The 144,179-nt window shown below is 43.2% G+C and overlaps 2 protein-coding genes and 1 long non-coding RNA gene across 5 annotated transcripts; 2 read left to right on the forward strand and 1 right to left on the reverse strand.

The window, feature by feature from the left end:
• The first annotated feature begins 24,492 nt into the window (after positions 1 to 24,492).
• Positions 24,493 to 70,897, forward strand: KCNJ16 (potassium inwardly rectifying channel subfamily J member 16). 3 transcript variants are annotated; one of them, XM_081899797.1, is made up of 2 exons: positions 24,493 to 24,575; positions 69,039 to 70,897. In XM_081899797.1, the coding sequence occupies exon 2, from the start codon at positions 69,133 to 69,135 to the stop codon at positions 70,441 to 70,443; it is 1,311 nt and encodes a 436-aa protein (XP_081755923.1). In that variant the 5' UTR covers positions 24,493 to 24,575; positions 69,039 to 69,132; the 3' UTR covers positions 70,444 to 70,897. The 3 variants fall into 3 exon arrangements, with proteins under 3 accessions (XP_081755923.1, XP_081755924.1, XP_081755922.1); XM_081899798.1 differs by lacking the exon at positions 24,493 to 24,575 and adding an exon at positions 42,723 to 42,789; XM_081899796.1 differs by lacking the exon at positions 24,493 to 24,575 and adding an exon at positions 55,205 to 55,331.
• Positions 70,898 to 92,945: 22,048 nt separating this feature from the next.
• LOC309363613 lies at positions 92,946 to 95,944 on the reverse strand. The gene is made up of 3 exons (XR_014165474.1): positions 95,847 to 95,944; positions 93,784 to 93,929; positions 92,946 to 93,014 (listed from the first exon to the last, which is right to left on the reverse strand). It is a non-coding gene; the product is annotated as an uncharacterized lncRNA (long non-coding RNA).
• A 142-nt stretch (positions 95,945 to 96,086) lies between these two features.
• KCNJ2 (potassium inwardly rectifying channel subfamily J member 2) lies at positions 96,087 to 108,068 on the forward strand. The gene is made up of 2 exons (XM_081899806.1): positions 96,087 to 96,241; positions 102,433 to 108,068. The coding sequence occupies exon 2, from the start codon at positions 102,648 to 102,650 to the stop codon at positions 103,923 to 103,925; it is 1,278 nt and encodes a 425-aa protein (XP_081755932.1). The 5' UTR covers positions 96,087 to 96,241; positions 102,433 to 102,647; the 3' UTR covers positions 103,926 to 108,068.
• Positions 108,069 to 144,179: the final 36,111 nt, after the last annotated feature.

Genomic DNA, 144,179 nt, shown 5'->3' on the forward strand with positions numbered 1-144,179 from the left:
AGTCACAAAGGACTCTGCAAGTTTTCTCACTTTAAGCACATCCTATGCTTGGAGATTGGGGTGGAAAGGTGTACCAGTTTCAGTCCTCTTATTTTCTCTTTTTGGCAATCTTAAATCCATTTCTCCACATTTCAGTAGTTATTTCTCTGTGTGTGTGTTTTATTTTTTAAAAATCCTCATAAAATAATTGATTTGGATCCCTGTATTATACAAAGAAAACGGCAATTAAAAAACACCTATAATCCTTTACATTTTGCCTATTCATTTGCATGCATTATACGTAAGAAGCTCTAATTACATATCCTAAAAATGCCCCTCCACCTTTAACAGTTGCATGATAGCAATTATCAAGTGATTTTGATATTTGTTAATGGAGGTTTTGTTTTGTTTTAAAGAGAAGCATATGACCGATCAGCGCTACCTCAACTGTTTGCATGAGTTGGCTTAAAAGCTTGGGTGAATGCCTAAACAGAATACAGAGAAGTTAAACATCCAAGAGGAACCAATAGTCTCTCTCTCTATTAAAAAGTATCAAAGAAAAGCATTTTAATGCTCATATTTCCTCATCCTTCCTCTTCCGCACTACTTTAGTGATTAACATCTTTTTTCCTAAAGTGAAAGCTTGACAGCAAATAAAGGGGGCAATGAATGTTTGGGACGACGTGCAACATTAACAGCCTTGTAAAAATTAAATGACGCATTACTTGCAGATTATTGCTGAACTGGCACTGCACACTTTTGCATAATGCACATGCTTTCCACTTTATTCAAAGTTTTCCAGTCAAGAAACAGCTTCTGATTCTTGCAAAAGTTTCCAGTGAAATTGTGCACTTCTATAACTTTTCTCTAGCACACTATTTTTCCTCTCTTGTGTCTCTCTCTCAATCTTTAAAATGGATACCAACTCTGGCCATAGGAGCAGAGTTTATCTATTTATAACACAATATAGACTACTAGCCAAATAGCAGCAGTAATTTGATAATCATAGCAAGTAAATCTAAAAGATTAGGAGATCAATCTGTCAGAAGGGAAGAAGATCTAAATTAGCTAAAATACAGGTGGGTAAAGATGAACAAGAATAAACATTTTTGACTAGTGGTATGCTTAATGTTCATAGACCTTTTTTTTTCCATCAAGGAGAATTTCCAAGGCCTGCAAAAAAGCAAAGCAAAACATAACTCATGGCCAACATTCATCCTTCTGCTGCAATATATATCACAGATATTCATGGTTGCAACAAAGTGATGTTGCAGCATGGATCTCACACGGCTCCACACTCAGAATTGGCTATGTGACAACATTATGAAACCAGTTCAGAGCAAAGGCAGTTCTTGCTCTGAATGGGCAAAAAATGTTTTCATGCCTGTTCAGAGCCCCCCCTGCAAAATTTTTCCAAAGGGGGTGCTTTTCATAGGAGGCAATAGTGTTCTTAGAAAGTCTTTCCTCCATTTCAACTCTGACATTATTTTACCATTAATCACCTGACAGAATGCAGAAAACGAAATTTAAGACAAGGCGCAAAGGGAAAGGGCACAAGGATTTCATTTTTGAACTTTCAATTAGATGGCTTTATTTTACCATTAATCACCCAACAGAGTGCAGATAACAAAATTTAAAACAAGGGGCAAGGGGCAAGGGCACAGGGATCTCATTTTTTGAACTTTCAATTAGATTCAGGACTGGATGAGAACATACCTTTCTTGGTGTGGCCTAAATATACCCTTGAACCAAATACCTTTGAAGATTTAACTTAAAGACGGGAGGAATGTGATCGTTTTAACTATGACAAGTGTGTCCATGTTAGATATTTGTAAGTGCTGCAGTGCTTTGTGTCATTTTTCTATCCATGTCTTTCCATGTAATGTAAACCACCTGGAGCTGAGTGTGTAGGATGGAACATTAAATGCTATAGAAAGGCTGCTCTGTCCCACAGAGGAAAGAGAAACCGGGTGGTGTAGGGAGAGCAGGGGGGTTGCAGTTTATCAACATGCAGGTTGGAGGGCAAAGAGTCAAGAATTCCAGCTCTGGAATGGTGTTTACTTATCTTCATGAGGGCCTACAACTGTACTCAGAATGCGAAGTCTAGAGGCTACATTTCATTATGCCTTCTTTCTCTTGTGTGGCTTGAAATAATAGAATCTCCCTTCATCGGGAACAGGAATGTAGGAGAGGCTCGGAAAAGAGGCAGAAAGCAGGGGTAGAGACTGAGAAGGCTTCAGAAGCTGACAGGGACATCGGCATAGCTCTACCTAAAGGAGGCTCAAAGTAAGCCATAGGCAAATCTGTCAATTTTCCGCCCGTGTCACCTTGGTACATCCTTACCCATAATTCTGTTCTCCTCCATGCCTGCATATAATCTGTGGATTTTCAACACAAGTTCTTCTCAAAACATTTATTTAAATCGGCATTTAAAATGTATTCAGATGTGGATGTTTTATGGGGTTTTATCACTTCGGGGGGGGGGTGCCAGTATTCCCCATCAAGTTGTTACAATAAATGCCACACTTTTTAACAACTACAACAACAACAAAAAGAGGTGCTGGTACTTCGTAATAATAATAGTAATTTATTATTTGTACCCTGTCCATCTGGATGGGTTTCCCCAGCCACACTGGGCAGCTTCCAACAAAGATTAAAAATACATTAAAATGTCACACATTAAAAACTTCCCTGATGCCTTCTAAATGTCAGGTAGTTGTTTATCTCTTTGACATCTGGTGGGAGGGCGTTCCACAGGGCGGGTGCCACTACTGAGAAGGCCCTCTGCCTGGTTCCCTGTAACTGGGCTTCTCGCAGTGAGGGAACAGCCAGAAGGCCCTCAGAGCTGGACCTCAGTGTCTGGACAGAACGATGGGGGTGGAGATGCTCCTTCAGGTATACTGGGCCGAGGCCGTTTAGGGATTTACCTTGTGTGCCCCCTTGTTCAGTTAGCACTTAATATTTTGAAGGGGAATGGGTGATCAGGGCTTTGCTCTTGAGATGATAGAGGCTTCAAAGATCAGTCAAGTTCATCACTGTGAAAAAGGGCAGTCCGCTTAGATGCATTTTCAAAAAAGAAATTCTTAATCATGAGCATGGTAATTCCACCTTGTGGAAATTAACAGAAGTAACATGCTTCCTATAGAACAGATTAATCAGCTGAGCTGCCTCATTCAAGGCAGCCTGCAATGTCCAGCTGAGGAGGTGTTTCTGCAGCACACGGTGGAGTCGTTACTGACAAAGGCCAAGAGTTGACGAGACAGTAGTCTTAGGCATGAGTTTAACACTCAAGTACTATGCAGTCCTTCCAAGAGTCCCTATTTTCCTGGATTTACAAAAGCCAACCCAGTTTCTGATTTGATCCTGGAATGTCCCACTTTTCCTCAGGATTTCCCTGTTTTCATCAGAGAAAAGTTGGATGATATGGAGTTATGTGACCCCCGAGCCAAGGGTTTAAGACAGTTATAAGACATCTGAAAGGAGCCCTGTATAGGGAAGTTTTTAATGTTTTCTTATGTTTTTATAGAGAGCCTGATGTTGGGAAAGATTGAGGGCACAAGGAGAAGGGGACGACAGATGACGAGATGGTTGGACAGTGTTCTCGAAGCTACCAGCGTGAGTTTGACCAAACTGTGGGAGGCAGTGAAAGACAGGAGTGCCTGGTGCACTCTGGTCCATGGGGTCACGAAGAGTCGGACACGAGTAAACGACTAAACAACAACAATGTTTTTATATATGTTGGAAGCCATCCTGAGTGACTGCAACAACCTAGTAAGATGGGTGGGGTATAAATAATAAAGTTGTTGAATAAGATGTCCCTATTTTCATCAGAGAAATGTCTGGGAATAGGACTTCCTTCTGAGGGGACTTAGTAACGATCGCAGTCGTACCGTAAGTCTCAGTATTGCACAGAATGAAGTAAAAGTGCTTGGGGGGGGGGAGGCTATGGATTTACTGCGTGCTGATACACATGACAGAAGCCACTTGTATAATTAGTGAAGTCTGGTTTAGATAGTGGTGTCCCCCCCCCCCACATTTTGCATTTGGCAGTCAAACAAATTCTGGCATGGGAGAAGCCTTTATTTTAAGTTGCTATTCAAAATCCTTTCTTTTTAGAGGGCTTTTGCTAGAACATGTATCAGCTGGAAATGATGTGGCTATTTTTAGGAGTCATTTATTTCTTCTTGAAATAAGAGGGGGCGGGGGGAAATAGCTGCACATGCTATTTGCATTCATTCTTGATCACAGGGATGATATAAGAAGGCACTTGGTGTATAGCACGTTGCCATCCAAGTGCCTTCTGCACTTAGCTCATTGATTATTCCCTTCCACCAAGAATGGACCGACTTCTCCCCGGAAGGCTTTGAACATTCTATCCTTCTGTGGTGTTCAGGTCTCCTGAATGGAAACGCCACTGTTTTTCAATCAGGTAGGTTCCCCCCCCCCTTTTTTCATTTTATTCACAAATCCTGTCAATCGTTTCTCCTGTTGCTACTGTGTGATTTGCGAATTATTTTGAGGGGCGGCTTGGGAACCTTGACACGGAAATTCCCAATTATGTTTGAGTGCATCTGACTTATTTAAGCAGGGCTTATATGTGAGAGAGTGATGTGAGTGGAATTGAACTCCAATGAAATTGTAGGCTGCAGTGGGATCCCACCATGGAGGTAGACTATAAATTGAAGGCAACAGCAGTGGGTGTTCCTCTCATCACATTACATGTCTCTGTGCTCCAATTCCGCTATTACCCAACATCTGAATGCAAACCTTCTCTAAATCTTCCTTTACGAAAAATGTATATAAATGTACAACTTTGCAAAGATAGTTTCTTGCAATATCAATCACAGCACTTGTGGGTCTCAGGCGACTTCCACCATCACTTTCCAGGAGCCTCACATCTCAATCCTACACAGGAGTAAACGTAAGGCTCATGAGTTCAATAGGACCTACTTCCAGGTAAGGGTACATAGAATTGTAGCATTTGCTTTTTTACAAAAACAAACAAACACCAAAACAAAAGAAGAGGGCATGAGGTCTCATGGTTAGGAAAATAAATCTGGAAAAACAAGATAGCAGTGGGGCATGCTTCCCAAAATGGGAGGAAGTGGTGGGAAGGCTGTTGTCATCTAAAACTGCCCTCAGCACCACAAGTGCTGCTGAAGGAAATGAGTTTTGGGGAGCTGCCTTTTGCATTTGGGGGTTCATTCCTAAAGCACAGCATCATCAGACTACAGTACAGTGGCACCTCGGGTTAAGTACTTAATTTGTTCCGGAGGTCCGTTCTTAACCTGAAACTGTTCTTAACCTGAAGCACCACTTTAGCTAATGGGGCCTCCTGCTGCTGCCGCGTGATTTCTCTTCTCATCCTGAAGCAAAGTTCTTAACCCGAGGTACTATTTCTGCATTAGCGGAGTCTGTAACCTGAAGCGTATGTAACGTGAAGCGTTTGTAACTCAAGATACCACTGTAGTGACAATTTTGGGGACAGGTGTATTTCTTGGGTAATTCCCCTTTAGAAGAAAGAAATTATGAAGGTGATTTCCCCCTTGGGTCACTGCTTAGAGCAGGTGTGGGGGACCTTTGGTCCTCCAGATGTTGCTAAACAACTTCCATCACCCCTGTCCATCAGCCATGCTTGCCAGGCCTGATGGGAGTTGCCATTCGGCAACATCTGGAAAGCCAAAGGTTCTCCACAAAGGAGATTGCTCTGTGTTTGTTTTTTTAATGGAAAGCCTCTTTTGAGCAATGAGATGTGTGGCTTTCAAAAGCACCTTTCCCAGCTCCACATCAATGCGGCCAGGGCAATCCACTATTCCTGCGCACTATTTAATTTGTAAACCCTGCATACAGAATAGTTACCACATGTGCCAGCTAGTATGGCACCTCTATGTGCTTAGAATAAGCTGCCAAGTGCACAGGTGTGCCAGACTAGCTTATGGAGATTTAACCTGAAGCCTAACATCTGAAACTTGGGACTGACATAGCCACCTTAAATATTGGGGTCATAGAAAGCAGTAGGCCATGCTATTGACCTAAATTATGCTCACCAGGTTCTCTCCTTAACCTGTACTACTAACTTTAGTCTTTCATAAACTAATAGACCCACCTTAGGCTCTGTCTCACCCAAAAGGGGTCACATATGTATCTTAATTTGTTCTGGAGGTCTGTTCTTAACCTGAAACTGTTCTTAACCTGAGGTATCACTTTAGCTACTGGGGCCTCCCGCTGCCACCATGCGATTTCTGTTCTCATCCTGAGGTAAAGTTCTTAACCCAAGGTATTACTGCTGGGTTAGCGGAGTCTGTAACCTGAAGTTTGTAACCTGAGGTACCTCTCTCTCTCTCTCTCTCTCTCTCTCTCTCTCTCTCTCTCTCTCTCTCTCTCTCTCTCTCTCTCACACACACACACACACACACACACACTTCCCTGAGGACCAATCCACCTCCTTTGTTTCTTGATCAGGTGGCCTCATCATATTACATGTCTCTGTGCTCCAATTCCGCTATTACCCAACATCTCTCTAAGAGAATACCATTCTCTTGTCAGCGACAAGTCCTTAAAATGCCCAGTCCACACATTGCTTGCTGTTTGCCTGCCTTTTACTTCATATATTTATATTGGGATTGCCAGATTGAATGCCAGGTTGGGTTATGGTGCCTTTAATAGCTGTGCCTCAGGAAGAATCTCTGAAAATTGCCCTTTACACACACACACAGAGAGAATGGAACATTTGTCTTTTTGAAGCATCTGTTAAAGACAGAGACACACACATTTGTAGGGCATGGTAGCCATATGACATACTTTACAAAGGACAGTCCTCTATTTAGGGGTTGTCCAATCTGAGTCCAGTTTAAAGACTGAGAACCATCCAATAGAATGGAGGGCAGAAGTTCCCCATTAATAATGAACACATAGACAGGAGATTCAGCTGTTTCCAGGGTCACCCTCTTCCTCACTATGATGAGTTGCATTCGATTTCCATTTAAATTATCATCATCTGTGCATATGAAGAACATCAATACTGTGTTTTATTATGCACTTGGGAGTATGCCCTTTTCGGATCAATGAAATATGCATTTGATCCAGACTGCAATCCTAATAAAGCTTATTAGACATAGGGTGAAAAAGAGGTTAGGGGTTCCTGTACCTTTAAGACTTGTGCAGAAGAGGGAAGCTACACCGACTGAAATCCCCCCTTCTGTGCAACCATTAAAAGCGCAGGATACTTTTAATAGTTAAAAACTGCCCACCCTTAACTAAAGTCCAACCGACATATCTGAGACACGTAGCTTCATAAACATACTGCCACGGATATTGCAAAGACCATGGTTGTGAAACTGAAATTCAGACACACCTCTCTTTCTGACCAATCCAACAGCCTCCACTCATCGCCACCACCCTGATTCCTTCTGGTACGTCTCTCATGAGGTTTTCACCTGTGAGAAAAACAACCTGAAACATTTTACCTTTGCTCATGGTGTCCTCGTAAGGAGGGGAAAGTCCATTAGCAGCGACTGAGCAGTTTATTCCTGTCAGAGCCAGACTTTTTAACAGGTGTTTGAATGTTAACTGTTGCTTGCTGTCAACAGAAGGCCCTTCGTAAAGACTCATTAGGCACCAAGTGGCTGGCTCTCAGTGTAGCTGCAGGGCAGGAACACAGACCCTGATCTCAGTTTATGCGCTGAGAAGCAAAGGAACAGCACTAGCAGTAAAGAGCCTGGTGCCCCGGAAGGCCCTTCAGGATGGAAGCAAATGTTTTTTTAAAAAAGTTTTTTTATTAACAATTTCAACAAAAGAAAATATCAAAAGATATCATATTCATTATTTCGCCCCCTTTCCCCCCACCTCTCCTTCAAACCCTCCCTCCTTCCCCGCCCCCTGAAACTTCCCTCAGCTCCTTTCTCTGATTTCTCAACACATGTTATTCTCTGCATATTATAAATTGTATAAATCCTTGTATTATCTATCTACCATGTTAAAAGGTAAAGGTAAAGGGACCCCTGACCAATAGGTCCAGTCGTGATCGACCCTGGGGTTGCGGCGCTCATCTCACTTTATTGGCCGAGGGAGCCTGCGTACAGCTTCCGGGTCATGTGGCCAGCATGACTAAGCAGCTTCTGGTGAACCAGAGCAGTGCATGGAAATGCCATTTACCTTCCTGCCAGAGTGGTACCTATTTATCTACTTGCACTTTGACATGCTTTCGAATTGCTAGGTTGGCAGGAGCAGGGACCGAGCAATGGGAGTTCACCCCGTCGCAGGGATTCAAACCGCCGACCTTCTGATCGGCAAGTCCTAGGCTCTGTGGTTAACCCACAGCGCCACCTGCGTCCTTATCTACCATGTTATCAGTCAATAAATTTGTGCATATTTATTCAAAACCTGCCAAGGAGTCTAGCTCGTTTTGTTGTCTTTTTAAATAATTTGTAAAAAGTTCCCATCCTTCTTTAAAGTCACAGATGTCCTTATCTTGCAGTTTGTATGTCGGTTTAGCCAATTCTGCATAATTCATCCTTTTCTCTTGCCACTGTTCCTTTGTTGGGGTTTCCTCATTCTTAGGATGGAAGCAAATGTTTTATTGCAGAATAATTCCTTGAAAACCATTCCTGGATTGCGATAATTGCAGTTTAGCTAGAGAGTGGGCTAGAAAGAGTTTTGATTAAATGCACTGCTGCTTTTCTCCCCACCCCCATTCCCCGTTCTGTTTGAGTGAAAAGGCTGCAGAACTGCAATATAGACAAGGGACCCCCACCCCCCAGTGCCATAGTACAAAGAGAATTTCCTTTTACCTTCACTGAACATAGGAAAGAGGGAATATTAGCAACAGCAGCAACAGTAATAGTCTCTGTGGGATTCACTGAGCTGGACTCCAAACATGTGTTTTAAGGTGCTTTACATATTGTTATAGAATTGGGTGGGGGGCATTTAGAAATTACTACATGGCAGGATTTTGATTAATTGGGATAGGGATGAAAGTACAAACTGCAGAACTGTTCCAGGCAAGGAATGCCTGGGCCGGCTTATGCAAACTAGCCTGGCCGCCCTAACGAAGAGCAAATCTGTTAACATGGCAAAAAGGGGTTGATGGGCCTTCTGAAAGGAATCATTTGCCCTGGGGAGACAGGCATTGTCAAGGTGATGGGGTTTGTGTTTTAAAGTGACAGCAAATGAGAGTTTTGAGCAAGGTGTTCTGGGAAGAAGGAGGAAGAAGGAAGACAGGGATCCATCTTGGGCAGGCTGGCTGCAGGCTGGCTGGGAGAGATGCCTTGGATTCTGTGGCTGCACTGCTGTGGGGGATGAGCCCCTCTTGAAATGACCATGCTGTAAGATCTGGACTCTTGCAGACTGTAAGATCTGGACCCCTTGCAGACTGAAGGTGTAAGTAGGTGAATAAACCATATTTCTTAAAGCTACAACAGTCTCTGCCATGCCTCAGTTCTCCAAAGGAACACAGAACCTGGGTGGGTGGGTGCCTGGAACCTCATAAACTATTACTACTGCTCAGCAGAGAGGAACAGAGGCACCCAACTTTTGTAGCAATAAATTATTGCAAAAGATCTTTCACATTATTATTTCCATGTTGCAGATGAGGGAAGGGAAAAGTGAGACTGGTACCCAAGGTCACTTGTTGAGTTCCTAGGCATGGTGAAATTTGTACAAAGGGCTTCCTAGTGCACTGTTAGCTCCAGTGCCGGATTCACGTATAAGCTAAACAAGCTATAGCTAAGGGTCCCACTCTCTTGGCCACTTCTTCTTACTTGTATTTCACTGCTAATATAAAGGTAAAGGGTAAAGGGACCCCTGACCACTAGGTCCAGTCGTAGCTGACTATGGGGTTGCGGTGCTCATCTCGCTTTATTGGCCGAGGGAGCCGGCGTACAGCTTCCGGGTCATGTGGCCAGCATGACTAAGCCACTTCTGGCGAACCAGAGCAGCGCACGGAAATGCCGTTTACCTTCCTACCGGAGTGGTACCTATTTATCTACTTGCACTTTGACGTGCTTTCGAACTGCTATGTTTGCAGGAGCTGGAACCGAGCAACAGGAGCTCACCCGGTCACAGGGATTCGAACCACCGACCTTCTGATCTGCAAGTCCTAGGCTCTGTGGTTTAACCCACAGCACCACCCCCGTCCCCACTATTAATATACTTCTTAATTGTACACTGCTAGCTCTCTGCAACAATGCTGTTGCCGAATCACAGGATTGAGCAGGGTCTAAAGAGAACTAGACATCAGCAACCCCCATCCACAGAAATACTCCAATAAAACAAAAAGTAACTTCCAAAGCCCAGACTAAGGAACCCTGAATCCAATCAGCTAATTAGGGGCAAAAAGCACGACAGAAATGAAGACAAGCAGGGAAAGGCCCGGCCAATGCAGCAGAACCCCATTCCCATGCTTTCCAGTGGTGGCACCAAGGTCTCTAGCACAGAGCCCACTAAAATCAAATTAAGGACCTCGGAGCCACTGCCCCGTGTAATCCGCTTCCCCTAATGAGTCCGTTATGAACTCCAGGAAAAACATGTCTGTGTGGTCGAAGCAGCAAAGCAGTGAAGGCAACACTCAAAACCACCATGTTTCCAAATTAAGGGCTTCAAAGCTTCTGCACTGTGTTCTCCGCCTCCCTTAATGAGCCCAATGTGAAGCCCAGCACAAAGAAGCGGAACCCCAGGCTCAGTGCCCCTCCGCAGACAAGGCAGACAAGGCTCGGAAGGCCAAATGAAAAACCACTGCTATCCCATGCCTTGCTGTCAGGCTCTTCAGAACACACCATGTACCAGCGACAGACAGCGGGGAAAGCAAAGGCCAATAATTATAATTATAATTTTATTATTTATATGCCGCCCATCTGACTGGGTTGCCCCAACCACTCTTGGCTGCTCCCGACAAAATATTAAAAACACAGTGAAACATCAACCATTAAAACTGGGCTGCCTTCAGATGTTTTCAGATGTTTATCTGTGTGACATCTGATGGGGAAGGCATTCCACAGGGTGGGCGCCACTACTTAGAAGGCTAACCCAATATGGCTGACTGATTTTGCCATGCTGCAGTGATCCCAGAGATGCCAAGGAAGAAGGAAGACTTGGGGGAGGGGCAAATCATTACAGGGATGTGTGTGTCCCCCCCAAGCCTATTGGCAAAAAAAGAAAAGAAGCCACATAGTCGGGAGCAGATGTCCCCTCCCCTCAGAAGATAGCCAGACATGACTTCCTTATTCATAGGTATGGAGCAAACCCACCTTCAGCTAATGATGTGTATAAAAAGCAAAATTGTTAGCACTATCTGGGCTTCAAGATCCTGAGGAAATGCAACCAATTATATACCATGGAAAAAAATGAATTCGGTGATCTGTAATCGTCGTGCAGGTATTAGGGATTCCCATGCTCTTTTGTGCTGCTAAGACTCTGCTCTAGCTTCTTTCTGTTGTAACCCACTTGACCACAGACGATACCCGCGAAATCTGAGCTCACTAGAACTGTTCCATAGATATGGTCAACAGAGAAATACATTTGTGTAACTGGAGGCACAAACAGTTCTGTCATATGCCACCGATACACAGCACCCCACTGAAAAACTGAAATAGCTGCAAGGCATCTGAAATGGCAAGAGACCTTGTGCTCCATCATTGTCTCTAGCAAACTTTAGTTTTTACTTGATTAGAACACACTCAATTCTAATCCAGATCATTGTCTACTTGAGTTTATTAATCACACCTTACATTTAACCACTGCCCGGGGTAGGGTATGGCACTGCAACTGGGCCCACAACAAACAAACAAACGGACTTTGTGGTGAGTTCCCTGACCTTTCCCCCTCCAGAAAAAAGCACTGTGTACAGGAACCTGCTACCCAAGGAATGAGGTGGCGTTCCCTTCCAATGAGTCTATAATGCAGCCCAAACTCCATAATCTACCATTTTATACAACCCCAAACATAGGGATAATATGCACAAGTATTAACAGACACTCAACACACTCATTTTGTTTCCTATCCTTGAGTAAAACAAGTCTGTCTTCACTTTAATCAAAAAGAAAGCACTCGGAAAGGAGCTAATCGCAGCTACCCAGTGGTGGTTTGCACAGAATTATATTAAAGTGCCAGAGCTACAAGACTAATATACTTCTAAACATGTTTCTTTTTATTAGACTTAGCACAAGGGTTTGTACGGTTCCAATGATCTTTAATGGAGATTAGTCTAAATGGAAAATGTGTTTTTTATTTAAGCAACTAAAACACAACAGGCACTGCCGCGCTGGGGATTACTGAGAGCACTGCTTTGGCATTCTGAGGCCAAAGCAAGAGCAATTTATAACCCCTTTGGAATACAAGGCCTGGTGTGTCCATATGGTAGTTATGGAATGGAGACTGTAATTCAGTTCCAATGTGCGTATTATTTACTATGTATCGTCAACCCAGGGCTGGAGAGCCAGTGTGGTATAGCGGTTAGGAGCAGTAGACTCGTAATCTAGTGAACCCGGGTTCGTGTCTCCACTCCTCCACATGCAACTGCTGGGTGACCTTGGGCTAGTCACACTTCTTTGAAGTCTCTCAGCCTCACTCACCTCACAGAGTGTTTGTTGTGGGGGAGGAAGGGAAAGGAGAATGTTAGCCGCTTTGAGACTCCTTCGGGTAGTGATAAGGTGGGATATCAAATCCAAACTCTTCTTCTTCTTCTGACATAATTGACCATGAGAGACAATGCTTCAGTAGGACTGAACTAATGAAACTAATCTGCTCGGTCATTTCATCTGATTTCCTCCTACACTATTAGATAGTGCTCCCACAAGCACTATCTCTGATAGTCGCTTGATAGAAATAAAATGCATCTTCTAATCTAATAATAATAATAATAATAATAAGTTTATACCCAACCCATCTGGCTGGGTTTCCCCAGCCACCCTAGGCAGCTTCCAGCACATATAAAAACATAATAAGACGTCAAACATTAAAAACTTCCTGATACAGGGCTGCCTTCAGATGTCTTCTAAAAGTTGTGTAGCTCTTTATCTCCTTGACATGTGATGGGAGGGCTTAAAAACCTCCAATGAAGGAGAGTCCACAACCTCCAGAGGGAAACTGTTCTAATGTTGAACAGCTCTGACTGTCAGAAGGTTCTTCCTGATGGTTAGTTGGAATCTCCTTGCACGTGTAATTGTGCAATGTATTGGTGCAATTATCTCCTTGGTAGCAGGAGAGCACAAAATGGGCACTGATGAGCTATCTGCAGGTTCACCTGCCTCCAGATCCTTGATTACCCCCCAGTTTGCACATAGCATCCAATGCTGAATGTGATGAGTCATGATTCTAGCTCCTCAGAATGACTCCAGTGTAAACCCTTCTTTGTGAGCACATGGTATCATTTCTGCTAAAACTAGGTTTCTAAAGTGGAAAGGACAACTAACTTAACTTGCTGGGAACATTGATTTTATTGTTAAAGGGCATCATAAATATCTGAGTGAACAATGAGGAACCTTGCCCGGAATTCTTAAAACATTTTCCACTGGTCTTCATTCTTGTTTGCGTATTAGATGTCAGCTTTTATATTTCTCTGTTCAGTACAGAGCTCCTAAATGCCTATCCAAGGATAATACATCATTTTGTGTGAAAAGTCCCAATGCATAGAGACTCGTACTGTCACAGAAGTGTTGATTCAATCAAAGTTGAGCAATCAGATTGACTTGGAAAAAATAACTTATTGAACATGCAAGATTACTTAAATTTGTGGGGTTTGAGCCAATAGTTTATGAAAGTTGCATCCTGTTAGATGCCACACCTCTAAAACAATGAATGCAAGTCCACCCCACCCACCCATTGCTTGTTTTGATATGCTCTTTTTGGGGGCGGGGAGGGAGGTGGCTAAAAGGGATATTTACTTGTTACATAAAAACACAGCGCAGTGCTTATTTTTGTGCAGCAGGGATCCACTAGCTCAGGGGTCAGCAAACTTTTTTAGCAGGGGGCCGGTCCACTCTCCTTCAGACCTTGTGGGGGCCTGGACTATATTTTGAAAAAAAGTAATAATGAACGATTTCCCATGCCCCACAAATAACCCAGAGATGCATTTTAAATAAAAGGACACATTCTAGTCATGTAAAAACACACTGATTCATGGACCGCCCCAGGGCTGGATTGAGAAGGCGATGGGGCTGGATCTGGCCCCCGGGGCTGGATCTGGCCATAGTTTGCCTACCCATGTACTAGCTTCTCAGGAACCACAATGATCTTTTTAAACAAGTTTGAAAGTGTTGCTAGTGAAGAGCTACAGTATAGCCATGTTTTTCACTATTTGGATTTTGAATTTATATTCTTTTCATACTTACCAAGAGTGCAAGAATGAACAATGTACGTGAAAAATGTTCGTGCTTATATTAATTTCATGGAAATCTATTTTAAAATGTGGAGTTCAGCTCAAAATATTTGGGGGACGTAATTTATACTTCATGACTTGGAGTGTATATTTTAAATGGTGGAAGAATCTGTACCTATGCAACTGAGAAGCTAAAACAGAGGCTGCTTCATTGCAAAGATCCTTTAGTGCTGCAGATGTACATTTCCAACCCGCTAGAATTAAACTAGTGGCTCCACCCATGTCTTTGGTGGATGCAATCTAATGGGCAGAATCTGAAGAGGAACTTTGTTGAATGGAACTTCCTTGTGCATACAGAGAAAGGGGTGTGTGTTGGGGGGGGAACCAAATGTTTCAGGACTACAACTCCCATCATCCCTGACCATTGGCTATGCTGACAGGGGCTGATGAGAGTTGGAGCCTAACCATCAGCGTCACAAGCTCCTTTCCCCTGTCCCAAATCCCCCTATAGGGAAGAAGAGTTTGGATTTGATATCCCGCTTTATCACTACCCTAAGGAGTCTCAAAGCGGCTAACATTCTCCTTTCCCTTCCTCCCCCACAACAAACACTCTGTGAGGTGAGTGGGGCTGAGAGACTTCAGAGAAGTGTGACTGGCCCAAGGTCACCCAGCAGCTGCATCTGGAGGAGCGGAGACGCGAACCCGGTTCCCCAGATTACGAGACTACCGCTCTTAACCACTACACCACACTGGCTCTATATAGGGTTTACTTACAAGCAAGTCCGCTACAGATTCTGCTCATTTGATTGCAGCAATAGTGGCAATATCCCTGATGAATAGCTAATTGTTTCTTAATTACACTCCTTTTGTTCACAGCTGTTCAGGCTTTAATTACTGCTATCCTCTTTTTCCCCTGTTATGATCACGAAAGAGAGATACAAAGGGAAAATGATATTTATTAATATTATACAATACTTTACTGTGGTCCAGAGACCCATAAACCATAAAACATAAACCATAAAACAATTCCAAAACTAGATACAGTTAAAATGACCAGGCAGACAGACCAAGGCAGTCATTTTGTTTTATCCAGGGCATAATGATCTTTGTTTCTTGTAACCTCCGAAAGAAACTTTGCCACGGCCAGTGTAATATAATTTGACCTGTCTTCCAAAAGATATTTAATATGGGAGGCTTCAGATTTTCCTGGCAAATTTGCCAGTAAGGGTTTGATCAATTGATCCCTTGCTTGCTCATATTGCCCACAATGCAGTAGGATATGCTTCACACAATCAGTGTCCTGGGAACATAAACAAAGCCTATTCTGACAGGGGATGCCTCTCAGTCTGAAATTAGAACTTCTGAGGGAAATACATTTAGTCTAGCTTTGGTAAATAAACGCCAATAGGTATTATTAGTATCACCTCTGAAAAGCGAATGGCAATTCTGAGAAGGGGGCTAGAGCATAACCACCCACTGGCTACAATCTAAACAGGTTTTCTATGTGAAAATACAGGAAATGGGGAAACTGTTGAAACTTTCTTCAACTTTCTTTCTTCTTTCCTACATTGGCGAGCATGCCTTCTTCACTCTTCCTTCCCTGGTTAGCCAACTGCATCACTGTGCTTAGAGGATTAACAGCCTGGCTGGGTTTCTTTAGTTTGAAAATAAAAATAAAAATGGCCTACATCCCTCGGAGTAAGAGCTGCTTCAAAACAACAAACAAAGCAAGCTCTAGCATTGTGTATCTTTCCCTTACTAGCCTTCCCTAGTTACTTCTAGGGATTGTGAACGATACCTCTGGCCAGATTGCTTTTACAGTGGTACCTCGGGTTACATATGCTTCAGTTTACATAAGCTTCAGGCCATAGACTCTGCTAACCCAGAAATAGTACCTTGGGTTAAGAACTTTGCTTCAGGATGAGAACAGAAATTGTGCTCCAGCGGCGCAGCAGCAGTGGGAGACCCCATTAGCTAAAGTGGTGCTTCAGGTTAAGAACAGTTTCAGGTTAAGAACGGACCTCCAGAATGAATTAAGTACTTAACCTGAGGTACCACTGTATTTGTTTGAAGCGTTAAAGTTTTCAAACTATATGAAGCCTTTCAGCCAGGAAGCACAGAGCAAAATCCTAAACTTCAATTGAAAGTGAAGTTAAATATCAAAGTTCAGTTATTCAAGCTTAGCCTGCAACCCTAAACCCACCTACCTAGGAGTAAGCCCCACTAAGCCTCTGAGGAGACTTTATAAAGGCTTATATAAGCAGTGCTTTTTTTCCTGGGGGGACACGGGGGTATGCATATCCCTAAACATTTTGTGAATCTCAGTTTGACCTCATTGAGGGGCAGTATTTCAATATGAGTAGGAAAATGAGAGTACCCCTAAACATTTTTTTAAAGAAAAAACACTGTGTTCAAAGCTTGCTCAAAGATAAAGGTAATTGAGGCAGATTTAATGAGACTATCTCAGTGACCAGATGGCTCAGGTTTGTTCCTGTTGTTTTTAAAAATATTTTTTGAATGTTCTGAAAATATACCGTATTTTTCGCTCTATAAGATGCACCAGACCACAAGACACACCTCGTTTTTTGAGGAGGAAAACAAGAAAAAAAATATTCTGAATCTCAGAAGCCAGAACAGCAAGAGCGATCCCTGTGCAGTGAAAACAGCAATCCCTCTTGCTGTTCTGGCTTCTGGGATAGCTGCGCAGCCTGCATTCGCTACATAAGACGCACACACATTTCCCCTTACTTTTTAGAAGGGGAAAAGTGAGTCTTATAGAGCAAAAAATACGGTACCCCTTGCTGATTCAAGCCTACTTTTATTCCCACAGGCATGTGACCCGTCAATAACTTTCAATGTAGTCTAAGTATTATAATGCAAGTTATTTATTAAAGAGTGCCTAGAGTATATTCAGATAAATGGACTCCATCGCATCTTCAGAATGTTACTTATGCAGCAGATCCTGGCCTTCTGCCATTTATTTCATGAGCCAGAGCTATGCAGCCTTTACAACATCAACATAAGACTTTTATTGGAGCCGTGAAAAGGTTGTTGTCTACAGCCTGATGGTGTGCTATAATTCTTTATACAGTTAATTCCCTTCCAAAACACAGCTTATCCAATGATTCTGGAGCAGGTACCAACTGGGTATGTTAAATGCACCTGGTAATGGTGTAGGCAGAATGAATTAGGAACTATTAGGACTCCCAACTTGGCACAGGACACCTGGTCCTCAATGTCTTTTCCTCAATATTCAGAAAAAGTCAGATAAAGATGTATCCTCATCCATGGTTTCCCTGTGATAAGCCATGGGTGTGTGTGGTCTACCAGAAGAATGATGCTTGGGCCCTGGCAGTGGCTGAACATATCCACTCCCACTACTATGTTCATATGACCAGCTGGGACCGTTAGTCCAATGAACTCAAGGTGGTACCTATCGTGGCCCCCATCCCCATTTTATCCCCCACAAAAACCTTGTGAGGTAGGGTAGGCTGAGAGATAGTGACTGGCCAAAGCTCATCCATTGAGCTTCATGATATGAATCTGATCTCCCACGTGATAGTTCAACACTAGGACCACTGTGCCACACTGGCGGTCATGTGTGTCCCTGTGTGTAATCTTGTGGGGTCCAATGAATAACTGGACAAGGCCATAATAATAAATGGGCCCTCTGCAAAGCTGACCAAGTGGTGATGTTCTGTGTAGATTAGCCAGGGGCTAATTATGAAGGAATCCAGCAATGAAGCCACCTCAGAAGTTGCTTTTCTTAACCTGTCTCAAAGGACAGATGGAAGGAAGTAAGTTATGACTAAGACGCAAGTGGAGGCTGGTGCCCATTGGTACAGAAAGCAGGAAGGCCAAGAATAGGTGGAGCTGAAGCCAGTGAGAGATGGAGGAAACTAATTCTAGTTTTGTCCCTGTTCCCCTCCCTTTTGAGTTCTACAAGGTCGATGCTGAGATTAAAGAGGAGGAAGCCTGCATGTAATGCAACCAGCACCCACGGACTGGTTGGAAGATAGAAGGCAGGCAGGTGGGGGCTGGTTGAGGGCAGATTGTGGTTGGTGGGGCAGTGCCCCTTTCTCCCTATGGGATGTGACTGTGCTGGACATGAGGAAGAAACAAGTGAGGAGTCACTCTTTCCTTACCATTGTTAGGCATCTTGTTGTTGTTCCCTGTCTTGTTCTGAACTGTTCTTCAACTCAAAGCTCAACCCCAAGTTATGAGGCTACTATAAAGCTTCAGAAAATGGACTATATGGTGGTGCAGTAAATGAGGGTTGTCGTGTGAGCTGGGTTAATGATGAGGCCATTGTACAACTCCTGCCAGTGGCAAAGTCTACTTGGTGCCACACAAGCCACATCCCCCCTCCACTTCAGTGGATTATATGACCTAGTTCTGCCTCACAAATGGAGATGATCAACTCATTCCCTACTACACTACTCTACTTCAGAAGCAGCCCATTTGTGGTAGCCCTGCTCCCAAACAACTGATCTCTTGACCAGCTTCTCTTTGGTTATGTTTCATCTGTGATTATGTGGTACGGTTAAACAACGTCATGCCACTCAATCTGCCTGCTCTTATGTTTTTCCGATGCCCGCTTGGTTTTCTTGGAAGAAAAAAAATCAATTTTTTTCTTTAAACATGTAGGAAGAACTTTCCTAATGGTGCTGCTGAGCACAGCTAACCAACGCCAGCTAGTCACTCTTAGGTATTAATTAAGATGTTGTGTGGGTTCATTAGATGGAACATCGAGAGCTAAATCCATTTCTGAGGACAGTGAAATCAATGGTGGCCTCGAAGCTACGTCAGAGTGTGGGGCCTGGGGCTATGGAACATTCCAAGGGTCAAGAAAAGCTCTTTGCAGTTCCACTTTCTCTTCTAGTTGCCTTCGTTGAATAATTATTTCCCCCTCTTCAAGGACGTTAATTCTGAAGTAGGGATGAAGAGTTCACTCCATTTACAGTTTTCATGCGTCCTTTCATAAGTCTGTTCCATCCTGCTTCCACATTGAAAAATGTTGTTTAAATCTGAATTGAATGTAAGTTGGACTAGACGTTCTAAGGGACCTCTCAACTCTGCGTCTGCACAACCCCAAGCAATTTATCTTGGGAAAGGGGCATTTGAAGAATGGAATAACCATTATGTGCCTGGATGGCTCAGTTGGTTAATGCGTTGTGCTGATAATGCCAAGGTTGCCGGTTCGATCCCTGTATCGGACAGCTGCATATTCCTGGATTGCAGAGTGTTGAGACTAGATCAGTGGTTCCCAACCTTTTTTTGGCCATGCCCCACCTAAGCATCTCTAAACTCCAAATACCCCCGACTTATAATTCTTATTATTCAAAAAGTGAACTCCCATTCATGTGGAGGAAGCCTAAAAGGCCATGAACTGTTAATAACTCATTCTTGAACTGCTCCCCTTAAAAATCGAATTGCCTCCGCTGTGGGGCATGTGCCCCACGTTGGGAACCATGGGACTAGATGTTCCTCAGAACTCCTTCCAACTCTACAGTTCTATGATTTGTAAAGCTGCTAATTAGTGAAACAGAAACTTCAGGAGCACCTAACTGTGAGTCTCCTCCCTCTTGACTGGTTAGGTGGCTCTCTGTATGAGGCAGATATTCCCATATGCTCCATGAGGGGAATGGAAACCAGGTGTAAAGATCTGGAAAGGGGCTGGTTCAGAACTATAATGAGAAAGATAGAGCAGGGAGGGGAGAGACATGAGACAGATAGCCAATAGCGCAAGTAGCTGTTTTAATTTCCAGTCAGTGTGTTATGCACATGCTGTGTAACTCCAGCTTACAAAATGAGAATGCTCATCTGTAATATCCCCCCCCCCCCCAATTTCCCTTTTCCAATACGATTTTCTTTTCTTTTTATATCTTGCGTGCGTCGTCGTTAGCGCTGCCTTTGTAGTGGTACGGGCTCGTCTTTCCTACAGGCGCGACGTTGCCAGGGAGAGGCACCCGGCACTGCGTGGTAATTAAAGCCTTTGTAGATCATGCATATTTTAATTATGACTTGTTTTAATGTTGAAAGTATTGACTCAAGCTGCCCACATGAGACACAGCCACACATTCCATGAGGGCCGGCAGTGACGGCCAACACATTCCTCAAGATCCCCAAATATTAAACAGACATTCGCTCGTTTTTGAGCCTTGTCTGTTTCTAAGCATCTATAAATCAAGCGGTGTAATGGGTGTGCGGAGAGAATAGCCTCCCATATGTTGGAAAGTTGAACCAAAGCACTATGAGTGGCAAAAAGCGGTGGCGACACTAGAAGAGGGGGAGAAAACCCACAGGCTGTTTTGTTCAGAATATGAGTGCACCTTGTCTTTATTAAGGGACAAGCAGAGGCTGGCTTTCCACTAACATCGCCTCCAACTTCCAGCCCGATTCCCCACAGGGATCCAAAAAGTTCTCGAGTTTCGACCTGCACAATGGCAATGTTCTAAGCTCTGTTGAGGTTGGGGAAGGTTTGGTGTTTTTTTGGTCAGTGAAAGGGGTGTCAAATAACACAGAAGTGCCCTAGACAAAACAAGATGTGTAGACAGGATGGAAACATCTCAATCTGACAATTACCTGATAGAGAAGGAATATGTGTCTCCTTAAAAAAAAAAGAATAATACAAAAGTTCCAGGAATGGAAAATTCCCTGCCTATGCTTCCTGCTCTTTTTTTGTTATGCTGACCAAGGTAGGAAGGATTAGATTTCAGCTGCCAAAAGAAATATCGTCTGTATGCTTCTCATTCTCGAGAAGGAGAACGCAGACACACAGACCTTTTCCAGTTCCAGTCTTTTGTATTTTTCTCTCACGTAATGCCAGTCAGCCAACGGTGGGCACCGCAAACTGGGGCTGCCAACTGAATGAAATATTGCGGGCGCCCAGGTAATCAATCGCATGACACGGTGCATGCACAACATTTGAGTGGCAATGCCCATCAACTTTGCGGGGTCCTGGCCCCCTCAAATCTTTTATCATTCATCATTAATCAACAGAAAGTGAAAGCAAATAGGGTGCCTTGCATAATGGCTTTGGCAAAGCCAGCTACTTTTTTCAAACTCTGAGTAAGAATTATTCTTTACATATTTTAGGGAGAATTCAAAATATTTTATTAAAAATTGCAAAAGAAAATTCTGAGAAAGCCTAAATCCCCCATAGAAAAATCTAGCTTTTTTAAAGAAATAAACTAAAATGTGAAGCAGTTTTACTAACTTCTCTTTGTACAACCAGAAGAGATATGGGCTTAGGGTACACTTGGCAAATAGGCTACCAAACTATGCTTCAGCACACAAATCAATTATTTTGCAATTCTTTTTTTTTAAAAAAAAAATTTTAAATCATCTTTTGAATACAAGCAACAACTGCAAAAGACACTACAAAAAACCCATAATAACAATAACACAATTTGACAATTCAGATTTAAATACACTGATATACCCATGACTGCACCCTTTTAACAATATTTCCCCACCTCTCTCTCCTCCCACCACTATCCGAGGTACCACTGTATCTCCCTCAAACAATTCCAGGTGAGTGGCCTGTCAGTTGAATCTTAACTTCAACTCTAGGGATATCAAAGCATTCTCCATTGCACCTGAGTGCAGCTTAGAGGATCCCACAAGCTCAGGGGGTGCATGAAAGGCTGTGTGGCACACAGTGCTCTCAAACCCAATGAAGATGAAATGACAGGAGGCTCAGAGGCTGCGATTTCATCATCATCAATTTATTTGTATGCCGCCTTTCCATAGTTGAAACTGTGCTCAAGGTGGCTTACAGCATGACAAGATTTACATAAACATAACATAACAGCAGTCATAAACAACAAATAAAACACATAAAAAATGCACAACCTAATGGAAACAATTTCCTCATAAATCATAAGATCTAAGATACAACAATAATATCAATAACGGCAACAGCTCTCTCAACGCCCCCCCCCCCGGTCAACAATACTCCAGCCCAAGAATCTGTTCAACAGCCTCAGTTTTTGTAGCTGGAGTCAGTCAGCACTCCACATTCCCAGGCCAGATGGGAAAGGGCCAGTAATGCAGGGTGCAGGTCTTCCAGGGCTCACAGCCAAGATGGTCTCATTTAAAACAACACAGATAAAAATTAAAAACAATTTAAAAGCAGCAGCCACAGTTCTTGTGAAGCCTCTGAAGCCCCGTCCTAAGCCAGGTGGAAAGAGGCAAGGGCGGGGTCCTTTCATGGTGTGTTGAAGTAAACGAAGCTGAACAGAACCATTTGTTTGTTTGATTATTATCATAACGTTTTAAAGTCATCACAAAATTACCAGTCATTAAAACAGATCAGCTAATGACAAATATAATACACATTCTAATAGGGCTATCGTACGCATAATCATAGGCATGTTTTATAATTTATGTTTTGGATTTTGGTGGGAGGGCGGTACCTTGAAGCTACGCTGATTTGTCAGTTCTTTGCTTCAATCAGCTAACAATGAAATCCATTCCACCACCATCCTTCCCTTCACTGTAAGGTCCCAGGGTAGACATGAGAAAGAGCATGAATGAGGGGTTGTGTGTTATGTGCAATTTGGAGCAAAGAAGTAACTAGGAGGTCAAGAGAGGGTTGGGGGAAATGTGATGCACACCAAGAGTTTTGCCATGTCAGGAAACATATACAGTAATAACAAGAACCTACAAAAGCAATGGGGACGCAGGTGGTGCTGTGGTCTAAACCACTGAGCCTAGGGCTTGCTGATCGGAAGGTCAGCGGTTCGAATCCCCGCGACTGGGTGACCTCCCATTGCTCGGTCCCAGCTCCTGCCAACCTAGCAGTTCAAAAGCACACCAAAAGTGCAAGTATATTAATGGGTACCGCTCCAGTGGGAAGGTAAACAGCGTTTCTGTGCACTGCTCTGGTTTCACCAGCTGGCCACATGACCCGGAAAAACTGTCTGCGGACAAACGTCGGCTCCCTCGGCCAGTAAAGCAAGATGAGTGCCACAACCCCAGAGTCAGACTGGACTTAACTGTCAGGGGTCCTTTACATTTACCTTTATTTGCAAAAGTAATGTAAGATGCTATTCTGCTTTTCCATAAATCCATCAGTAGGCATGGCTGGGATCAGCTGTCTGGGAATGTCTGTCTGGATAAAAACATCTCTATAAGCATATGCTTTAAAACCTGTTTGGTGGAAATAAATATTGTAAATACTTTTATGTGTTTCTAATTATGTTTTTTTTTTTTTAATTTACAGTCAAACCTCGGTTCCCAAATGCCTCCATTTTGGACCATTTTGGCTCCCGAACGCTGAAAACCTGGAAGTAAGTGTTCCGGTTTTTGAACATTTTTCGGAAGTTGAACATCTGACGCAGTTCCTGCAGGAAGCTCCTGCAGCCAATTGGAAGCTGCCCCTCGTTTGTCAAACATTTCGGAAGCCAAATGGGCTTCTGGAACAGATTACATTACATTCAACAACCAAGGTTTGATTGTATTTTGAAGATTTATATATCACTTCACACCATAGCTGTGGTTCATCATTAATGAGCCATAAACACAAAACGTGCTTTAAATGCTCTTAGCATGTTGGAAAATGTATTGTTTTTAGCAGGTATGCAATAAATACAATTAATGGACAAAAGTACCAAGGTTCACAAAATGTTTAGGGGTATGCGTACCCCTGTGTCCCCCCCAGAAAAAAAGCACTGGCTGTATGTATGGAGTGTCTGAAGATTATTGTGTTCCCCCTTCTGGAGCCGCCCTGGCACTGATTAACTGTTCCATTTAATGCACCACCCACCTCCTTAATAGTAGCTTAACCTTTTGCCTGCTCTGGAAATTTCCACTCCAACTTAGGGCAAACAGAGGAAAGAAAGAGGATCAAAAAGAGAACTCTTCTGAGATGACTATTCCCTTTAGTAACTTTTCAATAGGTAACACCAAACCAGGTATTTGTATTATGAATGGTGGTTGGATTTTTGTTTTTCTTGACCCAGGAAATCTTTCTCTTTTTCACGGTTGTTGAAATCCTAGCTTGAATGTGTGCCAGTGACTTTTGTGAATATTTCAGCACACTTTTTTTTTAATGGGGTGGGCATGGCGGCAAGGAAACGGGCTGCCTGTCACCTGATTCTCAAGATGCCAGGAGCGACCTAAGCAGATTCCTGGAGCTAGATTACAGCTGCAAATTGGGGTAAATGTTTAACTGGGGACTTTGGAGGCTGTGGCTTTGGAGATGTCTGATCCTTAACACAACCCTTGTTTTCTTTTACAGTTTCGTGATTGCAGGCATGGAGGTAGCAAAGGGACAATGGTAAGTGGCTTCATATTTGATATCCCTGTTCCTGTTACATCTATAAATTTGACGCCGATACCAGTGTTTTCCTGAGTGGCATTCTCTACAAAGAAACAGCAGAACATCAAAACTGTGCCAATATTCTCCCAGGGAAAAGAAGGCAATGTTTTAGAGCAGAGAAAAGGGCAAGCACCTTGACTGACATGAAAAGGTTTTGGAGGGTGTTGTTGATTTGATTTACTTGGCATCTGTGGTGATTTGTCTCTTGGACCAAGTTGGTTGAAAGCTCTGAAGTTGAGCTCTTGCCATTAGGAGGATCTCTCTCACCTGCAAATCGACTTTGCTCTCACAAGGAAGTTGTTGTAATCGTGGACATTTTATGGTGGGAAACAGACGCATACTGAGGAAACATGCCTCTTAAATACATAGGATTGATTCTGAAGGAATGTGTTTCCTCTATGCACAGATACTCTTGGAGTAAATCAGTTGAGAACTGCTTGAATATGAAATCCACATGGGTTTTTGAAAGGTTCATAATCAGGAGCAAGCAGGAAATCTAATCTAATGCAATGAAAGCAATCATAGAGAATGTGATGTGATGTTAAAACAAGGGCTTCATGTGAGTGAGATCCTAATGGCAATGATAACATTTTCCATATGTGTTCCTCTGTAGGTATTTTTCCATGGGGAAAAATGTTCCATTGCAATGGGCGCCTAATGTTTTCTTTCTTTCTTTCTTTCTTTCTTTCTTTCTTTCTTTCTTTCTTTCTTTCTTTCTTTCTTTCTCACTGAGGAGTGGACAGGACAGTTAACAAACCCACACAGGCAAGCCTCAGAGCAGAAACTCTCCTTGAGAAATATTTGTGGAGAGTTAGTGGAGATCCCTATTCCTCAGAGTTACAATTCTTGATTCTCCATCCCTCTTCCCAGAGAAGTCTGAGAATTGTAACTCTGTGAGAGGAATAAGGGCTCCTCATGACACTCAGCACCATTAACAAACCATAATTCCCGGGATACTTAACAGGGAGGAGCAATGACTCTTTAAAGTGGCATGATACTACTTTATAGTGCAGATGAGGCCTAATTCTAGTTTTGCCTGCCTTCTCCTGCCTTCTATGAATGGCTGGCCAGAGATCTTTTGTCACCTGAGCAAGGCCAGTCCTACCATGAGGCAAAGTGATGCAGCTTCCTCAGACAGCAAATTCTGAGGCAATGACTAGAAAGGTGTACCATGTGGCCTGCCCTGCAGCCCCTAGGCCAGCTTGCTGCCATAGCATTGCTGGTGTACCAGTGAAGTGACCTGAGGTGACCCATCTTGGGTGGCCACAGCGAGCAGGAGATCACAATCTGGCCTCAGCGTCGGCGGCTTCCAACTTGGCTTTGGATCAGCCAAAGACACAGCCAAAACCAAAGCTAGGGAGAGCAGTAACAACGCCTCCTGGAACATCCAATTTTCACATATGCTCTCAGTGAAAAAGGGGAGTTCCTACAGAGCAGATGCATTGCTACTGGTCTCCTTCCAACCTGGATCTGTGTTGGGAGCCATTAGTGGGACATATTGCCTCAGGCACAGGGCCAGCTTAATATATTTTGGCACCTGAGGCAAACCACAAAATGGCATCCTCTCTCCACCAGGGAAGAAGGGGTGAGTGAAGATCTACCTCAGGAACAAGGGGGCGGGGAGTAAAGCTCTACACTGGAATCTGATGCCTCTGTGGATCCTGCTGCCTGAGGTGGTCTCCTCATCTTTCCTCATGGGTGGACCATCCCTGCTGCCGGTGGTGTGGTGGTTGGGGCTTCTGGGTTACAGAGGAAAGGGGTTTTGGACAGGCCTGAGCCTCAGCACCTCTCTTCTTAAACATGCATTTCAAACTTGAATAGCTCTGTAGGTCAGAAGGGGGGAGGAAACTGAACAAAAAGCTATCTGCCCATTTAAAGTAATGTCTTCAACAGTTGTTGTTAAGTTTGAAAAGCCCATTAGGTTTCAGGATCTTCACTCCCATTTGTTCCCTCCTGGGTAATTACTGTTGGTGTGGGAAAATAAGAAAAGTTCTTTGTAGGTCATCACTTGGGAGCTAAGGAGGTCAAGCACAACTCCAAGCTAACATGGTAATCAGCATGATTTTGGGCAAAGTGGGGCAAAAACGCCTTTCTCCTCATGCATTCTTTCTGCTGTGAGCGTGAGCAACACAGAAGATGAGTTCTACTGATAAGAACTTGCCTGCTGTGACAATGACGGCTGAAGCTTTATGCCAAGGATGGATTTGGATAAATCTGCTATGAATTCACAAATAAAACCCACAGGGGTAATTTTGAAAGTAATTTTTCCTTCAAAATTAAAGTAACTGTTAACAGCGAGCTTTTCTCCAGCTCTTTAGAACTCTTAAAAGTCAATTAATATAGCTCAACCATCAATCTGTATTCTAGGTGAGTTGTTGGATAAATTAAACGTGACTTAAGTTAAAGATGGTATCATACTCCTATCATTCATTAGTGCCTTAGATGGGTTCCTGTTCTACTCTTTTATGCCTGTTAGCACTCCACTTTCTATGAAAAGATACAGGGCAGCAGTGAAAATCATTTCTCTTCTACCTACTTTTCTGAAAGAAAATATTCCTTTAAAGCCAATTCTGTGCATGCTTAGAGCTACTATACAGTGTGGCTCTGTCCTGGGTGTGGGGAGGACACCATTCTCTGCAGTGCTTCAGGCTGCAAAATGTCTTAGAGCAGCCCTGCTTTGAAGCTAGAGACTTTTAGGTAGGCTTGACCTTCTAAGTCCTTTTTGTTTCTTCATGGACAATCTCTTTCCTGGGCCACCACAGTCTCACTTCATTCACATTTTCCACTGCAGACAGGGCAAGCTTATAGAAATCTCCTCAGAAGCAGATTGCACTGGTTTCAGTGGTGCTTACTTCCAGAAAATGGGTTTGGGCCAACTTAACATTTTCTGCTGTTGACCTTTCCTCTTTTCCCTATCCGTGATCTGGGATTCACATTCGGCAGAATGAGGTGCTAATTGAGTGGCGAAATAAGAGTGCTGAGGTGATAAAATTGGCTGGATCAGTTCAGGTAGTGGTGGTGGTGGGAGGTGGAATCACATTTTAACATTCTTCATTTTTTTTAAAAGGGGAAAAAATAAGAAACTAGTGCAGCAAAAGAACAAACTGGGATAGGACATTTCTCCCTGATTGGTTGGCCTCTTCCTCTCCCATCTTGTAGCAAGCCGAATAGTGGGAAAGCAATAAAAACAACTTTCTCCATCTGTACTCCAGTCCACTCTATCATCTCAGGAGTCTGCATAGACTAGACTGGTTTCACCTCCCAAGTGATCTGAGCAGAGATTGTGTCACATTTGTGATCTCCTCTGGGTTAAGGTTCACACTTTGGATGCGAACAGAAATGTTTAAAAGCAGTTTCAACTGCCCCATCCTTTTCATCAACATGCACCATAGACCACATTTCTGAACCCAGTTAGGTGGAACCCATTGAATTCAGTGGGTCTTACTTTTGAGGATGTGTCTCTAGGGCTGTTGAGATCCATAGCAATGTCACTTCCAAGAGGCATCTAGGCGAAAGTGCTTTGACCAGCTGTTAACCCAAAGTCTATAAAAACCAGTGATTGTCAATAAAAAGTAGCCTCTGGAGCACTTCTTAATAGATGAGCCGTAGGCGGAACAGTCCATGCCAAAAGAGTGGGATTTCACACTTGCTTGTCTGCCTGGGGGTATATTTAGCAATTTGAATGCTCGTGATTTGATGAACAGTTGCTGCCTCATGAAACAGATGGCTTGCGAAATGATCTCTAGGAAGGCTATATAAGGTCAAACACCAAACGTCCTTTCTCACATTTAATAGCACCGACATGAATGCTGAGTTTGGAAAATGGTGCTTGCAAGGCTGAGGTGCCAAAACTTTCTCAGTTTTGGAAACAATGCAATCCCTCTCTGGCCTTTTATTTTCAATAGCTTGTTGCCATGTTTTTATCACGCTGTGGTAAGTAGGCTGGATCTGGCATGTGGGTAAGAGATTACCACTTGACCAGACCTGATCTGGGATGCCATTTGTGTACAGAAGCCTCTTTTAGGGGGTGAATTCTCTTCTCTGGGCTTGGATGTGGGAGTCTGCCACATGTCTTCATTCTCTGGTGAAGAACAATTTTCCACCATGTGTTCTGATGAACATGAGAAAACGAAACCATATTGATATTATTTTTCAAGTTTTAAACTATTACTTGCCATCTTCAAATGAAGCTTTCCTGACAAGATGCTCAACTTAAAATAGTCATCTTAATGTAGTCACAAGCAATCTTTCCCCTAGAGGAAATAATCATTCTTGATCAAAAATGTCATTTTTTGAGGGAGGGGGAAAAGTAGAAGGCTCCATCACATAATTTATGAACAGAATATCTGACACTTGATAGTAACAGAGAATTCTAACTTCTAGTGAAATTACTGGCTGCCAGTAAAAGATAATTCTTATGCAACCATTCCAGCAAAAGAAAAAAGAGAGGGGGTGCAGGGAGAAAAATGAAATGAAATATTTGGCGTGTTATCTATTAGTCTATTGTACTTACTTGCTTTCTTTCAAAGTAATTGTGCAATAATGATAGTTCAGTAGATGTCATGCGTTGATGGTGTTTATTCGCTATGCAAATTAAAATGAAAGTCAACTGAAAAATGGTTCTAAATTGTTGCATTTCTTGTCAATAGACTTGGTCTTTGGGGCTTTGAAATCCTGAATCACGGCTTACGTTCTGGAAATGGGGCTCCCGCAGGACTTGACATGAAATCATAGAATTGTAAAGTTGGAAGGGACCCTGAGGGCCATCTAGTCTAACCCCCTGCCATGTAACTGTCCCATACAGGGATTGAACCAATGACCTTGGCATTATTAACCCCACGCTGCAACCAACTGAGCTATCCATGCACTGAAGTTCCTTAAAATGAATGGAGATTACGCAGCTGCAACATTTGTTGGGGTCATCCCTTTAACTGGTGGGAAAAATATTGTTAAGGTTGGCAGGATTTTATGATTACTTTGCTTTTTTATACTTAATAATTTATAGAGGCAACCGCGATGCATGATCCAAATCAGCCTTGTTAAGGAGTCGAGAGATTGAGATACAACAGCTGGCTGTGCTGTGGACAGTCAAAGGGATTTTTAAGGGATTTACTCATTATCATAGAAATCACATACTGTCTTGCCTTTCTCATTTAGTCTGATAGAGGAGGGATCTATTCCTTGCTGCTGCTCTTTCCCTTGGGCAAAAATGCCATTATCATAGCTGTGCCAGTTTCGCTCCTGTTGCTGTGGCAGAGCTGATCGGAATATTTTGCAGCAAAAGAAGCTTCTGCTGAAAGCGTTCGCTCTCGTTAAAATAAACAAACGCTGACAGTGTACCCACTTACCCATTTAGAGCACAAAGCAGTAGTTTATTTGACATACACAATGCAGAATTCTTTGCAGTCATCCTCAATAAGCTGCTTTTAATCCAGATATATTCTAGATTTTCAGCCCACAAGAGAGGGTGTGGTTACTGAAAATGTGTTTTGATATCCTCCTCTCGATGAGGTTTCCATGCCTTCTCCATGCCCTCCAACACAATAATGAAGTAGTAGTTGTGGTTTTGGTGTACACCACCACCCACAGCAACACTGGGCAGGTATGACTACACCCCCTAAAGCTGGGGCCACCTCCATCTGTTATCAGTGAAGTCAATATGGGCTACTGAGTGGGCACTTCTGGAGAACCACAGCCAATTGCAAATCTCTAACAATTGAGCCTGCATAATGCATGTTGGGGGTGAGGGGGAAAGCTTCTTTGCCATGCTAATACATTGCATTTTTACAGAAACATATAGCAAATTGTATGCATGCCATCTAATGGAAGATGTGGAATGGCTTTTAGATCTGAAATTCTGAAGTCATTCACAAATCTGTTCACAACAAACCTGCTCACAAATCACACAGTAAAGCCAGTGTAAAGGTAAAGCGACCCCTGACCGTTAGGTCCAGTCACGAACGACTCTGGGGTTGCGGCGCTCATCTCGCTTTACTGGCTGAGGGAGCCAGCGTACAGCTTCCGGGTCATGTGGCCAGCATGACTAAGCCGCTTCTGGCAAACTAGAGCAATGCATGGAAACACCATTTACCTTCCCGCCGGAGCGGTACCACTTTGATGTGCTTTCGAACTGCTAGGTTGGCAGGAGCTGGGACCGAGTAATGGGAGCTCAGCCTGTTGCAGGGATTCGAACTGCTGACCTTCTGATCGGCAAGCCCTAGGCCCTGTGGTTTAACCCACAGCGCCACCTGCGCTGTAGTGTTGTGGATAGTATCAAGCTAGGACTGTAGGGGCTGAGGTTCAAATCCCTACACTGTCATGAAGTTCACTGAGTGATCTCGGGCCAGTCATTATCTCTATGTCTAATCAACCTCATAGGGCTGTTGTGAAAATACAAATGCCACACCTGCTTTGGCCCTGAGCCGCAGGGTTGTCGATATTTCATTAAGTTCCCTAAAGTTTGGACAAAATACCCTATCAGCAAAGCCTCTGTTGAAAAGCAGGGCCATCTTCTTAGCAGCCTCTTTCTCACCACAGATCAACTTATGCTTCCACAAATAGAAAGCAGATATACACCACACACATACAATTGCAGAGCAATGCAAATAATTGAACATGGCTAGTTAACTTAGTGGAAAATTTTCTCTTGATACCAGATACTGCAAATAGGGCAACCGATTGTTAAAACAGATCCCCTGCAACATCTGTCAGTGAAGCTTGTCAAACACATTTCACTCAGAGCTTGAAACAAGGCAATGGAAAATGGGAAGATCAAACACAGATTAGACCAACCTGCTTTGTGCAATTTAGTCTCCTTGATTGCAGATGTTTACCTTACCATAACAATCACATCAGTTTAATAAAGCTCATTCATATGAACATAATTTATATTTTGAGCCGGGTGATGCTCATATTAATATTTTTAGTTAGGCCATGCTTTTCATTGGAAAACTCCTTCCTAGCTATTCTCATTTCTTCTTATCTATGGCATTTAATTTCAATAAGTAAGAAATCACTATCCACCCACCTGGTCTATACTGAAGCTGAGTATATACCGATGGAAAAGTGGCTCCCCATTCATGTTAATGAATAACATTTATACAATGTGGATTAGCTCTGAAGGCTAGAATGACCATATTAATATGGAGGTGCTGCTACTGAAAAGAAAGATATCTCAGCTTCAAGATACCTAGTGGCTTTGATAGCTTGAAGTATTTTTTGCCAGTTGCGACAGGTGCGCCAGTTGAAATCCTTCAAAGACATAAATTGCCAGGCCTCTGTTATCTGTGCTCAGGGAGCTTCTTGTTTAGATTATTTCAGGGCGTGTTGTATATAGGACTGTCTCTGAAAACTGGAAATGTTAGAATATGTCAGCACAATAATAAACTGGGCCCAAGTGTTTGGCGCATGTCACTCTAGTTTTGGAACAGCTACCTCATCTGCCAGTCCATTTCTGGACAAAATTAAGAACACTGGACTTTTTTTAACCTAAGCAGGTTGGAAGCAGGATACCTTAACATCTGCTTCTTCCCACGTGAATCTGCTGTTATTGAGATCAACCTCAGAGGCCCTGCTTGGTGTCCCTACTCCCTACCAGCCCCTCCATCTGGAGTAAGGCAGAGAGGGGACCTTTTCAGTTGTGGTTCATAGGAATTTAGGCCTTTGGTCTATCTATCTCAGTATTGTCTACAGTGACTAGCAGGATTCCACACATGGAGTCTCTCCTAGGATCTCTTGTATGCAGGGCAGATTCTCTGCCCATGAGCTATGGTTTCACACAGGCATCTGATTGGACATTCTGATAAATAGGATGCTATATGGGCCTTTGGTTTGATCCAGAATACTTTTATTATATTATGATCACGTATGGCCCTCTCCCTTAAGGAGCGGACACTGAGGTCCAGCTCCAAGGGCCTTATGGCTGCTCCCTCACTACGAGAACTGAGGTTACAAGGAACCAGGCAGAGGGCCTTCTCGGTAGTGGCACCTGCCCTGTGGAATGCCCTCTTATCAGATGTCAAGGAAATAAACAACTATCTGACTTTTAGAAGACATCTGAAGGCAGCCCTGATGTTTGATTGTGTTTTTAATATTCTGTGTTTTTAATATTCTGTTGGAAGCCACCCAGATGGGCGGGGTATAAACAACAAATTATTATTATTATTATTATTATTATTATTATTATTATTATTATTATATGGACACTGTCCACATTTCTTCTTTTCGGGTATCAGGTGAAAACATTTTAATTTGCTCGGGGTTTCTTGAGTTTTTTTCCTTTTTGTCTTTTAGCTATTTAGGCTAAAAGGATTGCTGAGGATGAAACAATGTTTTTAGATTCACTGTTGCTCATCAGCTTCTCAGCATGTGATAAGCTTTCATTCTCCAACTGTGAAGGCCTCTCTTTTCCAGTATCTAAAGAGATCTGCACATAATAATGTATGTGTCAATGTTGTGTTTATCGTGGCTTGCTTGCTATTATGGTGCTGAAAGGATAGCGCCTACTCCTAAAATCTGTCAGGGTATAGATCGGGAGTAGCTAAATATCGTGCTTATTTGTTGATAGAACTAAATGGAGCCTGCGTTATAGCTCCAGAGGAGTGAATGTTACTTTATACATTCTTATTTGTTTTTTGGGGGGGCATCTGAGGACATAGCCTTGCCTAATATGTTGCAATATTTGGTTAGAGAATGCTGTTTCACCTACATGAGAGCAAAAGTTCCCAGAAGTTTCTTGGTAAAGCATGTATGCATTATTTAAAATTCAATGAAACAAAGGTGCAATTGTTTCAGAAACAAAATCTGCTATGATCTTTCCCTGTCGCGGACTTTGATTCGAAAGGCCAATGTATTTGTTAAGAAAAATAATAATGTACAGTGGTACCTCTGGTTAAGAACTTAATTCGTTCTGGAGGTCCATTCTTAACCTGAAACTCTTCTTAACCTGAGGTACCACTTTAGCTAATGGGGCATCCTGCTGCCGCCACGCCGTCGTACGATTTCTGTTCTCATCCTGAAGCAAAGTTCTTAACCCGAGGTACTATTTCTGGGTTAGCGGAGTCTGTAACCTGAAGCATCTGTAACCTGAGGTACCACTGTGATGCAAACTTCTTGGGTCTGCACCACTTTAGAATGAGGAAGAAGGATTTGCTCCTGCAAATCAAAAATACCCTCTTCCTTTTTCGCTAGCTTTTCATGGTCAAGCTTTTGCTCACTGTTTTAACACGCAGCATTTAAACATGCAGTTTCAGTAATATCAGAATTAATTCTGTCACCTGCGTGTCAGCATTCAAATTAGCACTGCCGTTGTATAGTTAGTGTGGGGACCCTGTGGCCCTCCAGATGTTGTGGTATCCCTGACCATTGGCCACGAGGGCTGGGGCTGATTGGTGATGGAGTCCCACAAGTCTCCCACTTCTGAACTGAAGTACTGTTCCTTCCCAAAGTATAGCACTACTAAGATCTGTTGACTTTTTGATGGCTGGATTAGGCCTTAATATTTTACTGGGAAATTAAGCTAAAAAAAGCTCACCGCCAACAGAATGTAAACGACAAAGTGGTCATGCAAATAAGTCTGTAAAGTTTAAAAATAACGCGTGTAAAAATAGGAACACAAGTAATATGAAAGGTTAGGATCTAATTAATTTATACAAAAGACCTCAGTAGTGTCTACATATATTGGTGTTGTTTTTGCTAATCTTTTTCCAAAGCTGTTGAACAGAAATAGCCTATTATGCAACTCAATGGAAAGCTGTTCCATCTCACTGAACATATAAAATGTTCCATCCTTCACCCCTTCTTGGTTTTTTAGCTGTTGACACTGTTCACCTGAGAATATGCTACATCTTTATCCCTTTGTGGCTGCATCTACCAAGCCTTTGACCACAGAACTGAATTGATAATATTTGTGCATTAATACAGTTATCCTTTCCCAGGTGTTAATCTCTGCTAGAGGCTGTAGGCTGATAAATGATTTGGGCAAAATGAATGCCAACGCCTACACTTGGCACAAATAGAAAGCAAATTGACATTAGATTTTAGGTGTTAAATGTCAATAACATTTCACCCTTTCACAATCCACAGTGTGTACACACGAAGTTTCGACTGACTGATAATAAAATTGCGCAGATAGAAAAGGCAATCAAACCCATTGTTTACAAGGCTGCTACAACAGAATGATGAATAGGAGATGTGAGCTGGGAGTTTTATTTAATGAGATCAGTGAGTCCTTGGACATGGAGAAAAAACCAAACGCAGCGGGATGTGTGTGACCACATGATGCTGTTATCCTTGAATGGCGCACTTGAATCCTGAGCTAAAGTAGCAGTGATTTTTCATGCATGTTGTAGCTTAAGGAGAGGTGGACAAAGGCACCAATTCAACAAATGGGACTTACTCATAGTTATCTGCTGAACTTGAATTCTACCTTGCCTGAAAAAAATAGCCGAGGTGGAAAACAACAACAGGAAACCCACAAAATATCATAAAATGACAATATAGTACAGAATAAAAATAGTTAAAAGGAAACTGGCAAAACATCAATCAAAACAACTAACTAAAATCAATTTTGACAGAAGCTTAAGGGCAACAGGCCTGGTGTTTTTTTTTAAAGTATTAGACAGCAAATAATTAGAAATGGACCTTCCTTGGGCACAGAGTTCTAGAGCCTGCAAATAGCTGTTGAGATGGTTGGAGAATGAGCTCAGCTGCATATGGAATCACAGAAAAGGCAGAGGGGTGTCAGTAATAACCACAATCTGTTCATCATTTAAAGGTCACCTAGATAGTAGTAGTAGTAGTAGTAGTAGTAGTAGTAGTAGTTGTTGTTGTTGTTGTTGTTGTTGTTGTTATTATTATTATTATTATTAACCTATGGTATCAAAAGGAGGCCAATTATACCTATGACTCTTTTACCAATCCAGGTTTTCTTGCTTCCTTGAGAAAAAGGAACACAGTTTGAATGAAATATAGGAGACAAATAAGTGCCTTTTCCTTCCCTTCAGAAGGAAAATGACAGGAAGATTGTTATTTGGATCAAGGGAAGAAGCAGTTTGTTTCCCTCTGTCTTGAGACCTTTCTGATGTTGTGCCTGTGGGTTTGTTTGTTTGTTTGTTGTTGTTGTTTTGGTTACCTGTTACACTGAGAGAGAAAAATAAAGCAAAGCCAAGTTAAAATTTTTTATATATAAATTACAGCCATCCCCAGAGTTTCACAGTCCTCTCTTCTCAAGCGAAACCTTGGATGAAAATGGCCATCGTAAGGATTTTTAAAATAGGTATTAAATAAGCCTGCCTGACTCATCATAGGTATGGAGTGGACACACGGGCATGCAAAATTGCTTATTTTGGAAGACATTTTAAGGCTTAGCCAAATTTTTCAGAGCAATGACAAATACAGGGGATTCCCCACCCCCCCATTCATTTAAACGTTGAAACAATAAATTTGAAATGACCGGTGGCAGCAACTTTGTAACGGATGCCACTGATCCAAACCTATAATCAACTGAAAATGTTATCCCCTTTAACATCTGAACAACAGGTTCTGAGTGAACATGAACCTGATACTCCCTGCTTGTCTTAGGAGTGTTTTTATCACCTGATCATTCCTGAAGCCTAGACATTGAGGAATCCATCTCTGACAACCTTATTCACTTGCTGCTGAAGCTGGCAGAGATCACTTCTGCTAATAGTATTCAGTTCTTCTGCTTGTCTAAGCCAAAGGTCTTTCAAACATTAGCCCCATCTTCTGGCGCCAACACTTTCGGAGGCGTACACCCCGTGCAAGGCAGCTTGTGAAAATTAAAACCACAATGAAATGTATCAATAAAGTACAGGCAGGCAGGACAGATCGAAATAGTCATCAGTGCAGACCCTTACCTAAAGCAGTTCAGCAAAAGTCTGCTGGTGTAGGAAAGTCTCCACCAGCTGACAAAAAATGGTGAAAGGGTCGTGGGAACAGCAGAGGACAAGGTGTTCCACAATCTTGGTCTCCCCCCCCCCCCACAAGGCAAATAAATTAGAAACAAGGGGGGGCACCAGGCAAGCCTTCAAGTATTGTGCAATCACAGTAAGTGGACTTACTTACACATTCCTTGTGGGCGGAAGCCTACAAAAAACTAACAAGTACCAACCAGTTGGAACTGTAGAGAACCGGGTTCGAATCCTTGTTCCTATTGTAGGAGGAGAGAAGACGTTATGCCTGAGAATGTATAGACAGTGGTGCTGAAGTTGTTACTTGACATGGGTTTGTTTCTGTTAAGACGGTTATATTATTCACTGTTACATTGTTATGCCTGCTGTTTTACAGACCTTTAACTGTGAATTTTACTACTTAAGTTAACTCAGCGAGGCTGCTCACAGTTTCAATGCATTTTTCATAAACATTTTTTAATATGTTTTGGGGGTTTGGTTGTTTACTTTAAAAATTGAATTAACTTTTATTGTCTGAAGTACTGTTGTGTAATATATTTGCATTGCTCCTGCTTGTTAGGTTTTCATATGCTATACAGTGGTACCTCAGGTTACAAACACCTTGTGTTACAAACACTTCCGGTTACGGACTCCGCTAACCCGGAAGTAGTACCTCGGGTTAAGAACTTTACCTCAGGATGAGAACAGAAATTGTGTGGCGGTGGCAGCGGGAGGCCCCATTAGCTAAAGTGGTACCTCAGGTTAAGAACAGTTTCAGGTTAAGAATTAAGTTCGTAAGAAGAGGTATCAGTGTGTGTGTGTGTGTGTGTATGAATGAAGATATTTTAGTTTCATTGTGGATCTGAAAGCAGAGAGGTGACAAGGGATGAATTTCTATCTTTCTTAAAGAAGTCCTCAGGAAAATGTACACACACATTTGTTGACATTTCCAATATACAGTGGTACCTCTGGTTGCAAACGGGATCCGTTCTGGAGGCCCGTTCGCAACATGAAAAGAGTGCAACCCACAGTGGCACATCTGCACATGCACGGGTTGCGACTCGCCGCTTCTGCGCATGCGCACGACGTCATTTTGTGCATCTGTGCATGTGCGAGCGGCAAAACCCAGAAGTAACCCTTTCCAATACTTCCAGGTCACGGTGGGACGTAACATGAAGCAAACGTAACATGAAGCAAACGTAACATGAGGTATGACTGTATACATTTCATAATTTTGCCCTCCAAGTCATGGAAGGCTGCAAACATAGCACAGGTGAACTGCCAAAGGGGGCAGGACTTTCCCCCCAAGTGAGTAAACAAAATGTGTGGGAAAGTTTATTATATGGATTTACATGACACGTGTCTCTGACATGGCTTTTTAATCTGAGCCTGCAGTGGAGCTGGCAAAGGGAAGAAAGGGAGGAAGCTGCCTGGAGGCTCATCCTACTGTACCAGGATACAACATATGAAAAAAGAAGAGAGGGCAAGCAGCTGTTTTCTGGCCACTGAGGGGGAATACAAACTTCAGAGACCCGTCTCCTCTTCCTTGCCATCTTCTATCCCTCTGCAGAAGCATCTCTCCCCCCCCCCAACTTTCTCCCTGCAGCTTGAGTTTGCGCCAACATTTTCAGAATCTAGTCCAGTCGCTGTCACTCAACGCACCTCTCTTGCATGCCTTAAGAATCCTGCATTACCTGAGATTATAGGGACAAAATGTTCCATTTGGTGGGTTTATGGCGTCCATGAAATGCTTTGCAAACAGTTTACTCTGGTTTCACGAGGAGGGCTGAGGAAGAAGGAAGGATGAAAAGCTGTGAGCGGATCTGAGCCGCGACAGACGAATAGTTCAGATTCGTGGTTGTCTTGCCAGCACACCTGTAGAGAACCATACTGTGGTGAATAGATTCTATTTCTTCAAAATAGAATAGAATAGGAAAGTTGCAAGCAATAGATCAGCCCAATTAACTGAATAAAAAGAGAGCACAGGCAGTGAAGTTTCCTAAGGCAAGAGGGATCAGCTCTCTCCCAACTTCTGGGCACATTTACAAGCTCATCCTGTGGCTCTGCAACAAAGGACTAGGAAAAATTCTTCCTCCTTGCCACACAACCCTTGGGTATGTGAACTTGACTAGAGCCCTGTGGCCCCACCAGGTCAGTGCTCACCCCAGAGGAGCACATGCCAGACCTCCCTCCATTTTGTACCCCTAACCTTTGGTTATAAAAATGTCAAATGGCTGCTGCTTGACATGGCTAGAGGCTCTATGGGGAGGTGATGCATTTCCACTACAACTGGGAGATCCTCCAAGTGCCCCCATTTTCTGGAGACTGTCCCAGATTTACAGAAGCCATCTTGGTTTCTGATTTGATCCTGGACTGTCCCGCTTTTCCTTAAGAAGTCCCTATTTTCATCGGAGAAATGTTGGAGGGTATAGTGTTATGTGATCCCTGAAACAAGGAAATAAATAACTATACAGTGGTACTTCTGGTTGTGAATGGGATCTATTTCGGAGGCCCGTTCGCAACATGAGCAGAACGCAATCTGCATCTGCGCGTGCGCAGGTCGCGATTTGCCACTTCTGCGCATGCGTGTGACATCATTTTGCGCATCTGCGCAAGCGCCAAAACCTGGAAGTAACCCTTTCTGGTACTTCCGGGTCACTGTGGGATGCAACCTGAAAATGCGCAACCTGAAGCAAACGTAACATGAGGTATGACTGTACAACCTTTAGAAGACATCTGAAGGCAGCTCTGTCTAGAGAAGTTTTTAAATGTTTAATTATGTTTTTAGATATGTTGGAAGCCACCCAGAGTGGCTGGGGCAACCTAGTCAGATGGGCGGAGGTATTATTATTATTATTGAATAGAATGTCCCTCTATTCATCAGAGAAAAGTCAGAAGGTTAATATATTATTATTCCATGTGCTATAGACACTGGAATAATAATATATTAACCTTCTGACTTTTCTCTGATGAAGGATGTTCTTCTCATTATAGGGGATTGGAATGCTAAAGTAGGGAGTCAAGAGATAAAAGGAACAACTGGCAAGTTTGGCCTTGGAGATCAAAACGAAGCAGGGCAAAGGCTAATAGAGTTCTGTCAAGAGAACAAGCTGGTCATCACAAACACGCTTTTCCAACAACACAAGAGACGACTCTACACATGGACATCACCAGATGGGCAGCATCGAAATCAGATTGATTATATTCTCTGCAGCCAAAGATGGAGAAGCTCTATACAGTCAGCAAAAACAAGACCTGGAGCTGACTGTGGCTCAGATCATCAGCTTCTTATAGCAAAATTCAAGCTTAAACTGAAGAAAGTAGGAAAAACCACTGGGCCGGTAAGATACAATCTAAGTCAAATCCCTTATGAATACACAGTGGAAGTGAGGAACAGGTTTAAGGATTTAGATTTGCTGGACAGAGTGCCTGAAGAACTATGGATGGAGGCTCATAACATTATACAGGAGGCAGCAACGAAAACCATCCCAATGAAAAGGAAATGCAAGAAAGCAAAGTGGCTGTCCAATGAGGCCTTACAAATAGCGGGGGAGAGAAGGCAAGCAAAATGCGAGGGAGATGGTGAAAGATACAGGAAATTGAATGCAGATTTCCAAAGAATAGCAAGGAGAGACAAGAAGACCTTCTTAAACGAGCAATGCAAAGAAATAGAGGAAAGCAATAGAATGGGAAGAACCAGAGATCTGTTCAAGAAAATTGGAGATATGAAAGGAACATTTCGTACAAAGATTTCCATAATAAAGGACAAAAGTGGAAAGGACCTAACAGAAGCAGAAGACATCAAGAAGAGGTGGCAAGAATACACAGAGGAATTATACCAGAAAGAAATGGATGTCTCGTATACCCCAGGTAGTGTGGTTGCTGACCTTGAGCCAGACATCCTGGAAAGTGAAGTCAAATGGGCCTTAGAAAGCACTGCAAATAACAAGGCCAGTGGAAGTGATGGTATTCCAGCTGAACTATTTAAAATTTTAAAAGATGATGCTGTTAAGGTGCTACACTCAATATGCCAGCAAGTTTGGAAAACTCAGCAGTGGCCAGAGGACTGGAGAAGATCAGTCTACATCCCAATCCCAAAGAAGGGCAGTGCCAAAGAATGCTCCAACTACCGCACAATTGCACTCATTTCACACGCTAGCAAGGTTATGCTTAAAATTCTACAAGGAAGGCTCAAGCAGTATGTGGACCGAGAACTCCCAGAAGTGCAAGCTGGATTTAGAAGAGGCAGAGGAACCAGAGACCAAATTGCAAACATGCGCTGGATTATGGAGAAAGCTAGAGAGTTCCAGAAAGACATCTACTTCTGCTTCATTGACTATGCAAAAGCCTTTGACTGTGTCGACCACGGCAAACTATGGCAAGTTCTTAAAGAAATGGGAGTGCCAGATCACCTCATCTGTCTCCTGAGAAATCTCTATGTGGGACAAGAAGCTACAGTTAGAACTGGATATGGAACAACTGATTGGTTCAAAATTGGGAAAGGAGTACGACAAGGCTGTATTTTGTCTCCCTGCTTATTTAACTTATATGCAGAATTCATCATGCGAAAGGCTGGGCTGGATGAATCCCTAGCCGGAATTAAGATTGCCGGAAGAAATATCAACAACCTCAGATATGCAGATGACACAACCTTGATGGCAGAAAGTGAGGAGGAATTAAAGAACCTTTTAATGAGGGTGAAAGAGGAGAGCGCAAAATATGGTCTGAAGCTCAACATCAAAAAAACGAAGATCATGGCCACTGGTCCCATCACCTCCTGGCAAATAGAAGGGGAAGAAATGGAGGTAGTGAGAGATTTTACTTTCTTGGGCTCAATGATCACTGCAGATGGTGACAGCAGCCACGAAATTAAAAGACGCCTGCTTCTTGGGAGAAGGGCAATGACAGGCCTAGACAGCATCTTGAGAAGTAGAGACATCACCTTGCCAACAAAGGTTCGTATAGTTAAAGCTATGGTTTTCCCAGTAGTGATGTATGGAAGTGAGAGCTGGACCATAAAGAAGGCTGATCGCCGAAGAATTGATGCTTTTGAATTATGGTGCTGGAGGAGACTCTTGAGAGTCCCATGGACTGCAAGAAGATCAAACCTCTCCATACTGAAGGAAATCAACCCTGAGTGCTCACTGGAAGGACAGATTGTGAAGCTGAGGCTCCAGTACTTTGGCCACCTCATGAGAAGAGAAGACTCCCTGGAGAAGACCCTGATGTTGGGAAAGATGGAGGGCACAAGAAGAAGGGGACGACAGAGGACGAGATGGTTGGACAGTGTTCTCGAAGCTACAAACATGAGTCTGACCAAACTGCGGGAGGCAGTGGAAGACAGGAGTGCCTGGCGTTCTCTGGTCCATGGGGTCACGAAGAGTGGGACACGACTAAACGACTAAACAACATAGACACTGGCAGCAGAGCACAGTGGGGGCGGGGGGGGGGGGAGGACTGACTTCTGGGCTCTGGCTTATGCAGAGTGCCTCTAAACAGTAATCTGACCTTTTTCATGATATAGTTTCCTTGTTCTGAAACTTGCGTCACCAGCTTTCCTTCTTGTTGTTATACAGCAGCATTTCACTTAAGCAAGTGGGTGATGTATCTTCTTCCTTTCAGCTACCTGAACTGCAGCAATGAATAAAACTGAGTCTGCGCTCCAATGGAGTTGCACATTTTTAAGGTGACCTAGGTCTCTTTATCGTTTTCCTTGCTCCGGAGGTTGTTATTATTTCCATTGTGCGGAAGGGAAAATTAGGCTAAGAAGAAGAGTTTGGATTTGGATTTGATATCCCGCTTTAACACTACCCGAAGGAGTCTCAAAGCGGCTAACATTCTCCTTTCCCTTCCTCCCCTGCAACAAACACTCTGTGAGGTGAGTGGGGCTGAGAGACTTCAGAGAAGGTCACCCAGCAGCTGCATGTGGAGGAGCAGGGAATCGAACCCGGTTCACCAGATTACGAGTCCACTGCTCTTAACCACTACACCACACTGGCTCTGCTTCAAGGCTATTACTCATCAGGTATCTGAACCCAGCTGTAGGGTTCACCTGCTGACCACACTGGTGCTCTTCAAGTCTACTCCTTGAACAGATCATTTTTACATGAATACTTTCAGAGTGTTTCCAGGCATGTGATGTTTGTTTAACAATATGAAAGAGGGAGGGATTGTACCTACTAGCAAAATACAAGGGGGAGAAATCAGTTTGTTCGTCATGCCAGAGACCAGGGCTATGAATTCCCATATGCGTGCTGCAGCAGGTAACATTCAGTTTCTCTTCTTACAAGTAATTATTTTATTGTTTCTGTAAATACAGTGAATGTGGCATTAAAGCTGTTTGAATTTGTGTCACAGTGTTAAATACTTAACCTTTGCAAATGAAACGTTTCTCGGGAATCTGGAAAGGCTGTACTTTCTCTATATTTCCTGAAGACATTTGCACAGCGTGCCATTAGAAAGAGGAAGCTTAAAAGATGTAAACAGCCTAGGCTGTAATTTTTGCAAAATGAATCCATGTAATTTGCAAATAGATAAATAGGATAGGCATTCATGAATGGCAAATGCAAAAGAGGCAGCCATTTTAGTCTGGGTGTTTTTTTTAAAGAAAGTTAATGTGGCACTTTAAAGATGAACACATTTATTGTGACATTTAGTTATTGCATCAGACCTATGCTACAGAAACATATGCACCTTATATTGTTGAGAAATTGAGTTTTCCTTTTCAGGTTGTAGGGTGAATTGGCTGTTGTGTGAACAAACAGTTTAAATTAGATTAGTAAAAAAATAGCACTGAGCGCTTAGTTTGTATCCAGTGCTGTTTAACTTTTCTCAGCTGTTGAGCAGAAGTACAAAATATACACACCTCTCAGAAAGTATATTTTGAATGCTTACCGGTTTTGGATATAGTTGTGAATTATCAGACACGCAAAACCTGCTTGCTGCTGTATCTACTGGTGTCGTGGGAAAGCATGTTCTCCTTCATAGAGAGCACGTGTTGCGGTGGGGTCTGACAGGCCACCCCTCTGTTGCTGGGCAGGTTAGTATGGAGGACCATCTGCAGTGATTGTGCGGTTTGGTTACTGGGCAAATTTTGGTGTTGCCATTTAGGAGGACAGACCAAAGGTTATAAAATCAAGTCACACAGCACTGACTGGGCTCTTTTGCTGTGTGCATTGTATCACCCGCCCAGCCTCCCTAATCTAGAGCTATTGCGTTGACCTTGCTATGCCTGTCGTGGGGTCGTCTGCTTTTGGGGCAGGGGCCTGGTAGGAATTTTGTCCATTTGGCTGATTGGCTGGTGCCATTTGGTTTTTGCCTACTGCGTAGAAAATCATCACAACTTGTAAGGTTGTGGTTAGGCATTGGTTTAAAAATTGGTTGGTGGAGGGGTAAGGATTGGCGGTACCTGCCACTCCAACGCTGCTGCGGAAAGGGAATTCTGTTAAAGGAATCCAGGGGCTTGTCATTCTTTTGTCCATACCCCTGAATGGGGCTTAGGGCCGCGCAAGCCCCCAGGAACATGTGGGGGGGGGATGAGGGTCTGGTGCCCGGCTCCATGCTCTCCCCAATATTGTTTTCCCTTACTGGCTTTCGCTGGAATTCGGAAATCAGTTCTGTCCCTGGGCATGGGGACAGATAGTGACAACCAATGCCTAAGCAACCACTCACATTTATGTTTTTTTAATAAAGTTGTGGCCAAAATTATGCCAAAAACCTTAAACAAAAATTATGTGTGAATTGTGAATTTTTTTAGGGGTGGCTTGGGGGACCTCGACACGCAAATTGTGGAGAGTATTTCCACCTGTTTTGCACAATGCTGTGCATGGGTTTAAACACTCTTTATTCAACATCTCCCTCCCTTCTTGACTTTTCTCATGTCATGTTCTAAATGTCCTTGCTTGTTTGGTGACCAACACAGTAATTTCTTGTGAATATTCATAAAGTGTATACAAGTCAATAAAAAGAGAGGCATTTATTAGTTGTAAATTCTAGAACAGTAGCTCTTTTAGCCAAATGAAAAAACAACAACAGACAAACAAAAATGGTCCTGTGGCAAATTGATTGTGGCGTTTAAGCAATTGCATCAGGCCTACATGATAGAAATAAACACACATAAAATTTTACAGTGCTCTTATTTTGTCCCACTGTGAATTTTGACATCAGAAAATCAACACTAGGACCTCTACTAGGCTGGCCTGTACTGGTTGTTTGATTATATTTTAATTTCAAAGATCTGATGGTTTCTCTAGTTGCTACAAGGCACCATGCATTAAATCATCTTGACTTTCATGGTGCCTATAATGGAGAAACTATTCAGTTCCTTTCACACCTGGGCAACACTTCAGCTTCATTCTGCTGCTTTTTGCTCTCGATGAAAACCAGACTGATTTTTCTGCAGTTTCATGAATCTCAACTAGTTCTTTTCAAAGCCAAGCTTTCTGATTGGCTATCTAATTATTCCATGATAAGTTGTTTCACAGATCAAAGTATGAAAACAGTATTCTGCCTGTTTGTTTTAGACTTTAGGTTAATGTGAGAGGGTCCTCCATATTTTTTTTGTGTTAGAGGAAAGGGTATGAGGCAGCTGTTCTCTATTCATTCCTCCCCTCCAGACAGTTCATGAATAAATGTTCTTTTCAATGCAATATTTGGACTGTCTCTCATTTTATTTATGTGGGAGCAAAAGGGTGGCGCAGTTTCCATAGCAATAATCCAAAATGGAATTGGAACCTTTTGAACAACTTGTGGAATGCGGTTGTACAGGTGTTGCAACAGCTCTAAGTATTTTAATTACTATGAAAAATAGCAGTGCCAGAGCAGCTGCCGGTGATTTATAGAGTCTCTCCTGATGGGACAATGCTATTTCTGTAAGGGTGGCAATTCTTAATGGGACTCAAAGTGTTTGGTAAAATAATTTATAATGAATGACTGCTTTTGGACTTGGTTTTAAGTCAAGCCAGAATACCTAATAGCTGGAGTTATGGATGAGGACAATGGACTCCAACCGATGTTTATGAAAGCTGAATTGTAGGGTCCAGTACTACAGAGTGGCAAAAACAGCCCCACAGCTTGCCCTAAATGGGGACTTTGGGGACTAAGCCTCTGCATTATAGCCAGTTGCAGGTGGGATATAATCAGATCTCTCTGGCATGCAAGACCACCTCAAACATCAATAGCAGACCAAAGCATATCACTAGAGAACATAATGTGCCATGGCCTGAACTCTTTGTACTGAGAGATGATTAATCTTTACATGGGAGGGGGAGGAACCTGTGGCCCTTCATATTTTGCTCAACTACAACTCCCTCCTACAACTTATGCTGGCCGAGGTTATAAACCAAACCTTAGTTTTGCAGTACAGTACATCCACGTCAGGTCAAAGCAAAGGACAAATAATAAAGTTAAATTAACTAACATCTTATTAGGTTTTGAATAAACCACTGGTCTAATCATCAAAGAAAGATACTTTAAACTTGTAACAAGTCTCATTGAGACAATTAAGCCTTTTTGCCTTCTTTTACAGCTGGCTTATTGGTTTTTCCATGTCTCTAGAGCAAGCATCCCCTGCCCACCCCTTTTGTGGGCAATACAGCTCCATCCTTGCCCAGGAATCTTTGCTCTTTCCTTTGACTCATTCTGCCATTAAGAAAAAGTACCAGTGAGCTAGACAATGGCCATTTTTTTCTTTTTTATTGAATGGGAAGTGTACTTGGAAGTTAGTGAAGAATTCATAAACAGTTCAGGGTGTGTGATTGGAAGAATGCCCTCATAATAGATTTTGATGGGTAAGAACAAAGAGATCCGAGTTCCTGGTTTGAAAAACACCCAAAGTTTCAGCGGCTGTCATTGGGACATAATGGGTCATAATAACGTCAACCTGTTGCTCACTTGTTGACACTTGTGCTGATGCACTTTGCAGGTTGGCTTGCAAAGAAGCATAGAGATATCTGTTCCCTTAAGGAATGTTTGCTAACAATGAGTTGCAAGATAACTTCATCCATTTAGTATTTGTTGGAAGCAAAGATCCCCCCTTTTCTGTTTTCCTCAGGATGCTTTGTGACGTCACTGCCTGCAGCTTGTTTTTCACTTCTTATAACATTGCTGGCCCTTTTCCAAATTGTTTTCTCTTATCTGTGCTTCCTGCACAGAGTGCAAACTCCAATAAACACAACAGTTGTCTTCTGAAGCAGAGAGATTCAAGTGCTACAAGAGCTCCTTGTGTTCTCTACTTAGTCCTTCCATGGCGATAGACCACTTGATACTCTTGACGTACTCTGTTTCTGAAGAACATAGCCTTTTCAAATCTGCCAGTGGTATCTGATCCATGTTGCCAAACAAAACCTACAAGCCATGTTTCAATATGGTTTCTATAAAACTAAATAAAATATTCAGTCATTCTAGATGTGATCCTTCACTTTCAGGACATTGAAAGGGGAGCTATGCCTTCTCACTATTATTATGTAAATTCAGCAGTCAATTTCTCCCACCTAAAGGTAAAGGGCCCCCTGACTTTTAGGTCCAGTCACTGACGACTCTGGGGTTGCGGCGCTCATCTCACTTTATTGGCCGAGGTAGCCAGTGTACAGCTTCTGGGTCATGTGGCCAGCATGACTAAGCTGCTTCTGGCAAAGTAGAGCAGTGCATGGAAGCGTTGTTTACCTTCCCGCCAGAGTGGTACCTATTTATCTACTTGCACTTTGACGGGCTTTCGAACTGCTAGGTTGGCAGGAGCAGGGACCGAGCAACGGGAGCTCACTCCGTCGCGGGTATTCGAACTGCTGACCTTCTGGTTGGCAAGCCCTAGGCTCTGTGGTTTAACCCACAGCGCCACCCACATCCCCTTTTCCTACCTAGTGAGATCTTAATTAATGATATAAGTATATATGTAGGTAAGACTCCCGAACATTTCTGATGAAGTCTTTGCATCAGCACTAGCTAGGACTGCACATTTAAGCGTGAGGCAGAAGTGGCAGAGACTAAGTTCATAATTTCGGGTGGCTCTGATTACCTTCATGAACTGAGCCACAGACAGCTTCCGTTTATTGCCTACATGTGATCAGTTGTAGTAGAAATGAGGCTGGGAACCTCAAGAACTTCTGGTGCCAGGATATAGGGGCCCTTCAAACAAAGTAATCCCAGTGTGCCCTGTTAACTTAAAATAAGAGAGGTTTTTCATCACACTATTGTGACCTATCATAGAATTGTAGAGTTGGAAGGGTCATCTAATCCAACCCTCTGCAATGCAGGAATCTCAACTCAAGCATCCATGACAGATGCCCAGCCAACCTCTGCTTAGAAACCTCCAGGGCAGGAGAGCCCACAACCTCCCGGGAGAGGCCGTTCCACTGTCGAACAGATCTCCCTGTCAGAAAGTTATTCCTGAACCTCCTTGAGTTCTCCATTCCGAGTAAGAGCAGTGGTGGGTCCTTGGGGGAGTAGGCCCTTTGCTGGTTTTGGGGTCCCAGCAAATTCTTAATCTCTGCTAACAGGAGCATCATAGCCCAGAGAAGACAAGTAGTCCAAAGATCATCCATGCACTCAGGGACAGCCAGGAGAAGATCCTATGGAAGCTGGCTGCATGTATGAAAAGCCTCAATTTTTTTTTTTTGTGACCTGGCTGTGGAATACCTGAGTTAGGCTGCTGAACTGGACACCTGAGACATGTGGAAAGATCATTTTATGACTCAGTGTCTAGTCCATTCAAACTGGGTGAATGACATGATAATCTTGGGTGGACATTGGATGTGTTGGATTGTTGTAGGCCCAGTCTTTCTTTAAAAAAAACCCGAAATAAAACAGGAAGACCATTTCAAGACAGGCTAGAGATTCTTCCATTCACATACAGCACATAAGAGTTAAAAATATATATATTCTTAAAGGTGTACTCCTGACATAAATTCATCTCACTTTGGTGGAACTGTGTTCCAGCAAAACACTTTAAAACTGTTAATCTGTAATAAATTGTATAGACTGTAAAACATTAGGCTGTAACACATTAACTTCTCAGAGATGAACTGTATCTATAAGGAAGGCCAAGAAACTTTTTGTTTCCCAAAACATTCTTCAGGAGTTGCTTAATGGCAATAAAACCACTTCAAGGCCAGTTTAGACTGATTTTTCTTGAGCCTGTTATTTCTAATGCTTTATTTAGATATCCCAGTTAAAGTCCTTTGCGTTAAGATCTGCTCACTCATTTCATCATGTTTGCCTTGGGGGAGTAAAGAGAGACTCTGACTGACATAACAACACTATAAAGCAAACCTATTCCAATCCAAAATTAATTAGGGGTGGAGCAGCTGACTTGGTCACCTCCTATTTGCTCACTACAAAGCCAACAATTATATACCGCAGGGCTCAGCAAAGAGATTGTTTTTTTTTTTTAAGAAATAAGTTGGCATTATTAATTATTACATGGGTATCTTGCTTTTCTCTCTCTACAGGCAGCTCAAGGCTGTGTACATATATAATTTTTACATTTCCACATGCCCTCACAATAACCTTTGCTTGAGGTAGGTTAGGCTGAGAGAAATATTGAAAGGATCAAGGTCACTCAGTGCAGGGATTTGAACCCAGGTCTTCCTGGCCAAGAGCCAACTGCCACATCTCACTGGCTGTGGTGCCAGGCAAGAATTCCATAATATTGATGGAGCACAATCCTATCTGTGCCTGTTTGTTCAGAATTAAGTCCCATTAAACAACAACAACAATTTATTATTTATGCCCCACCCACTCTGGGTGGCTTCCAACAAAATATTAAAATGCAATAGTCTGTTAAACATTAAAAGCTTCCCTAAACAGGTCTGGTAGTTGTTTATTTCTTCAACATCTGATGGGAGGGCGTTCCACAGGGCAGGTGCCACTACCGAGAAGGCCCTCTGCCTGGTTCCCTGTAACTTGGCTTCTCGCAGTGAGGGGACCACCAGAAGCCCCTCAGAGCTGGATCTCAGTTTCTGGGCAGAACAATGGGGTGGAGACGCTCGTTCAGGTATACTGGGCCGAGGCCATTTAGGACTTTAAAGGTAAGCACCAACACTTTGAATTGTGCCCAGAAATGTACTGGGAGCCACTGTAGGTCTTTCAAGACCGGTGTTATGTGGTCTCGGTGGCCGCTCCCAGTCACCAGTCTAGCTGATACATTCTGGATTAGTTGTAGTTTCTGGGTCACCTTCAAAGTAGCTCCACATAGAGCGCATTGCAGTAGTCCAAGCGAGAGATATGTAAACATGTATAGGATTGCAGTCAAAGTGTGACCATTCCCATGAAATGAATCATAGTCTCAATCCAATGCTGCCCTCTGTATATATTTGTAAACATATAGAACATGATATTATAAAGGTGATATTGGCAGGCTTTAGAAACTACTATGCCGCTCACATGCCTCTGCAGAAAAAGCAGATAAATGTTTCTAGAATGGAAAGTGAAGGTAGTTATTACAGCAGTACCTTGGTTCTCAAACGTAATCCGTTCCAGAAGTCCATTCCAAAACCAAAGCATTCCCAAACCAAGGCGTGCTTTCCCATAGAAAGTAATGCAAAATGGATTGATCCGTTCCAATTTTTTAAAAAACAACCTGTAAAACAGCAATTAAACATGGGTTTTACTATCTAACGAGATCATTGATCCATAAAATGAAAGCAGTAAACAATGTACTGCAGTCACACAATCAGTCAATCAGTAGCTGAACTGGGTTCCGCACAGTCACAAGAAAAAGAGAGCTGCAAAAACAAAAACGCAAAATAAATAGCAAAAACAGACAGACCTCAGCATAACACTCCAAACAGAAGCGTGGCACTCAAATAGGAAGCGCAACACTCAAAACAGAAGTGTGGCATTCGAAACAGAAGTGTGACACTCAAATCGGAAGAGTAACCTCAAAACAGAGCACATTCGACTTCCGAAAAAGGTTCGCAAACCGGGACATTTGCTTCTGGGTTTTCAGTCTTTGGGATCCAAGTTGTTTGAGTACCAAGGCATTTGAGAACTAAGGTACCACTGTACTGAACACCGTCATGGATTCAAGAAATGTTACCTACAAAACTCCAGCATATCACCTGTAGTTCCACACAGAACTGCTAAGCATAGACATAACAAGGCTGACATCACTCTCTATGGAAAATGTTATGAATACTCAGCACATTAAACAAGAATCAAAGTGAACAGAACCTGATCTGTAACCATGGAACTTCGAGAGCATTTGGCTGGCACATTTGCAAACGAAGAATGAAAACAGTTTAGCATTTTGAACAAACCTTCAGCTGCACAGTGTTTGATGGTAAAAAAAAGAAAGAAAAGTTTTATGACCTTTCAGACTGTGAAATGCATGTGTATACTTAAGGCTCCAGGCTCCGCTATGCGAATTAATGTAAAATGATTTATTTTGCCATTGGGGGTTAAGAGATGAAACTTTGAAGCATATTCTTAGTTTAATATCATGCAGAGCAATTGCTTAAGTAATATAAAAGATCTCAGTTCAGCGACTGTGGACATGGTACAGTATCGTTTGACCAATCCTAGCAGTACCATTGAGAAAAAGATTTGCTGTTCTTTCCTTCTCTTACCTTTGAGGCTGAGTGAAATGCTAAGTAGCTGGATCCCAGCATCTGACAAAGGAATATGTGCACATACCTGTGTATATTTTGCAGGTGAAACCAACATACAGTGGTACTTCGGGTTAAGTACTTAATTCGTTCCGGAGGTCTGTTCTTAACCTGAAACTGTTCTTAACATGAAGCACCACTTTAGCTAATGGGGCCTCTCGCTGTCACTGCACCGCCGCTGCACAATTTCTGTTCTCATCCTGAAGCAAAGTTCTTAACCCGAGGTACTATTTCTGGAGTCTGTAACCTGAAGCGTATGTAGCCCGAGGTACCACTGTACTGTAACAGAATCTAGCTAAAACTTATGAGAACACTTACTCTGAAAATTGTTTTGCCAAGAAATGCAGGAACTTTTTTGGCAGAAATATATTAATCAGACCTCATTGAGAATGTGTTCAGAAATATTAAAATGACAGATGGATGAAGAGTCAGATAAGGACAAGCAGTTTCAGCATCAGTTCAGGACAAGTAATTGAGATTTTTTTCATTGTGAATGCTTCTGCTTAAATTTTGCACTTCTTTCCTGCCTGGGAAAGCTGAGCTCTATGGCTTGGAAGAAAGTGCATTGCGTGTGCCGCCCTGAAAAGAGAGAAGTGGAACACTGCATCCATTGTGACAGCTTTGGGAAAGGACAGCAGCAGCAAGACATTCAGGAAGAGATGTCAGAAGGACAGAATGGATAGGATGGGAAGCCGTAAGTCATTAGAATACAGATGGGGTGGGATGGAAACATTCATGCTGAGATGTTCCAGCAATTTGTCTGAATGGGATGACCCAACTGGAAACTGTACAAGGGGAATAGACAAATACACCCCCCCACCCATGCCATTGTGTTACTCAAATACGGATAAGTAAAATGTAGTTCTAACACCATGAGTAGTATAGTAAAATAATCCTTGTGGGTTTTGTTTTGTTTTTGTTTTTCTGAGCAACTGTAAAACTGCCCAGGAAATTTTTGATTGAACAAATGCTTTGAATAAATAAATATACTGCAAGCATATTATGCAAGCAGTTTACTGTTAGCAGTGTGTTATGCATATTGTTTCTATAGTTTATGCTTTGCCTTAAAACTTTCAATTTCCATTAGCCCTCCTCCCAAACAAAACTGCTGTGTCTGAGATATCCACTGCCTTCCTCTCTTCCTAAGCCATGATTACCTAGCTCAGAAAGAGTCGGCTGGGCACTCCATGTGACACATTCCATTTCTTCAGCCCGCTTTGCCCAGTCCCTGATGGGAAGGACCTGTAAGGCGCCATTTCTCTCTTGCAGTGTTTTCTCTCTTTTCCAGGGTGACCTCTTTCATGAGTTGGGAGGGTGACACGCACCCGCCAGGTGAAAGTGGCACCCTGGGAAATGCTTTTGGTCCAGGCAACCCTGCCTCCTCTGTGATTTTCCTTGGCAGAGGATGCTCGGCAATGGAAGATAAAAGGATTTCTCTCCAGACAGGTAGTTGTGATATTGGAGTGCAGAAACTAGTGCATCATTACAAAATTCCCTCTGGCAGTGGGGTGCCCACGGGCTGCATAAGAAGTAGTAGTATCTTGGGCACTGCTTTGACATTTGCTTGCACCTCTTTTCCCTGGGTCAAGAAGCAATGTGGCTGCTCCAAAAGCTGGTTGCAAGCCTGTCCCATGAAAATGAAACCTGCACCTTCTGCTTGGCTTGCAGGGCAGAGAGCAAAACAGAGAGTAAAGCCATGCACTGCACACGGCACTAGTGAATGTGTGCAGTGCATATCTGTTCTGAATGTTTAAAGGTAAAGATAAAGGGACCCCTGACCATTAGGTCCAGTTGTGGCCGACTCTGGGGTTGCGGCGCTCATCTCGCTTTATTGGCCGAGGGAGCCGGCGTACAGCTTCCAGGTCATGTGGCCAGCATGACTAAGCCGGTTCTGGCGAACCAGAGCAGTGCACGGAAACACCGTTTACCTTCCCACCAGAGTGGTACCTATTTATCTACTTGCACTTTGACATGCTTTCGAACTGCTAGGTTGGCAGGAGCTGGGACTGAGCAACGGGAGCTCACCCTGTTGCGGGGATTCGAGCTGCCAACCTTCTGATCGGAAAGTCCTAGGCTCTGTGGTTTAACCCACAGCGTCACCAGTGTCCCTCTGAATATTTAGGCTAGTTGAAATTCAATAGGTTATGGCAAAGGTTTTCAACCTTTTTGGGTCCACGGTTCCCTTAACCAACTGCATTCTTTCTGCTGACCCCTGTGGGGCTCAGGAACCCAGTTATGTCTCCCCTTGCCTGCAGAGCCAGCAGCCCCTCACCCCTTTTCAAACACTCTCCCTTGTTGAGTGTTCCCTTGGCCTCCTCTCCAATCCCCTCTCCTTGGGGGTCTTCTGGGCAGCTGCAGCTGCTGTCCCTGGTCTCTGAGCTGCCCCCATCTCCTCACTGCCTTGCAGGGGCCTGGGAAGCACCCCCTTGCCAGCCCCAGATGCATCATTCACCTGGGGAGCTTGTAGCCAGGGCTGCTGCAACAAACAGCTGTGCAAGCCTTTGGGAGGCAGAGACCTGAGAGAGCATCAAAGGAAGGAAGGGGATGGAAGAGGGGCAGAGGCCAGTGTTGCCTGTGGCACCCCTGACCAGGGTGCCACAGCACACTGGTTGAAAACCCCTGGGCTATGGGGATGTCATTGGACCAGTACCATGATCTATTTGTAATAAGTCTCATTGGGTAGGACAGCTGTGCCTTGCAAGGGAAGAGGGGAAGTGTTGGTGTAGCAAAAAAATACAACTGGGTTTGCATTGAGACCAGACCGTTGTAGAGTCTGGGGCTGTGCCAAATTTTCACGGCTGTTTTTGGTGGGGGAAGGGGAGTCTGCCTCCCCGTATGTTCTCTGAAAGCCTCCTTTTTCAATCAACAAACTTGGCATTCTCCTGTTCATTGCTGTTCAATGCCACTTTGGCTCACCTCACCCCTGAAATCTTCTTGCTATGTGATCCAACCAATCAGGGGTCAAGGCATCAGAATTATGATGTCACAGCTGCACATGGCTGCTCAGGTTTGACTAAGGCATCACAGGGACAAATCGGAGGGAAAGCACTGCTTCCTGCCTTCGCTCTGAATGGGAATACATTTCTTTTTATCAGTTTCAATCCCCCTACCCCCTTTCAAATGATCACTGAAATGTGACACATATATTTGTGTAAGTTTTTGCACTGGGAAAATTCCAGATAAAGAGAGGGGGAGAGAGAGAGAGAGAGAGAGAGAGAGAGAGAGAGAGAGAGAGAGAGAGAGAGAGGAGAGAAGAGAGATGCATGCTGGATTCAGCTCGGCCCTGGTCCAGTCCTATTTCATCTTTTGTGGTGTAAGAAGAGTCTTGGAGACTAGTTCTAGGGCAGCTTTAATCAGAAGCAGTAGAAACATTGAAACTTTCCTTTGGGATGGTCACATGTTCAAGCAGAGCCTGACACAAAACAAACACAGATTATTTTAATTGTCTGCCTCCTAAAAGGCTGGCATGTTGTATATTTTTAGAGAGCCAAACTTATTTATTTATTTCAAACACTTGTCTGTCTCATCCTCTGTCGTGCTGATGCTTGAAGTGTTGCCCAAAATACATAACTACAAAATCAATTAAAACTCAATCCATGTTTCGTTTTGTTTTGAGGGGGGGGGGTGCATAAAGCATACACATTTCTTTAAAAAATAAACAACAACAACAAACCAAAACAAAACCTGAAGCAAAAAATAAAAAATACCAACAAAAGTTAAAACATACGAAATCAACCAGAACATCAGAACCAAATTTAGGGAGAAGATCCCATTTTCAGGAAAACGGTTAGGAGGATTTTGCAAAGCCACAACAATGATTCAGAGTTGAACTGACCTTTTTACACGCAACTTTCTCTGTCTGTCTCTCTGTCTCTCTGAGTTTTGTTTTGCTTTCTTGGAAGTATCTAACACTTTAATGCGGAAGCACAAGTCTGAATGGCTGCCAGGGTTATTGTGAAGAGCCTGTTTGTCCTAAATGCTCAATGAGCTGTGGGAGCCAAGGTTGCTTAGCACCCCATAGAATCAAGACCTCAAAGATAAAGAGGCTAGCTTGAGCTGTAGCTTTCTGGGGTGTGGTGTGGACATAAATAAGAAAATTAAGGAGAGCGCAGTTTTGTTCCACTTCAGTAATTGCCGTGGCTCTTTAGCTAGCGAGCTCTAGCTGGAACTTGGTGGATGCAGCTGCCCTCTTGGCCAACAAACTGGTGAGTGTATTGGGGACCCCCAGAATTGAGATACAAGAGGCTGCATCGTAACGGCAGGCTTCGTAACTGGGTGGAATTAAGGTTTTAGACCCCTTTGTGGATTTTGCACTGATGAGATTGGGAAAAACTGCCCATATGGATGAATTCTTCCCACAATAACCAAAAGCCAAGGGAGAATAAAATTGGGATTGAGTATGTTTTGTGTGATGCCATTTTGTTCAGGTTTGTAATTCTTGCAGCACCCGGGCTCCATTTCAAAACTGCAGGCAAGAGAGCTACCATGTGTGCAGATGTTTGTTTTGCACGTGATAAGAGAGTGCGGGGACAGATAAAGAGGGGCTTGGAATCACATGCTGCTCCTAAACCATTCAAGGGATTGCTCCTGTGTGGACAGAAAGGTTTCAATGTCAAGTCAGGACTGCTCTCACTAGTCTCCAACTGCAGGTGCTCCAAAGAGGAGAAAATTGCATTGGTAACAACTTGGTCCATAGAAGCACAACATGGCAAGGTTCTTGGGGGATCACAGGCTGGTAGACTGGGAGAAGGAAGAGGAAATGGGGAATGGAAATCTTGGAGAACAGCTGCAGTGGTACCATTGTGGAAGGACGGAGGAGAAGCGTGACATTTCACAGACTTGTGGAATTGTAGAGTTGGAAGGGACCCTGCAATATAGGAATATGCAGCTGCCCCATAAGGGGATTGAACTTGCAACCATGGCATTATCAGTACCACACTCTAAGCAACCGAGCTATTTGTGGACAGGTACCTGGTGACGTGGGTGGTGCTGTGGGTTAAACCACAGAGCCTAGGACCTGCCGATCAGAAGGCTGGTGGTTCAAACCCCCACAACGGGATGAGCTCCCATTGTTTGTCCCCAGCTCCTGCCAACCTAGCAGTTCAAAAGCATGTCAAAGTGCAAGTAGATAAATAGGTGCCGCTTTGGCGGGAAGGTAAATGGCGTTTCCATGCGCTGCTCTGGTTCACCAGAAGCGGCTTAGTCATGCTGGCCACATGACCTGGAAGCTGTATGCCGGCTCCCTCGGCCAATAAAGCGAGATGAGCGCCACAACCCCTGAGTCGGTCATGACTGGACCTAATGGTCAGGGGTCCCTTTACCTTTACCTGGTGACAATAGATGTGTTGTGGTAGCAAGGAGATTCAGATCAAAATCTTGGACCTTCTGAGAGTGGTCCCTTGTACCAGTGCTGTTCTGCTGGGCTTTGTAATCCCCTTGGGCTCAGCTTGCTATTATTTGTTCTTCTTCTCTTTGCTCTGCCCCACCCAGTTATTGTGACAGAGCTCCTCCCTTTCCTGATGTCGCCCTTGATTGCCTTTATCATGCAACACGTCAGAGCAGAGCCTCTGCCTTAATCTTCTTGATCTCTTTCTCCACACTTTGGTCCCCTGAACCTTTCACCGGCTTCCACGGCCTGCCCATTCCTCTCTTCACTGGATTCTGTCCTCAGCCTACCATTTGACCTCTGGATTTCGTTTCACCCCCTCTATCCAGAAAGCTCAACTGTCCTCCCCACACTGCCCCAATCCCCAATTACAAGACACTGCATCTCTTGGTCCGATGAACATGTTAATTCACAGGCTCACAGTGTGCCTCTACTGGCTAATTTTTAGATGCCTGGTCTTTCCAGTATACTGCTTGCACCATTATTTATAGCATGCTGTTAGTGCTTTTGTACTAGGTTAGTCTTCCTATGTCACAAAACAGCTTTTACATCTACAGTGATGCCCCTTAGCATTTCCTGTTATTGTCTGAATAAACTTGTTTTGTTTTGTTCCTTCCACTGTGAAGACTTACAAACTTTCACATGCTTACAGCCTGCTCTTATATCTCTGAATCAGGGCACTGTGTGCATAATCTTGAGAGTGTAGGGCAGACAATTGGAAGGGGGAGAAAAGAGTTCAGATGTAAGTTCTAGGAAGAACTAATTACAGTGGAATTTCCCAAACATGTAACTGGTGCCTACTGACATTTTAGTAACAAGAACATGAAAATAGGATCCACATTAATTCCAGCTCACACTCTTGAGCATCTTAGAGAACATCTATTACATTTCCCTCGTCTCTAACCTGATCCAAACATCACTACAACATGCTCATATGCTTTTTTTATATAAAAAGGGGGAGGGGAGGAAAGAAGAAACTTCAGTGGCTTGTGGCACTTTGAAGGAAAAGTTTTCTAGCATCAATGGAATAATCTGCGTAGAGTGTGTCACATATATCCAGTGCTTTTTTTTTTTAAAAAAAACATGTTTAAGAGTACTCTCATTTTGACTCAAGAAAATCACCACTTTATAGTTCAAATCGGGGAAAATAAATACAGTAAATGGACAAAAGATTCACAAAATGTTTAGGGGTATGTGTCTCCCTGCATTCACCCAGAAAAAAAGCACTGCATATATCTTTTATGTAAAATAACTTACTTCCATACTAATGTAATGGGAATGTTGACATTTCCGAAACACCACCATTGATTTTATATTTTATATGGCTCTGTTCACCAGCAAAGAACTTTCCTTTTGTACTAGCAATTATGAAGCTTTGTTTTGCCTTCTCCTGCAACCTCCTCATTTGCTCTGAATTGTTCTATTAAACGATAACTTTCCAGTAGCTCCTATATGGTACCTTCCTTGCTTCTACTCATGCCTATGAAACACACTTTCATTGGGATAATAGGAGTTCATCTGTAGGAGAGGGGTCATTTTGCATGGCCGCTATGACAATGCTGGCTCATTAAGATCCCACTTTGGGGTAAAGGTTATCTTAGATTATCTACGGGCTTCTACACCATTGTTCTGTGATGATTCTCAATTTGGCAGGTGTTTCATACTTTATAGAATGCATCTCATTGTTTTTAATGCGAGCGGTCTTGGGAACATATATATCCAGAAAAGCTGTATACAGTTTCTGAAATTAATAAAGATGCCGGAATGAATCATTTCTACAGAACAAACAATTCATCTGCTTGGTGCTTTGTGAAAGAACTGCCCCACCTGATTGGGGCTGCCAGTTTTAACATCACTTGCTTGTGGGTTGATGGACAGTATGACCTCTCAAGTTGCATTGTCAGTACAGAGAGTGGCAATTGCTTGTTCAGTGACAGTGTGTGTGTGGTCTTGATTCAGCAGGCAACCCCACAAATTGGATATGAAGGTTTGTTGGGTTTTATATTTAAAAAGTTAACAACAAGAAGACAAAAATCAGATGTCCATTAGACACATCCCTGTTGGTCTCATTCCATTATCTCATGAATCTTTCATAATGGAAATTATAGCCTCCTCTAAGTTATATTTCTTTCCAAAAATCACATCCGGAAATCACATTTATGCCTCTGCTAGCGCTGGAAGTAAATGTTTCACAAAATGGGCAGAATTTTAAAAACTGAATGAAATTTTAAACAATTTAGAATATGTTCTAAAAAAATCTTACATATTGTATTCGTTTTTTTCAACAAAAGTCTAAATCTTGTTTTTGTTGCTGTTATGATGATAATGATGATGGAATAGGCTGTCCCTATTATCGTCGGAGAAATGTTGGAGGGTATGCTGTTCAAGATTGGCCAGGACCCTGAAAAGGAGCAATCCAGCAGCAGGAAATACCCTCTGTCCCAAACAATGGAGTGCCTATTATATACATGTTCTGAATAGCTAATACCCAATGTATGCATTTTCTAACTTATAGAAATGCAAGTCTTGAAATGACCAATTAGCAGTTTCGGTTATACAAACACACTACAAGACAAATGCCTTTCAGCTGCTATGGCCATTCAGTGTTGAATCAGCTAAGCACTGCTGGTTGAAATGTCAACGAAACAGCCTATTAATTATAATTTTTAAAACTACTTGAGAGTTCAGGCCACATTAACAGAAAACGGGCTACATTAACAGAAAGTAGTGAAACCTGACCCTCTGATTGTTGGTGAGATGCCTTTCACCTGTTATTCAATGTGCTGTTATATTAAATCATGTCTTGCTTAGAACCGCAAGAAACTCATTTACTCTTCTCTGCCAGCAAGAGCTGGAAGTGAGGATTGGTGTTTTCTGTGTTCCAAAAGCTGCATGTAACCCATGAGGTTCCTTGGGAAAAGAAATCTGGAGAGAAACAGTCAAGTTCTCTACTTCTGGCAAAGGGGTGAAAATGTACATATATTGATTAGACATACAGTAGTACCTCGGGTTACATACGCTTCAGGTTACAGACGCTTCAGGTTACAGACGCTTCAGGTTACAGACTCCGCTAACCCAGAAATAGTACCTCGGGTTAAGAACTTTGCTTCAGGATGAGAGCAGAAATTGTGCTCCGGTGGTGCTGCAGCAGTGGGAGGCCCCATTAGCTAATGTGGTGCTTTAGGTTAAGAACAGTTTCAGGTTAAGAACGGACCTCCGAAACGAATTAGGTACTTAACCTGAGGTACCACTGTATAGTATTTGGTTGTATGAACTCATGATTTGGTTAAGGGTTGATGAGGCCTACAGTTTGCGTGGCATAAGAGCCACTCACACAGATATGGCAGGACAAATTTTTAGGAAACAGTGTTTCCAACTCTTGGTATTGACAAAATCCTGAAAATATAATGATGTTCAGAATATCTACCTAATAGATATCTAGATGTGGTGGAGAGGAACTTTAGCCATGAAGCTCCTTAGGGGATCATGGGCCAACCACTTCCTCTCAAGGTAGCTTACCTCACAAGGTGATTTATACCCTGCTCTGTTGTTTTGTTCCAGGGGATTAGCCCCATGTCCCTTAAAAGGTTTTAAAAGTAGACCACATAATGGCTCCAGGAATAAATAATAGAGTGCTGAAAACAATATTAAAATACTGAGTTTAGCATCAACAATAAAATATATTGAACTCCTTAGAGAATGGAAGACACAAATAATGCTGATTTTTTTTTTAACAAATGCACACATAAACACACATTTCTGGATTTAGTGTATCTTTTAATACTGGGAGACATCATAAACCTTTTTATGAGTGCAGATCTGAGCAAGTGATCTTAATCAAATCAAATTTGGGCTGGAATCCTAAACCTATCTACAAGGGAGCAAGCACCCTTTAATTCAGTAGGATTTTGCAAGTAAAGATGCTTAGGATCATATGCTGTCAGTCTCCACTTCTGACCTTAGTGCAGAAATTGGTAGCTACATCTTCATGTCCCATCTAATTTAGGAGGTCAAATCAGTTGAAAGCAATGGTCCCTTCTGCCTTTGGAGGCCGTGGATCTGACTGCCAAAGGAACCAGCTGCAGTCAACTTCTGTGCACTCCCCCATCCTTCTGTCAATCATCATTGGCCAAGTACCACCTCCTCCTTTTTTTAAAACAGGATCTGGTTTCAGTTAGATAAATTAAATGGTACTGTAGGCTGTTCTAGTGTGGATGACAGCACCGTTGCATGACATTCAAGTCTGCATAACAGCCTCCTGCTCTGTGCTATTTATGTCTTTCTTTCAAATGTTTAATAAACACTTTTATATTGACATATTAAGGCGTCTCTATTGAGACCAATCCAAGTAGTATTTTGCTCCTACTAAACATAGATTCCAGCTCATTTCAAGCATATTTATATTCCCATGTTCAAACTATTGTACTTTACTTTGATCTATTTTTAAAGCACAGAAGAATAAGGCAAATTTCAAAATGAAGGGGCAACTGAGTTCTCTGTTTCCTTTTCCCAAATCTCCCCACTGGTTCTTGAAGTTGTTGCCACCCTTTATACATGCAATATAAGGACCTCCTTAAATGGAAGGAATTACGCAACTGGTCCATACATGTATGGAGAAGAGAGCAAAAAAACCTCACTATAGAAGGATATAGGGTGCAAACCATTTTTACATTCCACTAACTTTCAAGTATTTTATTGTTTAATATTCTGTTGGGAGCTGCCCAGAGTGGCTGGGGAAACCAGCCACTGGGTGGGGTATAAATATTATTATTATTATTATTATTATTATTATTATTATTATTATTATTATTATTCTCACTTGTCTTGCTTTCTACAAAATCTAGCATTCTTGTGTGGGCTTCTTTCCTAATCTTAATTTTTTAAAAAATATCTATATTCACAATGTAAGAATAGCATGATCACACTCCCAGTTTCCAATGGAAAAAAGTATTAAGGTTTATTTAAAGCTGTGTACACACCATACATATGCCACAGTGTATACAAAGTCCTGCTGCAAAGGAAGGCAGGGAGGAAAAAACGTGTGTTGCAACAATTCATTTCCAATGTTACTATAGCTCTCCATCTAAAGCCACCATATCTTTACATGGTGACAAGGCCACAGCTGTCAGATTGTTTTCAACCAGAATCTGTACAGGGTAAATGGTGGGTGGTGCAAGTGGTGTGTATTTCATTCATGAGCATCTATGGTATCGGTATCTTCCATCATCTATATTTCCATTCATGAGCATCTATATTTTTGTTAGATATGAACCGTTGGTTCCATAGTTATTGGATTTCCAATAACCGGAATGCGTCCAGTGAATCTTGCATAGCAAGGTGGTATCTGGGGCAGCAGTGGCAAGCAATATGCATTTAAAAATGAAAATTAAGATTATGCACAGAGATAAAAGGCTTTGCCAAGAGGAGTGTCTAGGCAGAGCAGCAAGTGAAGATGGAAACACAGGACAGAAGCATTTGCCAAGGATGCTTTACATCAGGGGTGGGGAATCTCTAGGTCTCTCTGACCCTTGGGACTTTCTCCAGGCTATGCCCACTCCCAGACCACACTCTCTCTTTCAAGACCACAGCCTTTGCCTCACACTTTCTTGAGTGTTTGCCTGGCTCAAATGTGTCATTGAATTCTGATAATGCATCTTGCTTGGTTGTTAAAGGATAGACAGGGGCGTCGCCATGTGTGTCGAAACTAGCCTACAGTACAAAAGTAAAATTTATATTCATTGCTCTCCCCACTTTTGCCTCTGGCCTCACCCCCCATTGGTATGTGGTCGCTATAAGGTTTCCCACAAGGGAAAGTGGTCCTTTGATTGGAAAGGTTTCCCTAAACCTATCTTAGATAAATCTATGTAACACATAGGCTACGAAATTGTGTTCTGCATTGAGTAGAGATGCCTATCTCAATGCAGAAGTTCACATTTAGCCGCTTTTCTAGCTCTGTAATTTTTATATCCGTTCATCTTAGGTATGTTGGATGAATTCAGAGATAGATGAGCAGAACTTTGCTCAAGCAACAGGGGACCTCCCAAAAGTCTCTGGAATAGCATGTGATGGGGATAGAGGACTTCAGTGCAAGTCATCTCTGAATTCAAGTCTGCATATTTCCCCTCTCCATAAGTTCAAGGTGTCATTTACTAAAACCAAATGCAATGACCAAAAGGCACAAAGCGATAGATCCAGTCTTGTTGAATCAGATGCTAAGCCCCAGTTCACCATCCCTCATAAAAATCCATGCTACCAAATGCCATTTCAAAGAGATGTATTTCCCAAAGGCCAGGAGGAATTCCACAATTTGAACATTGTCATTCTAGTGTAGACTTTTCTTTACCTTTTACAGCTAATATGAATCCCACTGGAAGTAAACATTGACCAACTGGGTGCAAAGCTTGAGACTTCTAAGTTCATTGGGCACTCTCAGAAGAGGAAGGAGCCCATTTAAGTCAATGGACCCTAAGGGCACTGAGCTCTTAGGTCCACTGATCTCAATGGGATGACAGCAGGCCCCATGAAAGCAAACATTTATCTCCTCACACACAGAATAGAGTGTGTATCTGTGTATACATACCTGAAGTCTTTGGAGCACAGTCACTGGTTCCATAGAGACCTGGGGAAGTGAAAACTAAATTCACATTCACATATAGCCAATCAGAGAAAGAGCTTCATCTGAGATGCTGCCTTCTGAAACAAATTTATTTTTCTTGAAAATGAGTAACCAGTGGATGGTCCGATTTCAAAACAGGTCAAAATGTTCCAGCTCTTCACATTTCTTAGTCTCAGAACAGAAAGTCTCGCAAGGTTACACAACTTCACTGGGAAAGGATGAAACAAAAAGCACTAAAGCTCATTCCAAACCCTCACTGATGAGTAGTGCAAAAGTGTGATGCGACTACTAAACCAAAGCTTGAGTTGAATTCATTGCATGCTTTGGAGATTACAGAGGGAAAGCCCCCCATTTCAAGCAAAGTCCCAGGCTATTTTATTTATTTATTTATTTATTTAATCAGATTCTCAGAACAGAAATACTTTGGAACATAGGTTTCATGCTGCTTTCTTCACTTTTTCCCTATGACCAGATTCTTGAAAAAATCAAATTTCCCACTTTCCGCGGTGACTAGACAATGGCTCTTTACAGGAACTGCAGGTCTGCATCAAGGCCTTTTCCAATGACAATGCTTCCATGACTAAGAAATGTTTCTATTTTCAAGACAGCACAGCAGCTTGGTTTTACACAGACTCCCCCAATTCTAAACTGGTGTTCTGAGGGCAACATGTTAGTGCTGCTGCAGACGCTACAGCAGCACCCAGGTCAAGATCACTGCGGAAGAGAATGGCAAACAAAATTTCCTGTTGAGTTAGATCACGGATGGAGAAACCAATGTCCTTCAACATTGCAGTCATTTCATGTCCATGCCACAAACAACAAATCTTCACAAGCCTTCGCTTCATGTAGTCTTCCTCCTTTCAGAACAAAGGAGTCAATTTCAGTAGACAGTTCTCTTGTTTGAAGGGGCTGTCTGGTCCAAATCCAGTTTAAAGAACCGTAAGAAGGGAGGGCAGGGATCACGGTGTGATCCATCTGTCGTATGCAGGTACACAGGTTGCGTGTTCACAGTCCTCCCTACAGTGGGATGTACTGCATGTCTCTTTTCTCTTTCGTGTTTTATTTTGCAATTTTATGTTGCGAACTGCCCTGTGATCTTTGGGTGAAGGGCAGTATGCAAACAACACCACCACCAAAAATATTTAAATCCTTATGATTGTTTCGAAACTTGCATCTATACCAGTGCCGGATTTACATGTAAGCTAAACAAGCTATAGCTTAGGGCCCCACTCTCTTGGGGGCCCCCAAAAAAATCCAAGGGAAAAAACCCCTGGATGTACATTTCCAAAATACAGTGGTACCTCGGGTTAAGTACTTAATTCGTTCCGGAGGTCCGTTCTTAACCTGAAACTGTTCTTAACCTGAAACACTACTTTAGCTAATGGGGCCTCCTGCTGCTGCCGCGCCGCCGGAGCACAATTTCTGTTCTCATCCTGAAGCAAAGTTCTTAACCGGAAGCACTATTTCTGGATTAGTGGAGCCTGTAACCTGAAGTGTATGTAACCTGAGGTATCACTGTATTAGATAATAAACAAATAAAATGAAACCTACGTACAGCAACAATGGCAAATGGCTTTACATACATATTAGGTCCGTAAATTACCATATAGCATCTATTCAACACAAAAAACAGTGACAATTTTTTTTTTTGTAGACAAAGGACAGCTGGACATATAAAGGGTTCCATTACCTTAAGTAGTTTAGGGCCTCATCAAACCTAAATCTGGCCCTGATCTATACCTATCAATCAGCATATGCATATGCTTTGCAAATGCCATAGAATCCATCATAGAATCTTAGAGTTGGAAGGGACCCCCGAGGGTCATCTAGTCTAACTCCCTGCAATGCAGGAATCTTAGCTAAAGAATCTATGACAGGTGAGCATCCAACCACTGCTTAGAAACCTCCAAGGAAGGAGAGTCCACTTTTTTCCTTTTTTTGGCGATACATTTCCTCTATTTTCATGATGCATAGATGCCTACCCTATATATCCCATAATACCAGAGTTATTGTGAGCAGGTGGTGCAGAGGCTGCTGGTGTGCTGGTGAAGCATCACAGAGTAGCCATTTCAACACTGGCATTGCAGTTACAGTCATACCTCCGGTTAAAGACCCTTCAGGTTGAGCGTTTTCAGGTTGCGTTCCACTGCGACCCGGAAGTAACGTAACGGGTTACTTCCGGGTTTCGTCGCTCACGCAGATGCTCAAAATGATGTCACACGCATGTGCAGAAGCGCCGACCCACACACACACACAGACACGGGTTGCGTTCTGCTCAGGTTGCGAACGGGGCTCTGGAACGGATCCTGTTCACAGCCAGAGGTACCACTGTATTTATCTGGACACTGCAGGGTCAGGGCTATCTGGGTGCATCAGCGGAGCCAATTTTTCATTGCTACTAGTGCAGCTTCACAGTCCAAGAGCAAGCCTTATGCAGAATGGGATGTCAGGCGAGGAGAAGCTTTGATGTCCCCCTTCAGTTGCTGAGTAACCTCAATATTGCATCTCTAGCCCATTTCATGACATTGATGCAAGATTTCCCCATCATATACTTAGGCTAAATCTGCAAGCATGGATCTGATCAGTTTGTTGACTGTGCACCATGTTGGAAGTGAACCCCAACACAACACTGTCCAGTCGTAAGTGCTGTCAGATTTTTAAAAATACTGTAAATATGAACTGGTAATATTATTTATTTCCGATGTTGCATGATTTGGCAGGTACTCCTTGGACCCAAACAACTATTGCAGTTGGCATACCCTGCAAGATTTCTCCGATGAAAATAGACACTCTATTCTATAAGAAGAAGAGTTTGGATTTGATATCCCGCCTTTCACTCCCTTTAAGGAGTCTCAAAGCGGCTAACATTCTCCTTTCCCTTCCTCCCCCACAACAAACACTCTGTGAGGTGAGTGGGGCTGAGAGACTTCAAAGAGGTTTGACTGTCCCAAGGTCACCCAGCAGCTGCAGGTGGAGGAGCTGGGATGCGAACCTGGTTCACCAGATTACGAGTCCACCGCTTGTAACCACTACACCACACTGGCTCTCAACAACAAAAACAACAACAATTTTATTACTCATACCTCACTCATTTGATTGGGGTTGCTCCAGCCACTTTGGACAGCTTCCACCTTATATAAAAACATAATAAAACATTCAGCATTTTAAAAAACCCTCCCCTATCCAGGTATCTTCTAAAGGTTGTAAAGTTACTTATCTCCTTGGTTCAGGGTTCTCATAACACCAAACATACCCTCCAACATTTCTCCAATGAAAATAGGGGAAAGTGGGACATACTGGGATCAAATCAGAAACTGTGACGGCTTCTGTAAATCCAGGACTGTCCCTGGAAAATAGGGACGTTTGGAGGGTCTGAGTTGACACTCCTCCAGGTGTTCTTTTTGTTGCACGTTCATGATGCTCTGTGCTCTTGTTACCATTGGGGTTGTCACACATGCTCCTGCTTTCAATACTGTTCACCCCTGCAAAATTATGGGGTGGTCACACTGTTTCATTTCCAACCGGTTGATACCCTGCTGAAATCAGATAACTTTTTAAACAAAAAAAATTTTTTTTTGGTTTATTTTGGTCCTTCTTTAGCTCTTCTGGCGAACAATGATGTGGTAGCATTGAAGCAACATAGTATAGCAGACTAAGGCAGAATAAATCCACTACTAATGCAATATTTCTGTGCCAAGAACATGTTGCAGAACAAAGCCACACAAAAGCAGCAGTCTGGAGAGGCCCCCGGTCTCTTTCATTCTTGAAAAGCCCATCATAAATACTTATTTTGAGATTTTCTTTCCATATTATTGCCTGCCTTGTCCTGGATTCCCTTCCAAGACAATTACTCCTTTTAGCTGTGGCTCAGGCCAGCATTACATTTGTTCTCACATAAGCTGTTGTCTGACCTAGTCAATATGGGGGGGGGGGACAAAATATAACCCCAAGCATGTTTTAAAATGGGAGATTACTGGCCTTTGGTTGCAGTGCACTTCCTTTTCACACCTCTTAATGTGCAGCTCCTTAAATCACCACGACGCTTTCCAATTGCTGTTTGTTTTTCAAAGACAGCGTATTAAAATGTCGGTTCACGAGAGAGCAATGGATGAAAAAAAAATGAGGGGGGGAAAATGGCGAGGGGTGTTTTAAAGCTGCAGTTACAGCAAGTCATATGAATATTTCCAATAACTGTGTTCCAAGAAGTATTTTTGGAAGCATGAATGTTGTGTTTTTTAATGAAGGCCATATTCTGAGGATACGACACCATATGTCACAATCATTCTTCGACCAAAAAAGTAAAAGGAAAGTATGCTAGGCTTTAAAGTGTTTTGGAAAACTGTCTTTGCCCGGCTGTCATTACTTGCGTGGCTGAGGGATTCTTTGTTTTTTAGCACATCCTAAATGAGATGTACTATATGCCTCATAGGACGGAGCCTATCCACTTGCTGCTTGGGTAGAAAAACATGATAGCTCACTTGTGATTTTCCTGGGTGACCCTTAGGGCAGCTAATCTGTGGTTGATGTACAGTAGTAGAACAGGCCTTGGGTACACAGTGATCTATGCGACGGTCACCTCCAGGCTTGATTATTGTAACTCGCTCTACGCGAGGCTGCCCTTGAAGCTGACCCAGAAACTCGACCAGGTGCAGAAGACCGTGGCGAGGCTCCTTACAGGGTCCTTGCCGCAGGATCACATTCACCCAGTGCTTTACCAACTGCACTGACTCCCAGTGGAGTACTGGGTCAGGTTTAAGGTCTGGTTTTGACCTTTAAAGCCCTATGCGGCCTAGGACCCATGTACCTACAGGACCGCCTCTCCTGGTATGCCCCGCGGAGGACCTTAAGGTCCACAAATGACAACACTTTGGAGGTCCCAAGTCGCAAGGTGGTTAAATTGGTCTCAACCAGGACCAGGGCCTTTTCAGTACTGGCCCTGACTTGGTGGAATGCTCTGTCACAAGAGACTAGGGCCCTGTGGGACTTGACATCTTTCTTCAGGGCCTGCAAGACAGAGCTGTTCCACCTGGCCTTTGGTTTGGACCCAGTCTTTGGTTTTGGACCCTTATGTTTCCCTCCCCTTATGGTATTGATCTATCGGATACTATTAAAATGAGGCTGCATTTTAAATTGGTTTCCCCCCTCCCCCTCCCTGTAATTTTACTGGTATTAGCTGCCCTGAGCCCAGCTCTGGCCGGGAAGGGCAGGTATAAATAAAAATTTATCATTATTATTAATCAACCTATGGCCTTTTAAACTGTATGTGGCGTTATTGTTTTCGTTTGTTACTATTTTGAATATGTACAGTATTTAATAAATCAATCTCTTGTGAACTCCCATCATCAATGGCTTTTGGGCCATGCTCCCAAGGCTGATGGGAGCTACAAGGAGCAGACAGAGCTGCCAGACCAAAATGCAAAGCCTCTTGTGGCTGTTTTCTCCACCCTGGGCCCCCGAAATGTTCACCATATGGGCTGGATATGCTGAATGGAGCTGAATGAAAGATGGTACATGGAGTGTACCGCTTCAAATTACATGTAGGAGTTGCCACTTCTGAACATCTCCATTTGCAACACCCTCCCATCCAACCCCCCATCAGACTTCTGCAAATGGAAATCTAGCACACAATGGAGAAAGGTTCTAGCCCAGGCCTTCGTCTGCTGTGTTGCTTTTCAATTCATAGGTAGAAAAAACACAGGGGAGCACTAAGAAATTCAACGTCTTGCCTGTTACCTGTGGTCACGCTGTACATTTTGCCTTCTCATTCAGCAGTAAGTGTCAAATTTCCCAATCTGCAGCAGTGCACACTCCTCATCCATGCTAACCACGCACACCAACACTGATATATATGCTTTTGTATTTACTTAGAGGCAAAAATATGAAATCTTTTCTCTTTGGTTTCATCTGCAGGTTATAAATGAAGAGAACAAGAGCGAGACCAGCTGGTGATTGGCATCTTTAATTGCATCTTCTGAATTAATCACACAGCACAGATTAAAGAAGCATGGCTGAGCCTGGCGAGAAGCTTTTAAGTGTGGAAACGAATAAACTCAGACATGCACACAGCTACCAAGACACAACTTCGATTGGGATTAAAAGAATGCAAAAGCGATTTCTCCAGAAAGATGGAAGCTGCAATGTGTACTTCAAGCACATCTTTGGGGAGTGGGAGAGCTATGTGGCCGACATTTTCACCACATTAGTGGACATTCAATGGCGCCATATGTTTGTGATCTTCTCATTGTCCTACATCCTTTCCTGGTTGTTCTTTGGCTTGGTCTTTTGGTTGATTGCACTCCATCACGGTGATTTATCACTCGATGAAGGAACGACCCCTTGTGTTGACAGTGTCCATAGTTTCACGGGGGCATTCTTATTCTCTCTTGAAACCCAAACGACCATAGGCTATGGATCCCGTTGTGTCACCGAAGAGTGCTCTGTTGCAATCCTGATAGTTATCATACAGTCAGTGTTAGGCTGCATCATTGACACATTCATCATCGGTGCTGCCTTGGCCAAAATGGCCACTGCCCGGAAGCGAGCTCAGACCATCCGCTTTAGCTATCATGCCACAGTAGGCTTAAGAGATGGCAAACTCTGTTTGATGTGGCGGATAGGTGATTTCCGCCCTAATCATATGGTAGAAGGCACAGTGAGAGCCCAGCTCTTGCGGTATGTGGAAGACAGAGTGGGAAGGATGACAATGGAATACAAGGACTTAAAACTGTTAAATGACCAGATCATTGTTGCGACCCCAGTGACCATTATCCACGAAATTAACCAGGACAGCCCATTGTATGATATGGACAGGAAGGCTCTTGCTAAAGACAACTTTGAGATCCTGGTTACATTTGTTTACACTGGAGATTCAACGGGGACATCCCATCAGTCAAGGAGTTCATATGTGCCTCGAGAAATCCTTTGGGGGCACCGGTTCAATGACGTCCTGCAAATGAAGAAGAAGTACTACAAAGTCAACTGCCTCCAGTTTGAAGAAACCACAGAGGTTTATGCTCCTTATTGTAGTGCCAAGCACCTAGACAGGAAGGAGCAAGAATACACCACCTTGGAAAAAGCAGTGGGTGGAGAACCTGGAACATCGTCTTCTTCTTCTTCCTCTTCATCAGCACCAGCACCAGCACCAGCACCAAGATTAGGACTAAGAGCCCGGTCCTTTAGTGCTGAAGCATTAATCATCCACTCTGAAATTTCTGAAGAGTCAGCCAAAACTTCTAACCAAGTCAATGTTATGGAGGTGCCGTATGAGAGAGCGCTGGTGACTTTAAGTAGAATCTCAATGGAATCCCAGATCTAACAATCTGTTGCAATGGCTGCTCTTGACTTTGCAGCAGTTTTCAAGGCGCACAAGTTGTGGACCTGGTATCCTCAAATCATAAAACGGAAGAACAGACTCTTTGACACTTCATCGAGACTTCGGTCTAGCTGGTTTTCTTGTTTTAGTAGATAATGCTGACATTATTCATCTCCTTAAAAAAATTCCTTTTTTGCAAACAATAGAATTTTGTGCCCTTGTATTTTTTTAATAGAATGCTTAACAATATTCAGCATCAATACTGAAAGTGGAGGATACCTGTAGATAAGAATTTCAAAGTTGCTTTATCACTGAAGCCATGAAGTCAGATTATTTGAGTTAAAACTGCTTCAGGACCTTATGGTCCTATGGTTTAGGTGCATTAATTTTGGATTGTTCAGTGTGACTGTCTTTTGGATTAATGTACATTTCAGTAAATTAAAGAATTGCAAAATAATTGATTTGTGTGCTGCAGCATAGCTTGGTAGTCTATTTGCCAAGTGTACCCTAGGCCCACATCTCATTCAAGTAGCTCTTTTGATTGTACAAAGAGAAGTTAATTAAACTACTTCACATTTTTGTTTATTTGTAAAAACTATATATATATATATATATATATATATATATATATATATATATATATATATATAGTTTTTACAAATAAACAAAAATACACACACACACACACTAGATTTTTCTATGGGGGATTTAGGCTTTCTCAGAATTTTCTAATAAAATATTTTGAATTCTCCTAAAAATATGTAAAGAATAATTCTTACTCAGAGTTTGAATAAAGTAGCTAGCTTTGCCAAAGCCATTATGCAAGGCACCTTATTTGCTTCCACTTTCTGTTGATCAGTGATTTATTTGCTACTAGACATTACAAAGATGTGAGGGCTATCACACTCAATTTTATGGCTTGTTCTTATTTAGTTACTTTCATTTCTTTTCAACTACTTAATCATTTCATGTTGAAAATATGTTTAAAAATTGTTCTGCATATCTGGAAAGAGGATTTGTAACTTAGAGATAACGATGTGATAGCTGGTGTACTTTTTTTTTAAAAAAGAAAATAATATATAAATATATTTCATCCAACTATTTTGGATCCTCTCTCACTTTGTTCTTCATTCCTAAGCACACAGATAGATCAGACCAATTTTCTTTTCTTTTTGTCTGAAAATTGCATCATTGAACTTTTAAGTTGATGGATCTCAGTTTTCCCTCAGTGCATCCTCATCCTAGGTTCAGATAACCCCTGTTGTCATAATTGGACCTTGCTGCCTAAACAGATTTCCGAGTCTCCCTTGGTTCCATGGTCTTTTGTATTCTTCCTTAGGTTGTAGCCTTCCATTCTGCAACTGGCAGCCCATAGACCGTGTCATACTGTCAGGGGCTGGACTGAGGAGGAATGGTGGGGGCCGCCCCTCTTCTCCTGAACCTCCCTGAGAACAAGAGGACAGTATCAATATGGAACAGTGGTTTGCAGAAGGACATAGTTCAGAGACTGCAGAGGGGAAAAGCTGGGAGAAGAACAGGAGGAAGAAGAAACACCGGGGAAGGGACACCTGACAGACTCAGGTTTTTTTGAGAGTATTCCTGAGTCCCCCTCTCCCAGGACTGGGCATGCATTGCGAGTAGTAGAACAGAAAGCTCAGAGGCAGAAAGCCCAGATCAGCTGGCACAGGGATGATGTAGGATGAGAGAGGCAGAGGGGGTGGCACGCCCAGGGGCAGGCCGAGCCACCTATAGGGGTGGGGCACACTGCATGGCCTCTGGAGTCTGCCTGCCTCCTCCCACTCAGCCACCCTACAGCTGGGGGCCAGCAGTGGGTGGACCATTTGGACAGTGCAGAGCCTGTGTGTGCCCAAGCCACCACGTCTCTCCCAGGAGAGATGTGTGGCTTGGGCGCGCTGCAGGCCCGGCGGTGAGTGCCGCCCGGCATTTTGTCAGCTCCCTCAGTGGTGACACTTGGGGTGGCCTTCATCTACCGCACCCCCTTCCTCCGCCCCTGAGAAGGTGTTGTGCTTTACTCAGAGCAACACCATTACAGTGATACCTCGGGTTACATATGCTTCAGGTTACAGACTCCGCTAACCCAGAAATATTACCTCGGGTTAAGAACTTTGCTTCAGGATGAGAAAAGAAATCGTGCTCTGCCGGTCCGGTGGCAGTGGGAGGCCCCATTAGCTAAAGTGGTGCTTCAGGTTAAGAACAGTTTCAGGTTAAGAACGGACCTCCGGAACGAATTAAGTACTTAACCCAAGGTACCACTGTATTGAATAGGGACAACATTCCTCTCTCTCTGTGAATATTGAATAAATTACAGTGGATGCTCGGGTTGCGAACGTGATCCATGCACGTTCACAACCCGGAGCGTTCACAACCTGCGTCTGCACACGCATGGGTTGTGATTCAGCGCTTCTGCGCATGAGTGACCACTGAAACCCGGAAATAACCCGTTCCGGTACTTCCGGCGGTCTGTAACCCGAAAGAACGCAACCTGAAGTGTCTGTAACCCGAGGTATGATTGTACGTGGTAAGGACTCTCCGTGTTTATCTGCTTTTTTGGCTGCCACCGCTGAGGGGATAGGATTCTCTGAACCTTGACTCATACCTGCTTTATAAGAGGAACCACATATAGAGGAAAATATGTAGAGATGCCTTTCACGGAAACAGGCTGTTGGGTCATTGTTTGCTCTGACTGAAGGAAGCTCTCCAGGACTTTGGACAGAAATCTTTTCCATCAACACTACAAGTTCCTTTTAGCAGGACATGCCAGAATTAAACCCGAGACCTCTTTTCATGCAAGCCTTGTGCAAGGTAAGTACAGTATAATAATAAAATATTATTATGGCAGCCAGGAGTCATGGGGACAGATCTAGAGCAGTGGCTTAAGAGTGTGACTAACTTGGGAATATTAACTAACCTTACTGCCTTCTGGTCCCACCAGCCTCTACTTTCTTGCCAAATCTCTACATTGTGGGTACAAAACATAATAATACTCCAAAACAAAAATAAAGTAAATGCAGACAGCAAGGGATGCTAGGAAACTAATTTGAGAAGCACGTTGCTAAAAACATTAAGACCAGCAACAGGAAGCTCTTTAAATACATTGGTGGCAGGAGATTATCTAAAGAAGCAGCTGAACCTTTGGATGGCAAGGGAGTGAATTGTGTGCTAAAGGAGCACAAGGAGATTGCAGAGAAGTTGAATTAATTCTTTGCATCTGTTTTCACAGAAGAATATATAGGGCAGATGGTACCTGAACTAACTTTTGCAGGATTGGAGTCTCAGGAACTGCGGTAGATAGCAGTGATGAGAGATGAAATCCTAGACCTAAAACAAAAACTGAAAAATTGCTGGATCCACACGGCATCTACCCAAGACCAGCCCAGAAATCATTAAACCATTAGATGTCCAGGAAGCTCTGAACACGTTACACCCCTTTTCCCCATGTGAGCTCAAATCATTGAAGAAATTTGCTTCATATCTCGATAGATTCCAATATCATGCACCACTGAAATCAGAAGAATGAATTCAAAGTATTGCCCCTACTCGATAAGTCCTGAAACACTGGTCCGGATTTCTGCTGTTAAGACCAATTCTTCCTCAATTTTGAAGCACCCCTTTAAAAAATTGTGGGGTTGGACTAGATGACCCTTTGATGATGACCCTTTTAGTCACTTCCAAATCTACAATTTTACAATTCACAAGAGGTCAAGAGGCATCGACTCTTAAGCATTGACTCTTATACAGAGTGGAGAGAAAGTCCTGCAGTTTCCCGAAGAATCTTGCCAGACTGCATGAACATACCATGTACAGTTTCTGTACATTTCCAAAATATGTTTTCACTTCAGGGCTCTTCACCATAGCATGGATCCCACATAGGTTCAGAGAGTGCACACTGCAGGGAGAAAACAATGCCTGAGGATTTTCATTCTGAATTCCAGTTCTTGTGCTCTGTTATTTCTCAGGCATATTTGAAGCACTGTTACACTTTTGGCCCCCTACAGTTTTGCAACTATACCTTGCAATCCCGGCTTATAAGTCCCACAGCTGTAAAACAATTTACTTCCACAATACAACCAGGTAGTAGCAGCAAGAAAGGAACTCTGTGGCACAGTCTGCAAAGCAGGCGCAAACACAGTGGGAAGGTTGCTAGATCAAATGTACACAGAGTTGGGTTTAAAAAAATGAAATGGAATGGAACTATAGCTGCCATAAACTATAAGCCTAGGGATACATGGGTGCTGCTTGCTAGAGGTTTATTGAATAAAATACTTGCAAATCTGTGATCATGCTCATCATTCTCCCACCTAAAAGAAATCTCTGTTGAACTGTGGAAAGAAGGATGAAAATGAGTAGTGGTGCACTTTGCAGATGTGTGGGATTATTTTTAATTTAACTGAAGGGTTCCATTGTGCTAGCTGGGGTATGAAAGTGTGTGGGTAAACTCATTTGTGCTTTGCAGGCTATGATACAATATCCTTCTGTTCCATTGAAACTTATGGGGTACGTTAATATGTAAACTTTCAGAGAAAAGATGGATAGTTAACTGCTTACTACATTCACTAGTTACCATATTATGGGTAAAAGGCAAAACAGAAAACTGTCTTCTCAAAAGTAGAAGCCTGAGATGATAGCTCTCCATTTTTATTTGTTTTTAAAATGCATATTCTTTCTACAAAGAAACTAAAAGCATCTTGCAAAAAACAAGATATACAGAAATACAAGGGTAAGGTGGTATGTTTATGAATGACTACAAATTAACATCGTATCTTTAGAATACATAACAAATAGGCAAAAAAAGTTGTTTTAAAGGATGTTGTGCCAGAGTCTGTTCAAGAAATTTCTACAAGTAACTAGTGACAACGATAGGGAGAAAGAGACTGGCCTCCCTATCTGTCTCTTTTGAGGGATGTTTTTAAATGTGAATGGGCAATAATAGAATCTAAATGATGTGGAAAGTAACAAGGACCTTTCTCACCAGCACATTAACTGTTCTAAGGGAATTCTGCCTGCCTCATATTCTTGAGACATGGAGAGAGTTTGTCAGTCCCACCCTAGAGCTCCATGGCATATCTACCAAAAAGGTGGTGAAAGGCCCTGGAGCCCTGATCACTCTGCCAAGGCCAGTGTGATGTCAATGGGTGTGGGGAAACCAAGAGTCCAACGCCAATCCTGCATTGAACCAAGCCTGCATTGAACCAAGGGCAGACAGGAAGCTTCTGTCTAGGACACAATGGAAGGTGCGGTGGACAACAGTGTGTAGCCATTCTCTAAAGCTGAGTGGGTGGACTGGCAGGAACACTGGATTGGCTGTGCCAGTGCTCCTGGGTTGCCATATCTTGAAGAGCAAAAAAGAGGACACCCCAAGCCACTGCCAGCCTGAGCTGGCAAAAGAGATGCACAGGTGAGCGGGGATGCCACCACTGTGCCTGCACGCATCTTTTCCCAGCTCGGGCTGGCAGTGGCTGAGGCATGCAGAGCAGCCCAAGCCTGAGCCTGAATTGCCCGAGCCCAAATACCCCAGACATTTCCTTTAAAATGTAAACATCTGCCCAGATGGACATGTTGCTCCCCCCCCCCCCCGAGGATATGTCCGGGTTTTCCCGGACGTATGGCAACCCTATCCCACATAGCCCCAATCTTCCTTTCTCTGTCCCAGTAAGCTGCAGGCCGCTGCTGCTGGGAAGATAATGTTGTGACTCTGCTCCACACAGCAAGCCACTTTTGACCTCAAGGGTTTTGGGGGCTTTGAACAGAATGCTTGAGGAGCACAAATACTTTTGAGGAGGAAGCAGTGGGCATACATCCCTAACATTCAACACAATAATGTTTAGAGATACGCTTTGAAACCTATGCCCCTTGAGGAGTCAGAATCATCAACTTGTTCCTTGCTTCACATCTAACCATTGCTGACATTCAAGTTTGCTCAAAACTCTTGTGCAATGGAATTGTGGGCTTCTTGAAAGCTCCAAATCCCCAAACCAATCTGACTTGTCATACTTAATTTTTCCCCCTAGTGTTAGTTTCACTTTTCTAGGCAAAGAAGGAGGGAATCTCTGAGTTTTACATAGTTCCATGGAGGTTGTGGTTGGTTTGTTTTGTTGCTCTGTTTCATTTTTCTTAAAGGTAGATACTTTTACATGAATCCCAATTCTTCTTTTTCATACTGGAGTGCCCCACCATGTCAAAAGAGCAGGGACAGAAACAAACACGCAAAAGACCCGTTCTCCTAACCTGGCCTCTCTCGCAACCACTTAATGGTGGGATATTGTGGGTCATCAGTCCGCCACCTTGTGGACATTAAAAAAACACGGGATTCAACATGCACAGAATAGTTCAGTGTGCTTGATTTATGCTTCGGGATGAGGCATTCATTGCTGGGAAGCACTTACTAGTGGAAAAAATGGCTCACTCTGATTCTTGCTTCACACCCCAGGGAAAGTTTTTGCTCCTTAGGGTCCCAATGGCCTCATTATCCGAGTACTGTACATACTGAAGATAGAACAAAGGTGCAGACTGGCCTGCCACCCAAATGCACGTTCAAAGCCTCCTTCTCCTCCAGGGAGTTCTTCAAATATGTCACTACATTGTCCAATGCAGGACTGAAGCATGCAGAAGCTCGCGGAAACCAAGAGGCTTAAGCAGACTTAACCTTTATGGACTGACCTCAAAGGGGCATATAGTGTGCACTCCGAACTACGAGGTGACTCAGGGTGATTCAAGGCAGACTCAGGTCTCGCTACAAACAAGGCGGGTCGAGGCAGATTGGGGACTCTCCTACTTTCCAAGTAACTCTGCAGCATCAGTTCTTCCAACCTCCGTCCAAAAGACCGGACATTTTCTTTTCTGAGAAACTTATCCAAGTTACCTGAGGAAACTCAGAGCTCATGAGAGGAGCCAGTGGAGAGCAGGGAGGTGTGGTGGAGAATGGAGGGTCTTTTGTTTTGATGTATGGGCGTAGTTTTTAATCACAATTACATTGTTTTCCGAGGACACTCCAATCACCGTGATTGGGGGAGGGGAGGGATGGTGAAGTAAAGTTATTCATCATGTGGGTCCTCTGAGTAGTCAGTGTCAGTCAGTTTAATTGCACATAGCCAAAGGCTGCCACAATGTATACAGGATCATTCAACAATTAAAAGAAAATATGCTGGATTAATACAAAAAACTTAAAACATTTATATTATCAAGACATTACCTACTCTAAACAGAGCTACTGTATAAAAGTACCTTAATATACAGGTTAAGACAATAAAATTTATAGGGACCTCTGAGTCTGGCTGTGAGAACAGAAGATAAGTCGCAAAGTTTGACTATTGTGGTGGTCCACTTCTTTCCCTCTCCCTTCCCCTCTCCCCTTCATGGAGGATCCTTTGGGGGGGGGGGACAATGGGGGGGAATGACTTTTCGATTTTTTTGAGCAAAGGAAAAAAAGAACCTAGCACGACAGCCTCTGGACCTATTTGTTTGCACTCTGGCAGGTTTCTTAAGTAGGGACACGTCCGTCATGCCCCCAGTTTTGAAATTGACTTCTGTGGGTGGGGAAACTGGGGGAAGAAAATGTGGTTTCCATCCCCCCCCCAAGTGTGAAATCTGCCCTTGCAATAGAACTGCTGCACTTTTCTTTCTGGAATTTGCCAGGCTTCATCCCCTTGGAAGGAGATGGATTTTCCAGTGGATAAAACAGACGGTGCTGTTGAGGCCCTCGTTTCACTATGGAATGGCAAGACTCATCGGACCATTGACACCATTGCCCTCTCAAGCACATTGGAGCCCGTTAGGTTCCTTGGTATATGAGGAGCTGCAGTCAAGGAAATGGACCAGGAGATAATTTTGGCATCTGATCTATACAAACCCACTGATTCCCACAGTAGTTTAATACAGTGGTACCTTGGGTTACATATGCTTCAGGTTACAGACTCCACTAACCCAGAAATAGTACCTTGGGTTAAGAACTTTGCTTCAGGATGAGAACAGAAATTGTGCAAGGGCGGTGCGGCGGCAGCGGGAGGCCCCATTAGCTAAAGTGCTGCTTCAGGTTAAGAACAGTTTCAGGTTAAGAACAGACCTCCAGAATGAATTAAGTACTTAACCCAAGGTACCACTGTATACTCCCTGTAGCCGGGGCGTAGAGCCTGTGGCACTCCACATGTTATTAGACTACAACTCCCATGATCCCTGAAGACTGATGGGAACTGGAGTCCAACAATATCCAGAGGACTGTGGGTTCACTATTGCTGCTATATATCAAACTACAGTGGTACCTGTAATTCGTTCTGGAGGTCTGTTCTTATCCTGAAATTGTTCTTAACCTGAAGCACCACTTTAGCTAATGGGCCTCCTGCTGCCCCTGTGCCGCCAGAGCATGATTTCTGTTCTCATCCTGAAGCAAAATTCTTAACCCGAAGTACTATTTCTGGGTTAGTGGAGTCTGTAACCTGAAGCGTCTGTAACCTGAAGCGTCTGTAACCCAAGGTACCACTGTACTGGTGCAAATGGCTTCTATTAAAGTCACTATGAATAGTAGTTATATTATTTATAGATTAATTAATATCAATCATGGCTGTATATGGCAAGCGGTCACTGGCTTTGTATATAAACTGCATGTAGGGACCATTTATTGCATAAATTCAGTCCCATGCTATTGAGCCAGTAACCAATTGTGCCGTGTTATTCAACCTGAGAAATAGAACTTGATGAAAAATCTGATAATCAGTTTGGTTCAATTGCTCACTGTCAACACACAGCACATTAAACTTAGCTAAGTAGGTGATGCCATGAATACCAAGTCTTGAATTCCCTGACTGACAGCATAACATTTCCATTCCTATTATACATATATAGAAGCAGAAGGTTGTCAGGGGTTGTTTGTTTGGCCAGGCTCAATGTATAAGCAAGTTAATACCGGTTGCACTCTACAAGGAACATCTCAAAGACAGCAACAATCTATTTGTGGCACAACATAGTGACACCAAGGGAGTATCTATTACAAGAAACTAAATGCTGCCCGTCTACTTATACTTGCACACTGCGATAAAAGAGGAATGATGTTTCAGTACTTTTAATCAAACCTTTTAACAAAGCCAAATGAGGTTGTTTACAATGATTTCCAGCTCAATAGCATGCATGCTGAGCTTCTATTGCGTATTCAACCCACAAGCCATGGAAAAATAATAATGGTTCTGAGCATGCTTGATACACAGCTGTGCACTATAGGGTCATATGCACACATGTTTGTGCATTGGCCACAGCCAAACACAGAGTTAAGCTTCCTCAAGATCACTGAAATCACAATCATGGGAATAGTGGATGTCCATACACTCAACTCCTACTTAAAGGTAAAGGGACCCCTGACCAATAGATCCAGTCACGGATGACTCTGGGGTTGCGGCGCTCATCTCACTTTATTGGCTGAGGGAGCCAGCCAGCTTCTGGGCCATGTGGCCAGCATGACTAAGCCGCTTCTGGTGAACCACCTTCCCGCCAGAGCAGTACCTATTTATCTACTTGCACTTTGATGTGCTTCCGAACTGCTAGCTTGGCAGGAGCTGGGACCGAGTAATGGGAGCTCAGCCTGTTGCGGGGATTCGAACCGCCGACCTTCTGATCGGCAAGCCCTAGGCTCTGTGGTTTAACCCACAGCGCTACCTGCGTCCCTTATCCCCGATAGGGTATTTAACATTTACATAAAGACACAGAGAGAGGTCACCTGGAAAACTGGCCTGAGTTGTCACCAATACGTGAGTGCCTCACTTCTTTTAATTTGAATCTAGGGAACCAGTAAAAATTCTGAATCAGTGTCTGCAATTGGTGGAGGATTAGATCCGGGCTAAAACATTGAACAGCAGAGGTGCTTTGGGTCAACAGGAAAGTTAATCTGGGATTAAGTGTACACAGTCTGTTTTGGACCCGTTTTGAACCATGTCCGTACTCCTAGAACTGGTTTTGTTCCTGGACATTCAAGTGTTGCTGTGAGTAGTAGCATGGCCCTGCATCCTGCACCAGCGTCATCTTTTTCTAGAGAGTATTCCTAGTCCAACATCCAGACTGAAAAGCATACTGAAACTCCAGCATGTGCAGAATGCTGCAGCTCATGTCATGAGATGCCCTTTAATTAATCAATTTGGATCATCAGCACAGAGGAGATTTCTGTGGGGAAGTCAGAAGCAGGGATGACAGAGCATAGCCATATTTGTGTTCTGGAGGAGGAGATGGTGTTCTTCCAGGAATACTGAGATGTAGGGTTGTTCTGTGTCCTATATTGCAGACGATAATCATTTGCCAGGCAGGGGATAGTCTTCTGTCTAAATGTGCCTGCTATTCAAAGGGTTCTGCACTCCACATCCAGTTTAAAGACAAAGAGGATAAAATAAAGAACCCTAAGAAGGGAGATCAGGGAAGGCCTTGAAGTTGCTCAACAACTGGTAAACACCTGGATAACAGACTGAGCAAAAGGTGTTTAAAGGGACCCAAGGCCTTCTGCCATATCCAGAATTTGCTCCCTAGTAACGATGCTTAGGAAGAGAATTGCAAAGAACTCATCAGCTGAAAACCATTTGAATTTTAGATAGCACATTTTACATTTCCATTCATCTGGAAAACAAACTCCTAATGAATCATTATGCCAATCTAAAATGGCCACTTATGGGAAAGGTGAATGGCAATCTGATCAAAAAGTTTTTGCAATTCAGCTGCATTGCCTTCACCTTTCTAGAGGAATATGTTAGCATTTCACGGTCTTTAAAATAGAAATGTTTCAGGTACCAAAGATCAATTGGGCAAGGAAAAACAGACTTTAGAAGGCTATTTTCAGTGAAAAGCAAATGAATAAGAAGTGTTCTTTTAAAAATCAATTGCTTCCTGTTTTTTACTTCTTGTTTCTGAATCTGCTACCTTCATATAGTAGCATCCAAAAATGCCGAAACTTACCACTTCATGCTTATGAGTATAGCTGCAGAACCTGCAGGTTGAGATATGCTTTGTATCTTTCACAGCAAACCATTCTGCTAAGCATGTTCTTGATCCTTAAGAACAGGGAAAATAGTGAATTAAAAAAAAGAATGTTCTTGATCTTTTTTTCCTGTTTGAATACTTGGTAAGAATATGACATTATACTTTGCCCATTCAACCTTTGTAACCCATAAATTGCTAATAGGATTTGGGCATTACCCCAATTAATGTAAGACAATCAAAGCTGACTTTTAAACCATTAAAGGTGATTATAAATATAATGCCTGACTCATGCCTACTGGCTGCAGTAGGAGAAAGGATGATCAGTAACATGGAAAAAGTTACCGTATTTTTTGCTCTATAAGACACACTTTTTCCCTCCTAAAAAGTAAGGGGAAATGTGTGTGTGTCTTATGGAGCGAATGCAGGCAGGAAGCTCTGCTCAGTGCTCCCATTAAAGAGCTGTGTGGAGTGTGTGTGTGGCTCTCGGGGGCTTTTCCCCGAGGAGGGAGAAGGGCAACCCGTCAGTCCCTTCTCCCTCCTCGGGGAAAAGCCCCCAAGAGCCGCACATGTGCTCCACATGGCTCTTTAAAGGGAGCCTGGCTCTTGCGGGCTTCTCCGCAAGGTGGGGGAAGAGACTGAGGGGCTGCCCTCTGTCCCTTCCCCCACCTCCTGCAAAAGCCAGCAAGAGCCATGTGGGGCCTGCAGTACGCCTGAGCCACGCATCTCTCCTGGGAGTGATGCAATGGCTTGGGCATCCACAGGCTCCGCATGGTCCCAGACGATCTGCCCGCCACCTCTCCCTCAGCTGAGTGGGAGGAGGCAGGCAGATTCCTTGGAGGTCCCACAGAGCGTTCTGCCCTAGGCGCCTGATTGGCTTGCTCTACCACTGATTATATGAGAAGCCCTGCGGACTATTTCAGTTAGGAATGTGAAGAGAGGAAACTGCTTTCTTAAATATCAGGCAAGACCTATTGCTTTTAAGCTTGTTTGCTATTTAAGCCAACGTCTAAGACCTTATTATCAAACAGGTAAAGTTCCTTCCTGGCTTCCTGGCAGGAGAACATCAGCTCCTGTTGCAACAGGTTCCTCATACTCCACACAAGCTTATGGTTCGAGTTCCTGGTTCTTTGTGAGAAAGTGGCTTTGTTCAACAAACTTTTGAGAACCTCAACAATCAGCGTGCGGGTTTGCCACAGGCAGAGAACTCTGCTTTGATTCAAATTCAAACAAAGTGCACACAAATAATAATAATAATAAGCTTGCAAACCAGGAAAAGACAATTACGGTTGTGTTCACCTCCACTCTACATCTTCATTTTCATGCAACCTTTTTGAGTAGTAGAACTAGCATCTGGGGGGTTTAAGGAAGAGGATGAAAGCACATTCACACACTGTGCCATGTGTAAATTGCTGGCTCTTAACCCTATTCCTTCCAGGAATTGTCAGCTCACTTATGTCAGCTCAGGAGAGGGGGAAGGGTATGTTCCCACCACTCTAGCAACTTTTATTAACCATTAGCTTGGTTTCCCTTGGTACACACGAAACAAAATCAATCGTTTCCTTTTATAAAAAGTATTATACCCACTGAATTTCAGTAGGTCTGGAACAATAAGTGCTCACACAGTCTCCTCGCTTCCTAGTCTTTGAAGATAATGCATTTAGCACCCATTAGGACACACTGTCCTTCCAAACCATTTCGGCAAAGACTTTTATTGGAAGGTAGATGGCATCTTTCACTTATGGTTGTCATCTTTTTACTGCCCTGGCTACCACTGCTTCCTATGCCAAGGCAGTTTCTCTTTCCCTTTCTCACTGTCTTCTTTTTCTAATCCAATTTCCATTAATGGGAGGGAATTAATTAAGACAGCTGTAGGGTTGACAGAGTTTAGGGCCCATTGTTTGGGCCTGTCTGGCAATTGAAGAGGCTTATTTATGACCTTCCAAATCCTGTTTCACTGCTAACACTCCATTTCTCATTGCCAGCATCTATAAATGGTGCTTATTTATTTGATTATGTATTTATAATCCACACTTTCATACAAAATATATCATGGCAGTGTACAACATATAAGAATGAAGTCAGCCCAAAGGATTCATTAAAACCATCAATAAATACTGATTGGATGAAAAAGAGAAAATCCATAGTGCATATGCCTGTCAAAACAATATGGTGGGGAGTTGCACAGGGCAGGGCCTGCCACACTCAAGGCTTGGCTCCTAGTGAAAGCTTCCGCCAACCTCGCAGTTTGAAAGCATTCCAGTGCAAGTAGATAAATAGGTGCAGGGCCGTCTTTACCCAAGGGTGCAAGGGGTGCGGGGCACCCGGGTGCTAAATTCTAGGGGGTGCCAGGCGCTCGCTGCTGAAGCCGCCTAAGCTCTTAACTATCTACCTGTTCTGAAATATTAAATAATTTTGATCAAGCTAGAAAAACAAAATACATATATACCTAGGTACTACCAAAATGTATACCTATTGTTTCACTAAAGGACTTTCGACTTTGCGCACTCATTTACCAAAGACGTGCCATGCCAGCGGTGGCGCTTGTCATTAACAACGGCAGTGTTTGTCACACTCAGTGATGACGCTTGTCATTCTCAACAGCGCCACGCACGCGAAATTAACTCTTACATCAAAATATTATGTTACGTATTGTATTGAGCTGCTATGCGGCAGCGGGGTGAGCAGCACCTTTGACATGACTGATGTTTCTCCTAAGTAGGTGCCTAAACAATACTTATAGGTTTAAGTGTGGTGGTGTTAATTTGGGGGCTAAACTAAATTTGGGGGCGCTGGGTGGATCTTTGCACCCCGACGGTGCACATGCTAAAGAAAGCGCTGAATAGGTACCGCTGCGGCCTGCAGGTAAATGGCATTTCTGTGTGCTCTGGCTTCTGTCATGGTGTTCCGTTGCACCAGAAGCTGTTTAGTCATGCTGGCCAAGTGACTTGGAAAGCTGTCTGTGGACAAACGCCGGCTCCGTTGGCCTGAAAAGTGAGATGAGTGCCGCACCTCATAGTCACCTTTGACTGGACTTAACTGTCCAGGGGTCCTTTACCTTTTACCTTACCCTAGTGAAAACCAACCAAAGCTCTGGGATGTGCGGAACCACTAGAAATGCCCCATGAGAGGGCTTGGTGATTGAGGTGGAGCATAAGGAATCAGATGGTCCTTAAGGGATGTGCTTCTGACTCAATTCTTTGGGCCGAGTAAATTAGCACAAGTGGCTTGAACGTGCCCTGGCGGTGCTTTCCACTCTATTGCTCTGTTCTGCACTTATTCGGCTTCCAACAGCCCCTGAAATGACGTTAGGGTTGATTCATTACTTTTCTGTGTGCTTCTTTTTCTAATGGCGTCATGGTTACTAATGGCAGATTCCAAATGCCTATCCTTAAGTAGCTGAAACAGCACCAGCCGTACACAAGAGGAAGACTTGGGGAAACCACAAGTTTTTCAGAAGCACCAAAAATAATAACAATCCCCACTTCTGTGCAAATAAGGGGTGTGGGTGGCGCTGTGGGTTAAACCACAGAGCCTAGGGTTTGCCGATCAGAAGGTCGGTGGTTCGAATCCCTGCAACGGGGTGAGCTCCCGTTGTTCGGTCCCTGCTTCTGCCCACCTAGCAGTTTGAAAGCATGTCAAAGTGGAAGTAGATAAATAGGTACCACTCCGGCGGGAAGGTAAACGGCGTTTCCGTGCACTGCTCTGACCCAGAAGCTGTACACCGGTTTGCTAGACCAGTAAAGTGAGATGAGCGCCGCAACCCCAGTCGTCCGCGACTGGACCTAATGGTCAGGGGTCCCTTTACCTTTACCTATGCAAATAATCCTAAAGTATTAAACAAACCAACATGTACTGAATGATGACTCAGCACACCTAAAGGGCACACAGTATTGATTGTCAGGGAGAGAATATGGAAAACTCAGGGTGGTGGTGGTGGAATAGAGCGTACAGCTGAAGCTTTGAACAGCAGCATCCCATGGTCCCAATTATACTAATTCCAATTAGAGTAGCAAACTGAAGGATAAGAAGAAGGGAATTCCTGTCTATATCTGCTATAGCTGTACAGCAGGGGTGGGGGAGAAATTTGATTCTGTTGCAGGAACCCCCCCCCCATCATTCAGTTTGTACAAACTCCACACACACACACACAAAACATATGTGATGCTTCATTTAATGAAACTTCCGTGAGCATACCAACACGTCCACAGTGAGCCCTACCCAGTTGGCATGCCAACCTTGATGGTCCTAGACAGAAGATCAATACACTCACAAAGGACCTGCATATAGAAGTGGATTCAGTACGGACTGAAACAAAGGACAGTGACCAGCCCTTCCCTCTGGGGGCAGGAAACAGTGAACTCCTCTTTGTCCTCAGGAATGTAATCATGAGGAGGGGGAAAGGAGGAACCGGACAGGTGAAGACACTCAGATTACCACCACAACTCCTCCCTGAACCCCTCCTCTTTGTGATGTGTCAATGATGTAGTCATGATGTAGTCTTAGGGGTGTAGCATGGGGGATTAGTAGCTAATAAAAGTTGGGGTCTTCTTTTGTTCAGGGCTTCCATCTTGCTTCATCCTGTAGTGAGTTGGAGTCCTGTCACGACAGTCTCAATAAATACCAAGCCTACTGTCTGCTGTTTTGCTCCAATTGTCCTGGTTGGTGTCTTTGCTTTTTGTCCAAGGGAGCCCTCGGATTTCTCCATTAACAATTCACTTGTATTTATAGGTGTACCTACCTAATTCACACTTTTCACAATAATACACAGCTTAAGCACAGCCATTTTTTGGTATTAAAAAAAATGTGTATTTCTGAATTTTGCAATGTGTACAGAAATGTGCCAACCCCTGAAAACAGCATACAGAAATAAGGGGGAAAGTGGTTGGGGGAAAGTGCATATTAGGCAAAAAATGGCATACGAAGCTGTGCTTATATTAGGATAACTTTGCTCTAAAATGCAGATGAATTTCCATGGGGACTTTTTTTTGGGGGGGGGGGAATTCAAACTGATTTGGAAATGGGAAGAATTTTGGAGTGAAAAAACAAGAAACTAAAATTTACAGATTTGCTCATCCTTACTGTACAGTTAATTGGATAATGAGTTTTAAAACAAAAGCAATAAGAAAACAGAATTTATTTTAAAGAATACAGTGGGTGCAACTCTTCCTATATTCTAGGATGTGAATGGATGGATGACAAGATACACAGCCAATAAGTGGAGGAAAACAAACCTTCACCTTTCAGTAAGAGTTAACTTTTCAACTGTATCTCACCCCTTCTTTCTCAGTCAAGTAAATGCAGCAGGAAGAGGGTTTTTGTTTTGTTTTCATGTAACATCAACTTCCTTGTGTGTTGGTCATTAAGGAAACATTTGTCTTCAAACAGATGGCTTTGCTAAGCATTTGACAACAGTTAGCCTCTGAATCTGCAATCTTCAAACTGCTCTTGGGCCTGTAAATCTTGGGAAGCAAGGGGCACACAACATTCGCTTCCATGCTAGAGGAGGAAGAGAATAAAAATGCTTGGCAAGAGCCTTTATTTATCTGTTGGCATTTGCATCCTCTCCTTCCTTCAAGGAGCCCAGAGTAATATCTGAAGCCTAACGACAAGCCTAAGAGGCAGCTTAGGCTGCCGACGCAAGGAGTTGCCTGAGGTCACTCAGGTCACCAGCACACCATGCATTAAAACTATCTTTAAATTAGTTTTTATTGAAGATTTTCTTGTGTTACAGAATATGGGAAAGTAAATATAGCAGTTCGTTAACCTTCAGTATGAGATACTAATGTCATGGGCATCTTGCAGCTGGGAGAAGGGAAGGGGGAAAGAAAGAGGGGGTATTGTTCTATCATTCCATTGCATAGTGTTAATATGGGGACTGTGTCAGCATCTCATCGGTAGGTCCCTTATTTATATATTTGTTTATCTTTATTGGAATTGCGTGGGGTTGGGGGGTCCAGAGCTTGGTTGGATGCATTCAGTTGGTTGCAGCGTTGCTGGGAGCAGGTGGCGCTGTAGTCTAAACCACTGAGCCTCTTGGGCTTGCCGATCGGAAGGTCGGCGGTTCGAATCCGAGCTCCCATTGCTCTGTCCCAGTTCCTGCCAACCTAGCAATTCGAAAGCACACCAGTGCAAGTAGATAAATAGGTACCGCTGCGGTGGGAAGGTAAACAGCATTTCCGTGCGCTCTGGTTTCCGTCACGGTGTCCCATTGCACCAGTCATGCTGGCCACATGACCCAGAAAACAGTCTGTGGACAAACGCCGTCTCCCTCGCCCTGAAGCGAGATGAGGTCCGCAACCCCATAGTTGCCTTTGACTGGACTTAACTGTCCAGGGGTCCTTTACCTACATTACCTTTTACCTTTCTTGTAGCTTGTTTGTATAAGTGTGGGGTGGGTGGGTTGTTGGGTTATTTGCCACTTCAACAAGTTATGGGGACCATAGTCTGCTAAAGGAGTTGGGAATTGTTACTCTGTGAATGGCCTTCTAACAACTGTCAGCCAACATGGCCAATGGTCAGGGTGGTTCCATGGTGTGTGAAGCTTGTAAGCTTCAGTGTGCTGAACTGCAAGCTCAAGATGTGATTGAGCTTGCTTTTCCCGCCCTCCCTCCCAATTCCCCCCTCCCCCCAATTGTCATGTCTTTCTCTGAACTGATTTATGTGAGCCACTCTCAGAGCCATTTTGGATAAAGGGTGAGGAACGAATGCTGTAAATAAACAAATACCTGATTTGTTTAACTGAGGATGCCATGGAAGGAACCTGGGAAAGATGCTCTGGGTTGAGAGCATGTGCTGTTCCATTGAACGGCATATCCATGTTCCATGAAAGCATGTGGTGTTCCCTTCCCTAAAGGAATAAATATACCCTCCAGTTGTGCACACCTGTGAGGCACAACTAAGGGATTCTCCCAAGTATGTTTTATTGGCCTCAGAAATAAAATAAAACTGGGGCTTTCTCTCTTTCCTCTGCTGCCATGCGGGCCAACAATTTATGTATTGTTTATTCATCAGATTTGTACACTGCCCTTTATGACATGGCGCCCTCTGGACCCTCAAATTTCAGCAGATCCCTGAGCAATGCTAAAATTGGATGCCCCCGCATCTAGCACTCCCTTCTACATCATGGCTGCAGCACCCCCTGTGACACTGGCACCCAGTGTGGCCAAACTGGTCACATTACCCTAAAACCATCTCCGATGATAGCCGCAGAGTAGTTTCCAACATAATATATAAAAGATAATACAGTGGTACCTCAGGTTAAGTACTTAATTCGTTCCGGAGGTCTGTACTTAACCAGAAACTGTTCTTAACCTGAAGCACCACTTTAGCTAATGGGGCCTCCTGCTGCTGCTGCGCCGCCGGAGTACGATTTCTGTTCTCATCCTGAAGCAAAGTTCTTAACCTGAAGCACTATTTCTGGGTTAGCGGAGTCTGTAACCTGAAGCGTATGTAACCTGAAGCATATGTAACCTGAGGTACCACTGTATGGAATAAAACTTAACAATAGAATAGAATACGGTCAAAGAACAATACTGTACATTGAGTTAAGAAAGACCCAAAGTAAGGTCATAGCTCAGTGGCAGAACATCTGGTTTGCATGCAGAAGGTCACAGGTGCAATTCCTAGCATCTCCAGAAATATCCATCCTGCAACTCTGGTGACCCACTGACAGTCAGTGTAGAGAATATTGAGATGAACCAATGGTCTGATTCAGCATAAAGCAGCTTCCTAGTATCAGAAAGTTTTATTGCGGCAAACGCCAGTGACACTAAACACCACAAGATCAAACAAAAAGAAATCAACATCAACTTCCTAGTATCCTGACAGCCCCCTAATAGCAACCAATAACACAAAATATTAGAAATATAAGATGGCCAAGTGCCTAGAGGCTAGAGAATCAACTATCACCACAAAGCATGATCCAGAAAAGAATTACGGCAAGACGCTTGATCTTGGGCATTTGTTTGTTTGCATGAGATTAATTCAACAAAACTGTGCCTTTATTATTTTGAGTCTGACTCAAGTTGTGCCTCCTACTCTCCTGCTGAAATATGGGGCTACAGATTTAAATAATCTGCTACCACTATTGCAAGTGCAAACCACATGCACACAGCTTCGTTCCGATGTAAATTAACTACACAAAAGTTTCTGACTGCTAAAATCAATTTTCCTCCCACCTTCAAACATGAAGATTTACCAAGCATATATTTAATTTATATACTTAACAGAAAACAATGACTCATAAGAAGTCCAGAGTAGATCTCATATATATATTTATAATATTTGTACCTTATCAACCCATTAATAGGTTTTGTAATCCTTGCAGAGTTTTAAAAATTACCTTTTTCGTAACTTGCTTATTTTCCTTGATCAATGTATTTGGAGTCTGCCAACTTATTTTTCGTTTTAATTGTGCAAAAAGAGAAAACCAATTCCCACATGTCTTCTCACATTTTCAAAACATTAACCAGATCTTCTTTTCCCACCTGGTCTCCATATGTGAGAATGGCTAATATTTCAGTCCAGGATGAACGTAGCATCTGACGGAGTTAGGAATTATAATCTGCCAGATCCATGGTATTCAGATTTGTGACCTTTTCCACTTAACAAGCTATCCTTCCTGAGATTTTCCACTGCAAAATAGGAGGCCGAGGACCAAGCATCTCATCTGACTGGTTACTGTTTTCAAAGAGCAACAACTGTGTGTTGTGCTTAAAAGGTGACCATGTGTAATAGTCCCTAACCATCATAGGCATGGCATGAGCATAGCAGCCAACAAGCCATGCCTTTAAACATGCTTTGGTTCCTTTGGAGCATTTGGCAGAACACGGCATCATTGTTTTCTTTATCAGATGTTTTAGACCAGGCGGTAAAAAATAAATAAAAGACAGGATATTGAATCGTTATACCCTTTAAAATCACAATCGCACTTACCTAACTATGGTGTGAACAATCTGTAAAGGAAAGCTGGTCATTACAGTAGTGGGCATGCAGGCCTGGTGACCTTCAGAAAAACCACATTCATCTTGGGCAGTTTTATGCCAGCAAAGTTTAGTGTAAGTTTTGTACAGCAGTAAAGATTTATATGATGCCGGCGGCTTGAGATCGCCATAGATGTCCGGGCTCACAAGACAAGCACGTTGAGGGCAGCATCAAAAAGGCTGCATTGCTACCTTATTTCTGGAAAAGCATGTTTCTTTAAAGCAAAACCAGACATTCACTGTTAACTTCCCCTTTTCTGTCTACACTCCATAGACTTTTCCTCTCTTTGCATCATTTCAGGTTCCTCATAATCTTTTTCTGTTAACCCTTCCTGTGGTCTCTCTATTCCACAGCTTTCTTTCTCTTTCCCTATCCTAAAGTTCATACTCAGTTTTCTCTACCCTTAAATCTCTGTAGCCAAATTACCCCATTTCTTTTTCTTTTCTTTTCTTCTCCACCCACTCTTCTCTCTGCAGCCTCGTCTCCATTTTGCCCTTTTCTGATGTATTCCACAACACTCTTTGCACATTATAGGTCCTTCTGCACCCCTATTTCCTATATTTCGGTTTTTTTGTTTCCTACTTGCAGGCTCCCCTCAAACATTTTATTGTTGGGTCAAAGCCCCCACAACCCCCTAGGAGTTAGCTCCTATATGGTGGGCTGATCAGTTCAGTTAGCATAGGAGAGAAACTTACACCATTTTATTCATTCATTCATTCATTCATTCATTCATTCATTCCCTGCCCATCTGGCTGAGTTTCCCCAGCCACTCTGGGCGGCTTCCAATTGAATGTTAAAAACAATACAGCATTAAATATTAAAAACTTCCCTAAACAAGGCTGCCGTCAGATGTCTTTTAAAGATAAGACAGCTGCTTATTTCCTTGACATCTGAAGGGAGGGCGTTCCACAGGGCGGGCGCCACTACCAAGAAGGCCCTCTGTCTGGTTCCCTGTAACCTCACTTCTCGCAATGAGGGAACCGCCAGAAGGCCCTCGGCGCTGGATCTCAGTGTCCGGGCTGAATGATCCAGGAAAAGGTATCAGGCACTTTGATGTCTGCGCCTCTTATTTTTCTCTGTCCACCCAGGTACACATCTAATTTCCTATCTGCGTTGTGTCATGCCCCACCAGCATTTTCAGCTTTCCCTAACTGGGAACACAACCCCTCATCCGGGATCCCTTATCATGTGGCCAAGTGGAAGCGGGGTCCTGCTGTCAGTGGGATCATATTGTGAACTGTGGATTTCTCAAGGAGCAGAACAGACCCCTTCGCCAGGAAGCAGAGGTAATCTCAGGGTAAAATCAAGACCTATGTTCTAAGCATGATGCAGGCTGCTTCTGCCTTGAAAACAAATACCATGGAATGCACTGAATGTGTGTTCAAAACCAGTTCTACCAAACTTTTAAATGTGCCCTTATCCCCAAGTGAACGAAAGCTTGGCCTCTGAAGCAGAGCGGTTAATCTGCCCCATTCAGAAGCCATGTCAGTCTCATAGTTTATTTGTGCTGCTCAGTGTTGTGTGGCGACACCAGCGACTGTCTGTAACATTGTTTGGCCTTCAACATTATTCACCTGGGCAGGAGGTGTGGAACCACAGATGATCTCATGCTTCTCTCAACATTCAGAGTGTGCTTATACCTTACCTACTTAGCTGAACATTTCATATTTGCGATCAATTCTGGCCCACAAAGTCTTCTGCCATGATAAAATGGTTCCATCTTTTAAGGAGTGTGTGTGAGAGAGAACATCACTGCAGTCCAACTAGATCAGGGGTCAGCAAACTTTTTCAGCAGGGGACCGGTCCACTGTCCCTCAGACCTCATGGGGGGCTGGACTATATTTTGAAGGGGGGGGAATGAACGAATTCCTATGCCTCACAAATAACCCAGAGATGCATTTTAAAGAAAAGGACACATTCTACTCATGTAAAACTATGCTGATTCCCGGACCATCCGCGGGCCAGATTTAGAAGGCGATTGGGCTGGATTCGGCCCCCGGGCCTCAGTTTGCCTACCCATGAACTAGATAATACACACATTGCCACGGGGTATGGAAGATGTAACCTACTACTGCAATACATTAAAAACAAGGCAACTGAGTATCTAAAAGGGAGGTACCTACCTGAAATCTAACTATCCAAGATAAAAGTAACTTGAAGAGTGCTTAGGGCAAGTTTGTATATTACATTATCCACTGGAGTGACACTGGTTTCCTGAGAAATGTATTTCGTGACATATGCCATTTCCTCCCTTGTGATTGCCTCCTTTTAAAAATATGATCGGTAATGCAATAGCCTCGTTTTCAGACTGAATGTCAGGCGTACAGACCTTTTGTGTTAGCATCTGTCAGAACTCTTCCACAACTGCAATCTCTCCTCATGCTCCCTCAAATATAGATTACTTACTGCACCAAACCAGAAACAGCTGTCCATTTAATCAGGCAAACGAATGGGAGTCACCAGGGGGTTCCTTCTAGACCTGATGCCATCGCCTTCTATTGAGAATGTCCACCAAATGTGATCAGCCAATGCGACGAGCCCATGGAAATATGACCCACCCTCACTGTCAGATTCTCCAAACACAAATGTGTGGAATAAAAGATGCACTTACTGATGACCTACAAGACCTGAAAAATGAGGGGGGGGGGGAGGCTAGTGACCTGAATACAGTGGTACCCCAGGTTACAGATGCTTCAGGTTACAGACTCCGCTAACCCAGAAATAGTACCTTGGGTTAAGAACTTTGCTTCAGGATGAGAACAGAAATTGTGCAATGGCGGTGCGGCGGCAGTGGGAGGCCCCATTAGCTAAAGTGGTGCTTCAGGTTAAGAACAGTTTCAGGTTAAGAACAGACCTCCAGAACGAATTAAGTTCTTAACCTGAGGTACCACTGTATATACTTCTGCTTCTGTTCACATCAGAATTTCAAAACCAAAGTACAGTGGAACCTCGTGTTATGTACCGTCCTCCTTGCGAACACTGCAGGTTACAAGCTCCGCTAACCTGTAAGTAGATGCCCCATGTTGCAAACTTTGCCCCAGGATGCGAGCGGAAGTCGTGTGCCGGCAGCGCAGCAACAGCAGGTGACATCAGCGAAAGCACGCTTCATGTTACGAGTGGTTTCAGGTTACAAATGGACCTCCAGAACTGATTAAGTTTGTAACTGGAGGTACCACTGTATACATTCCACCCAAGATGTATTCTTGATCTTCTATTGTGTATACTGACCTTTAGCCTTTCTTTCCTGAAGGCCTATTTCTTAAGTCTAAATCATACAGAACCATAGAGTTGGAAGGGACCCTAAAGACCATCTAGTCCAGGCGTGCCCAAACTTTTTTCAAAGAGGGCCAGAATTGATGAAGTGAACATGCATGAGGGCTGACCAAAGTTGCTGACCTTTTTTAAGGATTGAAGTTGTTGAGCTTTTTTCTTTTTTCTCAATTTTACCCCGAAGTTGTTGAGCTCTGGGATCAAAGCTGCAACCTTGGTGTTATCAGCACTACCCCTCTAACCAACTCAGCTATCCCGGTCCTCACTGGACCCTAAAAGAAACAATAATGCACAGAATTAAAACAGCACCATGTCTGTTTATAGCAACAAAATGCACAGATGAGAAAAATTGGCTATAGACACATTACATGAGAGGCACACATTGGCTTATGCACACAAAATAATTCTGTTATGTTTCCAACTGCAAATTTCTCAGGAGGGGAGGAGAGAGAAATGAGTAGACATTTTCCCCATTTTCAGAAATACATACTGATAGAAACTCCATGTTCAATTAAACATTTAGTGATATGAGGACATGAGTTGGTGTGGAACTCTAAAATATCCTGCATAAGATGATTCCATCTCTAGTTTGAAGATGGACATAGGATGACGGAGGCTATAAGGAACAGAATGTGTGCCTTTCATGCTCAGTGTCACCTGATTGGAATAACTGTGGCCACGGATTTATTTATTTCTGGACAAATTAGCCGGTGACAGGGCCATTTCGGGTGGTGGGTGGGAGAGAAAATAAACGGGTGCTTGAGATGAAGTCACTTTAATAACTTGATTGCACAGCTTGATTGTTTGAACGTGTTTTGTGATATTTTAGGGACAATAGTTACACAACCACGATTTTAACTGTTGCTAATTTGCTGCGTTTTGTTAACAGAGGCTCAGCTTTTCTTTGTCTCCATTCCTCCCAGGGCAAGGTATTCGGCTTTTCACACACGTTCGTCAGCCGTTTTACTCCTCCACAAATACAAGACCCTCCTTGCTTTGTTAATGTCTTATTCACTCACTTTCTGCCTACAACACTTTGCTGCCATTCAGCCTCTCCCCTGAGCTCCCTTCAATTCCCCCCACCAACACTCCCAATTATCTCTCTCTGCAACCCACACAGCATCCCCCACACCATCTTCTCCCAGTTTTTTGCTCCGGTTTCTCCATACCCCCCGCCCCCAGAATCCAACCTCAGGTGCAATTCTCTACCAGCCCCTCAAAACTTCTCTTCGCCTCATAGATTTTGCCCCCAATCCCTGTTTTTAAAAGAGCGTGTGAGAAGTCCTCGATTGTACTCCCACAGGCACCCTTCCTCCCCAACCATCCCTATTTTCCTGCGCTCCCCCCAGTCCACTTCCCAAGGGTTGCCACCTTTTCCTTGGCGCCTGCTCTGCACCCTTTTAACAGGACGAAATCCAGCAGGGTGCCATTCTCCCTATTCCTGCGATTGATGGATTTCTGCTTAAACTTCTTGCCAAGGGGGAGGAAAAGGGGGAAAAGAAGGAGTGGCAACCCTGAAGTTGCCTTCGATCCTTCACACAACCTCCCTCAACCCCTCACTAGACACACAGCTCTCTTCTCCAGACCACCTGCTTTAAGGTCTCTGCCTCATATTTTGGTGTCAACCCACCTGCAAAAACCCCTCACGCCCAAGCTTTTAAAAAGCAAGACCCATCACCATCATCGCCTGTGCGCTGCTCTTTAGGGTGAGCAAGACTCTCACTTCCTGGCTCCTCCAGACGTGTCTCCCCCCCAAGTTACTGAAGGCGCTCTCTCTCTCTCTCTCTCTCTCTCTCTCTCTCTCTCTCTCTCTCTCTCTCTCTCTCTCTCTCTCGGGCACCGCGCCCTCCTCCCGACCCTGTCGCACTTCCTCAGCGCGGAGAACCACAGAATTGTAGTCAGACGGGATCCCCAAAGGTCCTTTAGTCCAACCCCCCTGCGATGCAGCAATCTCCACTGAAGCATCCATGGTAGAAGCCCCCTCTCGGGCTCTCCCACGTCCCGCCACGCGTCCATCCACCGCCACCGGCCGCTCCACGGCTCCTCCCGCAGGGCCAGAAATGCTTCGAGGGCGCAGCGGGGCCACCCCTCTCCCTACCCTTTCCCCACCCGCCCCGTAGTAAGCAAACCGGGGCTGGGACGCGCATGGCCCCCGGGGTCGGTCCTCCTGCAACCCCTTTCCCACCCACCCGCGTTCAATTCCCTCCGAGCCGCAGCAGGACTCCGGAGCTGCTGGACGAGGAGCTCGGGTGGAAGTCCAGGGGAGCAGCTCCGTCGCCTCCGCTCCCCTCTCTCCTACTGCCGGAGCGGAGCCGCGGCCCCGGAGCCCCAGGCGCTCCCGGCCCCGCCCCCCGGCGCTCATTGGTCGGAGGAGGCCCCCGTGGGCGGAGACTGGCGAGCCGGTATTAAAAATCACATGGGCAGCGCTCAAAAGAGAGGCAGTAGCTTATTCCGTTGTATCACTTGCCAGCGGCAGGCTGAGGCTAGTGAGAGCTTGGGGATGGTTTTCCTTTTTTTGCTCACCTCTGGATCTTACACCCTTTTTAACAATATAATTTTTGCCTAGCTTAAAATCCACCGACAGGTAAGGAAGCCTTTCTCTTTCTCTCTCTTTTTTGACCTTCGGGAAGCGGGCTGGCTTGGGACCTCTCAATGGAGAGGAATATTGCGAACTGTTGCTCTTTTGAGTCAGAATGTAACCCTATAGCCCCCACAGATCAATAGGCTTTGAGGGTCTTGAAAGAAAGAATTAAGAAATGGTTTGTTGCTTGCTTGCAGCAGGGAGATTTCCCCGGAGGTCCAAAAATGGAAACATTTTATAAATTTGCTTTCAGGTACCAGATACAGTAGCTGCTGAAATTGTTGCAGGTAGATTTGTCTGCGATTGCTGGCGGTTCTTCTGTGCTCTTAACTTTCACTGCATCTAGTTGCTTTTGCAATGGACTGTTTTGGATGGAGTTTAGCAAAAAATAAATAGAAAAAATGCTGCCAGCTCTGCTGAGCTCTGGATTATTTTTGCTATTTCCTTTTTTGCCTCTGGTTTGCAACTATGCTGTGACTCAGGAATAGGTCACAGCATCAAGACCTCTTAGGTCCTCCTGAAGCTCAGAAACATATTTCAAAAGAGCCTAAAATACCACATGTCGACCTTTTCCCAAGATGCTCCGAAGCAACTTGTGGATTGTTTGTACCCCACCCTTCTTATTTTATTATATTTTTAAATAAAAAATATTGGTATTATTCCATGCCAAAAGCAGGCATCGAAAGAAAAGATCAGCATGTCTTGCGTTTGGGGAGAGATTGCATCACTTTAGCTTGATTCATCAGGGCTCCCCCCCCCCCGCAAAATATAAGAAATAAAGAGCAAATCATTTTGGCTCTGCTGTAGCCTGTTACAGACGTTGCCATCTGAAAATAGTTTGTGTGGTAGCAGGAATGTTTAGAGCTTGAAGCAGCTTCTGCAGCTGAAAAAACTATTGTGAGGAAAACCTCTTCCTTATCACTCTTCTCTCCCCTCCCAGTATTTCCGCTTCCCAGATTCTTTCGTTCTCTCACTGTGCATAATTTCTATATTCTGCCCCTTACCTTTTTTTTCTGCACTTCTTTCTTTTTCCATCTTAAGCAGCTTGCCAAATACACCCCTCCCCCCTCTTCTTGGTGATGACTCTGGTCATTTGTTGTTACTTTGTCATCATCTAGAAATATCTTGCCATCTTCTCCACACAAGCAGGATCTGGGATCAAAAGCCTCTCATCCTTCCCCCTTTCCCCTCACACACTTCCTTCTACAAACTTTCTTCTTGTTGCTGGCATTGTTGTTTAAAACCACCCTCATTGTTCTGGTCCTCCGTTGCAGTGAGGTATTGGAGGGGCAGTCCTGTGCATTGTTGTGCCTTAACAATTAAAAATTAAGCTGAGAATATTAATAGACTGCCAGTAAGGGGAAGGCAGAATAGACTCCTGAACCACTTGAAGAGGAGGGCATTGCTCTGATTATTGATTCGAGCTCTAGCTCACAGCCATTCTGTTTACTCAGGGCACAGGAAGGTAGTAGTTAGGTTCACTTAGCAACATGTGCCTTGAACAGCCTCAGCAGAGGTGTGCAGCGACAACTGGGGAATATAACTGCTGCTTGCTCATTAACTATTTCTCTCCCCCTGTTCGCTCAACCCTGAGCGGCCTGAGAGTGCTGTTTTTTTTTCTTTTTAAGAATGCTTCTCACCTCTTTCATCACTGCAATTTTCAAACAAGCATGAATGTGTTTAAATTCAGAAGGCTGCTTGTGCTCCAAAGCTTCCTCCCAGACGCAGTTCCTAGACACAGTTTGCTCAGATTCAGAGCCCATTATTTGGGGTGGAAGTGGGGGGGAAATCCCCCGACTCTCTCCATCTGTCAACACATACATGCAGAACACATCTACAGAGGCAGTGGGGAGTAAACATAATGCGTTGAACTTATTTATGGGGTATGTTCAGGTTGCATGAGGCTAGCTCAATACAGTGGTGCCTCGGGTTACAGACGCTTCAGGTTACGGAACGCTTCAGGTTACAGACTCCGCTAACCCAGAAATAGTGCCTCGGGTTAAGAACTTTGCTCAGGATGAAAACAGAAATCGTGCAGTGGTGGCAGCGGGAGGCCCCCTTAGCTAAAGTGGTACCTCAGGTTAAGAACGGTTTCAGGTTAAGAACGAATTAAGCTCTTAACCCGAGGTACCACTGTATACAGCAGTGGTTTAATAACCTTAGCAGTGGCATTGGAATTGAAGCTTCATTCTGAAAGATGCTGTTCCCAATTCTGTTTAGGGTTTTGGAGGAGTCAGCTCTGGAGTTTCTCTAGCATGTGGGTTCGCAGTCAGCTTACTCCCCTCCCCCCTCTTTTCTTCAAGTAGAGTGTGGGAAGACTGCTGGTAGGCAGGAGAAGTAGCAACAGCTTGGAAGGGGAGAAAAGCCTGCAGACTTTTACCCACCTCTCAGTACTGTGAACTTGTTGGATAGGAACAGAGCAGGTGTTGGTAACATGGGCTTGGTAAATTGTGGCTGGGAGAAGGAAGTGAGTGCACCATCAGAAATGGTGTTGGGCATTCTCTTCAGATAGTGAGTGGTGTCTTCATTCCCAAAGGAAGGTGTGTGTGTGTGTGTGTGTGTTGGACAGCTGAAAGGGAGGGAGAGTTCAGAATTTTCTGAGACTTTGGCACTACCCTTTTAATGCTGGGGCTATATGCTCATAAAGCATTCCACAGGGCCTGATCCCTGTCCTATCCAAATTCTACATCTGTGCTGTAGGTCTGCTGCTGCTGTATCAGTTCTGTTGTCTCTGTGGCTCCCACAAAATTCATGTGTGCGTTAGATGCTTGCACCATTCTTCTAAACATCCCCAGAACCTGATCCTGCTTGGATAAATAGCAGGAATTTTGCCATTCACTTTGTGGACATTAGATTTCTGCAACCACTAATGTGCCATTGTCAACCTTGTCTGGAGATTCATTGTGAAGGTTAACCTGTCCCTCTGCCTGCTCCCTGTTTGTATCCTAGTTACAGTGGGAGCAGTAGTGGGCAATTTGTGTTGTTAAAAGAGAGGGTGGTTATCCTATAAAGGCTGTAATAAGTGTTGTGTGTGGTATGCCAAAGTTTTGTTGCATGATGAACTTCTAGTCTATAAACACTTGAAAGAGTTATAACCCCAGGCTCTTTGTTTAAGAATTATTTTAGCCAACCTGCACATAAGGGGTTTGCTTCCAGAGGCAGAGTGCCCGTAGTGGTGAAACTCTACTAGCTAATAATACCATGCAAATGTACAACATATGGAACAATTACTATTGCTGGTAGTGGAAATCTGCCAGTAATAGGTACTTGGTGCTATTTCTAGGGTTCTAATTTGAGCAGGCATTTCATAGGAAGCTGGTATTACGTTGGAGTGATGCTTGGAATTTGATCAAATGGCCAAAGGTCAAGGTAGTTTTCCAAAGTCTCATGTAGACCTTCTTTCGGTCTCTCTCTCTCCCCTCCCTTAAACTGGCTTGTTTTCCTCCTTTGAGAAAAAGATCAGCCCAAACAGCATGCCTACAAATGTAATTTGAACACGGACATGCAGCATGATGACAATCATAGGATGTGGTTTCTGACATGGAATAATCTGCAGACCAACAAAGCTATCTTTCACTTAACTGTTTTTGTTTGTGTATAAACAGAAATCTGATTCTTTCTTAAACTGATATTCTAGACTACGTTTATACATCAACAGTAAAATAGTGCAAATTGAACACTGAAAGTAGTTTTGCCTAAGGGGTTAGATATTGGCTGAGCTATTGTTTAACTAAAAAACAAAGCATTAGTTGCTGGAAAAATTGAACTTTTGCCTTGCAAACAAATGATCAGACAGGTATAAATTAACTAGAAAACTAGTGCACATTTGAATAACCCTTGATTGTTGAAAGCTGCCAAAATATGAAGCGTAATAAGTTTGACTAATTTCAAGAAGTTGTCACCCATTACATACTGCATTCAGCACCCAGGGACAGACCTATCCTACATCTAGCCTAGACTTTCCATCTGTAATTATTATGGGAAGATCTGCTTTCTGTTATCTGGGAAAGCACCTAACATATAAGGTTACCTTATGCAGCTGTGACCTGGAGAATTAGACAAAAGTTTATACTGTATAGCATCATCTGGAACCATGCTTTGAGAGTCACTTGACCTATGAAAATTATTCTATATTTGAATTGCTATTCTAGACTTTTAAGTGTTATTTGATGTTTGTTTGAGTTTGAAATTTTGCTGTGGGATGACCTGTGGTTTTGACCCACTGAGGATGCGCGTCAAATTTCGTATGATGCAAAGCAAGTGCTCCTCTTCATTTTAAGAGTAAAATATCAGCAAGACTACTGTTGTGTCACCTGCTGCATCTTAAATTGATCTTACGAGGAGTCACGAAAAGAAATGGAAACATCTCTACAGTTATAGTCCTAACCATTAGGGAGTAAGTCTGCAATCCTAGACCTACTTACCTGATCCCCATTTAATAGGTTTTACTTCTGAGTAAACATGGTTAGGCTTCTGAATCCAGTCACCCATACTTCTGACTGAATATGCTTGAGGTGGTTAAGACTTCGTGGCTGCAGCCTTATGCACACGTGCCTTACAGCAAGCCTCTTTTCAAATAAACAAGCAGCATTCTAGGTTAGATTTTTTTTAAAAAAAACAAACCCCAGCAACAAACAAACACATAGGGACATGAGCCAGTCCTGACTATATGGCAGCTCCTTCACATAGCAAATTCACGAAGTTCCAACCACACTGTTCAGGCAGTTGCGCTGCAGCAATCTGGATGGCAGCAAAATGGATGGATGCAACAAAATATATCTAGACAAGGAAGCAGGCTTTGAAATACATAGGCAGATTAGCATCCGATTGGCTGCGTGGGATAAGAACATGCATCATCATAGACATGACTAGTTGGGAATGAGTTGAGCAGGATCAGGGCCATTATTTCACTACTATAGTAAATGCCCTTGGAAATTGCATACATGTTGAATGTTGGTCTGTATATTTTGGTTCAGCCATATTTTGGTTTAGGCCCCAACCTGTGGTTGCTTAATTTATTAGTTAAAACAAAACAAAACACAAGCAACATACTGATCCCTCTCAATAAAGGTGAACCTGGATCTCACTCACAGTTCCATGAGGTTCGTTTCTGTATATTTGCTCTACTACCAAAACACACATCTTGAAACAATCACTATGTCAATGTCCAGCATCAAGCTGCTTTAGATTCACTAGCAACATATGGCTTTGTGGACTGAATTCTGAAAAAAGGTGAAAACAAAATTCAGCGCTTAGCTTCCAATCAACTTTCATTTAATAAGAGGAGGGATGTCAAATACTGCAAAAGGGTAAACTTGGATCAGATACAAATGCATTATAGAAATATCGAGTTGGAAGGGACCTCAAGGGTCAGATAGGCCCTGCAATGCACACAGTTCCCCATCCAATATTGAAACCATACCGGACCCTGCTTAGTTTTGCAAATGTGCTAGCAGGTTTATTGCTGCACCACTATCTTATGTTAAAACTGGTATAAATCACATCAAGGATTCTCAGATCTAGGAATCTCAAAATGGATGGCTTAAAACTAATCAGCAAGATACCAGGCTATTGGCAATTCATACTGGTGGCAGTGTAATACTAGAGTTTAAAGTAAGTCCCCTTTATACCCTTAAGAAAGGTTTTATGCAGCCAGAGACCAGAATTGGACAAGTGAGCCCCAATAGCAAAATGCTGGGCAGTTTAAGGAGTGTTACCTTGTTTCCTTATTTTTGCAGAATGACTAAATGAGACACTCCGTGACCCTGGCAAAAATGTGTTTCTGGTCATTGCATACTGTGTTAGATTAAATTCATTATACCATCTTTGGCTGAAGTTGTCATCCTGTATCGGCCGAATCTCCTGGGATCGCCCAGTCGGTAGAGCATGAGCCTCATAATCTCACGTTGGGCAAAACATTCCTTCGTTGCAGGGGGTTAGACTAGATGACCCTCATGGTACCTTCCTATGCTATGATTCTGCATATAAAAACTCGAGCTATTAGATGATGCTTTCTTTTAAGATTAGCTGTGTGATTTCCTGCGGCTGTGCTGAGTTGCTACAGAACAAGATGAGGTGCCTCTGGAATGAACGAAGCTGGGAGCGGGATCCGTACAAGATCACGTGGGGGCAGAAAAATAGAAATGCGATCCCAACAGTTGCTGACACAACTTTCTCTCTCTCTTTTATGACAGGCCATGTCTCCTTGTGGCAGATGATTGGCTGCTAAGTTGGCCACGACGATCGGAAGGTTCCTTGGCGCAGTCAAGGTCTGACAGAGGCCCCGGCTTCTCTCTCTTTTTCCTCTGAGTGTGTTCCCCGAGAGCATTCAAAACTGTTTCTCCAAAGGGTTCTGCAGAAACTCAGACTGTTTTCTAAAGCAGAAGCACCACAGTCCACAGCGGAAGCGATGGGCAGCGTGCGAACCAACCGCTACAGCATAGTTTCCTCGGAAGAGGACGGCATGAAGCTGGCCACCATGGCTGTTGCCAATGGCTTTGGGAATGGCAAGAGCAAGGTACACACCAGGCAGCAGTGCCGGAGCCGGTTCGTCAAGAAAGATGGCCACTGCAATGTTCAGTTCATAAACGTGGGAGAGAAAGGACAGCGGTACCTAGCAGACATCTTTACCACCTGCGTAGACATCCGCTGGAGGTGGATGTTGCTCATCTTCTGCCTGGCTTTCATCCTCTCCTGGCTGTTTTTTGGTTGTGTGTTTTGGTTGATTGCCTTATTGCACGGGGACCTCGATAAAAAGGAAGGACTCTGTGTCTCTGAAGTTCGCAGCTTCACTGCGGCCTTCCTTTTCTCCATTGAAACGCAGACGACGATTGGCTACGGCTTTAGGTGTGTCACGGACGAGTGCCCCATCGCAGTCTTTATGGTGGTTTTCCAGTCGATAGTTGGCTGCATCATTGATGCCTTCATCATTGGTGCTGTGATGGCTAAGATGGCCAAGCCGAAGAAGAGGAACGAAACTCTCATCTTCAGCGACAATGCGGTGATAGCTATGAGGGATGGAAAGCTGTGCTTGATGTGGCGGGTTGGGAATCTACGCAAAAGCCACTTGGTGGAAGCTCACGTGAGAGCCCAGCTCCTCAAATCCCGAATCACCACTGAAGGAGAATACATCCCTCTAGACCAAATCGACATCAACGTCGGGTTTGACAGTGGGATAGACCGCATATTTTTGGTGTCGCCTATTACAATTGTCCACGAAATAGATGAAGAGAGCCCATTGTATGACTTAAGTAAGCAAGATATGGACAACACAGACTTTGAAATTGTAGTAATATTAGAAGGCATGGTGGAAGCTACTGCCATGACTACCCAGTGCCGTAGCTCCTATCTGGCAAACGAAATCCTCTGGGGCCACCGTTATGAGCCTGTACTGTTTGAAGAGAAGAACTACTACAAAGTGGATTATTCTAGGTTCCACAAAACGTACGAAGTGCCGAACACACCCCTCTGTAGTGCCAGAGACTTAGCGGAAAAGAAATATATCCTCTCTAATGCAAACTCATTTTGCTACGAGAACGAAGTAGCCCTCACGGGCAAAGAGGAAGAAGATAGTGACAATGGAGTGCCCGAGAGCACGAGTACAGACACACAGCCAGAGATGGAGCCCCACAGCCAAGCTGGTGTCCCCCTAGAGCCTAGGCCTTTAAGGCGGGAATCTGAAATATGACTGATGGAAATGTTTTCCGCTCTGGTTAAAATATATCTGTCAATAACGGGCAGGCTACATGCAGGAGTGGCCGCAAACAGTTTTTCAGATGACGGTACTGTCAAACAGAGATAGGCATGCAGGCCAAAAAGTCCTGCTAGGCTGGTTTTCAAAACGCTGTCTTCATGGGAGGTACAGCAAAAGCGTGAATTGGAACATGAAGCACTATGTCTGTGCGTGACTAGAAAGCACATATATGTTGTAGAATAAATTATGTATATATATTTTTTACAAAACTTGAACTTGCAGGCAAGCTTTGGTTGAGTGGTATTGTTTGTCGTCTATTTTTCTCTCTCTGTCTCCCAAAATGCTTCTCTCTTGGGAACAAGAATGTTTTAAATGGCATAACAAAGGCAAGAGACGGCCTTACTATTTTTTTAATGTTGCTGCTAACTACATGAACACAAATTGTAATTATTTTTTGTCGCAGTGTAGTATTTGTTTTTTTCTTTTATATATCCTTTTTTTAAAAAAAAACAACAACAAAAACGCAAAACAAAAACAGAAAAGGGGGAAATTCTCAGTGTTGAACTTGTTAGTTTCAAAGCTCTCTGTCAGTCAAAGTGACTGGTGATGCTAGGGAATCTGAACTTTTGATGAGGCCAGTAGATTGGTGGCTAGAATCAATTTCTCTTCGTACTATCCAGTTACATAAGAAGTGTTATGTAACACAATGCCATGCAGTAGCCTACAGCAAGATATATATTTTTTAATTTGTGTTTGGGAATGGAATGGGAGTCACCCCCCCCAAAAAAAAAATCCAAAATGTGTTTTGATTTCAAAGCTACCTAAGTGAATACCAAAGAGAAAAAATGCACACATTTGCACAGCTTTTTACTTAAACAGAGCAGGTTGCTTTCAGACTATCTTTCTTCCCCAAAGGTCCTTACGCATGTAGTATTTTTTTTTTAATGCACCTTATTCTAAAACAAAAGACTCCTTTTTTTGCCCCATCCTTTTCTGGGCAAATAAACTTCTGATCTTAAAGAGGAGGAGGAGAAGAAACTGAGTGAAAGGGAGCAGACATATGTCATTTCCTGTTTGCAAAATAGCAAGACTGTGGCAGAAAGTCAGCTGGGAAGTCATGCATTCCAGACCAGTTTTTAGAACACAGAACCCTGTTAGAAGTGGAGTAGGATTTTGCAGGGACTGCAATCCTAGAGGCAGCTGGGGAAAAGCCCTACTGAACTCAGTATGTCTTACTTCTGAGTGGACATGTATAGGATTGTATTGTGAGCCATCAAACGGAACCAAGGCCATAGTTACGCTCTGTTTGACATTTAATCCAGCTTTGTTACATGTTGGCAAAACCATCGTTTCAGCCATAGAGATAGACTTGACCATACGTAACAGGCTGCCATGAACAAAGCAACAGGCTGCTCCCCAGGAGATAGGAAACTGACATGGAATAATCTGATGCAAGGAAAGCAGTGGTTTTGTTTTCGATGGGACAGCTTCTCCTTGCCAGGGTGATGGGGGGGGGGGAAGTATGCTAAAATTTTTCTAGATTGTTTGTCAGGGGGGTGGGCAGGTGAGTTTGAAGGAAACAATACTGTAAAAGAGTTCCCTCTTTTTGTTTTCCGACGACTTGAGAAAGCCACGATGGGATGATCGACAGACATAGCAATATATCTTCACCGAAATCTTTAAACAGCTATTGCGACCGACTGCTGAACCGTGGCTTTAATGGCATTTGGGGGCCCCTTGCCAAGAATGCTTTAAAAATTCTCCCTGCCTCGTAAGATCAAGTGTACCGTTTCAGTGGCACCCATAGGTTATAGACGGATGAGCTCTACCAGCAGGTGGAAGAAGAAGGTGATAACTGAGGGAATAAACCTTTAATTCTTTTACAGTATTGGATCTCCCTGTATGCCATTAAAAAATAGCTTGTTCTGGGTCTAATGCTGTTCCTAATAATCTGCGAAGCTTTCTGGGCCACACTTGCCATGTCAGAAGGAGACAAATTGTGGCATTTCCCAGTTAGAATGAACTTTGCAGACTTGATGGGTCCGAAACTGCATAAATTGGAGGTGGTGTTATATAGGCAGGTTTGTTCATTTTCCCTCTTAAGTCAGATATTGTTTATGTACCATGTACTGAGGCTGATTCTGAAGAGCGAAAAAAGGAGGTGGGGGGGCATAGAACTAAATATGCATGGCAACCTGACTGGAGTCTCTGGGTCAGGGAAACAATGAAAGCAATTGAACATGACTCGTGCTGCTATTGTGATATATTTTGCAAAGGAAAATAAAGAGCAAACCAAAGAGTATTTAGTGACATGTCAAACAAAGAAGGGAGGAAACTACTCCAAAATGCACAAAGTTCCCACTTGCAAGACTTGAGACATTAAAGGGAAAGGTGGGTTGAGAAAGTGTTGAATATATTTGTTTTAAAAACAAACACACAGAGAAAGGGATTTTTTTTCTTTTTTAAAAAATCAAATCTAATATTTCTTTTCTTTTCCTGGTGCAGAGTTGGTTTTTCTTTTCCTGAGAAGCAGGGTTTTGTGTTTTCAGAATTTTTTTTAACGAAAATGTACATTTTTTAAAATAAAGTTTATCAAGTATTTTCATATTTAAAGCCAAATGTAAATAGAGAAGTCCATTGAAAAAGAAAAAACGATAGGAGAAAAGGCCAAGATGGCATCAGTTAGAACCTATGATGCTACAGGTTAGCATGGTTTTTAGCAAATAATTGCAAGCCTTATGGGATTTCTAATGCTATGAGTTATTTTTTTGTTATTTATTTAGGCATGGATGTTTAACTTGATTGTGTTTGTCCTTGCTATTGGCTTTTTCCTTTCCTTTTTACTTGCATTCAGATCGCTACAGACTTGATGAGAGTGGTTAATCTATTGCACTCTTTGTCGGGGGTATGTTTCTCTTCCTCAAATAACCCTTTGTCTTTACCTGTTTGCTTCTGCATGTGAAAAAAACACGCTAAAACGAAACCTTCCTTTATGTATATATCATGGTACCTACTGGCCCTTAATTGTCCTCATGATGTTCTTTTTTAACAAACAAACAAGCAAGCAAGCAAGCAAGCAAGCAAACAAGCTCAACATGCCTTGCTAGGCTCAGCCTTAGGTTCCATGACCATTGTGAAGCTACCGAAAGATTATTTTTGAAGCAGCTGATCACAAGGGACAATTGTGCAAAGTGTTGAGCAAGTATAGATTTGTGGTGCAATAGCTTGCCACTTACACCGATGGGAAATTTCCCCACTGACGTCACTGGAATGTAGACTGCATGCAGACCTGAGTCCTCAAGCCACAAATAAGAGCTTTGAGACAAGCAGTAATTTTCCTTTTCCCTAGAAATACTTGAATGGGGGTGGGGGCTTCTCTTGTATGTAACTAACAGTGCAATCCTGGGCAGGTCTACTACTCAGAAGTAAGTTCCATTGCTTCAACGGGGACTTACTCCCAAGGAAGTGGGCACACAGTATAGGGTTGCAGCCTTATTATCTCGCTCGTGCAACAAAGGCTATGGGTTGGTTGCTGTTGTTTCTCAACCGTGGCCTGGTGTGCAAGGTTTTAAAATGAATAAAAATGTGTGTATTCTTTGGGTACATGGTTCGGTCACAGATTCACGCCCCCCCCCCCTTCATAACTATTCATTCTATTGCTCATGCATTTGGCAAAGACAAAGGGTTCTGAATCTGATATTTTGCTCTCTTACTTTTGCTCTCCTTTTATTTGTTGGGGTGGAGTTGCAAAGTAAAAACCGATAAGTACTGTAATGTCTTCTTTTTCTAAAAAAAAAAAAACCAAACAAAACAAAACAAAAAAACCTGGCTGCTGTTGTTGATCATTTTTTAAGGTAGGAGAGTGCTGCGCAGTTGCCACCCCACAGGCAACTGGAGAGACCTCTCTCTTCTCGTAAATGGATTTTCTGTCCTGCAGCTGTTTGTAAGGTGAACAAAACCAACAGGCATTTGACAATCGTTCTCCTTTACTTAATTTTCCTGTTTGCAGCCTTTTGTATCAAAGTCTTCCTAATGTACTGCACAAATCATGGACTGTACAAAATTTTTATATATATATTATGTCTTATTTTATTATTTCTTAAAAAAAATAAAAAATAAAAGTATTCTTGCATATTTGACGCTGAATCTCTTTACAAGCAGCAACACAGCAGCTTGATTGCATAAGCATGCTCTGTCCATCTGAGTGCAATGTGCAGCTAGCTACCCTCTTTTTGGATGTGTCCCAATCGCTGTAGCAGATTCTCAGCCTGTACGAGATTATGCATTCTAAGCCTGTATGGGATAATGAACAGGCCCCATCTCATTTATGACAACACGAACAGTGGGAATCTAGATCACACCATTTGAGGCAGGGGGTAGCTTGTGCAACAAAATTAATTTGCTCCTTATTTCTCTAGTAAGTGTCACTGTCAGGCCTTCACAAATGTGTGTGTGTGTGTGTGTGTGTGTGTGTGTGTGTACGTACAATGGTACCTCAGGTTACAAACTTAATTCGTTCCGGAGGTCCGTTCTTAACCTGAAACCATTCTTAACCTGAGGTACTACTTTAGCTAATGGGGCCTCCTGCTGCCGCCGGCGCACGATTTTTGTTCTCATCCTGAGGTAAAGTTCTTAACCCAAGGTACTACTTCCAAGTTAGCGGAGTCTGTAACCCAAAGTGTTTGTAACCCGAGGTGTTTGTAACCCGAAGTACCACTGTGTACACACACACACACACACACACACACACACACACACGATAGAACTATGTGGTCTTAGTGTCATCTTTTAAAAAGTGGACTCCTTTATAGTTGAAGCTTCGCTGTGTTTGTGAACAAAAACCTTATTCAGCTTTGCATATTAAATGTTCAGAAGTCTGATTGAAACATGATGGGTGGTATCCAATTTTTACCATATGCTGAGTAGGGCCATTGAAACTGATAGGCTCAAATTAATCCCAGTGATTTCAATGGGTCTACTACTCTGAGTTTCCCTTAGCTGAACACCAACCTATCCTACTAGTGGTCTGCCTCTTCCTCTCCAGTGCAGGGAACATTTTATATAGATAACATTTCAGAGTTGCAACCCTTCCCTCTGCTGATGCTACAGTAGTGAAACATTATGCCCTCTCCCATTGGCTACTACCATGAGCTGCAATTCCTCTTCCCAACAGATAGGATGCTGCCTCTTCTTCTAACATGATGCTCTTTCACTCTGAAAATGCCACAACTGGGAGATCATAGAACTGTAGAGTTGGCAGGGACCCTAGTCCAACCTCCTGCAATGCGGAAATATTCACCTGTCCCATATAGCAGAGGTTTTCAACCATTCTGAGACCATGGCTCTTGTCTTGACCAACTACATTCTTACTGTGGCACCCCTGTGGGGCTCAGGAGCCCAGTTACGACACCCCTTGGCTGCGGAGCTGGCAGCCTCTCACCCTTTTTCGAACACCCTCCCTTCTGGAGTGTTCCCTCAGCCCTCTTCTCCTCTTTCCTTGGGGGTCTCTTCTGGGCAGCTGTTGCCACCACCGCTGGTCTCTTGGCTGCCCCAAAGAGAAGTGCCTCCTCACAGGGGCCTGGGACCAATCCTGTCCATTCCCAACAGCAAGGGCTGGCAGACTTGCTTGCTTACTCCAAGGCCGCTTCAGCTCCTGACAACCACTACCCCCTGAGCAGTCCCATTCACCTGGGGAACATGTAGCTAAGCTGCTTCAACAAACAGCTGTGAAAGCCTTTGGGAGGCAGAGACATGAGAGGGCATCAGAAGAGGGAGGGAAGGAAAGAGGGACAGAGGCCAGTATTGCTCATGGCACCCCTGACCATCATTTAAGGCACCCCAGGGTGCCATGGCACACTGCTTGAAAACCACTGCCATACAAGGATCAAACCAGCAACGTTGTCATTATCAACTCCATGCCCCAACCAACTGATAATTCCAGGGCATAGGCCAGTTACCTGTAGGAGCTGTTCACATGCAGTCCTATTCAATTCTCACCTGCCCATCCACGCTTTCAATATCTGATAACCCAGCCCCACTGCCATACAAATTTCAGAGAGGAAATTGACCATTTGGCTGTTTACATGGAGTTCTCAGTGAAAGAAGGTGTTTGGTATACTAGTAGCATGAGTATAAGCAAATTCAGTATTTATGAATGCCCGGTGGCATTTTGGTTCCAAGATCTCTCCTAGAACTGATCTAGTGTGGCATAGAAACTATGTGCCTGTGGTTCAGACCTTTCCTCTGCCACAAAGGTAGCCTAAGGCAATTCTCCCTCCATCTCCCAGTCTCGGCCACTAAGTGTATTGTGATAATAAGAGTGATCTTATAGGGCTGGCTTCCATAGTGCATTGTCTAAGCTAGTATTATTAGATGCAGACAACTATAGCACTTTCAGTAGTGGAGGCTGTTGCCTGTGGAACTAGCTGGAGCCAATGATAGCCAGAGCCAAGTAATTCTAGTTTTGTCCCCATCCTTCTCCCTGCTGAGTTCTACAAGGGCAATCCTGAGACTAAGAAGGAGGAAGTTGACAGCCTCCTGGGCTGGTTGTAAGAAAAATGGCAGACAGGTCGGGCAGACTGCTAATGGCAGACTGTGATTGCTGCCTCATTTGCCATCCATCCAACAGGTAGATCTACTGGTAGATCGTGGGGTGTTCCTGGTAGATCTCTGGCCCCTCAGCAATCTATCCCCCCCCCAAAAAAAGCTGTACAACTTTGGTTTTCCCCAAAAATCTAAAAAACCTTGGCTTCCTCCAAAAAGCTCAAGAACTTTGCCTTTCCTAAAAAAAGCTCAGCAACTTGTGTTTCCATCAGATTAACACCCACTATTTGACTGAGGATTCAGAACTCTGAACTGTGTTTTATATGATAGACTCTTTATTATGCTCTGTGTCTATCGCAATGCTCATTCAATTTTATTCAGTTTCATTCATTCGCTGCCTTAAAAAAAGCCCAACAACTTAGGTCCATCCGATGACAATGGGTAGATCACTGCCAGTTTTTTTTTAGACTGTGAGTAGATTGCATTCTATTGGGAGTTGGACGTCCCTACCCTAACAGATCTGCTTCCATTGACTTTCAGAGGTTATGAAAATGCTATTTTACAAGCACAGTAGCAGGTTGCAGGGTAGAGTGGCAGCACACACCTAACCTGAGAGCTTAGGTTGCTATTGCTTACCAGGGAGGAGATAGGGAGGGAGATGGTATCAAGGTTGGCGTGATGGCAGACCTTCCGGCAAGCATGCCAGATTGCCTCTGCCATTGTGTCTGCACCATGCTGACCTTCCTGCTGCCTTGCTCCTCTCCATAAGCAACAGCAATTCCGGTCTCAGGAGGTCAGGTGAGCGCTTCTGATCCTCCAATCTGTCTGTTTACAAATACACTCTTAAAGATCTATACTGATGTCTTTCTGGTGCTGCGCCATAGTCGGAGGTCCATATTAAGGAGATTTGCAGCAGATTCCCTACACGCATTCTAAGGAAAGGCCCTCAGGCATATTTCATGAACTCAAATTTGCATGCAAAAACTCAACTTTGATATTCTTCCAATTATTGATGTTGAGGGGGTGGGGGAATGGAGGTGTCAAAGTATAATTAGCAAGCTAATGCTTAACCATATTGCTTCTAGCATCAATCTGACTTAAGATTCAGTTGTTGAATGCTATCTCTTAGCAGGATTAACTGAACAGGAAAAGCTAGAGCTCAGACCTTTGCAAGGAATTTCAGATCTTAAATTCACATGGTATTTTGCTTCATTATCCATGCATTAATCAGGTAAACTCAAATATACTACATTTCCCCAAAGACGTTTTGGTATATTTTTTAAAAAGCTATAAAATAGAATAATGCATTGCAGCTATGAATTGGACTTAATAGGGAGTCAGTTGCAAAAAGCAAAACCACAAAATGAAACACTTTGGTGAATAAATGCTTTTACTACTCTGATCTATCATGAACATATTATCACAACATCCCTTCTTTTGCAGAGGAGTTTTTCCTGTGGGAGAAAATCTCTAGTGGTTGTAATTTATCTCCATGCCAAATAAGAGTGCTTACCTCATTGGTAGTCTTGCATTAACCGAAGTGGCTTATGTTTGCCCTACATATTCTTTATTTATTCTTTATATTTATTAGCTGGCTCATAAACGTATTTCTCTAGATGATGCCCAATGTTCAAACAGAGATATTTGTTAGCTCCAGGGCAGATGTATATTCATATATTGTGCCCAAACAAGGTATCAAATACACCAAGAGCAATCTCTTACAGCAATAAAATAACCCACAAAAAGTCATAATGCATAAGAGGCTGGATATGAATATGACCTTGAAACCCAAAAATCTAATAATATGCAGCACACAACCTTCCTTCTCAGTTTAGTTCTCTGCAGTGTGTTTCTACAATGCATATCTGGCATTGGAATCTGTGGAGAACAACAAACCATGAACCATGGTTTAGACATAAAAACAAGGCAGGTTATCACTTGTCCCTTTCTCAGAGTGGCAGGAACACAGGAGGAACAGACTGGGTACTTTTGAGCAGTATGCAACTTGCATGCTGCTCATTCAGTTTAAACCATATTTTATGTTAACCGTGGTTTGATGTAAGAACTAGCTCCCCAACCCTGTATGGCTCGAGTGGCTGCAGTGTAGCACATATATGGGTAGACAGAAGAATGACCAGACTTCAGTTGTTTTTGTTTGGATTGGTCAGCATAAGAATGCAGGAATGCAGATCATAAAGTAGCAATTATTCATATCGCAGTGACTGATCAACGAAAAGTTAAGTCGGTTTCTTCAGGAAGGAAGTAAACTTTTCCAGCTTTTTGATGTGCAAGCAACATAACTTGAATCAGACCCAAATACATATGCTGTGTATTTCAACGGATAGGAGAAACCTATTGAAAATGGAATCCACAGCTTTGCCCCCATTCCTGTTCTATGCGGCTTGCACAGTCTAGGCGATAGTCCTTCTCTAAGACACTTTGTAAAATGACAGCATCTCTAAACTGCATTTTCCCCATTAGTAAAAGGGGAAAGAATGCTGTAATGAAGTCATGCTTCCAGGGAACTCCGTTGGTATTACAGGAGCTATTCATGTCACAGCCAACAGTGCCTGCTCGGGGGAGATTTGAGATGAAGTGAGCTGTGATCAGTGGTGAGCTCTTTCATGCATCTGTTGGCACTTAGCCATTAGCAGCTAGGTTTGCAAACACCATGTCTCCTTTATTCACTGTTCTGAGCTCATGTGGGCATCATCATTCTTTTATTATATCAGACCCTCCAAGTGTCCCTGTTTTCCAGGGACTATCTGATTTGGAGAAGCCATCACGGTTTCTGATTTGATCCTGGAAAGTCCCACTTTTCTTTAGGATGTCTCTATTTTCACTGACCCCCAGAGCCATCTGAAGGCAATCCTGTACAGTCGTACCTTGGAAGTCGAACGGAATCCGTTCCAGAAGTCTGTCCAACTTTCAAAACTGTCAGAAACCAAAGCACAGCTTCTGATTGGCTGCAGGAAGCTCCTGTAGCCAATCGGAAGCTGCAGAAGCCCCATTGGACATTCGGCTTCCAAAAATAGTTTGCAAACTGGAACGGTCACTTCTGGATTTGCAGCATTTGGGAGCCAAAACTTTTGAGAACTAAGCTCTTCGAAAACCAAGGTACAGTTGTATAGGGAAGTTATTTTTAAAAAATGTTTAATGTTTTATTATGTTTTTATATATGTTGGAAGCTGCTAAGAGTGGCTGAGACAACCCAGTAAAATGTGTGGGTATAAATAGTAAAATTATCACTATGGAGTGGGATGTCCCTATTGTCATCGGAGAAATGTTGGAGGGTATGTTATATAATGTAACCCTTACACTGATGCCTAAATATCTGCAGGTCTCTTTAAGAGAGAGTTTCTCAGTGAAAAAGATCTAAAAATTGTGTTACATTCCAGACCATATTTTTCATCTCCAGTAATTATTTCAAAATTTGCATCTATAAATCAGCAAAAACAATCACATTTGTATCACTCCCCACCCCACTCCTTGATTTGCTTCAATCTGCTGTCCAGTTGCTAATTGTTGGTGAGTAGCTTCCAGGTCTTCCCTGCTCTCCCCTTTTAGGGTTATCTTTAAACTTAACTTGGACGGGACAGCCTTTCAACTATTTCAACCAACTCACCTGTTACAAAAGTTGGGTGCCACCCCCACTCTCTGCTGAGTGGTAGCAAGTTCCAGAGGGTTCCAGGGTCTATGTTCCTTTGGAGAAATGAGACACAGCGGAGACTGTTGTAGCTTTAAGAAATATGGCTTATTCACCTATTTACACCTTCAGTCTGCATGGAAGAAGTCCAAATCTTACAGCAGGGTCATTTCAAGAGGACCTCATTCCCCACAGCACTGCAGCCATGGAGTCCAAGGCATTTCCCCCAGCCAGCCTGCAGCCAGCCTGCCCAAAATGGATCCCGCTCTTTCTTCTTATTTCTTCTTCCCAGAATACCCTGCCAAAACCACTGTTTTTCCTGTCATTCCACCCAGTTACCCTGGCAACCTTCAATTAACCCCAGTAAATGTTCACATCTCAGGGCAAAGGGGAAGGACAGTTATCTTGTAATGTGGTACCTCGGGTTACAGGCGCTTCATGTTACAGATGCTTCAGGTTACAGACTCCACTAACCCAGAAATATTACCTCGGGTTAAGAACTTTGCTTCAGGATGAGAACAGAAATTGCACGGTGGTGGCACAGCGGCTGTGGGAGGCCCCATTAGCTAAAGTGGTACCTCAGGTTAAGAACAGTTTCAGGTTAAGAATGGACCTCCAGAACGAATTAATTTCTTAACCCGAGGTACCACTGTATTGCCAAATAGATACAATCAATATCACTACAAGTGTTATCCAAAGAAAAGTTAGAGATTAATAAAGTTGATAAATACAATACATAACACTTCTCAGATCTTTCAGTGCACAATCTTATAATTTGTGAAAGGAAGTAAGAAAAAATGAAATTATAGACATTTCACGGCATGTGGTTCAAAGAAAGAAGTAATGTTTGCAGAAGTGTATGCCATAAGAGTTAAGAAAAGTTAAGTCCAGCTATTGCAGGTGTGAGTGTACTCTGCTGTTGTCAATGGTTGTACCAGCTGAAGGGGCAAAACCTTGTTGCTACCTGCCTTTTCAATGGGGCTTGTGCCAGAGAACTTCTTGGTCTGTTGTCCTCCACCCTGTTTTACTAATGGTAATAAGAGTTTTCAGAGATCAAGGAGTCCTTGGCACCATTTCTGGTTCTTCAGTTACATCATTCATCAGCCAAGGTATTGCGTATCACATTTTAAGGTTGTTGTGCCAAGTGCCAGAACTATAGAAAATGTTAAGAACAGCATCTCCAAGCAAGGATTTGCTTTCTTGCTAGCTGTTTTCCAAGATACAACCCCTATGGGGATTTTTTATACATAGGTTAATGTAATTAGGAGCACATGACATCTTTAAATGTCTGATTCATATCATTTTTATTATTAACTGCTCCCTCACAGCAGTCAAGGCTGCTGCCACTGTTGCTCAAGACAAGTACCGGCTCACATACATCCCAAAAGTTGATTTCAGTCACACTAATGGGGGAAATAGGGATATTCCAGGATCAAATCAGAAGCCAGGATGGCTTTCAGAATACTGGGACTGTCCCAGGAAAACAGGGATACTTGGAGAGTATGGAACCATAAAACATTCTTATTCCTGCACGATAATTTGATGGTTTGCAATTGGTTGCTGTAATGGTTATAGGGGTTGCTCGTGCGTAAGTTGCCGCCACTCTTGGCTAGGTTACCTGGTTGAATCCTTTCTGTCTGGACAGCCCTTCACTCTCTCCGCTGGTCTCCGGCGATGAGTCCTGGAGCCTCCTTTCCGATTCCCCCATCTGCCCCCCTTCTCCACTGGTGTTACGCTGATTTCCTTCCCCAGCAGATGGGCTGCCTCTCTGCCTGCTGGGACCCTCTCCAGCATCCCCCTGGAGCCTTCCCTCCGCCTCTGGCTCCGATGGCAGTTCCCTGACAGTTGCATATGCTACCATAAACATAACAGAATGCACTGATGTTCATATTTTGTGTGGGTAAAAGTTGAAGAAAATTTTGCTCCTCACAGATTATGAAAGGGGTAATTTTGCTCCAATCTACCCCTCAGCAAAATCACTAGTGGATAGTTTTCTCCTAATTCATTTGTGGAAGGTAAAGTTAAAGTTAAAGTTAAAGGATCCCTGGACGGTTACGTCCAGTCAAAGGCCACTATGGGGTTGCGGGGCTCATCTTGCTTCAGGCCAAAGAAGCCAGCGTTTTTCCACAGACAGCTTTCTGGGTCATTTGACCAGCATGACTAAACCACTTCTGGTGCAACGGGACGCCGGGACGGAAACCAGAGATCACGGACATGCCGTTTACGTTCCTGCCACAGTGGTACCTATTTACATGCACTGGAGTGCTTTCAAACTGCTAGGTTGGCAGGAGCTGGGGCAGAGCAATAGGAGCTTACTCCGTCTTGGGGATTCGAACCACCGACCTTCCGATAGGCAAGCCCAAGAGGCTCAGTGGTTTAGACCACAGCGTGCCAGCTCCTTAGGGCCATAGCTAGGGGGTGGTGAGGTGGGCCCCCACCAGGGGTGCAGGTGGTGGGCCCCCTGCAAAATCGGCTAAAAATATGTCCATATAAATATTGATTATTGCCTCATAAGAAATGGTTTTAAATAAAGGGTGAATTGAATGGGTGGAGGGAGGGGGGTTGGAGGAGAGGCAGAAAGAAGAGCTAATTTACCCATGGCTAGGGGGTGCAATCTGGATTGTGCAGATCATCTAGCTACGGCTCTGTTGCTCCCTTTATTTGTGAAACATAGTAAACATTGGAAATTGGTGGTAGGCAGTAGATAAGTGTTGATGATTTGCAATGACTAATAATAATAATAATAAACATAAACACTACCCCCCCAGGTAGCAAACCCTGAGGTGAGTTCATGTTTCACCAAACTGCAGCTCAAAATGGAGGCCCAGTTTGTCCCACAGAACTCTTCTGCCATCCCCTATCTCATTCACACACCCTCTGTCCTCCGCCCTCCCTCCTCAGTCCTGCTAAGAAAAGGATTAGACCGCAGGGATTAACTGTCACTGTACAGTACTGGGCTGAGGAAAGCAGAGCGCCTAGAGAGGAGATGGCAACACACACGCACACAGCCTTCCCCTTAGCTTTGTGATAGTAAGGAAGAAAGCATGCATCTGTTTCTATTGGCTTCTGGTGCACATTCCCCTAAGATTTGAAGGCAAGAAGGGCACCTCTTGAGGCTAGTATATAAAGGGATATCAGCTAGGAGTGGTGTGTTTAGGTAGGGCAGAGAGCAAGCTGTTGCCTCCCTCAGTGACAGAAAAACTTCTGGTTTCCTTGTGTGTTTGGGCAGGGGAGAGATTTAAAGTTCCAAAGGCTTGCTCTTGCTTTCCAATGCACCCTGTTTCAGATTTCAATAACGTTGGTCAGTGTCTGCCATGACTTTTATTCAAAGCATCTTTGAAGGACCTGAAGATACCATAGCTCCATTGAAAAATAATACCAGGGCAAAATTGTTATGCAACGGGCTAGCTGGCTAAGCAAGCGGGCAGTGTTGCTATGCATGGGTTCTTGGCTTTTTAAACAAAATACATTGGATATTTCACCTCAATGCCCTTTACAATGGTGTTGCATTAGCATTAGTGTAGCTGAATAAACAAAAGCAATCTGTCTCTTTCTCATTTTGATTTTTGCCCTCTGTGATGAGCTTCTCTGTAGGTGGCAATGCATGTGCCCAGTGTTTGCATTTTGAAGAGGTGCAACTGTCAGGTTCATGCTCATTTCATGGGGCACATTTACAATTTCCCCGTGAGTTTAGTGTGCCTGTATCTCCCACTCTTGAGAGATCTCCAAGCCAATTTTGGGAGTGAGTGGGTAGGAGACGGGGGGAAGTCCCATTACACAAGTCTTTGCACATGGGTTAGTTTCCACTGACGGGACCTTTTGAATCCTATCCAGTCTAGCTAGATTGGCTATGAAACAGCAAGAAAACTGTATGCAAATGAAGGGCTCGATTTTACACGTATTTGACATCATGACGTACCATAAACATACACAAACACACAAAAACATTTCCATTTGCAGGACGTCTGTGTTCCCTGGGAAGTGGGATGGCCTCATGAATGCCACCTTCACATGAGATCATAACTGCATATTGATACACAGGCGTTGGCATCTGATTAATGTCGCTATCACTGTATCAACATTATGTATGAATCAACCTGTAACACAGAGCTTCACCACCGATGCCAGAATTCCAGATGTTTTCAACTACAACTTTCATTAGCCATGGCAAACATCTGGAGGGGCACCAGGTTGGCAGTCCAACCTCCAACTCTTCCTTGATCCAGGATTAAGATGCCCTTTATTAATTGTTCAAATAATATATTATCATCTTGCTAAGGGGGAGGGGGAGATTATTTGAGACGCATCAACTTTCATGCAAACCCACCTCTCCTGTTCTTCCCCATTATAAGATGTGTACAGTTAGTCTTGTTCCTTTTAGAAAATCCTAGCAGCAATCACAGCCCCTACAATGCTAGAATCACAGCTAAGAAATCATAGAATCACAGAATTATAGAGCTGGAAGGGACCTCAATGCAGAACATCCGATGACCACCACAGACCCTTTATAAGCAGTGGCTCACTCCAAGAAGACTCTCGTATATAAACCAATCTGTATCCCCAAGGTGCTGGTCAACTTCCAGATATTCCAGACATGATAAAAAAACAGAAAGCTATAATTTACACCTCGGGGATTTGATAGCACTGCTTTCCTTTCTCTTCCCTAGCTTGACTACTTATGATGTTGCATAACTATTTCTGCGTTGTAAAAGGGTTCTATGTGCTCGGATAAGCTGTGTGATGAACTGTGGGGAAAGATGCCATCGGCATTCCTAAGCAAAGCACTTTTACCTAAAACAGCACGTCTTTCTTGATGTGAAGCCCATAACAGAATAAAGAAACTAGAGAAATGCAAAAAGCATCCTTGGCCTTTCACAGATGAAGTTATCAGTGTGATGGATTAACCAACTCTGGTCTTTAGGGTACTTTTTTGAATTTGAACACTCTAGCCCTTTTGTTACAGCATCTGCACGTTCGGTGAACGTGTGTTGATGGAACGTGGGATTATCTGCATCGCCAAACAACCTATTCATTGAGCAGTCATCCGGATTTGCTCGCGTGAAGCATATGCAAAAGTTAATTGCTGCATACATGCAACATTTTAGTCTAGAATCAATGAAGACTTGTTTTTCCTATGTAGTCCACACACAGTCTTGATCTATCTGTGTCTGCAGGTGACTCTCATTGAACTATATCGCTCTGTTCAACTGTTTTTGTTTTATTTTCACACATCTACATCTTGTAGGTTCGTAGACTTTATTCTCACATCCTTGCCAGAAGCAGGGTAAAAGGGCACTATCTCACACCCACTTCCATGTTTTCAATCTATATGTGTACCCAAGGTTTGCTGGGTACCTCTGAGACCATTTATTTACTTAATCTATATTCTATATTATATGCCTGTTGTCTTTGTCCATGGAGTTTTCTTGGCAGGGATACTGGAGTGGCTTGCCGGTTCCTCCTCCAGGTGGATCACATTTGGTCAAAACTCTCCACTATGACCTGTTCATCTTGGGTGCCCTGCACGGCATAGTTCATAGCTTCTCTGAGTTCTTCAAGCCCCTTCGCCACGGCAGGGCAGTGATCCATGAAGGACGAGATGGTTGGATAGTGTTTTCGAGGTTACCAGCATGAGTTTGACCAAACTGCGGGAGGCAGTGGAGGACAGAGGTGCCTGGCGTTCTCTGGTCCATGGGGTCATGAAGAGTCGGACACGACTAAACGACTAATCAACAACAACAACAACATATTCTATATTCTCTATTTATTCTATATTCTATATTCTTTATTTATTCTATATTCAGCCAGGGACTGAATATAGACTTTTCCCATGCAACGCTTATATTCCACCACTGTGTTACAAGCTCAGACCCTCCAAGTGTCCCTATTTTCCAGGGACAGTCCCGGATTTACTGATGCCATCCTCGCTTCTGATTTGACCCCGGAATGTCCTGCTTTTCCTTAGGACGTCCCTATTTTCACTGGAGAAATGTTGGAGGGTATGGAGTTATGTGACACCCCCCCCACAAGCCAAGGAGATAAGTAACTATGCAACCTTTAGAAGACACCTAAAGGGAAGGTTTTTTTTTTAAAAAAAAAGTTTAATGTTTTATTATGTTTTTATATATGTTGGAAGCCACCCAGAGTGGCTGAGGCAACCCAGTTGATGAGTGGGGTATAAATAATAAATTTATTGTAGCTGTTGAATAGGACATCCCTATTTTCATTGGAGAAATGTCAGAAGGTATGCAAGCTATCTTGCCTACTGTGGTCTAGGCATTTTGGGTTACTCAAACAAATCGGCTTCTGCTCATTTCAATGAACTGTTGCTGGTGCCTGAGATAAGAGGAGTGTTCTGTATTCCCGCAATCTCTTCCCTTGATTTTCCTCTACCTAAACATATTGGGAACATCCTGCAGTATCTTTCTCAAGCCATGGCGGAAACCCTATTGCTCACATTAGCCTCTTGGCACACGGACCGCTGCAGAACATCCCTTGTGGCGCTTCCTTCCCTTAAGATCAACAGGCTTCAGGGACTGAACAAATACTATCCGAACACCAGGAGTTTGACTTGGCACCAAATGAAACCATAAAAAGCTCTCTTAGCCCCATTGCTTTTGTGGATATTTGAGCTGGCTGTTTAATTCTCTTCTCCATGTGGATGAGCTAATAGGCGCTGGGATGTTTTTATTCTTCATCCATACTGCCATACTTTGAGCTGGAAGGGACCACCTAGTCCTGCCCCCTGCAATGCAGGAATCTTTCTGCCCAAAGGGGATCTGGAACCCGAGACCCTGAAATTGTCTAATGCTCCAGCCCAACCAAAGTTGATTTTCTTATTCCTAGGGCCTTTTGGATTTTCCCTGGGGACATTTCAATAACATTTTCAAAATAGCTGAGTGAACTGGAAGAGAAGGCAAAAGCACCCTAAAGAAATGCTCAAAATGTGAATATGTGTAACAAATGATTTGCTTCTCTTGGGCAGGGTCATCCTAGCTCACTGGAAGAGCATGGGTTTTGCATGCAGAACCCAAGGAAATCTCTGGCATCTGCCAGAAGCATTGGGAAAGGTGCTGAAATACAGCTTGAAGCCTTGGGAAGCCATTGCCAGTCAGTTTAGGTGAGGGTGGATCTGTATAAATCACCTTCCTATTTGCTAAAAATGAAATTGCGGCTGCTTGAAGCAACCAGACAATCCCATTTACAAACACGTGGGTTTTCAGGAATCTAAAAGAAATGAACTATGAAAAGCAAAGCCAAAAGCAACATAAACAAACACATGAATTTACTTCATGGAGCATGAAATAAATCAATCTTTTTTTTTTTTTTTGTATTGCTGGCACTTGGAAAACAATGCAAGGTGGTGTCTGTTCCATCCCACATACAGAAACCAATCAGACCAGCAACTTTCTGATGGTAAGAGCTGTTTGACAGTGGGACAGACTCCCTCTTTCATGGGAAGTTTTAAAGCAGTGGTTGGATGGCCATAAGTCTGTGATTCCTTCATTGCAGGGGGTTGGACTAGATGACCCATTGATTTTGTGGGTGAACAGCTGTCTCTATTGTATCTGTTTTTTGGAATCAGGTGCCTCAGACTGTTAAAGAGAGACTTTGTAGAAAAATGTTGCGAACATTCTGCTTTTCAGGTTGTTCTGATATAGTTCTATAATTAGTCTGTTCGTGGGCATTAATTTTTTCCCACTTGCCAGGCAACAGATTTCCCACCCACCCACCCCCAATTAAAAGTATATATTTTATCCTGATAGTGTGAAAAAAGGTCTGTAGATTAGTAGTTTAAATGCTGGGTGTGGAAAGAATATCAGAACAGTGTTGGGAAATATTAATAGAAACATTAAAGAGATAACTGAAAGTAAAAGATCGGTTGTTTTCTTTCTTTTGCTACGGTGAATGAGCTCGGCCCTCAGAGACAGAACTACGTTTTAATTGCAGGCTGCTGAAGAACAACGCGTGCTCTATACTCTGGGAACCCAACATGAAGAAATACACAAAAAAGAAAGATGATGTGAGAATATGAGTTTGGCATTTCTTTCCTTATCATCATTAATTACCGTATTTTTTGCTCTATAAGACACACCAGACAACAAGACGCACCTAGTTTTTGGAAAAGGAAAACAAGAAAAAAAATATTCTGAATCCCAGAAGCCAGAATAGCAAGAGGGATTGCTGCACAGTGAAAGCAGTGATCCCTCTTGCTGTTCTGGCTTCTGGGATAGCTACGCAGCCTGCATTCGCTCCATAAGACGCACACACATTTCCCCTTACTTTTTAGGAGGGAAAAAGTGAGTCTTATAGAGCAAAAAATATGGTATATGCTATCAGCTGCTATCTGTGGAAAGCCAGCCACATCCTGCAAGTATTCATGAGACTCCACTCTAATGAATGCCTATTAAATACGGAGGCAACAAGCCACTAACTCTTTTCCAGAGCAGCTACCTGCATCTGATGAAGTAGTGGCTCCATGTTTATCAAGTGCAGTTGAATTTCAAAGAAGGAATCTCACAGCAGAATCATATGCTAACAGACTTTCCAAGTTTCCCTATTTTCCAGGCACGGTCCTGGATTTACAGATGGCATCCCAGTTTCTGATTTGATTCCAGAATGTCCCTCTTTTTCTTAGGACACTCCTATTTTCATCAGAGAAATGTTGGAGGGTATGGTAGGATGTCCCTGTTTTCTTGGGAGAAATGTTGGAGGGTATGGAGTTATCCAACCCCTGAGCCATCTGAAAGCAGCCCTGTATAGGATTTTTTTTTTAAAGTTTGATGTTTTAGTATGTTTTTATATATGTTGAAAGCTGCAGAGTGGCTGGGGCAACCTAGTCACATGGGTAGAGTATAAACAGTAAAATTATTATTGTTATTGTTATTGTTATCATCATCATCATTATTAATACTGTTATGGAATAGGACATCTCTATTTTCATCAGGGAAATGTTGGTAGGTATGTGAGAAGGGAGCAAATAAATTAACTTGATGTGGCTTCAGGATATTTGGAAAACCTCACAGAACCTCCCTGTGATAGCCTGTATGTTAAGTGTCAGGCTTGGTAGATTCTCTACTCACCTGGTAGCATCAAGGATCAAGGAAGAAGCAAGAAAGTTCATATTTATGGTTTTATTTAGTATCATGGTGCAAGACAAAGAATCCAGTCCTTAACTTCATTGTGACGTTGCTTACATTGAGCTCCTTCCCTTCTTTCCCCAACAACAGCCCATGGCTCTACAAGGGGCCCCAGGAGTCAAACATCTTTGAGCCCTTTGCTCTTGAATTCTCAGTGAGCAGCGAGTACGCGGAGATGGTGGGCTTCTATGCTTCCAAGGACGTCTCTGCCGGCAATTCTCCCCTTCCTCCTCCTTCTCCTAACACCTCCTCACTTGGCAGCTCTGAGTTCTGCTGCAATTGATTCCTGTCTCCCTCTTCTCTTGAAACTGCTTTTTGGAAGGCAATTCCCAGGCCTCCTCCTTGGTCCAGTCCCTGACATTAAGTCATGTAGCACAATACAGAGGTACCTAAGTTTGCTGGGCTACATAGACAAATTTCCCAGCACAGATTGAACAGTTGGCTAGTTGCATCTCTGAGCTCTTGCTCTATACCATGTACAGTTCGACCAATTCAATCAAAGAAATGTGAAACTATATTATTGTCTTCACCCTTTTTCAAAACTCACTTCTTTCTCTCTTTCCTTTTGTTATTTTTAAATCGGTGCCCATGGAAGTAGCAAGAACCTCTTGGAGTGTTAATGCTGTGTATCCTTTCACTGTAGGCTCAGGTTGTGTGTGTGTGTGTGTGTGTGTGTGTGTGTGTGTGTAAATAAGCCCTATATCATAAAGGCACCACAGTCTCTGCTATGCCTCATTTCCAAAAAGGAAACACTGTTTGGAACCCTTGCAATCTCACACCGCTCAGAGATTGTGAGTTGTGGCAGCATGCAGCAATATGTACCGGCCATATTTCATCATGCTGATGTCACTATTTGTGTCACTGGTTTCAGTATTCCCTTGGTGGATGCTGACAATCAATGTGAAATACTGGATTTAAGATCCAATGACAGGGTTATAGCGCTGACTTTATCTGACCTTATCCTTTAGCTGACTGACAGCCCAGGGCCATTTTCCATATCATCTACATTCAGGAGTTTCCATTGACTACACTTACAGAGACTCTTATCACACCAGACCATTGTTACATGCTATTTTACCTTTGAGAAAAATGAAGAAAAAGATTTTATTTTTTTTAGAATTCCAAAGAAAACATTCTTTTCCTCTGAGGGAAAGGAAAGGTGATGAAATACTGTTCTAGTGATATAGATGAAAGGATAGAGGTTTTTGAAAGAAAAAAAGAGACACAAACCCATCCCTAAAGTTCTATAGAAATCTGTTTTTGAGATTGTCTTGATAACAAATCTGGATTAAACAAATCTTACAAATTAACGCAAAACACATTTTAACTTTTCTGGGTCCTTTACAAGCTAGTATTGGGTATATTTTATTCATTTAAAGCTTTTATATACTGTGACCTAAAACTGGTTTACCTGTAATAAATGCCAATTATAGCGGAATCTTTCATGGATCACTGCCTTATCATGGTGAAGGGGCTTGAATAACTCAGAGAAGCTATGAGCTATGCCGTGCAGGGCCACCCAAGATGGACAGGTCATAGTGGAGAGTTTTGACTAAACGTGATCCACCTGGAGCAGGAACTGGTAAGCCACTCCAGTATCCCTGCCAAGAAAACTCCATGGACAAAGACAACAGGCATATAAAAGTTATGACACTGGAAGATGAGCCCCTCAGGTTGGAAGGTGTCCAACATGCTACTGAGGAAGAGTGGAGGACAAATACAAGTAGATTCAGAGCTGATGAAGTGGCTGGGCCAAAGCCGAAAGGACGCTCAGTTGTGGATATGGAGTTTTCTTGGCAGGGTACTGGAGTGGCTTGCCGGTTCCTGCTCCAGGTGGATCATGCTTAGTCAAAATTTTTCACTATGACCTGTCTGTCTTGGGTGGCCCTGCACGGCATAACTCACAGCTTCTCTGAGTTATTGCTCTGGTCCATGAGGTCACAAAGAGTCGGACATGACTAAATGACTAAACAACAACAACAAACAACATATTTCTGTTACTCATGTCATTTGGAGGGGAAATTTTTTGTGTGTACAGTGCAGGAGATTACTCCAGGAGGTGTGGAATGGAAGCAACTTTAGTCAAGAGAACTGACAGCTTATTTAAGGGCATGCTAGCTCATGAGAAATAGAAGGCTTGGCAATGCTTTAGTCAAGCTGAGATCATCTACCTTTGCAAAGAAGATAGGAGGTGTGATACTCCCTACTGCCAGCCATGCTGGGTGACCCTGTTCTGGAACATAAGATCAAAACGTCTGGCAAGGTTTTAATCAAGCTGAGATCAAACGCCTGGATGAAGACTCATCAGTGGCTCCGAGTCGGCTTCCTGACTTTCCTTGTACCCCGATAAGGATCGAGAATGTGGCACACACCCAATTAATTAAAAAACCAAAACACCTGTTTCACAGGAATTTGCCCCTGACATTATTGACCGATACAGATTTGAATTTGAAAAAAAAAGCAAATCGGAAGGTAGGAAAATACAGAGACGTAGGTAGGTGGCAAGGATATTGCATCTATTGTCACTCAGTGCATTTTCCATGGCAAGTGTCAACCAACATGTGACCTGATGGATGAATTTATCAATTTCATCTGCTTTTTGTTTCTCTTTCTTTCCCTCAGATCTTAAGTTCAATTTTTCTGATTTTGCATCAATTTGCTTTCTTTTATGATTGCCTGGAAATTCATCTACATTTTCACGTGCGTTTTACTTCATAACCACATTTTTTGTATGCAATTTTGCCCCAAATAGTCACCTTTTCACAAATACTCACCTTTTCATAAGCAAGTTTTTCTCATAGACCTTTTGTTTTTTTTTTTTACTAATGTCAACATTTTCTGTATGCCTTTGACTGTAATACATGCTTTGTTGTAAGTAGCTTTCGGTTAAACAACTGCAGTGTAAAAATAAGAGAACCGTGAATTTTTGAAGGCGCATAGAACCACTGTGCCATACACTGATGCCCCGTTCCAAAATCTTGGATTGTGCCATTCATTTATTGCGGTCCAGACACCAGATTTTGTTTGAGAAATCTTGAAATATGGGTCCCCCCAACAAAATTCAAAATTTGGCTTTGTAATTCAGAATTTATGTGATGTGATTTAATTTGATGTGATTGGCCAGTTAATAAAAATATTATTTTTTTTTTTAAAAAAGAGAAATCCATCAGAATGGAAACAGAAAGCATGACTATTTTCACAGCCTTTGCATTGATTTTTGACCTCCAGCTGAATCAGTAGCTCTTTCTGCCTCAGGGCAACCACAGACAGTTGGTAACTCTATTACAGATTGTAGCCCGGCTGATCTGACTTCCCACAGAATGACTTATGAAATATTTCCTACCATGGAAGAATGAAAACTTGTTTGATGAGAGTGGAATCCAGAATAATCTACTCTAAAGAAGTCAGTAGGCAATATTCCAGTGAGACATTGCCTAATAAAGAATAAGTCTCCTTCCTAGCATGTGAGCACTTGGGAACTGGAGATATACTATATACAGTGAGAGTTACAGCTGGAAAACAGTTGTTATTAAATTACCAAGTGGGGTATGTGAACCCCAAAATAGCATATCTGTGAAAGGTGGGGCCTAGTTTGGCACCGAGACGGCTTCAAAACTGGGTTCTAGAATTCAGAGAAATTCTGTTTTGCATTTGATGGACAGAAAAGTGGAAAAAAAATAGGTAGTTACCATAGACATTATATTTACTTCTGGACTATCCAACTTAGAACAGCTTATGCCATCAACAGAAGCAGCCACACAAGCTTTTTCTACAGTTGAGAATGTGTGTCTTCTGCATCTTTTAACATTCCTTGCAAAGATATGTAAGTGGCAAAATCCAGGACAAGATTTTATGCTTGATTCTGCTAATGGTATAATTGACCCTTATGCAAAGCCCTTGATGAGGTGTCTGACTTGAACATGGTTTATGTAGAGATTAACAAGGATTGCATAGCTTTCTGTAATACCTCCCCCTCACCTAGTGAGGTAAAAGGCAGAGGAAATAAGGTTTTTCATTAGTTGTTTTAGAAGTGGCTGTTTTACAGTTTTGCAAGTGTTTGGACTGTGTGCTCTTTTTCAGAAAAAAACCCCTAAATCAATACATAAATATACATGGCTGTCATACGTTCAGAAAGAGTTCAGATTCTTCTGGTGTGCTTTTTAAAAAGATAAAGGTAGAGGTTTCTTCTGGTGTGCTTTATAAGCCCTTTTTTGAAATGTGCACTAGGATGGCAGTCCAAATGTGTCAAAAATAACTAAAAGGGGCCGCTAATGCAGCAATAAATATATAAGGCCAATGTTTGAGTAATGTTTGGCTTCCTTACTTAGCATGTGAAGTTCGGCTTGGAGGTTCCATTCAAATAAATGAAGATCTAGGTGGAAACGTTTAAGCACTGATTTTCTTCCTTGCCCTTCAGATGCTAACAGAAGTCTTCAGTGTGGGCTACAGTGCGGGAAAATCAATATATTCATTCGATGAGCAATGCCTGCTTCTTACTTAGTACGTGCTTTGTCTGTTCTGGGCGAAAAATGAAAACAGGGCTATAGCACTAATCACTGGATGTGGGAAGCATTTAATTCCCTCTCTGCTCTTTACAGATGACCACTTGCATTGTGTTCTAAATCTGAGATGCAGAAAACTCTGCACAATTACATTTCACCCTCGAAACTCGATTACTTCCTGCAGTCATTATTGTCTGTAGACTGTACCTGGTGAAAAGAAAGCGAGGCTGGGGAACAGAGAAAACGTTGCTTTGTTTGAAGAACATGCAGGTTCTATATAGATGCCAAATGCAAGGAACTATATGCATGTGATTTTGTGTGTGCTGTTGAGAGCCATTATTCTCTGATTCCAAGTCGATAGTAAAACACAATTCTACAATTGTTAGTGTCTTCTTTACAAATGCTTAATATCACTCAAGAGGATTAAGCTCCCTAGGTTGTGTAAATACTCTTTTAATGTTAATTTTACACACCCATACCTGGCCTACTGTCAGTATTACCCAGCCTATGATTCACCCATTTTGAAAGAAGCCCTCACGACATTCCCACTTAATCTTTTAATATGCCACTGCCTTATTTGTCTAAACAGAGGGAGCCTTGCAAAATGTGATGATCTCTACTGTAGGCATTCACCCAGGGAATTTTGTCTTTGTGAAAGAGAGAAGCACTCAGGGGAAATGGCCTGGGACAAGCCCTTGAGCATGAAAGATGACTTCAGTCCTGAGGTGCTGCTGCTTGGAGGGGCCCGTGCCATTTCTTGAGGTGACATAACCATGCAGGGCCCCCACGTGCATGCACACTGCCAAAGAAGCCCCTCACCACTGCAGATCCCTCTCCACAAAAGGTAGCAAGTCATAAGCTCCTCAGAAGACAGCTATCCATCATTCAGCCTGGACACTAAGGTCCAGCTCCAAGGCTCTTCTGCTGGTTTCCTTACTGTGATAAGTGAAGTTACAGGGAACCAAGCAGAGGGCCTTCTCGGTAGTGGCACCCTCCCTATGGAATGTCCCTTCAGATGTCAAGGAGATAAAGAACTGCACAAGCTGGGCTGGATTTAGGTTTGATGAGGCCCTCAGCTACTGAAGGTAATGGGGCCCTTTATATGTCTAGCTGTCCTTTGCCAACAACAAATTGTAGCTGTTTTTTGTGTTGAATATTTGCTATATGGTAATTTATGGACCTAATAGGTCCATATACAACACAAAACACTGTTGCTGTATGTAGGTTTTATTTTATTTGTTTTTTTATCTTATATTTTGGAAATGTACGTCCAGTTTTTCTCTTATATTTCTTTGGGGCCCCCAAGAGAATGGGACCCTAAACTATAGCTTGTTTAGCTTATACGTAAATCTGGCCCGGTGCACAACTAACATCTGAAGGCAGCCCTGTATCAGGAAGTTTGTAATGTTTGATGTTTTACTATGTTTTTATATATGCTGTAAGCTGCCCAGAGTGGCTGGGGAAACCCAGCCAGATGGGCAGAGTATAAATAAATCATCATCATCATCATCATCATCTGCACCTTCCTCCCCTTCTTGGTAACTAACAGCAGCATGTAGTGTTTGGAAGCCACATGCCCCAACCCCAGCTCCTACTGATAACTTCTCCTATTTCGATTGTTGTAGCCCACTCTGGGACCTTGTGCTGAAGTGTGAGCAATAAATTAAATTCATCAACATTACCGCCTAAAAGGATAGAGGACAAGGATGGGAAGGTAGTGCTACGTTGTTGACTTGGCTCCCCAACGCCACACAACATTGCCAGTTCCCCAGAGAGAGAAAGGCAAGGCAAGTGGACACAGGACAGAGCCAATCTTATGTTTCAGATTCGGAACTGCACTGTCCCCACAGCCTTGCCCATACCACCCTGCCAGCTGCTACTGGGGTCTTCACTGGTTTAAAGGCCCTCCAGATGTTGAACTCCAACTCTCATCAGTCCCAGCCAGCATGGCTAAGGGTGACCAGAACTTTCCCCCCACGACATCAAGAGGGCCAGAGGTTTTCCATTCCTGTTTTTAAGCCTTCCAAGTAGAGATTGATCTCCAGGAGAACCAGGGGCTACGATTCAGTGGGCACAGGAATGCTTGGCCAGATAGTCTGGGCATTTTAAGGTTGGATTAAGACTGCAACTCAGAAAGGAAATTGGGAAATGTGCCTTTTCATTCCAAATGCAGATGTAAAGTGTCTGCATTTATTTTTAAAATGGCAGACACTATTTTGGAACCTAACCTATTAAACATTATCACTCCACAGGCACAAGGGTACAGATGCAGGATCGCTGATAGGTTTAGGGTGTCTTGTTTGATACAGAGCCCCAAGTTCAGGGAAATATAAGTCGCCTCTGATATGTTAGATGCCTGTTTTCAATCCAGCTGACATAGTGTGCCTGTAAATTGAGAAGGACATTCTGAACTTTAATTAATTAAGATGGTAATGATGGTCCAGTGATTCTAAGATGAGGAAGTCGCATCACCTGGATTGTTTGGTCACCTGTATGGTGTATTTGAATCAAGGCGTGAGTTCTGAGCAAGTCAAGGGTTCCCTGCTCTCTTTCCAATACCCAAGTCCAGTGCTGGGGAACCTATAGCCCTCCAGATGTCATTGGACTCCAACTTCTGTCATATTCCTTTAGCATGGGCAGTGGCCAGGGATGACAGGAGTTACATGTTCAGCAGCATCCGAAAGGATACAAGTTCCTCATCCCTGCTCTAATCCCTGGCCTTTTTATTTGTGACTGTGGGAAGCATGTCCAGAGTTGTCACAATGTTAATACTTGTTGATGTTGTGGAGTTGGAGAAGGTCCAGAAATGGACAACCAAAGTGATCAAGATATTTTATATACTGTGGTCCTTTTATGTGAACTGCCCTGAGACCTCCGGGTATAAGGCAGTATTGTATATAAATCCAATCAACCAATCAACCAATCAATAAAAACTCTTCCATGAGGAAAGGGACATTTGGGACTTTTTGGTTTAGAAAACAGGTAGGAGGAGACATGACAGAAGCTATGCATGGCTTGCAGAAAGTGGGCGAAGAGAAGCTTTCCTCCCTCTCTCATAACACTAAAACTCACTAGAACATTTGCTAAAGCTGAATGTTGGAAGATTCAGGGCACTTCTTCATGCTTGAAGGAGCTGGGTATGTTTCGCCTGGAAAAGAGGAGACTGAGTGGAGATGTGATAGCCATCTTCAAATATTTCAAGGGCTGTCACATCGAAGATGGAGCAAGTTTGCTTTCTCCTACTCCAGAGGGTAGGACTTGGAGCAATGGCTTCAAGAAAGCAGATTACGGCTGAACATCAGGAAGAACTTTCTGACAACAAGAGCTGTTTGACAGTGGAACAGACTCCCATGAGAGGTGGTGGACTCTCCTTCCTTGGGGGGTTTTAAGCAGAGGTTGGATGGCCATCTGTCATGGATGCTTTAGCTGAGATTCCTGCATCACAGGGGGTTGGAGACTTGGGGTCCCTTTCAACTCTATAATTCTCCAATTCTATGAATTTGCTTCCACAGGAGGCTGTGATGGCCACAAAAATTCACAGAGTGAGTATCAGTGACTATGTAGATGGTCCATGTTGGCTATGTTCTCCCTGCACCTCCAGGAGCAGTCTGCTTCTGAAAACCAGTGGCTGGGCCTCACAGGATGGGAGGGTGCTCTTGTGATCATGCCCCATCTGCTGGCTTCCCACAGGCATCTGGTTGGCCACTGTCAGAACAGGCTGCTAGACTAGATGGGCCATTGGCCTGATTTAGCAGGCTCTCCTTATGCTCTTATAATCCCACCGCAACTCATTTATTTGTGAATGTGTGTGCTTGTGAAAAGCTTCTGACTGAAGCAGGATGCTTTTATTTATTCTGGGGGAGAGTAGCAGGAACCTCTCTGGATAGCAACACCATTGTGTGAAATAAACACATTGTGCTGTTTATATTTTGCTCAGGCATCACCTGCCTGGTAGACCTTATGCAAAATAAACAGTTGAGACAGATAAAAGGTGGGAAAGGAAGGAGAATCACTGAGAAATGAAGAAACTTCTCAGATTACTCAGTGGTAGGGACCCAGACGGTGGGAGGGGGGGTATCCCATGCTTCCTGATTCTAAGCCGTGGTCATGTAACAATATATGACTTCTAAGCTTGAAGTAACAGGCCTGAGGTTAATTATATTGTTTCTATATCAATGTTCAGAAAGCTATTAAGAATCTCAGCATATTGTATTGCTGGAATTAATCCTGCTCCTAGATTACCACTGGAAAGTCCAGTGTCTCCATCAAATTCCAGAAGGTTTCGTTTAGGTCCAAGTCTCACTGAAATAAATATATATGATTTTTTGATTTTTTTTAAAGTCCGGGAGAAATTCTCAGGAACAAGAAAAGTTAAGGTAGCCTTGCTGGCTGCGATTACACGGAGCTGGAAAAACAAATGATAAGTTTAACACTCCCAGAATGGGAGGATAAGATACCACTTGCCAAGCAATCAACAGATAGAGTTGCTGAGAGATGAAACAAATCAGTTGTAATCTCCATTTGTTTTAGGAAAAGTCTGCTAGTTATTTATTTATCCCCCTGACTTCTCTTTCTGAAAAGGGAGACAAGCATCGAAATTCAGGTTGCAATTTAAGCTACTGGTGATGTACAAGGAGAGAGAGAGAGAGAGAGAGAGGGAAAGAAAGAAAGAAAGAAAGAAAGAAAGAAAGAAAGAAAGAAAGAAAGAAAGAAAGAAAGAAAGAAAGAAAGAGAAGGGCCCCTGCTAGTCAATGTTGTTCTCTCTCTCTCTCTCTCTCTCTCTCTCTCTCTCTCTCTCTCTCTCTCTCTCTCTCCTCTCTGTATTCATTTTCTGACATACAGAAATGCAAGGTAAGAGCAACACCCCCCATCATCATCTCAAGGAGAACTACACAACTTTTAGAAGATTTCTGAAGGCAGCCCTGTATCGGGAAGTTTTTAATGTTTGATGTTTTACTATGTTTTTATATATGCTGTAAGCATATATAGTGGCTGGGGAAACCCAGCTAGATGGGTGAAGTAATTGTTATTGTTATTGTTTTATTGTTATGTCGAACAATAGGAAAATATAAACACCATCCCAAAGCGTCCTTCCAAAGAAGTTCATGTCTCCCAGGCAGGTGAAAACATGTTCTTCTGTTGTAGCTTATGAAATAAAGCATGACCAAATAGTATAAAACTTGTTTGCTTCCTGTTCGTTCCTCCTGACACATAGTTCATGAGTCATTTTCTCCATTGGAGTTAATTGCCGTATTTGCACACTCCATTCTGCAGCAATCATAGATAGCCAGTGCTTGGCTACGGTCAGTCTATACTGTAGACAACATTGAGCCAGACAAACCAATTTCTTGACTCGGCGCAAGACAGCTTCCAAAGTTCCTGTAATTTTCCTTAGGTTTTAGGTGTCTTGCATGACTGGAAAGGAGCTTCTGCTTTCGTGACGCAGCTGAGGCATATTTTTCTGGTTCTGCTCCAGCGTTTAGATCCCTACCACTTTAATTTCTGATGGAGGATTTATTCTATGAATTGATGGGAGAGAATGCAAGTGGAATTACCTTCATCAGACGATGAAAAAGAAAAGAAGGATTATGTCTGTGTATAAGACGTGACTACAAAGCTCTGAGTTTCAGAATACTGTGAGGATGATTCTTGATTCTACAACATTATTATGGCATACACACACACACACACACAAAATTAAATCTCTGTTATCACACTGGTTAGAAGCATCCTACGATTCACGTGTTTGTCTCCAGAGAGCAGGATTGATACTCATAATTAGGCATGGAGATAAAGGGCTTGTCAAGAACAATATTTCTTTATAATGAAAAGAAAGATACTGCTGTTTAAAACCACAGGAATTTCCCCCCCCCCCTTTTAAGGGGTTTTAAGCCAGGCAAAAATTGGACTGTTTGAGCTCTGTATAGCATGCAGATGGATGAGAATGCTGGTCGAGTAACAAATGTAACTTTCTATATGGAAAAAAAGAGAATAAAATATGATTACAAAAAAGACAGAGAGAAAGAAAGAGAAAATGCTGGTTTCTGGTGAAATGGGAGTTTCACAAATGGCCTTAGCTGAGATCATAAAATCAGCAATTAAATGCATAATAATTATAGGTAAAGGTAAAGGACCCCTGGACAGTTAAGTCCAGTCAAAGGCGACTATGGGGTTGCGGCGCTCATCTCGCTTTCAGGCTAAGGGAGCCAGCGTTTGTCCACAGCTTTCTGGGTCATGTGGCCAGCATGACTAAACTGCTTCTGGCGTAGTGGAATACCGTGACAGAAACCAGAATGCACCGAAACACCATTTACCTTCCTGCTGCAGTACCTACTTATCTACTTGCACTGGTGTGCTTTAGAACTGCTAGGCTGACAGGAGCTGAGACAGAGCAACGGGAGCTCACCCCATTGTGGGAATTCGAATCACTGACCTTCCGATCAGCAAGCCCAAGAGGCTCAATGGTTTAGACCACAGCACCACACGTGTCCCTTATGATTATTACAATAATTATAATACTGTACAATTGTATGTACAGTCATACCTTGGGTTGCGATCGCTGGGGACTGCGTCTTTTCGGGTTACGGTCGTGCCAAAACCCAGAAGTACTGGAACGGGTTACTTCCGGATTTTGATGCTCGCGCATGTGCAGAAACACTAAATCGCATTTTGCGCATCCGCAGAAGCACGTCGTGCGTGTGCACAGACTCAGTGGTGCGGGTTGCGAACACACACACACGCACAATTGGCTGTGAACTAGGGCCAAGCTAGCACTGTCATAGGTATACTGTGTATGGTTGCAGACACCAGAAAGTAGTAGCATTTGGCATGGCCTTTTAAATTATATCTGAAGTGCCTGTGTAACATTTGCAGAGCTCCGTGCCAGTACAAGTCCCAGCTGTATGACTCTGGCCTGCTAATATGCATATCAAGTTCTTCATTCACTTCAATGTCCAGGGACTTCTCTGCAGCTGCATATATGAAATGCTTCGTACTGAAACAAGTGAGGAAACCTCTGCTTGGAAGTGTCACAAGTTCTGCGAGAAGGCAAATTTGCTTCTTTTGAAAATCCCTGTGCCTTGGTGTATGTGTAGTTGTGGTTATTAAAATGGGGAAATAGTTGAAGTCTCAAGAGTACTAGGTCAAAGGCTGTGGTGTGTTAGAGCAATGTTTTCCTAATGAGAGGTGAATACCTTGGCAAATCATGGTGGATGACAAGAGAAGATATAATAAAGCTTATTTGGCTACATGGGACAGACAAATATATCAAACCAGGTTGGATCCTGGCTACGATATGAAATTGTGTAACTCATCAGTAGGGCAAAAACCTGACAGTCAATAAATCTTACGGAACTTAAAAGTGGGGATTGGCTGAACCGATTGAGACTGGTCATCATTATCTGATCAGATAAAAAACTAGGGATAACGGGCCATTTCAAGTAGAAAAGATAGCTCTCATAATTTGGGGGGGGTTGGGGGGGGAGGTGGAGGGGAGACTATATCTAATATGGAGTAGACATGTTCTTGCAAACATTTGTTCCATAGTGACATGACAAACCAAATTCCCCCTCTGCTTTGTTTGTATGATGAGTCTAAATAGACATAGGATGGATTAAAGGCTTGTGGGCAGCTGCCCAAAACATTACGTCACGCTGTGCTAAGTGTTTGTGGATGTCTGCTAGGAGGGATTCCATTCCAACAAATGCTATACAAATATCTAATGAGGGACATAATCGCCTCCAGTTTCCAAAGTGACATGTAATAGGAATGTGATGTTCTTTGTTGACCTCACACAGAAGTCTAATTATGGCACTGTCTCTCATGAAATACTTGAAGACCTAAAATTTAGGGATGATTCAAATTATCACATTTTGCTCTTCTTTTCTTCTCCATGTGTGGCGGCACCAATACTTTGGAACTCCCTGCCTATTGATATTAAGGCAGGAGCCTTTGCAGTCTTCTTTCCGGCGCCTGCTGAAGACGTTCTTATTTAGACAACCCTGCCCAGATGTTTAGAGAGCTTGCAAACATTTTGTTTTAGCCTATTCTGTTGTGGTTTTAACTTTTCACATGAATTTGATTATGGCTGTAATATTTTCAGTGATTGTTTTATTCTTTTTCTTTTCTATAAACCCATGTGAGATTATTATTATTATTTTTGCTATACTCAAGCAGTATATAAATGTTACAAAATAAATAAATAAAAAGAGGGTGGGGAGAGTTTGTCACCAGAGATTAAACACTACATCCCCTTGCTGTTTTCTGAAGAGTTCCTGATTTTGCAGACCACTACAATATATATATGGTTCATTTTGCATATCATAAATCCCTGCATATTTTACATAAACTAAACCATTCGGTATTCCATTATTACATCTACCCAAACCTGTTTACACTGTTGAATTTATCTTAATGCTGTCAACGTTTTCAAGTGTACACAATTTCCCTCCATATATTCAATAAACATTTCCCCATCTTCTTTGAATGTATGTTCTTCTTGTTCTCTTATTCTATATGTTAAATCCGCAAGCTGCACATATTTCATCACACAAATTAATATTATAGAGCAGTGGTTCCCAATAGGTGGTCTGTGGACCCCAGAGATCCCACGTAACCCACCCAGGGGGTCCTTGGCACATACTCATCAACTGTCCAGGGCATCCCATTTTGGGGCACTGTGCTCTCACAGCCAGACGTATGTCTCACATGAGATCGCTGCACCCAAATATGCACATTTTGGGGCATCATGCTCTTTCGTAGGTCCTGTGACTCGCATGGGAGTGCAGCCCAGAAGACACACATCCTGGTTTCACACATGGAAATGTTGGAGGGTATGGTGGCACCATTCACATAAGAAAAACTACAGCAGAAATATCCACCTTTTCAAAAGTAGGGGGCCCGTGGCTTGGCTTTCGAAAAACAGGGGAACATTTTGCAGTGGCACGCTCAGTCAAAATCTGGATGCATGTTGGCACTGAGCAGGATATAATGAACACAGCGACATATTTTTTTCTCCCAACTTGTGGTGACTGAATAAAGTGTGAACTTAGCTAGGAAATCACCAGGGGCAGCCTGTTGCATTTTGCCACCCAGGGGAAGATGCCCTGCCCCCTGCGGAAGGCTCACTTACTGGGGTTGCAGGGCAGTGGCAACTTCTGGTTTCTGGCAAGATCTTGCTGGAACCTGAAAGCCACTTCTTCTTCTCTTTGCTTCTGAGGTGGTGGCCCATGGTGGCACCTCTCGGATTATGCTGCCTCAGTCTGCCTCAGGGACAGTGGTGTAGCGTGGGGGGTGCAGGGGGGGCCGGCCGCACCGGGCGCAACATCTGGGGGTTAGGGTTAGGGGGCACAAATCCATGGGTTAGGGGGCGCAAATCCACGGGTTAGGGGGTGCAAATTACTTGCCTTGCCCCGGGTGCTGACAACCCACGCTACGCCACTGCTCAGGGATTGTGACCTCAGATTTTCCATCTCTCTATTTCACCTATGCTCTCCATGCACCAAGTGAACAGCAGTGGCAATGTTACAACCTGGCTGAGGATGGTGTTAACTAAACCCAGGCCTGGAGATGTAGAGGACCTGGAGCCAGGAGTGTGATAGACACTGCTGTGTTAAATAGGCCAGACCAGGAGGCCAGCTTCTTAGCATCTGTACGAGTCCAGGCCACTCCATGGGCTTCCTACTCCCTGACAGCTGATTGCCAGTTGAAGCTGGACTCCCCTACTTCCTTCTGTGTTTGTAAAAACGTTTCAAGAGTTGAGCAAGCTCTACGTCTGAACCTCAAACCATGATGTTCCCTGGTTCGAGCCCTGTAGTTTCCGACAAATAGAACCATAACAATATTTTTTAAAAGAATTGTAATTAAATTTATGTGCTCTTAGGGGCTATATTAAGATACTTGTAATTAAAACCACAGGACTACTGGAGTCTCTCTGATGACCACTTACAACTTTCCAGATGTCTTTGGTGCATGAATAAATTGCAGCTGGACCATAAGAACTTGCAGGGGACCCAACAAGAAGGGACGTTTATCCTTCAGTTCCCATCATCTGTGGCAGGTGAGATAAGCTAAGGAGTGGAAGCCAGAATTGTGAATTTTGGGCTTTTAGAAATAATGCACAACCTCCAATAAGTTCTGATAGGGGCCTGGGATTTATGGTTTGTGTGTGTGTGTGTGTGTGTGTGTGTGTGTGTGTGTGAGAGAGAGAGAGAATACTAGTATTCTCCTACCATTCCATTGTTGTTTCATCCCATTGCCCCCTCTATCTCTCTCTTCCTGCCACTTTCTCCCTGCTTGATGCCCAGAATGCTGCTGCAGTATTTTTCCAAATGCCAGAGATGCTTTGTTGTTGTTTAGTCATTTAGTCGTGTCCGACTCTTCGTGACCCCATGGACCAGAGCACGCCAGGCACTCCTGTCTTCCACTGCCTCCCGCAGTTTGGTCAAACTCATGTTAGTAGCTTGGAGAACACTGTCCAACCATCTCGTCCTCTGTCGTCCCCTTCTCCTTGTGCCCTCAATCTTTCCCAACATCAGGGTCTTTTCCAGGGAGTCTTCTCTTCTCATGAGGTGGCCAAAGTATCGGAGCCACCAGAGATACTAGGAAGTGCAATTTTCCCATACATCTGATGAAGTAGAGGCCATAGAATCAAACAGTTGGGAGAGACCCTGAGGGATCATCTAGTACAAACCCTCGCAATGAATCTGTCCCATATGGGGATCAAACCTGCAACCTTGGCATTATCAGGACCATGCTCTATCCAACTGAGCTACACACAATTGCATTTCCCAGCATCCATGGCTACAGAAGCTTTGCAAGTACCAGCAAGGGAAGAAGAAAAGACAGAAAGACCTCAATACTGCAGTTATAGCCAGGTGAATGGGTCAGGGCCGGGTTCTTCTCCCCACTTAATTAATAAATAATAATAATAATAATAATAATAATAATAATAATAATAATAATAATAATTTATACCCCGCCCTCACCGGCCAAGACTGGGCTCAGGGCAGCTACACCGAATATAAATACAAAAAAAGAAAAAAACAACAACAGTTGATTTAAATATAAGTTACAATACAGTTTAAAATGCAGCTTAAAATGCAGTCTTGTTTTAGTGGTAGCCTATAGATTAAAGCCATAAGGGGAGAAAATGTCAAATATTCACCGGGGCCAACTATTCATGCTGGTCCTACATGGGCCAGCAAAAAGAGCTGAGAGAAAATTTATATACAAAAATTTGTGACAGAAATGGCCCAATTCAAGATAAGTCATTGTCGTCATCATTGTTGTTGTCATCATCGTTTATTATTTCTACCCCGCCCACCTGGCTAGGTTTCCCCAGCCATTCTGGGCGGCTTCCAACAAGATGTTAAAAATACATTAAAACATCAGTCATTCAAAACTTCCCTGAACAGGGCTGCCTTCAGATGTCTTCTAAAAGTCAGATAGTTGTTTATCTCCTTGACATCTGATGGGAAGGTGTTCCACAGGGTCGGTGCCACTACTGAGAAGGCCCTCTGCTTGGTTCCCTGTAACCTCACTTCTTTTGGTGAGTGAACTGACAGAAGGTCCTCAGTGCTGGACCTCATGTTTTATGAGTGTGACAAGTTCATATTCTGAAGCAAGCATTTTCAGTTTGGTGATTTCATTGGTTCTTTTTTCTCAATACTTGCCATTATATTATAGAATTTTGGTTCAGGTACTACCCATTAACGTACGAAAGGGTTGAGTATGTGATCAAACAGGTTGCAATCCAGTGCACAGTTAGTCATGGCTTACTCTCATTCATTGCAGCAGACTGGATCGCAGCCACAATGTTTCAGTTAATAGGCCCTCCAATCATTTTAACCTGGTTTGTGCAAAAGCAGCACTCAGTGGGCTTCCACTATGGGTACTAGTATGCAAGTTTGTATTACTGTCCATGGTTTGTGTGCATTGAGGAGACCAGCAGAGAATGGCTTCAAAAGCTCTTCTGGATGAGTTTGTAAGTGCGAACTACTTCTGCTGCCATAACGGAACACCTTATCGATTGACTGAAATACATACATGCATACATGATGGAACACAATGTTTTGCAGGTGAGATCATCAGTGTAGAAAAACAAGCCTTCCTCTTCAGATTTTGGGAAATTGGTGTACCATTCTAGAAAACAAGCCATTTTTTAAAAATAAAAATAAAACACGCCTTGAAGCAGCAAGCACCATTTCCTCCCACTTGATCCCCCCCCCCATTTTGAATGAGTGTTGCTTCTAACAACTGCCTGCAAAGTTGAGGGTGGCACACGGCATAGACCTCATCTAAGTGCACCATCGGAGAGATGCAGTCTGCATAGCAACATCTCATTTTTTCTTTCCTACACCCCCTTCCCTTTTCCTTTTAACATACCCAAAACCGTAGATGAAAAAAAAAGCCCTCTGCTTGGCCACATTATGTGTGCCTCTTCTCTGCCTCTCTCTGGGAATATTTGTCTTTCACTTGTTAAAAAGAAGATCTGTGGCCTTAGAGGAAAAGATATAAGAACAAATTAACCCCTCGGGGATCCCATTTGCTGCCTTCGGTCACACTGTGTGCTTTAGAATCCGAGTACTTTGTACATCAGGCAAGGCTGGCCACAGATGCACTGCATTCTGTAAGGAAAGGATCTTGTATTGGTCACATTCCAGCACATTTCTGATTATAAAGAAGTCTAGCATTTTTTCTGAATGTACACTAGAAACACGAATCTCCAAAATGTACACACAGAAAAAATGTCCTAGTCAGCTATTAGTAAGGTGGTTTGTGGCTTGTAAGATGTTTTATGCATTGTTGCACTCTGCTATACAGTGGTACCTCGGGTTACATGCACTTCAGGTTACACACTCCGCTAACCCAGAAATAGTACCTTGGGTTAAGAACTTTGCTTCAGGATGAGAACAGAAATCGTGCAGTGGCGGCGTGGCAGCAGCAGGAGGCCCCCTTAGCTAAAGTGATGCTTCAGGTTAAGAACAGTTTCAGGTTAAGAACAGACCTCCAGAACGAATTAAGTACCCTGAGGTACCATTGTCATCTGGAAGACCCATTTATTTCATTGAATTTAGATTACACTAAGAGAGGGGTGACCATTTGCACAAATTAGATCAAAGTGCTTGAATTTAAACCTATGGCCTTAGTATAGGCCCTAGTATAGTACAGTCAGGGTCCCCATCTTCTTACTATCTGGACTAGCTCATGCGTGATGAAGTTGTACACATAAAACACACACCTTCATTGGGACGTCAGTTTTTAAGATGTAAATCAAGATATTCTGGCAGAGAGCCACACCATGTAGTGGGTTGGAGTGTTGGACAATGTCCAGAGAGACCAGGATTCAAATCACAATTTCCATGAAGCTCAGTGTGACTTTGAACCAATCCCTACTTCTCAGCCTTCCGTACCTCTCAGAGAGGTTCAGCAATGAAACCACCATAAATTGAACAACATGGAAGGATTCCAGAGTTGCCCAAACTTGGCTCTCCAGCTGTTTTTCGACTACAACCATAAATTGAACAACATAGAAGGAGCCCTGATGGATTCCAGAGTTTCCCAAACTTGGCTCTCCAGCTGTTTTTCGACTACAACTCCCATCATCTCTAGCTAGCAGAATTTCAGGGAATGGACCGAAGAGGAGGGCTGGGAATTTGCCCCTCCATCCCCTCAGCTCCTTTTGGAAGAGGAGTGGGAGTGGGAAGATTCTCCTTCCGCTTTCTTCAGCAATTTCAAGAGGAGAAGTAAACAGGGTTAATTTACAGCTGCAGGAAGAACCACCAAGTTATGAGATAGTGGGAGAGAGGGGAGAAGTTGGAGAGCAGCCAGCAGACACTTTGTTAGAGAGTCTGGGAACTCCTCCTTCTCCAAGGACTCGTTGATCACTTAGAATTCAAGAACAATGGACGTTGCAGAGTTTGAACCCTGTGGCGTCCCGTAGATTCACAGATTGTTGTTGGAGAAGGACAGGGAAGGGCTCAGAGTGAGCAAAGTCCTAATGGTGTCTAGGACCAGATTCTTTGTTCTGCTCCACAGTTACTGAATAAAACCATAAATACAAACTTCCTTGTTCCTTCTTTGATCCTGGAGACTGCTGAGGGAGGAGAGAATCCCTCGAATATGACACAGGACCATCCCTAGATAGCAGGAATTAGACTAAAGGTCTCTCTAGGCCAGCATTCTCACAATGGTGAGCCAGATGTCTATGGGAAGCCCTCAAGGAGGACCTGAGTGCAATATTACTCACCCAGCTCCTGCTCCCTCAGAATTTGGAGACGAAGTTCCTAACAACATAAGAACAGCCCTGCTGGATCAGACCAGGGACCCATCTAGACTAGCATTCTGTTCTCACAGTGGCCAACCAGTTGCCTATCGGAAGTCTCTGACACTGGAGGCAATGCAATATATTTTCCCCACAGATTTGTTCTGTCTTTTTTCTTTCCTCATATGGAATGGAATCGTCGCCATTTGCACCCTGTGTGTCCAACGCAGCCATCCCTGGGACAGGAACTGCCCATTTACATTATTTTATCATATGCCTGCCTTTCTGCCTTTTCTTTGCCCATCACAGATGTGGCAGAAAAACTTGTACTCTTGTCATACTCGTGATATATTGTAGGATCCCACCATGCTGGAAGAAATTAAGGCAAATGCGAGCAGAAAGAAGGAAGGGCTTCTGACAGATAATTGACATAACTGCAACCTGTTGCATCTGTTGGAAACAGAGGGAATTTCTGAAATGTGGCAATTTTCTTTTCAATCAGTGGCCTTTTATTCTTAGCAGGAGAAAACGGTTTTCTTTGCACCTCTGAAGAAGACCAAGTAATTATAGAACTGGATGATGATAGAGTTTTGGATATGTTAGAAGCAAATAAATCTGGATCTCACCTCTAACCAGCAGCCCTCGGTTGTTGTTTTTCTTAAGCAACTGATCTGAAAAATTGACAAACGTGAGATGGGAGCTGGTGGAATGTTATGTTTATATCGATATCCCTGAGGAAACTAGGTCAGTTGCCATCTTTTTTAAAAAAATGCAAGCTGTTAGCCATCATTTACTGTTGGTCTGCAAGGTTACACTGGTTCATTGATTTGCAGATATATTTATTTATTTAGGATGTGAAATAACAAATCAATATCTAAAATATTCAAACGAGAAGGGAAAATGCTGGAATGTGCCACACCGAGCTGCCCATTTAAGGAGGCCAGGAAGGAAAACATTCCCAGGTGGCTATTCATCCGGATAACTTTTCATCAACTCTTAGGTCCCTGTGAAATGCAAATAGTTAAACAAATAGATACACTGGGTGTGCTTTCTAAAGTGACAAATCCCCCTTTTCCAAATATGTGAATGGTGTCTGTGTGTGTCTGCAGAGGAGGTAACCATCTTGTCCTGTTATGACTGATGTTCTTCTTGTGATGAAAAAAAGAAGTCACAATACTACTTTATACATCCTAGAATGTATGCAAGAGCATAAGTGTCGGCTCTAGTGCAGGCCTGAAAATGGTTCATATTCTAGGGAGACTCAGATGAAACCTGAAGGGTAGGTCTCCTCTTAGTTTGACTTTCACAGTCCTCCTCTTTGGCTTACCCAGAGCAGGCCCTAACACTGAAGATGATTGCCTCAGGCAGCAGATGCTGAGCAGCAGTGGCAGCCCCTAGGCATTCTCATCTCATCTGAGGATAGAGCTGTGTGTGCCACATTGCCTGCCCTGCATCCCCTAAATAAGCCTCCTGCCCTCAGGTATGCTGCTCTGCTGTTACTAGTATTGAAATAAAATGCACCTGCTAGTCTTGTCATCTCATGTTTGACCACATCTAGCTTACCATGGTTCATGGATCTTACATTCCAGGTTCCCATGCAATACTTTCCTTTCGCTTCCAGGCACATCCGCATCTGAGTGTCCCTTTGGCTTTGTCCCACCCGCTTCATCAGCTCTGAATCTACATGTACTTGTCCTCCGCTCTTCCTCAGTAGCATGTTGGATGCCTTCCAACCTGAGGGGCTCATCTTCCAGCGTCATAACTTTTATATGCCTGTTGTCTTTGTCCATGGAGTTTTCTTGGCAGGGATACTGGAGTGGCTTGCCTGTTGTTTTTCCATTATCACTGCAGAGGATGACAGCATGAAATTAAAAGACGCCTGCTTCTTGGGAGAAAAGCAATGACAAACATAGACAGCATCTTAAAAAGCAGAGACACCACCTTGCCAACTAAGGTCCGTATAGTTAAAGCTATGGTGTTCCCAGTAGTGATGTATGGAAGTGAGAGCTGGACCATAAAGAAGGCTGATCGTCAAGAATTGATGCTTTTGAATTATGGTGCTGGAGGAGACTCTTGAGAGTCCCATGGACTGCAAGAAGATCAAACCTCTCCATTCTGAAGGAAATCAGCCCTGAGTGCTCACTGGAAGGACAG

Source organism: Podarcis melisellensis (genome assembly GCF_964234715.1).
Source record: "Podarcis melisellensis genome assembly, chromosome: 2".
NCBI lineage: Eukaryota > Metazoa > Chordata > Lepidosauria > Squamata > Lacertidae > Podarcis > Podarcis melisellensis.

Bases quoted from the DNA above. Each gene is read 5' to 3' on its own strand.
- KCNJ16 (XM_081899797.1), top strand. From the start codon at position 69,133: ATGGCTGAGCCTGGCGAGAAGCTTTTAAGTGTGGAAACGAATAAACTC.
- KCNJ2 (XM_081899806.1), top strand. From the start codon at position 102,648: ATGGGCAGCGTGCGAACCAACCGCTACAGCATAGTTTCCTCGGAAGAG.